General features: G+C 26.6%; 3 protein-coding genes across 3 annotated transcripts; 1 reads left to right on the top strand and 2 right to left on the bottom strand.

Moving 5' to 3' along the window:
• The first annotated feature begins 17,569 nt into the window (after positions 1-17,569).
• On the top strand, positions 17,570-35,522 carry LOC145834660 (uncharacterized). Its single transcript, XM_082942145.1, has 8 exons — positions 17,570-17,707; positions 18,599-18,768; positions 20,058-20,175; positions 26,736-26,869; positions 27,538-27,664; positions 33,955-34,024; positions 34,090-34,298; positions 34,466-35,522. Exons 1-8 carry the CDS (start codon positions 17,653-17,655, stop codon positions 34,717-34,719), a joined length of 1,137 nt encoding a protein of 378 aa, XP_082798271.1. The 5' UTR covers positions 17,570-17,652; the 3' UTR covers positions 34,720-35,522.
• Positions 35,523-50,843: 15,321 nt separating this feature from the next.
• LOC145834850 (uncharacterized) lies at positions 50,844-90,927 on the bottom strand. The gene is made up of 10 exons (XM_082942368.1): positions 90,845-90,927; positions 79,007-79,147; positions 78,814-78,851; positions 78,461-78,587; positions 76,845-76,981; positions 72,011-72,192; positions 64,713-64,884; positions 63,858-63,992; positions 63,003-63,146; positions 50,844-51,606 (listed from the first exon to the last, which is right to left on the bottom strand). Exons 4-10 carry the CDS (start codon positions 78,482-78,484, stop codon positions 50,916-50,918), a joined length of 1,485 nt encoding a protein of 494 aa, XP_082798494.1. The 5' UTR covers positions 78,485-78,587; positions 78,814-78,851; positions 79,007-79,147; positions 90,845-90,927; the 3' UTR covers positions 50,844-50,915.
• Positions 90,928-91,943: 1,016 nt separating this feature from the next.
• On the bottom strand, positions 91,944-140,342 carry LOC145833450 (uncharacterized). The gene is made up of 15 exons (XM_082940627.1): positions 140,270-140,342; positions 139,817-139,954; positions 134,610-134,735; positions 125,559-125,696; positions 125,282-125,385; positions 124,249-124,360; positions 123,815-123,930; positions 106,234-106,366; positions 104,180-104,321; positions 103,661-103,767; positions 98,900-99,003; positions 98,660-98,696; positions 98,377-98,443; positions 98,062-98,208; positions 91,944-92,089 (listed from the first exon to the last, which is right to left on the bottom strand). The coding sequence occupies exons 1-15, from the start codon at positions 140,285-140,287 to the stop codon at positions 91,944-91,946; spliced, it is 1,635 nt and encodes a 544-aa protein (XP_082796753.1). The 5' UTR covers positions 140,288-140,342.
• Between the last annotated feature and the right edge of the window lie 3,837 nt (positions 140,343-144,179).

The following is a 144,179-nucleotide window of genomic DNA, read 5'->3' as shown; positions in this document are numbered from 1 at the left end:
TGCTAATTAGTGTTAATTGGTTGTTTTTTCTGATGAAACCTCTAACTATTTGTTTACTCAAAATTTAATCTTAAAATTAGTTGCTAAAAGTAGTTGATAAGCGTAAGGCAAAATCGATTTTATTTGTTGTTTGTTTTAATAAAAATGTTTTTGAATTAATCCTATCTTAGATTTCTTTATAATATATGTAGTACTAAAAAGTTATATACTGAATTATGAATAGGTGAAAAATAAGGATAATGATAGATCCACAATCTTTTATTAATTGAAAAAGTTAATTTGAAAAGTAAATAAAAAGAAGTTTATAAGAAAGTTGTTTAGCTACTTTTTGTTGTTTTATAATAATATTTTATTACTTTTTTAGAAATTTGGTCTTATGTCTTTAAAAACAAGCTACCATCTGCATTTTAATGTTTTCATAACATTTAAATTTTCATTCTGTCTTAATGCATCAAAAATATTTATTTTAATAAAAAGTTGTTTAATTAAAAATACCTTTGCCTCCTGAATGACCTTTTATTAATGATTAGATTGTTTATTGAACGAAAAAAAGCGCTCTAATGATTGGTCCAAGGACCTGGTGCACGAAAAAACCTTTCGGTTATCAAATCATACACCAGGATACAGCTTAAAGTCATGTTTAGATACTAATGTTTTTACCTTAATTTAAAAACTTTAGTTTTGTCAGTTTGCAAATATTGTATTATTTCACAGATTTTACTTGATTTGTTACTTTTTTAAACTAACTTAACTAATTTTATTTGACTAAAGTTTTAATTTGAAGAAAAAATTAGTTGTTTTAGACTGATATTAAAAAAAAAAGACTTTAATGATTATAGATTATTTTACAACTTTTAGTTTTTTTAGTTTGCAAACAAGAAACTTTTGTATACTTTTGCTTCACTTGTTAATAACGTGTAATAAAAATCTAGACTTACTAAAATTTACTTTATAGTTTTTTATAAGTTTTTGAAAATATCTACATGTTTTATATAAGTTTAAATTTTTATAAGCATTTTTCATTATTAGGTATTATTAGGACAGGGAAGTTTAAAATCTTTTATATTAAGTCTGAATAAACTTTACCTTTAAATTGTTGTATATATATAAAGTTTTAGCTGTTTTAAATAAGTTTTCTTTTTGTAATTAGTTTTTAACAACGTCGTTTTTTTAAATACTATTAAGTATAACTCAACTCTAATTTAAACCTTTTAAGCAGACTTTTATACTTTATAACGTAACTATTTTTTGCTAGACATTTCAGAATTATTGTTTATAACTAGATTTACACTATAATATTATCAGTTTGAGCAAGGTTCTTCTAAGGTTTAAATTCTTTATTTAATACTAGTACCAAAACCAAACTATTCTAAAACAAATATGTTAAAGTTTTTTTTTCAATTTGCAATTTGTTTGTGTTACCTTAACGACTTTTATCTAAATGTTTCAAAATAGGTGGTTTTTAATTTTACAATGTCAATCTGCAGCACCCCCTAACAAAAAGACCACGCGATGCAACTGGTACACAGGGAGTTCAGAAATGAGCTTTAGAACTGACAAATTTCTTGGGGTAAACCCAAAGAATCTACTTCAGAACCTTTTCTTTGTATCAGATTCAGACACAAATATAGTTTTCTTTGTGGACTCGGGATCGGAAACATCCATCCTACCTAAACAGTTGACGAAAGAAGTGAATAAAGATTTTTCACTCAATAGCAGAAAGATACAGGGTTTCGGTAACGAAACAATTCATCAAATCGGAAGCGTGGTTGTTCAACTCCAATAAGGGGATTTGGAGCCCATCAATAACTTCTTTTGAGTGACGCAAGAACAGAGGAGATATGAGATTATTAGGTTGGACATGCTGGTAGCACACCTACTGGCCATTTTTCCTTCCTCCGCCCGACTGTGCAAAATGGGGTCTGGGGGAACAGCAGCTTATCTACCCACACCAATGATTTACAACGAAAACCTGTTTTTGGAGGAGAGATGCAAGAGATTTTTATTGAATTTTTCGGAAATCATGAAATAGCCAACTAACCATAAAGAACTCAAGCCCAACCATGAGCTGGAAATATTACTCGATGACTACAAAGCCGTGATAAATCAAGAAAAGTAGGAGACTGGATAGCAGCCATTAGGGGGCATTTTAACGATTTGCTACGGCGAGAGGCGTTGTTGTGAGGGGCGAGGGAAGTCAAGGGGCGTCCCCTATCACTTGTGTACAAAAGAAAGACGGCACCATGCGCGTCTGCGTCGATTATACCAGGCTAAATGCGTCTACCCACCTACTGAGTTACCTTTTGCCGAGGATTGATGTAATATATTTAATCATTCCCGGAGGTACAAAATATTTTACCAATCTGTATCTTAAAGAGGCGTACTACAGCCAATCTTTTTCAGCTGACTCTAGAAGATGTGCTGCCATTATTGTGCACAGTGGTGTTTTCGTTCCAAATAGATGCGTGTTTGGTTTAAAAAACGAACCTATGAAATTCTAATTGATGATGGAATGTTTGCTGAGTGAATGCAAAGGTTTCACATACGTTTACTTGGACGACTTTCTTATATACTCTTACAAAGAACAAGAGCATATTTACCATGTTAATGAGGTTTTTGAAGTGTTGTCAAATAATGGCCTTTTTCTGAATGTCGTTAAGATCTTTGCAAAATCCAGGCTGGAGTTTCTTGGCCACAATATCGGTGTTGACGGCATCGACGTCCAATCTTCTAAGGTGGCGGCCATCAGGGAACACCCTATGCCGATCACTCGTTAGAATTGGAAAAGGTTTATTGGTATGGTTAATTTCTACCATGCCTTTGTGCCAAAGTTAGCTGAAGTCACGTCGCTCCTACGCGGGATATCTGGTGGTCCAAAGAAGACTAACCAAACTATATGGAAATATACAAAAGTGGCAAATCAAATGAAACCTCTAATACTGTTCTCCGATGCATCAGACACTCATGAGGGAGTAGTATTAGAGCAGGAAGAGAAAAAAGAGGAAGTGGTACCCCTTGCCTTTTTCTTAAAAAGTATTCCAATCGCCAAGCAGGTAAGTTGCATATGTTACAATGAGTTAAGAGGACTTTTGATGAGTATTAAGCATTTTCACAGTCGGATCTATGGTCGGCAATTAATAAAAAGATACGATAACTTGGCACTTTGTAAAGTAAAGTAAAACAGTCCGACAGACCAGATCACTTAGTACAACACTACCTTCAACGAATTAAAGAATACTATTCTGAAATAAATCATATTAAAGGCGTTGAGAACATTGTAGCAGACGTTTATAGCAGACCACCTCAAGCAGCAACAATGTATGTTCGTAATCCGGGTTTTAATGAAACGGATCGGGTTACGAAGAGATGTTGGACTACTACGAGGACGAAGATTCGGAGGGTGAGGTAGTGGAGATAGAGGAAGGGATAATTAATCAAAGACAGATTGACAGAAATTCTGTGGCTCTTGTTCAAAAACAAGAACAAGACCTAATTGAAACAGCTTGATAGAAGAAAAAGGAGGTCAAGTTTAACAACCTGAATAACGTGGTTGAAGTTATAGAAGTTGGTAAGAGCAGTAAACTTTACCGAAACATTTGAGGTTACCAGCTTTCAATGCGGCACATCAAATTTTACACCTTGGAGTTAAAAAAAAACCATTGATACGGTTGCCAAAGACTTCTGGTGGCCGACTTTGAAAACGGATGTAACAATTTAGACCAAGAGCTATATTGATTGCAAGGCCATCAAAGTTATCTGTCAAAACAGGCCAAAAATTGGGTTCTCCCGAGAGAAGACCTAAAGGTTAAATTTTGTCCACGTTTACCTCAAAGGCCCTATGAACGTAGTTTCTAACAACTGCCGTTATATACTGAAGATAAAAGACCGAGGAACGGGGTTTCTTGTGGCAACTCCCATACCAGACAATAAAGCATCACGGTGTGGGATGCCTTTGTACAGAATTGGTGCAGTTATTTTGGAACACCACGGGTAGTCGTCGCCGACAACGGAAAATAATTTTCAAATCACTTGCTGACCCACACCATCACTTAACTAGGGGGATCACCGTTTTGTACCTCCTTATAACCCTCAGTCAAATGGGTTTATCGAGCGTCAACACAAAACAATAAACCAGGCGCTGCGCGCTGTAAAGATAAAAACTAATTGGGTGCGGCGACTACCGCTTATCATTGCAAGCATTAACTATACTACAATTGAAGGTTCTCCATATACTCCTTCCCAGTATACGCTAGGAATGTGTGTGAAGTTATCGGGTCAAATTTTCCATGAAAGCAGAGGGAACACTAATTTTGGTTGAGACCCTTTGGACCTAAAGTTATTACTGAATGTCATGTCTGACATTTGTCGCAAACACCAACGACCAACTTATTTCTTGCTTAGTTTTTCGACCGTATAAAAACTGCTCAAAAGACAAATTAAATGAAGATGTTGTATATGTAAGTAGTATAATTAGATCATTAATTACCATTAAGATCATTAATCATTAACCAATTATGAAACTCAATTTTCTTACAAAACAAGGCCCGAGGAAGTGCCCAAAATACTTAAGGCTTCCATATTCAGGTTATAAAGCTAAGTTCCTGGAAAAAAAAAGTAAAACTAACAACCAATAGTACATTTGAAGCAGTTAATCTTCGAAATAGTCACTTCATTAGAAAATCTTTAAATTAAATATTAATAGTGATAATAAATTTCTAATTTTAACTAAAGGACGTAATATTTTTTAAAGTATCACTTAAGTGTATTAAAATCCCTTTTTATAAAAACCTACAATTAAAATTTTTCTAAACAAAACTTTGTTTACAACACTAATTTGTAAAAACCGTTATAGTTTAAGATAAATCGTTTGTAAATAGATGACTGCAGGTTTTCGATTGAAACTGACTGATGAGTCCTAATAATGACGATACCGGTCTCAGTTTACCGAAGGCTTGTGGTCTGATGATCAAATTGTTATGATCAAATCTTATGTTTAACTTAAGCATGTCTCACGGCATTCGTATGTCCTTATTATGTATGTTCGTATTGTATTAGGCTCTGTAGATCTTTGCCGATATTTTCGCTGATTGTATGATTATTAAACGCTCTTTTAGTAGTTTAACTTAACTGTTTGTGAAGTTTGGTAGTAAAGGGATCCTAATGACAAAGTTGAAAGCTGTAAAAGTTTAATGTTGAGAAAAAGAAACTTGTTAGTCGAGACATTAAAAATTAAACCATAAAACTTTAATTTTTTTTTTTCGAAAGAGTATACAATTTTTAGATTTTTATAATCATCGGACTCTTTTTTAGGTTTTAGTTAAGACGTATTTTGGAATTGTTTTGTTACATTAAATATTTTAAATATTAAAAAAAATTCTAAACACTTTTATAGTCTGTTTAGTACTTTATACTCATTTTAGAACTTTTTATAGGATATTTAGTTTGTACTATAATATACTAGATGTTTTATTTAAATAATGAGTCCCTTTGTGTAATACTTTATACTGGTAGCTGTCAAATTTGTACGAGCGTACAAAAATGCACGAGAGAACAAAATTGCACGAGGGCACAAAATTGCACGAAGAATCTTTTGAACGAAGACACTTTTTCACCTGAAGACAATTTTGCGCAGAGACATTTTTGCATGGGTTAAATTTAATATCTATTGTTTTTTTTATTTTTTTTTACTATCACTGTTACCCCTAACCCTTACCCTCGGTCAGTAAATTTTTTTTTATAAATTTATCTTTAAATTTTTTTTTCTGTTTTTTTATATAAATATATTTTTTTTACTCTCATGCAAAATTGTAACTCGTGAAAATTTGTCTTCGTGAAATTTTGACTTGTTTCCACTTTATGCATATAAAAGTAAAATATGAAAAGTAAATGACTTATACGAGTTATGGATTAGTTATTATTTTTTGGTTTAAATCGTTTTAACTGTTATCAAAACTTAACTTAGTTTAGTAAAATATTAAACATGTGTTTTAAATGGGTAGGTGTCAAATTAGCACGAGCGTACAAATTTGCTTTTGGGCACAAAATTGCACGAAGATACTTTTGCATGAGTTAAATTTATTTTTTTTAAATTATTTTTAATAATTTTCATTTTTTATTTTATTTTTTTGTTATTTTAATTAATTTCATTATTATTTTACTTTCACTATTACCACTAACCCTAACTCTCGGTCGGTAACTTACATTTTTCATTTTATTTTTTTATGAATTATTTTTTATTTTTATATTAGTTATTTTTTGTTTTTTTGTTTTATTTTTACTATCACTGTTAACCCTAACCATTACCCTCGGTCGGTAACTTTTTTTATTTTTTTTATAGTTAATTTAACTTTTTGTTTTTTTATTTCTGTATTTTTTTATAACTTATTTTTTATGCTTTGTTTTACTCTCGTACAAAAATGACCCTCCGTGCCAAATTGTCTTCGTGCAATTTTGTCCCCTCGTGCAAATGTGTCTTCGTGCAAAAGTATCTTCGTACAAAATTGACCATTCGTGCAAATTATTTTTTGCGCAATTTTGAGCCCTCGTGCAATTTAGTCCTCTCGTGCAATTTTGTCTTCAAGCAATTTTGACCCGTTCCCGTTTTAGATATATCAATAAAATAGTAATTTAGTTTGAGTATTATACATACTGATTGTTTTACAAGGCTTAAATAGTTTACTTAAAGACATCGACTTCAATAGTTATGTAAAAGTATAAAACGTAAACTAACACCGACTTCAACTGTTTTATAAGTTTTACCGTTATGATGAAATTTTCTTTCATGTTTAAAGTTCATCTTAGTGGTAAAAGAGAGTATCTAAATATATTTTAACAACTTTTTTACTTCTTAATCGTCTTTTGAGTAAATGAAAATATGTAGCGTTTACAACTTTTATACTCAACTAATAGCAAGAAAAATTTATTTAAGATGTTAATATCTTTAAACTAGTCAAACAGTAGTATTACGTAAAAGTTTGTAACTTAAATGTAAAATAATAATTACTTGCGAATTTTAATAAGTTATATAAAAAAATTTAAAACAATTGGCCTTTGAATTACCTTAATATTTAAGTATAGGGAATTTCCGAAATCATACTTTTTTTTTATCAATTACTCTCTTAGATAAAAAATGCCAATGTTTTATACTTTTATTTGCATTAAACAAATTTTGAATTTTCTTTTGCAAACATAAAAAATTACAAGGTGTGTAAAACTATACTTATTATTTTTTTACAGATATCAACTGTTAGCTAAAGCGAAATTAAGGCATTTAACCTCTCTATGCAATTATTATTTGTTACCTAAAATTTTATTTTTAACTTTTGTTTTACTATGTGTATTAATAGTTTTTTGGTGATGAAATGCTTTTGAATAAGGTTTTTATTCATATTTCTATTTTTTTAAACAGAGTAGCTTCTTTTTGTTTTTATATGCTTAAAATATTCTAGTTGTCACAGTTCTTAGATGAAATGTTTGTTACAAGCTGGCATGGCTATGTTTATACAACATTGTTCTTTGTCTCAAACTATCGATATAGTTTTGGAGAAAAATGCACTTGCAATGCAGACGAGTTTGTATGTGAAAATAGTAAAATAACTACAATACCTAAAGAAATACCTTGTTTAAATGGTACGTTTAATAATGAATTTTCCTATGAAAACACGGTTAGTTATAGTTTGATTATTTTTAGTAGTTGTAAAAACTAAAACCTTTGAATTTAATATTTCTATGCAGTTTTGTACATTAACAATTTATAAAGCTAAAAACACCGTATTGTAATAAAGTCATTTTTTACCTCAATGACCAATAGATATTTCTTTACACCAGGTCCTTTGACCGTATTTTAGAGTATCTATTCTTTTATCGTGTTCAATAAACTAAAAAATAATATTTATAAAAAAACTTATTTCTTATTAATATATTTTTTCACTACAAAATTAAGTCAATTGTTTGAAGTTTAATAGTTTTTTACAACTCATGTTTTTACAAATTGATAGAAAACTAAATTCAGTTTCACAACAGTTCTTCTAAACTATATTTTTAGGTTCCTGTAACGTATTTAAAAATGGCGTACTTTGAATCAATTTGTTTGAAAAAAAATCATATAAAACTAAGAAGCATGAGTATTTTTAAAGAGGAATTTCACTCAACAATACTGGATTTGTCTAATAATAAAATATCTTATTTATCTTTAAAAACATTCAAAGGGTTAACTAAACTAAATATTTTAAGCCTTGCAAACAATGATATTAGTGGTATGTTATATGATTTGAACTTTAAACATAATTAAAAAAAACACTCGTTTTTAAAAACTGTTTTATAATTAATAAAATCTAAGAATTAGAAAAAGTAAAAAGTAAAAAGTATCATTTCTTTTAAAATGACTTTAAATTTTTATTTTATTATTAAATGCTACTTTTATAAAAAAAAATAATTATTATCGTTGAAATATCTAAGAGCTAGATTTAATTGTAATAACAAAGCACTACTTAATACCCTTAAATAACTAGTATTTTAACTTAAAAAATTCTTTAAAAAAAACTTTCAATAACTAAATTTTAAATGTATATTTATGCACTTAAAAAAATATGTTTAAAAAAATTTCAAGTACTTAACTATACATGTTTAAAATTTATAAAGACCATTTGTCTGTAGAAATCTATGTTTATTTAATCAACAACAGAAGGTAACATTTAGGAACAAAAAACTATGATTAAAAATATACTTATTAGCTATACATGAAAACGCATTTTGGAACTTGAAACAGTTAGTAAATCTAGACTTAAAAGGAAATAAACTTTCAACATTACCCCAAAAAGTGTTTTATCCTTTAAAAACATTATCTAAACTTAAGCTTGAAGGAAATCAGTTGGAGAACTTATCAATGTTTTTATTCAAAGAGCTAAAACAATTAAAAGAATTAGTCATTTCAAACAACAAGTATGTTTGAAAAGTATGAACATTTCATAAATATAAAATGTCTTTATTTTTACCTAAACTACTTATTAGTTAATTAGTTTAAGAAATGAAGTACTTTAAAATACCTATCGTAAAATATATTGTATCAAATTTAAAAAACGAGAAGTTTTATTAAGATAGCTTAATTTGCAGTTAAACAAACAGTTTTTATGAACTAACCTTATTAGTGATATAGTAATAAATTTTTTGTATTGCTCAATTTTTATAAAAAATTACTTCACATTAACTTCTAATACAACTTTTTTTAATACTATGTTAAGAATATTATGATAAGGGTTTAATTAGAAGTAACAAAAATAGTAAACAACTAGAAAAAAATTTCTTTAATCTAATCAAATATTTCCTTACATTAGAAATAAGTAATTAAAATTAAGGTCAAAATAAATAATTTTTAATGATTTGTTGTTTTCAAAGTTTTCGGTGCACGAAAAATTCCTTTGTACATCAGGTCCTTTGACCAAAATTTTTGAGCGATTTTTTTATCGTCCAACAAACAGTGTATTTATTTTTAAAACGATTAAAATATGTAGAACATTACTCTAGATATCAAAAATTTATTTTTGAATTGTTTGTTTATTTTTACTAAGTCTTCTTAAATACCATTATCCTCAAAAAACATAAAAAAAGTTGTAAAAAAAAAGACGAAATTGTCGTTTTGAAATCGGTCAAAGAATGTGTTCTTAATAATTGTAGAGAATAAAATTATAAAAAATCCTAGAATACAATCTATTAACTACAAACAATTCGCTGGATTATCTACACTTGAAAATTTGAATCTATCAAATAACAGATTAAAGTCTATTGATCAAAACGTAACGGATCAGATAACAGAATGCTATATGGTAAGTTGTTTTCAGAACTAAACGATTTATTGAAAAATACAAGAAATTACTTATTTACTTTTTTATATAAGAAAAAAAGAACGGTAAAAGTAGACATTTTAAGCAAAATAAATTTAAGTCTAAGAAAATAAAAAAATAAACTAATGAGCAATATGAAAGTTGAGGTAAGTTTTACATCAATCTTTTAAGAGCAGCAGTTATACAAAAATAAAATGGCATTTTACAGAATCTATATTTTATCAATTTTCTACAGAATGAATTAGAACAACTACCTGACGATAAAAAAACTTCTCTAGTGTTCGGAAAATTGAAAAACTTGAAATATATTGATTTAAACAGCAATCTAATTGAAATAGTGAACGCAGAATCTTTTTACGATCTTAAAAAAATACGCCGATTAAATCTCTCTTATAATATGATTAAGTGAGCATGATTTAAATGAAACGTATAATGAGTAAGTATATAAAATATCTGTAGGTGTCAAAAATGCACGAACGATCACTTTTCTTCGATGAGTCACTTTCGCACGAAAGGTCACTTTTATACGATAACTTTTTTGCATGGGTTGAAATTTATTAATCTATTATTATTTTTTTTTCTATCACTATTATCCCTAACGCTTGATCCTTGTTTTATTTTTCATAACAATTTTACTTTTTGTTTTTTATCTATTTGTTGTTGTTTTATTTTGTTTACTATCACTTTTACCCGTAACCCTTACCCTAGGTTGGTATTTAAGTTATTTATTTTTATTATTTTTTTGCTTTTCCTTTTATTATATTTATTTTAGTATTACTATTACTTTTACTCCCAGCCTTTATTCGTTAACTATTTATTAATTTTACATTTCTTAATTTTATTATTATTTTTATTTTCGTGCAATAATTTCTTCGTGCAAAAGTGACCCTTTGTGCAAAAGTGCAAAAGTTCCCATAAAACATATATTCAGCATTTTTAATACTTAAAAATAAAACTCTATTTATAACTTTCAACGTTTGTTAACTTTAATCTTAAAGTTTTTGCTAAATGTTATAGTTTATTGAACGACAAAAACATACGTTCAAATTTTTTGGTCTTGGGACCTGGTGCACGAAAAAACCTTTCGGTTATCGAGTTGCACATCACGGATACCTTTTAACGTCTTGTCCAGGACAATAAACTAAACCTACTAAGAATTTATAAATACAACCAGTTTGTTATTAATTTTATAAAGCTTGAATAAAAATTACATTAATATTTAAATATTTAGTAAAGAAACTTTAAATAATATGAACGCTTATTTACTATTATACTTGCGACCGGTTTTTGTGAGAAAAAATCTGACCATGTCAAACAATTAAAAAAATAATAAGATACATTTAAACAACATTGTTTAGTTAGATGACAGTTTTATCTTATTCATACATGAAAACATAAACAAAAACTTACATGTTGCACAGAAAAACTTTATTTTTTTTGTAGGTGTAAAAACTGTAAAATGAGTAAGTTTACAAAATTAATTTGTACAAAAACCTTGGCATGTACGTACGAGGAAGTATGTAAACACCAAAAAAAGGTATTTTCTATGATTTTTTTTATAACTTTACATATTTTTTAAACTAATTTACTTTGTTTTAAACATTACATAAACTAGTTGATATGGAAATAAGTTCAACTTAAGCATTAATTTAAGATAAAAAGAAGTAATTTCAGAATCAGAATCCTAGTTCTTTCGATATGCAAAAGACAAACAAAACATCACAAAAACCAAGTCTTTCAAAAATTTTAACAGTACCAAATATTGAACGAACCACTCATACAGGAAGTATTTTAAAGATATCACTTAATCAAAGTTCAAAAAATACAACAATTAATAAAAAAAGAGAAGTAAGAAAAGACGATAAAAAAAAAATTGAAAATACAAAAGTACTGTAAGTTTGGTTGAAAATAAAAACTTTAAGAAATTTAGAAATTTATAATTATTGTTTTACAGTATTAAAGTTAAAATGTTTGTTCAGAAACCAAACTATCAAAACTAGTTAAAAAAGATAGAGTATATAATTTATTTTGTTTTCAAAAATACTAACAAGCTTTTAAGTACAGCCCTAAACAATCTTTTTCGATTAATGCTGAGACGGAAATCAAAACAGCGAGTACTGCAAAAGACAAACTTATTCTATGGTTACTAGTTTGTTTATTTATTGTTGGAGTTTGTATCATTACTATTTTGATCCTGACCGTTTCTTATTGCACTAAAGGGAGCTCGTAAGTAAATTAAATAAAACTTTTTTTAATTAATCAAGCTTCAACACTTTTCAAAATTAAAAAATTAAAAGTAATTAATTTTTTATGATAAAACAGCTAATACAAATCAAGTTAAAATTTAAAAGAATTTTTAAAATTCAATATAAGTAGAATAAAATACAAGCTTTTATTTCTTTATTACATTAAATAAAACCTTATTCAAAAAATAGAAAAATCCTAATTTATTTAATACCTATAAATTAGTATAAAATAGGGAAAAAGCAACAGCTATTTATACTTAAAATAATGAAACAAACTTATTTATTATTATAAATAAGAAACTTTCAAAAGTACTTCCTTTTTAATTCTACAACCTTTAGGTTTAAATTTAATCAGTTTTCATATTTAAGAATTAGAACTAAACTATAATAATTCAGTCAGAATGCACTATGTAGAAATGATATGCTAACTTTATTTCTATTGTTCTTTATAATAGCAGGGAACCTATTTGCTATGTGAGTTACAATTCCCAATTGGCGAGTCGTCCACTTCCTAAAGAGCCTGACAGGAAGGCAAAGGAGTCTGCATCTACTGGTAAAAATATTAGTTCTGATGACAATATCACTATAGTTTACGAAGATCTAGAGCAGTGCTCTGACTGGCGAAAAAGGCAAGGAACTAAAATCAATACTGTAAATTTTCAGCAAACTGATTTTAATGAACTTTCAAGCTTCTCAAAACTTTCACCTCCTGCGTTACCAATCAGGACTTAGTTAAAAAATTAACCAAAGTACATCATTGCAATTAATTATACTAATTAATACAAAGTATGTGACTTACAAGATTAGGTATAATTTTATTACTAGTGCCTACAAACCACCTGTTTAAATTTTTCAAGTTACTAGCTGACGTTTTTTATCTTACAAATGTTGTTATAAGATTAAATTTTTAAAATTTAAAGTTAATATCAATTTACATGCCGGTAATTTAAGTTCAGTTTGTGTAAAGTTTGAATATTTTTTTAAACATTTTGTATATAATTTACACCAAACAAAAACTAATTCATTTCAAAAACAGAGCAATGAATGCATTTCGGAATGTTTTATTTTTATAAACGTGAAAATCTTGTATAAAACTAATTTTTTTTTAATGTTTTTTAACTTTTTTTAGGTGTTTTTTTGTCGTTTATAATAAAAGTCATAGAGGTGACACAAGATAGTTTATTCTAATTCAATTTTAGTAGAAAAAAAGTATACAGATTATTTTTAGTTATTAAGGGTTATATTTTTATCTACTCTTTCTGTGTTTTAACTTTAAATCAACTGCTGTGGCACAATTTGGAATTTTTCTAGATTTTTTTTTTAATGTTTAGTAGAAGCCCTGTTTAAAGGTTTATGATGGTTTCCTAACTTATATAAACTTTACTAAAAGTAGTGCAATACTAACTTTTATATTATCTGGTATAAAAGGTTTTTTAATTATTTTTGAATTGTTTCTGACAAAAGCAAATACTTAAAAGTTAAAACTATTAATTGTTAGGGAGGTTTTTCTAAACATAACTTTTACAGTTAGAATTTTAGTTTATATGATGTTTATATAAACTAAAAAAGTTGTTCAAACTTTTTTTACAAAGACTTAAAAACTTTGTTTTAAGCTTATTTAGAACTAATTTTTAAATTAAACAGTAACATTATATCTTTCATTAGAAAAATTATTAAAAAACCAAAGCTAAAATAGTAACTTGATTAAAAAATATTTTTATGGGGAAATAAAGACACCGTTGAGAAATCGAAGTTTTACTTGTTGCGAATGTGTTGATATTTAAGTCCAGTTTAAAATTAAATGCAAAAAGCTAATTTTTTGAATATATAAAAGACCATTTTATTATAAAAAATCGACTGACACCAAATAGTCCTAGAATTTTTTTTAATAAAATAAATAAAAGGAATAAACTACTTCAAAACTTTAAAAACAACTGCTTTTGTAGGTAAATACTTTATTTACTTACGACGTTTTGTTGCTCATGAAATATGAAAAGCTTGTGTCTGTAAAAGATTAAGATATTTTAAAGAGTAGGAAAAATTACGTTATAAATATATTTATTATAAACATATATTTTTAAGTAAAAAGCAAATACTAAGGTTTTTTCTAACAGTTTAAAATAGGTAAAAACACTTAGTAAGGTTTTATTAAAAAACAACAGTTGGTTTTGTTATAAGATCTTGTGTAAGGTATATTATGATAAAGTGTAAAAGTTAAAAACTATCTATTAAGCTACAAAAGGTGTAAAATATTGTTAATAAGAAGCTTGTAAAAACATTTTAGCACTAAACAAATCTAAATTCTATAAGTATGGAAAGTGTTTAAGCAAAGTTTTAATTGTATAAAATTTGTTCGTATTTTTATCTTAGTTTTACCAAAAAACATTTAAAAAAGTATTTGTGACTTTTTGTAAAATTGTTTAATTATATTTCTAAATGACACCAGTTTTTGTAGTTTTTTTGTTTAAGTTTTTAGGTAAGGTATTTTTATGAGTATTTATTGTAATTTTTTTTTGTGTGACGTAATTTTTGAAATTTATTTGTACAAATTGTTTTAATTTAAAAAGTTATGATTTATTTTTATAACAAATTCTGTCTAAAATATAAAATAAATAACTGAGTTTGCATTTGAAAGTCTTGAAAGAATTAAATAAATATGAATAGTTAACGATACAATATTTGAAATTGACAGTTTCAAGCTTAACTTATATAAACATATTAGTTACTATAGATTTGTTTTTTAAGGAGCATTTTCAATAAAAAGATAGTTTAATAAATTGTTTATGATAACATTAAAAACTGTACTCAAAAACATGCTACAATTGATGTAAGGAAAAAAAAAAACCATTGTAGGGTTGCCACACACTTAGGGAACTCAAGATATTTTCAATTACTAGAAAATCTTAGGATAACTCATGCTTTTTTGACTTTTTTAAAAACTCAGTATGACTCAGGACAGTTATGATTGTTTTAATCTTAGTATAGTTATAGAAATTTTTAAAACATGTGGACTTATTTTTTTCCAGATCTAGAATGAGACTTAGTTGATCCAGTTTCAATATTTTTATTTTATATATTCAATTTTCTTCAAGAACATAATTTTTATTGATTTTTAAACGCTTATTTTAAAAATTAGCCTTGCAGCTAGTTCGTTACTATTCTTAAATATAACATTGTAGTTTTTGTTTTATGTTTAAAATTTTTATTAATTCATATTGATTTGATTTATGCAAGTGAGTACTATATAGTTGTAAGATTAAAGTTAGTCCATTAAAATGTCTAAAAGAAATTGAAACTATTTTCTATTATATTAATATAACATGGTTAATAAAATTATCTACAAACTTTATTTTTTAATTTCAGTTCATTTAAAATTTTAATGTTAAATCTTAGAAAGCAGTATTTCTCATAAGCTTAATGAATATCTAATGCATAAGTATATCCAAACAAGCTACTTTTTAATTATTAAGAAGAAAAATGAACATTAGGGATAATTAGTTTGCGACAATGGCAAAACTTTTTTGGAAAAAAGTGTTTGGGAAAAAAACTGACCCAAAGAATGGCAATTCTGATATAGTTAATGCAATTCAATTGTATTAACAATAGGAAGCTGTAACTATAGTTTATTTTAGCAATTTTTAAAATAAAATAGATAACAATTTATAAAGCTTTATTAAAATTTATAATTAAAAACACTAATTCATCAAAAAATATTTTTTGCATCACCTTAAAATTTTGTCGGAAAAAATTAAGTACCCCTAACGTTTTATAAATTTTCTTGAATAAAATCTCTTAAAAAACTCTAAACTAGACAACGACCATTTTGCTTACTAAACTGCCGGAAACTCTTAGCTGCCTGCCCCTAATGAAATCAAAAAGCAAAATTTCTTTAAGAAATACTGCAAAATCAATATCTTGCGGTAAATAACTACTTCTTTAGGGAACGTGTCAAATATGCACGAAGACATTTTTTGCACGTAGGGTCTAGTACGCACGAAGGGACACTTTTGCACTAAAGGACATTTTTGCACAAAAACATTTTTGCGCAAAATATTTTTGCACGAAGACACTTTTGCATGAAGTATCATTTTTGCACGAGAGTAAAAAATAAAATAAAAATGAAAGAAATAAAAAGATAAGTTAGAAAAAAGAAAAAAAAAGTTATCGACCGAGGCTAAGGGTTAGGGGTAATAGTGAAAGTGAAAGTAAAAAAAAAAAAATAAACGAAAAAAATAAAAAATAAAACTAGAAAACAACACAAATAAATAAACTAATAAAAAAACAAAAAAACAAATGTTGATCGAGAGTAAGGGTTAAAGGTAATAGAAAAAATACCTAATAAAATTTATTAAAAAAAAATGTTAATAAGAAATAAATTATAAAAAAACAAAAAAGATTACCGACCGAGAGTAAGGGCAATAGTAATTAAAATAAAAAGAATTAATTAAAATTAATAAGAATTTTTTTTTTAATCTGTGTAAAAGTGTCTTGGTGCAAAAGTTTTCCTTCGTGCATTTTAGATACCTACCCACTTTATTGATACCTTTATTAAATATAAACTATTTTTTTTTACAACACATGCTTTAAAACTTAACCAATTTTCTAAAAAAAATTAAAATTTAAACGAAAGAAAATAATTCAAGCTAAATATAGCATAGCTAGTTTTTTGGGCAAAACTTTTAGAAAAGAACCCTCCAACAGAGGTCGGTAAACTACGGACCGTGGGCCAAATGTTTTATGATACTATTTGTGAAAAACAAAGTTATCAATAATTTTCTACAGATGTGCTCTCACTTATAGTTTGAGTAAACAGTAGTGCTTATTAAATGATGATTATTGAAAATAATTTGTTTTTGTTGATACATTTACGGAACTTAACAATTTTTGTTTAAAAACATTTTAATTATAGTATTTTTGTTGTAAGTTATTCTACATCATTTGAGCTTTAAATTTTTAAGATTATTATTTTATCTGAAAAGGAAGTTAGTTTAAATTTTGAAAGTTTTCTCAGTTGTATTAATAAGGTTAAAACTGGAAAAAATTGTGCTATTCACATTAAATTAATTTTGAAGGTACAAAACGACATTTGGTTTCATTTTTTTATTAAACTTAAAATTAATACAGAAATTTTATTTGTACGCACACATAAAATGGCACTATTTTTTAAATAGTAGTATTTTTTTTTGTGTTTTTAATATAACAAATAGGCAAAATTTAGTTGTTCTATAAAAACTTTACTGTGTTTATTACTTAATAGATTCGTCACAAATCATAAATAACTACTTATCATAAAAAAAAAGTAGTTTGCAAGCTTTAAGAAATAAGCTTAAAAGTAATAGATGCATACTTTTTTCAACAAAAAATTAACCTTAAGTTCTCCTTTATGTAAATACTCTTAAGGCATAAGTTTTTAAAGAAATATAGTTGCTAAAAAAAGATAAAATGCTTCACAGTACAGAAAGAGAAGAACGTCAAAAAAAGAAACACATAAAAAAAATCACAGTTTTTAGTGTTTTAGTAGCTTAGAATATTTTTCCACTACAGTTTGTTCACATTATTTACTTAAAATGAAAAGCCTAATTGTCTATTTTTTGTTCTTAAGTTTCACAGCAAGTAGAACAAGTGAGTTGTTTACCTTTGTTACTAAAACTTTTACTTGATCGTTTAAAAAAAAAACAACCTAATTTGCGGATAAACTTTACTACTCATTTTTCATTGTTTACTAACAATACACTTACGAATACAACAAAGTTTCATATTCCTTAGTGTTAATGTCACATTGAATTTAACTTAGCTTAAAATTGTTTTTGCAGATATTTTTTTGATAAACAGTATATTACTAAGTTGTATGTTAAAATTGGTCAAAAACTAGCCCTTGGGCAACAAAGTCATTAATCTTGTTTTTCCCTTTTTATCCTAAAAAGCTGCATGTTTTTAAAGTTTTTACTCAAGCTACATTATACAAGAAAGTTATCAGTAAACTAGTATAAATTAAAACTAAAAAGAGTAATTTAATAATCTAGATACAAGTTAGATTATTTAGAACTATAACACTTGGTATATTAGTTCGAGTAATTAATGAAAATATAAGTTTTTCTACATTCTTAAATATTCAACTTGTGACGAAAAGGTTCTTAAAATATTATCAATGTTATAAAACTAAGTTGGAAACTTATTTAGTTGGTTGGTTTAGTTTATGAACCAAAAACTTTTTAGTTACGCCTTTAACACTTACACAAAAAAATTTAAAAACCTTAAATTAAATATAATCTAATGTTTATACTAAAAATTTTATAAATATACAGTATTACGCTATACTAAAATGAGAATGATGTAAAGCGTAAAACTTGTTAAAGACATTAGATCAATAATTATTTTATTCTTTAAATCTAAATAAAGAACGCTATTTAAAACTTTTTTTTTGTTTTATACAAACTAAAATAACTAAATAACATTACTTAAACTTCTCTTAACTAAAATTGTATTTATAACTACTTGTAAAATCATTTGCAGCTGGCTATAGCATAAGATCTAGAAATCAATTTAAGATATGTCTTCATAGCCAGCTGGTGGCCAAAGCCCAAATAAATAATTTGATTGACCCAGAACGCAAAAAAGAAAGTATGCAAGTTCTTGATCCACTATACTTACCACAGTGCGAAAAGGATGGACACTTGTTTAAGGTTTAAATATTATAAGAATTCTTTGTTAATTATTTATACTTGTAATTCGAAACTCGAAAAAACTAATATAATTTAAAGATATTTATCATTTTAAACATTTAGACAAAATAAAATATATTAAAAAAATATTTTATACATGTTGAAAAGTTTAAAACTTTTTAATTTAAATAATAGATATCATAAAACTATAGAAAAAGTTAGTGCTTTTGTTTAATAAGTCAATTTTATACTAAGTAAACTTTTAAGTCATACTTGCAAAACTGATGTTAATAAAAGTAAGAAGTTTCCAATTTTGAATTGATTTTTTGTATAAAACAACAAAGTTTTAAGGTTTTATAGTTATATTATTTCTATAAAAAGTTTAAAATTTTTTAAAATAAACTTATGCACTAAAATACTTTTAGTAGAGTTTAATAGAATATATTTTAAAATTAAAACTTGATAACTTTTTTTTAGTAGTGAAACACTATTACAATTCTAATGTACTTAAAGACTAATTAACTTTTTTAAATTGTGTATCTCAAACGTATTTTAAATTAAAAATGTTATACTAAGCTTTAAATTTATTATTTTTCTAAAGTACTATACTGTTTTAGTTAAACTAATATTTAGCTTCTAAACATAAAAAAATAAGTTTCAAGTGTGAACAAGTCAATTTAAGTAACACATTTGCTGATATTCAATTTACATTATTTTTATTTTATATTCCAGCTTTTTATCGAAATTCAAGATATAGATTATAATTAAAAAGAAACTATCTTAAGGTTTGTATATGTTTTTTATATTTTTTTTACTTTAAGGTTCTCGTTCTATTAAGCCAACTTCTAAGTAGAAAACTTTAAATTCAACAAAACAAGCTTTTAAAAGAGTGCTAAAATTAAGTGTTAGTTAAGATATCTTTTTTTAAAAGTCAGCTTAATAAGTTTCTTTAGAGTTATTATTTCATTATCCTTCAATGAATAAGCCATCAATAAATTTCAGTATAATTATTTACTACATCAAAATACTAAAATTTAACTTAATAATTTTTTCATACTCTTATAAAAACAAATTAAACGTTTAACAACGATTTAGTTTGACCTTTTAATATTGAGTTTTTTGATCATGGTTATTAATTAAAACATGTCTTTTCAGTAAAAACTATTTTATTTCAAATAGTAAGTAATAATAACAGTTACTTTCTTTCAAAGTTTAAAAAATGTTAAGAAAAAAAAGTACTCCCCCATCAACTTTTATATACAATAACATAAGATCCTTGAAAGGTGAGTGTAATTTCTTTTGTACATTAGACAGCTCAGTGTGAATACAAAGATCCAACAACTTGCTTTTGTGTTCTGCCAGAAACTGGAACACCAATACTTGGTACTAAACGTTATGATACCATAAAGGAATATATGAACTGTGATGGTTAGATGTTATTTGTCATCACTAACTTAGTTTTCATAGAAAACATTTAAGTAAATTTTTTAACTATAGTTTTATAAATAAGAACTCTTTATTTAGTTATAACATATACACTTGTAAGATGTATCAAAAAGTCATCATCAGTATATTTTTGAAAGTAAAATACAAAAGTAGTTTGAAACAAAAACTGGTTACATTATAGTTTAGAATAAAATGATTCAAATTCTTATAAACTTTTTTAATTTGCCATATCATAAAAACTAGTTTAATATTTAAATAAATATTTAATGCTTCAATTAGTAGTTTGGAATTATAAAAAATAAAAACGTACCAGAAAGTCCAATTAATATAAATTATGTCCTGGAAAAGACGTTAAAAGGTATCCGTGGTGTGCGACTCGATAACCGAAAGATTTTTTCGTGCACCAGGTCCTGCGACCAAATATTTTGAGCGCTTCTTTTTTGTCGTTCAATAAACTATATATTACGTTGTAAAACCATTTAGAGATAAATACTAAATAAAATACTTTACAATAACTCAGAGTTATCAGAAATTCTAATGTCATAATTTGAATTGTAAGAATTTGAACCATCGTGCTTCCGACAAAATATAATTGCAGAAGTATATATCAAGTTTTTTTTTTATTGTGTAATAAGCAACAGTATTATGTTTATTTTCATCAAAAATAAGATGATTTTTCCATTTTACAATAGGCACTAAACTGTACAGTACGACCATCAACAACAATCAACGTGACATTCTTACACCTAGCTTAGTTTTCATAAGGACTCATCAGGCAGAAGTAGTCACGATGTAAAATTGACCCTTTGAAACAGGGGTCGGCAGCCTTTTATTATCACGGACAATTTTTTCAAAATAAAAGTTGCTCACGGACTGCATTGTATAGAAAAAAGTCTTTCGTTGGCCGAGTTTAAAACAAAGTTTTATTTTTCCTTTTGAAAGTTTAAAACGTTTATAAATATTTTCTTTAACTGCTCATTTGAAAAAGGTTGCTAACATCTAACTTTGGAAACGGGTCAAAATTGCATGAGGTTACTAAATTGCACGAAGACAAAATTGCTCGAGGGCACAAAATTGCACGAAGATACTTTTGCACGATGACAAATTTGCACGAGGGAACAAAATTGCACGAAGACTAATTTGCACCAAGGGTCAATTTTGTAAGGAGAGTCATTTTTTCACAAGAGCAAAAAAAAAAAAAGACTAAAAAAACAGAAAAAAACTAAAAGATAAATTAATAAAAACACAAAAAAAAATTACCGACCGAAAATAAGGGTTAGGGGTAACAGTGATAATAAAAAAAAATTCAACTCGTGAAAAATAAATGTCTCCGTGCAAAAGCGACCCTTCGTGAAAAAGTGTCTTTGTGCAATTTTGTCCCCTCGTGCAAATTTGTACGCTCGTGCAAATTTGACAGCTACCCTCTAACTTTAGTACAGTATCAACATTTTTAAATTTAAAAAAGTTTGTTAAATATAGTTACGTCTTAAAAAGTCAATAGTAAAACAGGTCTTAAACCAAATTATAATTTTGAAATACGTTATCTCTGCCGATTAACATTTAAGTTTTCAAAAGACTTTACAACAGACTAACACCTTCAAATTACAAAAAAAAACTTATAAACTGAACTAAAAATAAAAGTTTCCAGAATCAGGAGCAAAATCACTCCATTTATATAGTTTTAAGTTAAACAAATGTCGTTGTTTGTAAATTTTTCGCTTGTGAATTCTAGTGATAAGCGATTATAGAACTTGAACAGTTGTTTCTCGCTCTAGATAATGTTTTGAGTCTACAATCCATGTCGTTCTCAGCAAAAGTAGGATTTTTTAAGAAAGCACAAAGATAAACAACATCCATTCATGAACATATCGTCAACAATACTATCTATGCTGAGATCATGGATTGCAGATTTAAAATATTGTCTATAACGAGGAACACATAGACATCTTAGTTTCAGAAAAACTATTCAATACAATTAGCGAGCCAAAAGCCTGTAAACAACGAGGTTTGTATAACTTGAAACTTTATAAATAGTGTGTTTTTTATCATTTTTTTTATTTTAAACATTTTATTTTCAGTTTAGTTTTAAAGTAACTTTTTATAATTTTGAATGTTTTTAGTCTATTTTTTTCGTAAACTTAAATTTAATTAAGTAAACTACTTGTTTAAACATAATAATCTGGTTACAGACTTTGGGTAGCTTGAAAAACTTGTAAATAGCTTAGATATTTGCTGAGTTAGCAGAAAAGTCTGATATTTTTAATTATATAAACTTTATTAAAAAAAAATATTTTTAAGTAATATGATTTAGAAATGAGTATAAAAATCAAGAAAAAAAAAACTTTTTTTGCTTGCTTAGCAAATATGCAAACTATTTGCAAGTTTTTCAAGTTACCTTAGACTTGTATTCAGTTTGACCCTTAATGATGTAACTATCACAAAACGTTTTGATATTAAAATATTTTTTGTTGCACAAAAGTTATTTTTAGCGACACATATCTAATGGGGAACGGGCAAAACTGCACGAAGACAAAATTGCACTAGATGACAAAATTGCACGTGGGAACAAAATTATACAAGGAAAAAAAAAATTCAAAAAAAATTTTGCACCAAGGGTCAATTTTGCACCGAGGGTCATTTTTGCACGAGAATTAAAAAAAAAAAAAAAATTAAAAAAAAAAAAAAAGATAAATTAATAAAAAAAAAAAAGAAAAAAAAATTGGTGACCGAGGTAAGGGTTAGGGGTAACAGTGATAGTAAAAAAGAAAAAAAAGCTAACAATAAAAAAAAAAAAAATAGAAAATAAGTTACCGACCGAGGGTTACGGTTAGGGGTAACAGTGATAATAAAATAAAACATATAAAAAAACTAACTTAAAAAAAAAATAGTAAAAATATAAAAATTAAGACTAAATAAGAAATTCAACCCGTGGTAAAATAGTTCCGTAAAAAATTGTCTGCTCGTGCAAAAGTATTTTCGTGCAATTTAGTCCCATCGTGCAATTTTTCTCCTTGAGAAATTTTGTCCGCTCGTCAAAATTTGAAATCTTCCCATCTAATGAGCAGCTTAACGAAAATATTAATAAACTTTTCAAAACTTTAAAATTACTGTTGTATGTATCAATTTTCTAATAAATACCAAAAATCTCAAGCTATCAAATTTCAAGCTAATCGAAGCAAGCTCGCTGGAATATATAGCTAAAACCAATTGGCACAGTAGTTTTCTTTTTTGAATTTACATATGTTTCTTTGTGTTAAACAAGTTAACACAGCTCCATTGAGTCATCAAGATCTAGAAGTAACTGCAACTTTATTAAAATCTTAGTCCTGTATGCAATTTAAAAAAATATTGTTAAGTTTTTTTTTGTTGCTTTACTATAAAGCTAAAGTATTCATTTTTATTCCCATTTGTATATTGATTAGTTAATTGCATAGTAGAAAATTTAAAAAATAACTTGTTTTGTGATGTTCTTTATATCAATACTTAAAACTTTTTTCATGTATAACTTAAATTACTTTCCTAAATAACAGACATTTATACCAAGATATCAAATTACTTTTACTTGAAGCTTGAATTTAATAAAACTTAATTAAAAAACTACTTAAAATTACATATTTTTAAAAGCTTAATGTTTTATAGTTTTAACATAAAAGCAAATTTCTTTAAATCTATATATTTGTACTTTAAAAATTAAATTTCAAAAAGCATAGTAAATGTTTTCCAAAAACTGATTAATTGTATAAGTTAAAGTCAATACTTTAGTTAGTGTAGTGGTAAGATCACCAATAATAGCTAAACAAAATTTACAACTTTTGTTTTTTTGTTACACCTTTAACTTATATAATTAATTAACTTTGTGCTTTAAGTAAAGTATTTATCAAAACATTTTTAATGAAGTACTTTGCAAAGTTATTGTAGACGTTAAGATCCAGTAAGTTAGTCGATACCTACGTAATTTTTAAAATCTAGATTTACTAACACTAAAGTAATATAAAAAAACTAATAGTTTTACAGCTATTTTTACACAATTTTGATAAAAAGTAAGTCTTCAGAGCCAAAGCCTTGGCTTCTATGTATCATAAGACAAGCTGAAAACTTGTTAACAACTTGTTTTGATAATATAACTTCGAACGTCAGATATAACCTATTGGTTCTAGGCTTTGACTATTTCTGCCGATGCTTTTCTTTTGAGATTATTACAAACTAGCGCCCTAGCTGTGTTATGGACGAAAATTATATTTTACGCTGCATATCAGTTGGAAAACCATACGTAACTAACTATATCAGCAAACAATAGCTTCGTGTAAAAACATAATAACTGTTTGTAGATTGACGACTACAACTACCTTCGGTTACGACTGACCGAATAGTTTTGATACGAACAAAAACTCGGTTTTAGTTTATCATAGAGCTTTGGTCTATGATTAAAAGTTCTAGTTGTATTTAAAACATTTTTTAATATAGTTATATATAAAAACAGTGTTTTTATACAAACTACAGTATACAAAAATAAACTTTTACAAATGAGGTGGTAATTGTTTTATTTAATTCCGAAACTTTGTAACTAAACATTACTTACTTGCGGTGTTTCTTTATACTAAAAAAATTTGGTTTTATATACTTAAAAAGTATTTTGTGCATAGAACTATTTTTATCTTTAATCACTACAACAAGTTAAACTTGCATAAAAATCTACTATACAAACATAAGTTTAAAACGCAATAAGTAAAGCTTTTGTGTCCTATAAAACGTTTAAATATATTTTAAATGTAAAATTTTTTTTTAAGACTGTTATATAAAATATTGTTAATGTTTTGATTTTATTAGCTTTGTGTTTAAAAGAGATTTAGTTTTACATTTAACACTTTTGTTAAAAAATATACACTGTTTGTATTAAAAATGTGTTATTAGAGCCATAGCAAAACTAACAAAATAGATTTAAAATTATTTTTAGTAATATAAAAACTTTTCACACAAACAATTTTTCTGGTTCATAATAAAAGTAAAACTAAAAAAAAAAGTTAGTCCGATTAATTTTACAAAAACTTTGATATCAGCATAATGCTAATTAATTAAAAAAATCAATAAAAATCTAGAGTATATGTTTAAGAATAAAGAATCTTCGAATACAGACCATTAAAAAGTAAAGTAGATAAAATATTGCTAAAAAACACCTGTTTTACTAAACGAAAACTTATATTGTGAATAATAATTAAGTTAAAACAAAATTAAAGTAGATTAGCATTTGCCTCACTAACTTTTATTTTAACAGTCATATTGAAAAAGATTTTTGTAAACAAAATAATCTTTACTGAATTACATATAGATAAATTTAAAAACAATTTTTTACAGTAAATTTTAAAAATAACAATTTTTAATAAAATTTTACTAAAACTTTACCAACCTAACAAAATAAGTTTCAAATGTTTTATAAAAGAATTTATCGTAATTAAAAAAAAAAACTTGAACGTAAAATTCTTTTTATGAAGAAAGTAAACAGTACTCAAATTTAAAAAACCTTGCCTATTTTAATTTTCAATGGATAGTGTAAAAAAAAAATCAAGTTTATTTGTTACATCTTCTTTGTCATCATAAAAAAATGTACAGTGGTGTTTTTGCTTGTAGGATTTTTATAATTTCAGAAAAAAATTCTCAAAATTTTTAAGTTACTCAAAAAAAAAATGCTTAGTAGTTTTTATGAATTTGCTGTTTTTATTTTGTTTCGAAAATACCATATAGTTACTTCCTTATGTTGTTTTATACACTTTTTAAAGGTACTATTTTTAAATTAATTACTTACGGTTTATGTAAAAAGTATTAAGTAAAGGTTTATTAATAATTTTTTGTACTTTTAACAAAACTTAACTACTGTTATTGGTTGACAGATGTCAAAAATGCACAAAGGGACACTTTTGTACAAGGGTCACTTTGGCACGAAGAATATTTTTGTACGAAGACACTTTTGCACGAGGAGCCATCTTTGCACGGAAAATTCTTTGCACGACTTGAAACTTTTTCTTAACGTATTTTTATTCTTTTTTTTTTTACTATCACTATTACGCCTAACCCTTACCTTCAACAACCAGTAACAAGTTACCTTTTGATTCTTCGTCCAGTGTTTTTTGTTTTGCTGTTACTGTTACCCCTAACACTTACCCTTGGTCGGTTTTTTATTTTTCGTATTAATATTTTTTTTAGTTTTCTACTATTTTTTTTCTTTTATTTTGTTTACTATCACTGTTACCCTTAACCTTTACCCTTGGTCGGTTATTATATATTGTATATTTTTTTCAATTTTTTTTATACTTGTGCAAAACTGTCACTCGCAAAAGTTGACCCTTAGTGCAAAAGTGTCCTCGTGCCAACTTGACCCGTCCCCGTTATTTGTAGTACTTTTAACATTATGTATTTAAACATGTATATAGAAATGCGTATGCTAAGTTAAAACTAACCATTTAAAAGCTATTTCCTTATTGAAAAAGTTCAATTAAACAACTTTGTTAAAATTTACTGTATAAACTAATAATAATGCCAAAAAACAGAGTCAAATTATTTATTGAATATTCACACCTGTAAGGAAAGAGCTGCGGCTTCTAAAATAGTTATAACAATGGTGGGAGGTGACAAACTGCCGTTTGAATACCTACCTGTTTGCAACATTGATGGATCTTTTCAGGTACAATTTTTTTATTTTTTTTAAATAGTTTTTTTATGGATCATTGATACAGTTTTATATATGCTTTTTTTTAACGTACTTTTTTTTAATCTTGTGAACTATTTTATTTATAGTAAATTATTTATTTTTTAGGTTACTTGTAATATCTTTAAAACAAGCGACTTCCCTGTAATAAGTTATAAAAGTATTTTTTTAAATATTTTATTTTTCAATTTAAAAAACCTTTTACCTTAAACATTGATAAACAAGTCAAGTATATAATTTTGTTTAATATAGTTTGCTTTTATACAGTGTAACAAAAAGTATTAACGTATTTGTATCTATTTAAAGCTTTTATCTATTTATATATTTTAAACATTGACGAAATTATAAAATATTTTAATGTAATTACTTTAATTCATTATTAGACTTCTAATGTTTAAAAAGATAATACGCTTGTCATAATAAATACTTTAATTAACTACAATCCTTGAGACAAAACAAAAGCAAAAAGTATTGATGTTTCAAATCATTCAAGCTAACAACGCTTTTAAAATGCTTTTGTTTTTGGTAAATTATGAACGTACTTCATTGCCTGTTAAATTCTAAAGAGAATAATTAACTAGCATTAGCTAGATAGACAAGCTATTTTTTTTCTAGGTATGTGTTTTTTATAAGTTTGCTTTCAGGCACTTCAAAGAAATGATCGATTTTTCTTTTGTGTAGACACAGTGAATGGGGACAAAATTCCAAAGACCGAAAGTATAAGAGAATTACCTGTAACTGAAAACATTTGCAGGAGCTTTTCAGCGTTATGTAAGTTTTTATAAACTTGAAATGTTGTAGATAATGTTAATGAGATTATTTTTAATATATAATAAGGTATTTCTTCTTAGCATTAAAAACCATTCATTATATATGTTTTTACTATGAATCTTCATAGTAAGAAATAATTTTTTTAACGTATAAAAGCTGTACAAAATGTTAATACAAATATAAATAAGAAATAAAATGACTGGGAAAGTAATTTTCTTCAATAGTATTCTAATAATGTAGGGTTTTATGACATCAGATGTTAAAAAAAACATAACGAATGTTGGATAATAAGATAAAATGTAATAAGGTGTTAAAACCTAGATATCTAAACAAGCAGAACCCTTAGGAAAATCACAATAACTGTTTTTGCACGCAAATATTTTATCGAATTACCATATTTCAAAGCTTCAAAGATTTTATTAGTAGAGGAGATAAAACTCATAGCAAAATAAAAAACTAAGATTAACTGAAAACGTGTTAGCATTTGTATATAAAAAACAAATTAAAAGTTACGACAAAATGAAACATATACTTTGTTTAATACTAAACTATGATTTTATAACAAATACAACTATTACTTTAAAAAAGTCTTAAGATTTTATGAGTGAGTTAATGTTGATACCTTTGGGGCTTTTATAATCAATATGAAGAACATGATTTTATAATCATATATAGTCTTGTTCATTGCAATTAAAAGAAATTTGGTGTCCATTATTAATCTGAGGTACTTTTGAACTGTAGTTTATGAAGAAAGCCAACTAATAAAAGATTCTGATTTAGATAAATATTTGTTACTCAAAACAAGATCTTGTAGTAAGTGAAATAGTGACAACGAAATACAATAATTTGCTGTAGATGAATATTCGCCACTCAATACAATAATCTGTAGTAGATGAACAGAGGAAAGTTTATACAAGATTTTATAGTAGGTGATCAGCTTTTAATTTTCCAATAAATTGCCAATAATATATAACTATGTAAGTACTCCACTAGTTCCTTTTTATAACTCGAGTACGGTTTATACATGACGCTGTAACTAATAGATGCTTTTTGGTAAGAATTTTGTCAGCACTGCTTATAGGCAGAATAATCAACATGTCTTGTTGATTCTATTTATTAAACATATAAAATAGATATTCAGGTATCAATTTTTCTTCTGTTAAAAGTTTGTTGATAAGAATAGTTGAATACGTGTCAATAAAATAAACAAATAAATTACGATGAACTCTCTATCATAATTTAAATGGGTAGGTGTCAGAAATGCACGAGTGATCAATTTTGCACAAAGGATCATATATGGACGAAGAAAATTTTGTACGAACCGACACTTATACACGTCATGATTTTTACACGAGTGTGGTCTTTTTTGCGCGAAGCATCACTTTTGCACAAGGAGTCACTTTTGCACGGCATAAATTTTACTTTCTTGAATTTGTGAAGCTAAAATAAAACTTAGTTGAAATACTAACAATAAAATTTGACCGTGCAAAACTGTCACTCGTGAAAATTTTTACTTTTAATCCTTTGTGCAAAAGTGACCCTTCGTGCGAAACTGACTCTGGCAAAAGTGAATTAGTGCAAAACAGACCCGTCACCAGTTTGAATATATTTAGCTTGGTCAACACCAATACAATGATAATAATATTTAACAAAGGTATTTTATATTTAAAGTAGTCAGTGTTAAAACTTAATATACATCTAGCCTAATTACCTAAAATCAAAACCAGGCAAGTATTACTGTACAATTAACTGTTTAAAAAATAAATATTTATGTTAGATCAAACTTTGAAATTCCATTTAACGGTAAAATACATTCGTTTTATGTTCGTAGTGAACAGCCAACTTTCCGACTATAAAAGTTTTAATATTCTTTTTTTATCTTTCATAATTTGCACTTGTGAAAGCTATTTTTCAAATGGCTATTTAAGTAAACTCTTTATAAATTAAACATAGTACTAGTTTAATTGGTTGCACGACTATTCAAGTTCCTTAAATACAAACTCTAGTAACTCTTGGTTATTGTTAATTATCTCTTCTAATAAACTTTTGTTTAATTTATGATTGTAATCTTATAAACGAGAAATACATAACCATTTTTTTACTTTTGTAAAGTTTTAGTTGTTTATGAGATATGGCTTAAACAAGCTTTAAAATTTAATGAAAGACAATAATTTTTAATAAACACTTGATTCAAAATTCTTTTTACTATCATGATTTTATTAATTAAACCTACATAAATTCACATAACATTTTTAATTTTTTTCTAGTATAACTTACTTTTAGAGGTGTGACCATTTAAAAGGTTTTATAAGAGTTTAAATTGTCATAATTTGGACTGTAGTAGTTTGAATATTCATGTAACCAGTCAAGTCAGAATTCAAAGCATTTGTTTAATTTAAAATTAACTAAAATTTAATGAATATTTTGCTATGAAAGTTTTAAATTTTAACACTTTTTAAAATTAGTAAAACAGCTTTTGCAAACTTTACCTTGTTGAAAAAAAAAAGCTAAAACTTACAAATCACGGTTAAATGTCAAAAAATGCACAAAGGAACACTTTTCCACAAAGGTCAATTTTGCATGAACAGTATTTTTTGCACGAAGACACTTTTACACAAAGGGTCATTTTCACACAAAAACACCTTTGCACCGATTGAAACCTTGATTTATTTATTTGTTTCTTTTGTTTACTACCACTGTTACTCTAACCCTTACAATTGGTTGGTGGCTTTTTTAAATATTTTTTCTGTATATAATTATCTTTTTTTTTACTATCACTGTTACCCCTAACCCTTGGTCGATTTTTTATTTATCTTAATATCAATTTTTTGATTTATTTTTATTAATTTTTATTTTTTTACTATAGCTGTTATTCCTAAGCCTTACTCTTGGTCGGTAACTTTATATATATTTATTTTATTTTTTTTTTTTTTCTTGTGCAAAAATTTTAAAGTCTCTTCGTGCAAAAATGTCCCTTTGTGCAAAAGTGTCTTGCATATTTGGTCGTCCCAACAAATCGCAGTAATACAAAACTAAATCTTATTTTTGTTAACTATTTTATTTTTACTACACATTCTTATGTAAGTTTTAAAATATAAAACAATTTTTTTTAGGTTTAAAAAAAAGAGCTTATCTTCTACATTAGTTTTCTTTATTTTAGCTACAACAATATTTTTTGTAAAAAAAAACCTTTGTATTTAAAAAAAGAATAGTTTTAAAATTATTAGGTTTATCAAAAAGGATCTATTTAAGTAACGGGTCGTTACAGCTGTTTTAAGAGTTAAGGAGAAATAAATAAATAGAATATTTCTTTCACTTAAGTTACAAAAAGAATATGTAAAAAAAAACTATTGGTTACGATATATTCAAAGCCCTTTTTTAAGTTGAACTGTTGTTGTACAAATAAATAGGACTTTTTACTCTTTAAACAACTTATATAGAAATTACTAATTTTGAAAGTTAATAAAGTTAATTTATAAAATTTTTTAGTGCTTAATAGAAAAAATTTGTAAAAACTAACATCAGTACAGTAAATAATTTAATTACGCATAAAAAAGATTGAAAATTCTGTTATTTTAGGATCTCTATCATATAAATTTTTACCATTACTTTTTATAATTTAAATTTGTAATGCTTTAAAAAAAATACAAAATTAAATTACTCGAATTAATGCCAATTATACATTGACAAATAATTTTATTATAGATTTTTTATAAGTAAAATACACATTTTTGATTCATTAAGAGGTCAAAATAAAATATTTTAATTGCTAAATATCGATTAATATATATGTTTTTTAGTTAAAATATTATTTTTTCAATAGACCTAAAGTAACTTAAAGACATAAAATAGCTTGTATTTCAAACATATAACTACATACTTACAACTTTTTCAAGCAAAAAAAGTTATAAAGTTTCCTAAACTTATAAAAAAAACTTAAAACAAGTCTATATGATTTTGTTAGGTACATTTAAAAAACAGTTTCATTTTTTCAAAACGTATTAATAGTTTTATTAATTCTCTTCAGATGTAATAATTCTAGACAACTAAAAACTATGGTAAATCAACAAGTAAAACCACGTTTTAAAAGTACTAAGTGATTAATGAGAGTAATAAAAATTAAACAGAAATTAATGTGAAAATTATTATTAATTCAGATACACTATAAACGAAACAAAATGGCCGATTCAACTAAACAATGACACTTGATAATAAAATATCTTAATTTTTTGCATAATTCTGGGTTAGCTTATAACTAGGTCGAATAGATTACTATAACTTTAAATCTTCCTAGCTTAAAATTTTTATCACAAACAATTCTATTAACAAAATATTTTTCTATAAATAGTATTTTCACAACTATTTCATATATTTCATTTTACTGTAAGTTTTTTTTTTATGAAATTTAATACAAGTCGTAGTATATACTATAATTCTCGTTTAAAATGCTTGAAAGTCTGTCCAGTATCATATTTTGCATAAGAGATTAAAGCTGTTAATAGCAGAGCTTTTATTCAACTATAGTGTTGAATTTTTTATTTAAATTTTAGAAATTGATTAAAAATAGTTCCAGAACTTGACTGTACGTTTATTGTGCTTTAAAATTTTCTTCTCTCAAACGACTGCAATATGCTACGAAGACATTATCAATACAGAAAACTTCTCAGGTCAACAAACTTTGGATTTCTTAAGACTATCGTCATGTTATTTTATAACTCTTTTAAAACAACTAATGAATATACATTTTTCAACAGAAATTTTCTTTCATCTAATTAAGAACGAATAACTCAGTAGAACAAATTTTACATTCCAGATGGTATAGTATTTTAATCAAACTGTTATTTTTTCTACAAAATGATTTGTAGTAAAAATAATGCCCTGTAGATGTTATTTTTATTTAGAAGCTTGTAAGTATTTTTAAAAATTCTTTGTATATAATTTGTCCAGAATAGATTTAGATTGTTCTGTTTAACTTCTTAAGTAAATAAAAATATTTCAATGCAAATAACTTAATTTACAAAACAGAGCCTTGTGCTGTACTCTGTCAGTGATATAACTAGACAATCATACATATGTCTGCTGTTAAGAATATGCAAAAAATATACTTAAACTTTTCTAAATTTTAATCATATCATGAAAATATTGGCTAGAGTTAGACCAAGTGACGAGCTCAAATGTTTGATTATAAATCACGTTAACATGACTAAATCGTATATCACTTGCTATATATTATTTTTTTAATACTTGGTTTTCTTAAATTATGTAGGACATTTGCACTACTTCATCTATACAAATTTTGTTTATGTCATGATCCAAAGTTTTTAGCTATTTCGTTTTTTGTTTTAGTTTCTTATTTCAATCTAAGTTTTATGATTGTTTTTATTCATACTTGAGTATATCTCAAACTGCCTGAAATTATTAGTAATTTACTCATACTGAATCTTAGGTAGGCAATTTTCCATCATGATTTTGAGTGTAATTATGCTATCCCTATTTTTACTTATTTAAGATTTTATGAACATTATTTCACCCTTATGGCTGTATCTAATTATTTCTCTATACATTCCAGTTACTAACCAGTTTGACAAATAAAATCATCTTAATAATTCTAAAGAAATTCATTTAAAGCCTTTACTTTGTTAATTTTACATCAAGTTGTAGCAGATTGTCTCAGAACTTTACTGTTTTCTTGGTATTATTATTCTTAAGCAGTACAAACAGTCTTTATGGTTGTTTCAGGTAAGTATACAAAATAATCTTATATAAAATACGTTTTTTAAATAAGTAATAATTGTGCAAATAAAAAGTATTTGATTATAAAAGGGCTTTATTTAGTTAAGTTGATCATTTTGTTTCGTTTATATATAATTCGATAACTGTTAAGCCTGAATAAAGTCTTGTAAAAAATCAGCTTAGATGAAAGTTTTTAGATAAACAAAGCCTTTTAAAGTTAAACGTAGTAAAAAATTTCATATATATATATATATAATATCTTGACAATATTCTTTTTTTAAATTTTAGCTTTTATTTTCGCTCTTTTTATTGTTTAAAATACTAGTAACAAAAAACACTAAAACGGTTATTTGTATAATTTTTTTTCTAATTTTGTTTATTTACATTTACTAAAACTTTTTAGAGAAATTGTAATCAATGCTTTAGGAGTTAATTCCCTACTTAATTTTCAAAGTTAGTTATCTTGTCTAATTTTTTAATTACTGGTTGAAAAATATAGTTTAAAACCATAACTTCAAAAACATTCTTTGTTCAGAGGCTTAAAGTATTTTTTACAGGGCAAAAGTTTAAGAACATTCGAGAAGAAGATTCAGTTAACAGAATGATAATCGTAAACAAGACTTGCAGGTTTGTTTAAAACTTTTACTTTTAATTATTTCTGTTTAAAGAACAGAAAAATACTCTTTAAACAGTAACAAAGAAATGGAGTATGTAGAATGCGGATGTGCAAATACATGTCGGATGATAAAGGGGCCACAGCGATTTAATAACTGTGAGAATTGCAAACCGGTCTGTAGGTGCCCTAAAGAATCATACGAATTAAATGGAAATTGCGTAGATAAAGAGGAATGTCTTGCAAAGGACACTGAAATGGACAACAAAGAAAAAATAAAAAGAAAATGTAAGTTTAATCATGTTAATAAACCAAAACTATCCAAGACTTCTGCTTAATTATACTTAACCTTTGCAGTTTTTTAGTTGATTATAACAACGTGTATATAATTTTAATTTGTAGTTTTAAAAGTATATTTGATCTATAAATAAACCATTATTAAGTTATATTTCCAGGGAGCTTGTACATTGAAGAGAACAAAGATGAAAATATTGAACTGTTCTTCAATATGCAGGAAAGTGAGTACTATCAAGGATATTCAAATACTGGTGAATATTCTAATCAAGATGTTTTGGACTACTCTGAAGAAGAAGGGGTTGAGTATTATGGTTATGAAACAGTATTCGATGACAAGATGGAGGGGATTCTTGAAGTGCTTGAAATGGACTATGACCAAAATAAGTACAAAAAGAGCTCTATGAATACATGAACACTAAAAAGGTTTTTAAGGTTTTATCAAAACTATCCAATTTGGTTCCAAATTTTTATCATGACCATTGCTTAAAAGTACAAAATTATTACTTACTCTTTCACTCTGTTTCATTATACACTTCATCTAGTTATACTGAATCTAAAAAAGAAAAAAAAACGATTTGATAAATTTATTTTGTTATCTTTTATGTTTAAAGAGTTAGTCAAAACGTCTGTTCACATTTTTGTTCTAGATATTCTGTCGATTTTTTAGTTTTTCAGATAATTTTCTTCATAAAACTCTAAAAGATTTATATGAATAAGTTGTAAATATACATTAAGTTTTTAAATATATTAGTGTTTATGTTTAATCAAATATTTACTGGAAACGTTGTATTATCTACAAATAAAAAGTAAAAGTTTAATATGAGATAAAGCAACAGTTATTTTTGTTTTTTGTTATAACTTATCAAAACTTTGTTCAACATACATTGATAAACTAATGTATTCTTAAAAGAAACTAAATAATCATACCATATAAAATCCAAAATAAAGAATGACACATTATTCGAACCTTGAATTTGATATTTGTATTCTTGTTTGCTGTACTTCTAGAAAACAATTTTAAATTTTTATCGAATTTGTACATTGTTATCATTTTCTGATAATTAGGCTCTGCTGAAGCTTTTTAGCTAGTTTAATACAAAATTTATGTTATTTTTTTGTAATGTCAAAAGTTTCAACATTTAACTGCCTCGATCTGTAATTTGATACTAAAAACTTTATAAGTATCATTGTTTGTTTAGTGAATAAAATTTGTTTACTATTCAAAAAAATTAAGTAATAATTAAACTTTTTAATAGATTTTTGTTTTTTTAAACTACAACCTTTCTATTAGTTCAATAAAAAAAAGCTTTATGTATATTTTCTATAAACGTATATTTCCTTCTATCCATATTATTTTTTAGGATGCTTATACCTATCCAAATACAAGGATATTAAATTAAAATACTGCTAAGAATTACTAAAAAACAATATATTGTTTCTTTTTTTGATAAATCGGTAGCCTTTTTCAAGATATAATAAAAATTTCGAACATAAATGCACATAAACAGTTATACACCTGACACCTTTAAAATAGAATTCTTTTATTAGTCGCTTATATTGTACCTTGAACCTTTTTTAATAAAAAACAACAACTAAATGAAACTTCATTAATGGAAAGGACTAAAAAAAATAAAAGGACATTTAGCTGTTATAAAGGAGCAGTATTTGACAGCTTCACTATGTGAAACTAGCTTTAGAGTAGGTTTAAAATTAAAACAGAGTAACTTTTATTTGTGAGGTTTTTCATTAAGAAAATCGGTAGCTTAAAAGCTTGAAACAAAACGGTTTCTGGAATGCAATACAGCTTTCGTGGAAAGCCAAAATGTCCTAAGGCAACTATTAAAAGGAATTTAGCGAACCTCGCCTATTCAACTTTATTTTAACTAACTTATATAATTAGCTTTAGAAATTTCTATTAAAACCGTGCGTTTTATTGGTATCTTTTTGTTTCTAAAAAAAAACAGTTTTGTTAGTTCTGCTCAAACCTTTATCAAACTATAAAGAGTTTATTGATATTTTATTTTTTAAATCAAAAAATTATTATATCAAATGAAATGATTAAACCTAATTAATATTCAAAAGTTAAAATACCCTATTTCTTGCAAATAAATACTTTTAACTTATACTATTTTGTTTGAACAAACTAATATTTTGACTACAGTAAAGTATAAAGGAAAGTTTTAATTACTTTTTATCTATTTTTTTTTATGAAACAATATAGAGTATTTGGGAAAATAACAGTTTTATTGTACTTAAATTCGATCACAATTTCAGACTTTTCCTTATTTTTCTTTTAACGGATTAAAAAACACTTTAAGACATTTTATGTATCATTTAAAAAATGGAATTTGTAATATAAAATAGTTTTAAAATGAAATTTTACCACAAAACTCAAAATTTTAATCTTAAAAAATCTTAGCCTATCTTAAACATTGGTTTTGTCTATCTCATGTAAGCAATAACGGTATTCGCTTGAAATTAACAACTTGATAAGAACATTAGTTTATTTAAAAATACTTTTCTAGATTGTTCGCATTTATAATGTTTACCAATCCATAAATAATTAAATAAATTAACGAATAATGTAGGAAAGTTTTAAACATATATTTTACAAAGAGTAGTAGTAGTAAAATATTTTGATTCTTTTATGCAGATGAAAGCTAAAAAAGAACAACATGTGTTGAAAAAATTGAAAGAAGAAATAAGTAAAAATATAAAAACCTGATTTGTAATAAAATTCAAATATTTACACTTTTTTATTTTAAAATTTTGGTAGTAAAAATTATGATTAGAGGTAAATTTTAGAATAAAGTTTAGCAACTTATTATTTTTTATAACTGAAAGTATTTATGTTATAAAGTATACTAAAACAATATTAAATGTATGTATATGCTTTTGTTTAGAAAATGACTTATAAAAGTATAATCTAATCATAAAAAATAAGCTAAGGTTGTTTTAGTATGTCATAATAATATATTAATTATTTAGATAAAACTGTATTTCACAAAAAAATACTTACTTCAAGAAATTGTAAAATCTATAACTGTTGCTATTTCAGTTTAGTTAAAAAAAAAACTGTAATGTATAAATACAACGTTAAAACAAAACCAATTGGAAAATGCTTAAGTAATTTGAATAGCGGTTTTGAACTAAAAAGAGTAAGGTTAAATGTATACTATTTTATTTTATATTTGTTTATAACAATGGTTTTATGTCTTGATGCGTTGCTTTTTAGGCTTAAATATTAAAACGCACTAATTATAGTCATATATTAAAGCAGTGGTTCCCAATCTTTTTGATGCGCCGCACCCCTAAAACATTTTAAACAGTTTTCGCACCCCTTGCAATTCATGTAATGAATTATTAAAGAATAATTTGAAATAGAACGTTATAGTTTTTTTGATAGTGTACTATGTAAATATATGGAAACTTAAAAAATACAACAAACTGTGTTAAAACAAGTTTTATTTATTTCTTCTAAGGTAAAAAGATTCCAGTTCTCCCTTCCGAAATATCCAATATATGACTTAGATATTATTTCCAAATTATTTATATTATCTCACACACACTCTGAATTAAAGACTCATTTTTATCAGTTACTTATTTGAGTAATGGAAAATTTGATAAATTGCCTCTTTTAACTCGTCGACACCAGTGATGTAAATTTTCTTTGAAAGCGTTTAACAGTTAACAACATTTTAATATGTTTGTATTCTTCCCTTGCATAGAAACACTCAGGTTACTCGAACGGCTGAAAATGTCATTCAAATAAGCTAGTATTTGATTAGATTAATTTGAATCCATTTTTTGGCATGGTCGTAGTAACGTTTCTTAAAAAAAATAGTTCAAAAAAGCACGTTTCTCTTCCACGTGATAGCTAGCGGACTTCCGTATAGAAAAGTAAAACTGAATTGTTTTAACCATTATCTTGACAGAACGACTTAAAAGGGCGATGATTTAGAGCACAACCTCTAATAAGTTAATGGCCTTCACAGAAATATAGAGGACATTTTTCAATTTCGTGCAATGTTTTCAATGCTAAAGAATGTCAATGAAGAAAACAGTAGTACCCTGTAAGTGCGAAATATCCTGTTTTACAAAGCAGAACAAAACGGTTTATTTCCCAATATAGCAGGGGCACCGTCAGTACACACAGAATTAATGACTTTGATATTTAATACTTTGATCATGTTTTGCAAAAAAAAATCTTCACACATTGGACCATGTCTTTTGCTTTGGTGGTTCTCTTTAGATCTTCACAAAATAAAAATCTTACATTATGGTACCATCATGCACATATCTCACTAATGCGATTCAGTTGACTGCAATTTTTAACATTGGTTCTTTCGTGCGACTGGAGAGATATTTTCAAGGGACTAGCTTTGATATCAGCGATAACTTTGTCCAAAATATGCGAACTTTAATCACTAATTTGACTCTGAACAACATTGCTTAATAACGGCACTAGCTCAAGATTTTTTAAAGTTTCTTTTCCAAGAACAATTTTAGTCATTTATTATAAACTTTTTAATCTCTTCAGCAATTGTATGGGGCTTCTTGGATTTCCCTACGTTATACGCCACATGGTGTAAAGCCATTGAAACGGGTTTTTCAGTAGATACAAAACCCATTTTTAGAAGTGTCTTCGAGATTCAAAACGGATCCTTTTTGCTTTCAATGATTCAACATCATGACCTGAAACATCTGCTCCACTATGTCGGTTGTTAAAGTGTTCTCTCAACTTAGATGATTTCAAATTTGCGTTTGAAAAAACAGTATTACAAAACATGTATTGCGGTTTTTGCAGGCCTTCAGTTGTTTTAGTGGAAGTAAAACCAAACTGCTTATAGCTATCATTCCATATCCTTTTTTTCATATAATTAAGGATTAAGTACTGCTTGAAAAATTGTATTTTAAAGAAGTATATAAAAAGTAAGTTGTCAAGACATTTATTTTTTATAAGATTTATTTAACAAAAACAATGCTTCGGTCTATGACCTTGTCAGCTTGTTTTTTAAATCTGAAAATTGATATGAAAAGTGAGAAAAAGGCATCAAAAGAGTTAATAGAAAGTTAGGCTTAAACTGGAGACAAAAACTTTTCATACATTTTAACATGAGTTAGGTACTAAAAAGATATAAAAATCAACTACTCTAGGTAAAGCCAAAGTAGTATCTTTAATTTAAAACTATACACTCACATCAGTCTAAACTTGTAAAAAAAACTTTGTTTTTAAAAGATATAATAACTATAATAAGCTTTAGATTCAGGTAATGGTAGTAATATTTGTTGTAAACGAACAGTTTAAATCAAAACCACAACTAAATTAGTATTGAGTTTGAAAGTTTTTCTAAAATTTTGCAATTAGAGTATGAGGCAATAATTTAAACTTTGAAATTTTTATATGGATTGAATTGCTTGTTAGCTTTAAAAATTGATAGTTATGTTTTGTTTAGTAAAAGAAATTTAGGCTTACAGTCGCCCAAAATAAAGAAAAATCTCATAAGAAAAATGATTTTCCTTCTCGCATCCCCAAGCGAGCACCTTCGTTTGGGAAACTCTGTATTAAATAATATATATATAACATTTATGATAAGCTCGTTTTTACTTGATACATATTCTCATAAAAATCAATATTAATTCAAAAAAACTTTTCTGACTTGTTAGGTATAGCTGTACCTAATTTTTCTTAGTATGCTAAAAATGCTTTTTATCTAATTTTTGAGTTATAGTTTTTGCAGATTTTATACTTTTGTATTTTTTTCTATTTTATCCATATACAAAATAATATTATCACGTAAAATTTCATATGTTAATATATAATTAAAAAATGATCTAGATAATCTACAATTTTATATACCTAATATTTGAGTGTTTATTTTGTCCTATTATGTTCTATACATGTTGTACTGTATTAATAGCAAAATATATTGTAATCTTTGCTTATTAAAAACTAAACTACTATAAGGATGCAAAAAAAGTTCTTACTGCAGCCCTTTTAAGTCCTGGTTTCAATAATTAAGAGTTAAAAAAAAATTATATAGAATCTCTCTTCGATCATAAAATGTCAATCGAAATAAATTTGGTATAACACTTAAACAAAGGTTTTTCTTCTTAGTAATCAGCGTTTTACACATCGAACAATTTATGACAATCAATCAGTTAACTGTAGTATTTTTTTATTACATATTGTTGTTTTATTAGTCTAGTAATGTTGTTTCACATCAGCTTTTGTTTGAGTAAACTTTAAATAAAGTAGTTTAAATAAATTTCACTTTACAAATAGAAAATCATATACATTTTTATTTTAAAAAGTGTTATACATTATTCAAATAAGCACACTAAAACAAGTAGCACAAAATATTTTTTGTTGCAATAAACATACTAACTTTTCAAAATTTATTATACATAGTATATAGTACGAAACTTTTTAGTCAATACATAAATTTAGTCTGGAGTTCCGAATTATTTTTAAATTTTTGAAAGTTTATACTTAAAATAAGTTTATGTTAGCTCTAAAGACTGGTTACGGAGTCTATTTATTCAATTTTTATTACTAAAACTTAACTATTACAGCTGTTTTATCATCAATGTAAAACATACTTTCAAATAACTAATACTTAGGTTGTGCATTTTTAATTTACTGGGACTAATTTAGACAAAAATTAACAAAACGCTTAGAAAATTTACTTTTGCACGGAAAATAGGTAAAAAATGTATTACTTGATAATATTATATTTTAGTTTGTATCTACAGTCAGTTTATAATATAATTTTGGGAAGTTAATAAAACTTAATGATTTGTTCTAGACTACTTTAATTTAGTTTAAATATCAAAAGTATCTAATTAATTTTATTTAAGACAATAAAAAAAGCTTATTACATAAAGCATTTTTCTTTTAAATTCATGACCTTTTTTTTTCTTGTTTTAAAAATTAATTACTTTTTCATTACATTTCTAAAACAAAAAACTATTTTTTTTTCTAAATTTTTTTAAAATGCTTCCACCTTATAGTCCTGGACAAGACGTTATAAGGTGTCAAAGTAGTATACGACTCGATAACCAAAAGGTTTTTGTACTCTAGGTCCCTGGAACAAGTTTATTTTAGCGCCTTTTTTTTCGCTTACTAAACTGTTATACTTTTGTTTTTGTTTGTTACTTATGCTTTCGTATTTTTTTTTAAATTGTTGAAGTTAAGGTTTTAAGTACTTAGGTACAATAACGTAAGGATATTTAATTTACAAAACAAGGTACAGCTAAAAAATGAGAAATATATGTACATTAACATGCCGACTGAATACGCAGTTTCTTTTAAGTACGCTTTTTTTAGCTAAAAAAGCTGAGTTAACAACAGTTTTTTCTTTTTAAATTGAAAAAAGAATTACCCGAAACTATTAATATAAAAATACTACACAGTACACTTCATATTAAAATTTACAAAAACTTAACAAATAAGAATAAAAAATTATAAACATTTAGTACATTTGCTTATGTTTAAATTATATCTTTGTTTAAGTAAGAAATTAGTAACATAATAATCAGTGTTTACATAACTATTTTCTTATTTAAAGTTAATAATAAATCACTAATTAAATTTTAAAGGTGCAAGGAGATACAAAATAGATTAAAAAGTTATATGTTTTGAATCTAAATAAAGTCTCTCAAGATTTCTAACAACTTCAATTAAAAATATTTTGTGATGAAAGTTTTAGTTTCCGAAAATTTTTGTGGCCTATTCATCTGTAAAATTTAGTAGCTTTTAAAACGTTTGTATTAAGTTTAGTCTTGTTATGCAAAGACCATCATTTTTTGAGTTTGCATTTTTGCGCCGTGTTTAAAGTGTTTACTTAAGCGACGGATAACAGTGTTTAATCTTTCATTCACACTTCATAAGTCACGTTAGATGCAGTTTATTGTGCTTGGCAGAAAAGACAAGTTTAGACTAATGTACTTATTATTAAAGCTTTTAGATGTCTTCGTTGTAAAGTATATGGTAAAAGTCTAAAAGACCTAAGACTACCAAAAAATAAAAATTAAATGCTGAAAACTTGTTTATTTGGGAATTATGCCTTTATATTTAAACTCTCGCCAGCTCATTCAAGGTTTTATTTTAAAACTATAAATGAAGTATGTAGCAATTCAAAAAGATCTTATCATTTGGGTTTAATGGCATTAATTAAGTCTATATCATAGTAATTACTAATATATATTCATTCTACTTTTACTTTAATAAAATATTTCATTGATGAGTTAATATATTTTTTGTATAGGTATTCTTACAATAAGTTCTTTAATTTTTTTTTTTTGAAAGTTTAATAGTTAAATAAAACTTAATGTTAAATTATAGTTTAAAAGAACTTAGCTAATTTTTGTTTTCTTCTTATTATAAAATTACTGTTTTAACAACTTAAACGTTTATTATTGTCTGTTTTTATGATTTTTTAGTTTTGCTTAAATGTAAAGTTGTAGCTATCGAAACGGGTCAAATATGCACGAAGGATCATATTTGCACCAAGGTACACTTTTGCACAAACGGTCACTTTCGCACCAAGAGTGACAACTTCGCACGAGTGACAACTTTGCACGAGAAAAGTAAAATAAAAAACAAATAATAAATTAAATAATTTTTAAAAACTAATAAAATAAATAGCGACCAAGAGTAAGGGTTTGGGGTTACAGTGATAGTAAAAAAAAAACCGACCAAGGGTAAGGATTAACAGTAATAGTAAATAAATAGAAATAACAAAAAACTTAGAGTAAAAAATTAATAAGAAAAAAAAAGTTACCCAACAAGAGTAAGAATTGGAGGTAACAGTGATAGTTGAAAAAATTGAAACAAAGAAAAATTAATTAAAAAAAAACAACGAAAAAAAAGAAAAAAATTACCGACCAACGGTAATGGGTAACAGTGATAGTCATAAAAATGAGAAATTTATTAAAAAAAATAACTAAAAAAAGTCAAAACCCGTGCAAAGGTGTCTTCGTGCAAAAATGACACTTTGTGCAAAAGTGTCTTCGTTCAAAAAGTTTATTCGTGCATTTTTTGATAGCTGTTCGTAGGTATTTAGTTATGTAAAAAAAAATTATTAGTTTACAACTTTTTTTTGGAATCACTTAGCTTTAATTTTTACGATTTATCTTTTTTTTACGATATAAAATCATTTAATACGCATGAGTTTACTTTTCTAGTCAAAAGAAAAGGACCATTTAAATACCATCTTTTATGTCATAAAACAGTTTTTTGATTTTTTCAAGTAGGTTTTTTTATAATTTTGTCTTGTTGTTTCTCTGAAAGTATATGTTTGTAAAACTATGAAAAATTTGTATTTATTAAATTACATAGCTAAGAGTGAATAAAAGGCTATATAAGCGAAAAGTTATTCCATACATTAGGTCCTTTGACTAAAATTTTCAGCGTCCATTTTATTATCATATTTAACAAACTAATAATGTTTGAAGTAAAAAAAAAGGTTTTCTTTTACTTTTGAAATCTAAATTGGTTATTGTTAAGTTGTGTATCATAAAATACCTGATATAACTGATTATATATTTTTAAGTTCAATAAAAACATTTATAAGGTACGCAATAGCAGTGTAACGTATATGCTATTCACGTTAGAGCACACTACTTAATGCGCCAATTTTTAAATCAACAAGTAAAATATTTACTTTGTAATTAAAAAAAATATATATCTTTAAATATTCATTCAGTTTAGTTTAGCGCTAGGTATTGCAAGATCTTTTGAAAATATACTTATTGTAAGCTCGTTTTTTATGTTATTTTTGATTGTTTTCTTTGTAGTTATTAAAACTTTAATTTAACAAGCAATCTCATAGTTATTAACTAAATGATAAATAGTAGTTGTAAAATTGCCCATAAAATTTAAATTAAAAGTAAAAATATTTTCAAGTTATGTATAAATTAATATCATAGTTACTAAATAAATAACAGTAACTTAACTTCGTAAAGTTGTCCATAAAGTGTAAATTAAATAGTAGAAATATTAACAAGTTATATTAAATCAGTCTCATAGTTACTAAGTATTAAATTGTGTTTGTAAAGTTATTCACAAGACTTGAAGTAAATAGTTAAGTTTATTATTTGATACATTTTAAAGTACTTAAGTAACAATCTCAGTTTAGTTATAAGGTATAAGCTAGAATAATAGGGTCTTTTAAGTTAAACAAGTTAATGAATTTTTGTAGTAGTTTTAAGTAGTCAGTTGTAGTATTGGTGCTAAGTAAAGTTTAATTTATCTTTTAAGCAACCTTTAGATACACAAACTAAGTCTCTTGGACCCATAATGAACAAAGTTTATATGCAGCTTACTTTCACGATACTAAAGGGACTGTAAGATTTTAAAATTTTACTTCCTTATCCTATGAGGTGTCCAAACTAGTACCCTGCAATGTAAGCTTTTATGGTGACCCAGATTTTAAGAATAATCAGGCTATTTTCTTTAGAAAAACTGACAGAAAAAAAATCGTTGATAGGGTAAATGTAAGATTTAGATGACGATTTATACCAAACTATGTTATGAGAAGAACACATAGTTAGTTTAATAGGTAAGATAAAAATAGGACGTGACGTAGTAGAATTAGCAGGTTGTCCAGCATGTTTTTGATGGGGTAGAAAAGGCGTGTCGAAGCAATTGACGTAGAACATAAAAATCTCACCGAGGTTATAACAGCATGTAATGAGATTATGTCTTTTAGAATTAAAACAAAATTGTTAAGATTTGAGAACAGCAGAAAACAAGGCATGCGCGATGGTCTTGACAAAATGAGTTTTGAGAAAGTTTCATGGTTTAATTTTCAAGGTTTTATAAATAGGCTATTCGAGAATGTGAGAAACGTAGGCTATACAGAATAAGTCTTAAAATACCAACCTTCCTAAACATTATCCGAATTATTTCAAACGTTGAAATCGTAATTAGCGAGTTAAAAAACTTTTGTTGGCATAGTTATATTAAAAAATATTTTTATTTTTATTATTATATTTACATTTTATATTTTTTTACATCATATTTCACTTATTTGTTATAAAGTGCATATATTACCTGTTAAAGATATGATATATCTTTTAAGTTAAACTAATTTCGAACACAGAAACTTGGTTAACTTAAACTATTTTTTACGCAGCACACATACGCAGATTTGTGACAAATTCAAGCAACCTGAGCTAAATACTTTAACTAGTAAATATCTATATAAACTGATTTGCAGACCAAAGGACTCTATAAACTTCTCACTAGTTCAAAGATAAACTTCTCATAAACAATAACTTATTATATTTAGATACCAAAAAAATATTTCTCTTCTTCAACTATAAATAGTTACCTATAGACCATGATTTAAATGTAAGCGATTGAAGTTTTATTACCAAACCAAATAACAACAGCTAAAAACCGTTACATGACCAAACCATGAATGAGTCAAAAAGTCAACTAGTGGTGATCAATTAAATTTTCAAACGCCCAAGCTAAGAGCGTTCCATTTAAAGCTTACTTGAAAAAAACAATAGAAGTAAAAAGTGAATCAAGTAATCATTTTCTAAATAATTTTGAACCATTAAATATGTCATGCAAAGTAGTGGATATGAAGAACCTAGTTACTAAAGCAAATAATTCAAGTTGTAAATCTGGGCAAATTTCATCATATACAGATGAAGAATCTCTAACAAAACCAAGCTTAGTTAGCTGCAGTGATGTTGACAAACAAAATTACTTATTAGAGTCAAGAGAAGAATACCAAAACTAGTCTAACGAAGATCACAGATTAAATAATTATAATTTTTTCATATCGGAATAAATAAACGAGACCGTACTGAAAAAAAAAAAACAACCAGAGTCCCCAAAAGACCATGCTTTGAAAGCAACAGAGCTTAATGAGCCTCAAAAAGTCAGTAGTCTTTTGGATGAACTGCAATAGTTGTAGAAGTCCCAATAACTTTTAAAGTCAGCCTAGTAAAAAATATTAGATCTAATTCACATTTAGTACTATTAGATAAGTTGAAAATTCTTTTTAGCACACCTTTCGCATCTAAAAGGATGAAAAATGAAGTAGGTGAGAGTGAGGGTTTATCGACAGTGAAGAGTGATGGAGTTGTGATGCCTAAGTTGGACAGGCAAGATTTTGAGTAATAGGGTTAATCATTCGGTTGGTTCAGAGGGACATGAGTATTGTATTGAGTACGAGAGTTTTTGTTTTCTCGAGGAATTGTTTATTTCTCAAAAGGATTCATTATTTAAATATCTTTCACAAGTAGCCATACATAATTAAAGATGTATTTGAAAGCAGTATAAGATTTAAGCACACAAATAAAACAAGCCTAAAGTAAATACGTGACTTAGGGTTTTAAAGTCTCCTTTTTATGTCTTGTAATGTTTTATTTTTCGTCTACCACAGATTGCGGCAAAATAAAACAAATCGAAGTAAACTATGACTAAATATTAGTAGTATGGTAGTATATTAATTATAAGTAAGTTAAGCAGAAGTTAAGTGCAAAACATTATAAACAGGTTTAAAATCATTTTTATAATTATAAAATAACTAAGAACTTTTGTATACTAGTACTAGGGTCGGGTATCGGTTGTTCGTAGTGTCTTATATTGTTTTATTTTTTTTTGCACAAAACGTTTATAATTTTTTTTTTCAAAAAACTAAATTTTAAATAAATAAAAGCTTGAAGTTTATAACATTACAGCTTGTAATAAAATTTTACATTACAACTTGCTTCGCTAGGATCTTTGTTAGAAAGATTAGCTTGCAATTTTGAATATTTATATTTCTTAAATCAATTAAATAATAGTTACCTTCTTGTGCGTAAGTTTGTTTCATTGTGTCTAATATGGAATTAATATATATGTTGTTTATTGAAAGACAAAAAAGAAGCGCTCAAAATATTTGGTCCTAGGACCTGGTGGACGAAAAAACCTTTCGGTTATCGAATCGTACACCACGGATACCTTTTAACGACATGTCTCGGAATCGAACAAAATGGATCAATGAAAACTACTAAGATTACTTAGAGGCGAAAGCAATAGTAAACTAAATGAGTGTTATCGACTACGTTGTCGAGCGAGGTGTTAAACTGAGCAATAACTAATTTCAAAAAATTAAGATATGTTTCAAGACAATCTAAAAGCTAATGAAAAAGATAGGACGTGCCAAACCTCAGAAAAAAAAAGTTTTAAAGCCTAACTAGTGTAAAAACAATTTCATCAATTTTTTTTGCTTTCGTTATTAATATAAATGCCAAAGAATACTTGTTCTAAATTAGTTTTTTAGATGAGTATCTCTAAATAACTATTTAGAAGGAACGTACGGACAAACTCTAAAAGCAAAGTAAAAAATTGTATTAAAAAATTTTTTGATCCTCCTTCGAGTAGCCTTTCAAAAATAACGACTAAACAAATAAAAAAAAGTTTAAATAAGTAAAATTTGATAACAGCTAATTTTTTTTGTGCTACCTCTTTACGATTTGTTACGCTTGTTAAAAATACAACTCTCTACTATAAAACTTTAATTTTATGGGTTACCAGATACCTACTAGTCACTAATTTATATTGGATACAAAGACTCTTAATTTACTATATAACAAATACACTTAATTAGTGAATTGTTAGTTAGACAAAAATTAAGCTAAAAATCAATCAAAAGTTCAACTACCGTACGTCTTAAAATTAAAATATCTAAAGTTAGGGCACGATGAATGTTAGTCATGTCGTTTATTCAGGTTATTATTTTTGTTTGCAAAAGCAATCTCGATTTTTTATAGATTACACTTTTTCAGACGTAAATACTCTGTAACATGTCGGCCACAATTGTTAAAAATCATTGTAGGTTGCCTTGAGTAAATAAATTCAATAGTTACTTACGTCATAATAAGCTACAGAATTTTAAAACAAAAATACGTATTCCGCTTAGTTTTACCGCCTTGTAATAACAACACATTGTTGTAAAGTGTTATTTTGGAACTTTGTTGGAAAATTGTAAACTTACTATTCTGTAGGTCTTTTGATTTATTCTTTATCATTTTTTTCTTTTATGTTATTGTATATTAAGCAACTAAACAAGCAGTCCTATAGTTTATAGTATCTAACTATCAAAGAATATTAATAATTTTGGTTTGGTTGACAACTAAAAGATTATTTAATATAAGTTTGATTACAAAGTAAAAGGATATACATTCTAAGTTAGTTATATGTTAGATTACAAAGTTATTAGTGTTGAAAAATAACTATTATAATCTAATTTTGCTTATAAGTTGGATTCTTAGTTTGATTATAAGGTCTATTACTAGTACTTCTAAGTAAAATGAAAGCGCCGGGTAGACGCTTTTGTAAGAGATTTGTAGATATGGGCACTAGTCGACACCTTTCAATTGCTAGAGTTGCAGACGACTTTCAAGAAGCGCAACCTCCGTTGAGCGGAAAACTCCTTTTCTAAGGTAGCTGTCAAATATAAACGAAAATTCATTTTTGCACGAGGGGTAACTTTTAATCTAAGACACTTTTGCACGGATTAATTTTTTTTCTTTTTCTTAAAATTAGTTTTTTTTTTTCAACTACCACTGTTTTCTTTGAGAACGGGTCACTTTTGCACGAGCGTCACTTTTGCACGAAGATTCATTTTCACGAGACTAAAATAAATTTATTAAATTGTAAAAAAACAACAAGAAAAAAATAAAAAAAGCTGGTTAGGGGTAACAGTAATAAGTATACAAAAATAAATAAAAAGTTAGAAAAAATAAAATAAACTAATAAAAAAGCAAAAAAAAAGTTACCGACCGAGGGTAAGGGGTAAAAGTGAAAGAAAAACAAAAACATATATCTACCTGATAAAATTATTAATGAAAAAAAAAAAAGGAAAATAGAAAAATAATTAACGAAATCAAAAAAAAAATTAGCGACCGAGGTTTAGGGGTAATAGTGATAGCAAAAAAAAATTAAAAAAAAAAAATTCAACCTGTGAAAAAGTGTCTTCGTGCAAAAGTGACCCTGCGTGCAAAAGTTTCCCGTCGTGCTAAAGTGACGTTCGTGCAAAAGAGTCATGGTGCAAAAGTGTCTTCTCGTGCAAAAGTGTCACCCACCCTTAGTACGTAACTTTGTTTACTTCTTATTATGTTTACTTCGTTTTTTTACTATCCTTGTTACCCTTAACTATTGGTCGGTACTTTTTTTATAATTTCTATGTAATCTTTTACTCACATGCAAAAATTATTTTTCGTGCAAAAGTGTATTCGTGCACATTTTACCTGTCCCCCCTATTCTAGTTTTTTAATCCATCTTAACTCGTACTGTAGGTTTTTATTGTTTTAATTCAAAATGTACTATAATTTTTTAGATATTGTTTGTTTACTATACTTTGATAGTTCCACTTCATTTAAACTTTCTATATCACGATTATGAGAGTACCATCTTTGCTTTAACATTCTATCAGTCTATCCAATGTAGTTTGCAAAAGGTTTTGTATAAGTTTCTTCCAGGTTTTTAAAAGTACAAGTTTTTGGGTATAATTTTAGCATAAAATTAAGTTTAAGGTAAAAAACTGTCAAAAACAGTATAAAAACATTGAAAACATACTGTAAAGCTATTTCAAATATGCTTTTTAGTAAAAAAAGAATAAAAGCAAAAAAAAAAATCTATACGATAGATTTTTTTGTGTCAAATCGAAATTTCATTACTTTACATGTAAAAATTGTTTAAAATTCCTGTTATTATTTCAAAGTTTCTGAAATTCCAGGTTTTCGGCAACCCTGAAAAATGTGTAATGTGATTTTGAAAATATTTTCATCATGTATAAAATAAATATATTCTTTCAATGTCGACCTTTGGTCATTTCACTTTAAAACAAAGTTAAAAACATTTCAAAAAAAAAAATTAGTTAGGTTTACGATGTCTTGCTGCGCTAAACTAATAAAACAAATATACTGAGTTTTCGATAGGTTTACATTGACTGGATAAAGCTTTAGAGTAAGCTAATAAAGTAAGTCAAAAGAAATAGTCAAAGTTGACTTTAAATTTAAATTAAGTAATATAACTTAAAATACAAGATTTTATTATAAACTACACTACAAAGCTCACGTTACTACTTTTATTTTATGTAACAAAGTGTAAATCTAGACAATTTAAATTATTTCTACCAAAAAAAGTATTTATTAGTTTAATATGCAAAAGTTTAATAAACAGGTTTGAATTATTTGTGAAAGTTAGTCTAGCTTAATTTACTAGTTTTAAAAGTAATGAAACTACTACACAATAATTAGTAGGGATTTTTAAAAGTCACATAAAAAAAATATCTAGACATGTCTGCATGAGCTTATAAAATTACTATCATTATAACATTTGTACAACTTCTTTAAGTTTTAAGAAATTGATACAAAAGTTATTTAGTTTTCATCAGTCTTACCTTGATATAAAAATAAGAAAATAATTTTGAAGAAAGGTTTACAAAAATCTAATTACAAATTTTTAGAAGATAAGTACAAAGAAAATTAAAATATCTCTTTATTTAAATAACGTCAAAAGGCTCAAAAAATAAAGTAACAACTTATACAACTATGAAAATAATGAAATAAAAATCATAAAATATGTGAGGTAAGTGTTTATAATTCATCAAGATTGAAATCACAATCGATATCGTCATTACTGTCAATAAAAAAAGTGCTGTTTGGTTTATTACGTAATTGATCAGAATCACTTTTAATGACAACTTTACTGGATTTTGTACAGTCATTAACTTTATCTTTTGCACTTTTAACTAATTTCTTTTTTTCTTTAGATAAACTTTTAACTTTTTTGTTAACTATACCTTGATTTTTTTTAAAAACTCTTAATTTATGTTCTTTTATCTCACATTTATCGTTAGAAGAATTTTTACTACTACTTAAAAACCCCTGCTGTTCAACCTTGGTTAAGCTATCAATTTTTTTTTCAATATGATTTGGGCGTGTTTGATATCCATTTTTTGATATTTGTAAAATACTTTTGCTACTTTTGTCTTCGTACGGAGTTTTGTACTCCATCAAATGTTGGTCAATAGTTTTTTCAGACTCCTGATAACTTGATTTTGTAGATTTATTACAATTTTTTGCTAACATTTTACAACTTAAGTTATTTTCAATCTTTTCATTAACTCCTTTTTCTTCGTGCATTTGATGTCGTAATTTTTCGTATACATCATCATTGTTTTCGTCACTAGAAAAAGATTCTGAGTTTTCGCTGGTACACGCGATTAAAGGCACTTCATCTTCAGCATTATTGATTTTTTCATAATTTAACTTTTTCCATAATTTTCTGATTAAAAAAATAAAAAAAATTAACTTAAGTATGAAAAAAATGCATTAATTTAAATTAAGAACTGTATACTTATCATTATGATAAACTCTTAGCAATCGAAATAATAAACCACAATACCTTACAATGATGCTTTTTAATAATTAAAATAATCAAAGCTAGTTTGTAGTTCAAACATTTTTGCTAATGTTATAAAAATAAGTTACTATTTTAAAACTTTTAACTAGTAATATGTAAGCATTAACTGATTTGTCTCGTTCTGAAAAAAATATATTAAAGAGTTATACTTTCGTGAAAACGGCATAAATGCCGAGTGCGGCTAGAAAGGGTAGTATTACAACTTTTAAGTAGGCGTCGTTGTTGATTTTTTTTAAGCAAATGCACTTTGATTTTGCAGGCGTTTTTTATATTTTAAAGTGTAGTTTATAGCGCGCATTCTAAGTTGTACTTAGTGTAAGATAATTTACTATTTAGAACCGTAATCCAGACTTTAAGACAAATCCCAACTAAGAGAGTTTTGGTGCACGTCATAGCAAGTTCGTTTTGCTAAAGTCAATGAATAATATTTGGCAACTTTCACTGTAGGTTGTTGTGAACAATCGCATTCGTAAACTTTCTGTTTGCTCGATATACTAAACTAAAGGTCTTAAAAGTGTGCATGAGGTTTTTTTTTGGGTACACAAAATTTTTAGGATAAGTGAAACTTATTTAGGGATGCAGTAAGTTTTAGAGTGCACTGAAAAAACTTAAACTCATTTTTTATCTTTATTTATAAATTTGAAGCGATATTGTTCAAGAATAATTACAAATTCAGCCCTGGTATTTAATTTTGCTGTTTAATATTTTTCCTTTAACCATTTTACTTAAATGGATATTTTTGTTTCTTTCATAGAAAATTGATCAAATTAGTGTCAACAATCTTTTTCAAAACAAGCAACTAAATTGATAGTTGGAAGAGAAGTGCGAACAAAATCATAACTATGGTTTTGGATTGGTCTGGAGAGAGACCTTGTAGTCATTGAGCCATCATAAACGGGCATCTTGAAGACTTCATGTAGAAAGGTTGATTTTCAATTTTTAATTCTTTAATAAAATTTTGTAGACAAGTTTTATTCTAAATTTAAATTTACTATGAGTTAAATTAACTAAAAACTAATAGATTTAACTAATTTTTAGTGCAGTAAGTGAAACATGTATTATGTTAATTTTATTTATTTTCTAGTGGTATTTAAAATTTACAATATTATGCTTGTAAAAGCAAATATAAAACTATAATCACAAATGCTACACAACTTTAATAGTATATATATTTTTAATATGTTACTTAAGTTAATTTCAATAGTAGTTATAGTTTTAAGAATATCTGTATTTACCGGTAAAATGAAGGAATTACTAACTTAAAATTTATAACAAATTTATCAAAGTTCATAAAGTATACTAACATTTCTCTGTAAGCACATAGTAACTTATAATAAACTATTTTTTTAAAGTAAGATAGTGTTTCCACTCACTCAAGTTACTCAAGATAACTTAAGACAGTTTAGTTTTTTTATAAAAAACTTAAGATAGTTTTAAATTTTTTTAAAAATATCAGTTCAGTTTTTTTTCTAGATCTTGAATGATATTTAGTTGTTTCAGTTTTAATATTTTGATATTTTATAAAAAAAATTCTTAAAAAAAAAGATTTTTATTGACTTTGAAAAGTTTGTTTAACTATTTAAGTGTTTATTGTTAATTATTTAACATTATTTATAAGATTTTAAAATTTTCAGTATGACTCAGGACAGTTCAAGGTCACTTAGGAAAATTTTTGGTCTCAGTTTTTGGATATACTTTGAATCAAAGAGTGGCAACCCTGTATTTTTTTTTAGATAATTTTTTAATTTCAGATTCAAGTGTTGAACTCTTTCAAATGTATTTCTGCGTACACAAATCGTAAACAAGTTAAACACCACGATGATATATTTTTCTTGTACTATTTGACTTTGTTAAAACCAAAATGCTTCAGGTATTAAAAGATTTCGAACAATATTTTAATCAAATTTTTGTCATTTTCTAATATTTAATAAAAATTGCTTCAAACAGTAGGAACCCTGTTAAAAGTCAAGTTTGATAGTCTTAGTTATTTAAGTTTTTTATAATTTTCGACTATATTTTTATTTTTCAGGTTACCTGGCCACTCTTATTGATTACTAATGTAATTTTGTGATTTTCAATATACTCTGACAAATTAGTTTAAACAATTTTAAAAACTCAAACTTGTTTTCATTTTAACAAAACATTGGCTAGCTTTGAAATTGTTTCCAAATCTCAGGATAGTTCTATAGAAAAAAGTTTTTGTTTTTGAAAGCCTTTTGGTATTATTTTGGTAAGCAATGCATTATAAAGACTAGAAGCTAACCCATCTATTGATGTAACTTAATAGTGATGTCGAAAATTTAAAAGACAACTTAAGTTTATCATTAGTTTTTTTTTGTTTAGTACTAGATTTAGTAATAAAAAAAAGATATGTTTAAGTAGAATTTAAACTGTTTTATTTTTTTTAGTTCCAAATGCACTAATTATAACATTTAACTTTCAGGATATGCAATGAACATCACCACATCACAACACTGTGGATGGATAAGAAGAAGGTTATCCATTTGTACAAAGATCACAAGGAGACTTAGAAGCTTTTATCGAATTTACTTTTCAAAACTTTTAATTTTTTGTCTATTTTAGTAGATTTTATGGAGATGTATGTTTTATTTAGTTAATATGTAAGACGTAAAATAGGGGTGGGCAACGTCCGGTGAATCCGGTCGCGAAAGGCAAAACTGTGACCCGCAACTATATAAATCTGGATTACTGAACCGAATTTAAAAATTTACACTATGTTTTTTATAACAAGAAACAAAAATCCAAAAAAAAGTCCTTGATATAATTAAGGGAGACTTAAACTTACACTTGATATAGTAAAAAAAGTCAGATAGAATTAGTATACTGTTGAAATGAAATTGACAATTAAGTAATTTTCTTGAATCAAATAAAATTGAAGTGCTACGGCCCGCCAAGACTAATTTTTATTTTTTCGTATCTGGTTCATCCACAAAAAAAACAATCACACTTAACGTAAACAATATAGACAAATATTGTTGTTAAAGAACTGTCATTGAAATTAAAACACCCATCAAAAAGGATTAACTGAATGAAAAGTTTTTAAATTATAGCTGCTAATTATATAAGTTTTGCAAGTAAAAAAAAAGTCCAAACTATTTGTAGTATTTTAATAAAAACAAATAAAAATCTATACGTGTTCCTACCACTAGACGACTTACTAAATTACACTTGGGGTGCACAGTTGTTTTTTTGAGTTTAGTGTGCATAGACTTTTTGGCTAAAAGACCACTCTACTAAACAACCTAGTTTTGATTGCTGAAAAAATTCACTATTTTAAGTTGAACTTGAAAAATGCCACAACTTATTTTAAGACACTACTTAAAGCTTTCTAAAACTTGCTTTAAACTTAAACTTTACCTCTGCTTAATTATATTTACTTGAAAATTTTAAAGAGATATAAAGCACAAAAACTTATTTAGGAAAACTGTGCACTACAACTATAATTAATAAATAACGTTATTTAGCAGTAAAAGGAGGTAAAAAATCAGTTTAAAATTGATAATAAAAACAGCATAAGATTAGTCCAGTGGTAAAACTCGTTTGAAATAATCGAATGGTTTAATAACGTCTAAAATAAACCAAATAATTGCTTTATAAATTGTGAACTTTTATCCTTTTACCGTTGCATTACTGAAAACCATTTGATAAGTGCTATAAACTGTTAAATAAAATACACCACAATAGAGGATAGAGATATTAAACTAATTAAACATACTGTAATACACAGGGTTACCACGAAAATCTTTGTAAATTTAGCCTGAATTTTCAAGATTTTGAACGATTAAGTTCTAACTCTATCTTAAATAAGAATTTATATTTAAAAACGACTTTGAGTACGCAAATTTTGAAAAAGTTGCATTTATATAACGTACTTTTATTAAGTACGTTTTTAAAAACCAAAATAAAAACTTTCTTTCAGGTTTCTTTTTAATTAGACTAGTAGCTCTTTGCTACAAACTGTCTATTGGGTAGCTGCTTCGTTCAGAATGTTTATTTCAGCAGAAGATAACTGTAATAAGTACTTATTGGAATGTAAAATAAATAGTATAAATTATACAAAATAAACGTTTGTGTATGTGTTGTATATGTTATGGAAGTGTCCTTGCCACAGATCATCAATACTAAAACGCATACGAAAAATGCTTGTTCAAATAGGGTATATGTTCAACATGTTTAAAGGAAAATTTTGCAACTTTTTTTTAGATTTTGAACAACAATTTTGCGACTAATTTTATAAAAGATTTTTAGACTAATTTTTAACACTTTATGGCTTTGGAAATTAAATAATTTTGTAAATTAAACTGATAAAATCTGACATGTTTTATTATGACCCAAATAACTGACTTTTTCCACTTTGACCTAAAAACTGACTTTTAGCAATTTTTATTAAAAAAAACTGCCTTAATAAAAAATATTTAGCCTGACCCGTGGCAACCCTAAAAACAAGTTTAAGTTTTAATCAAAAGCCGGGATCAAAAAGAAAACAATAATCTATTCGATGCACCTATGGGCTCTTTCTTCGGTGCCGAATTATGCGACCTAATCGGACTATACGAATTAAGCAAGCTCGAACCTTTTTATAACATAAAAAAGATAGGCCTATATAGAGACGACGGCCTTGCCATTATCGAACGAAAAAACAACCAAGATAGAGAAAACAATAAAAATAGTCAAATACATTGGTTTTTAAATAACAATAGATACTGGTGGGACTATATGAAATTTTATAAATGTAACGTTAGACCTTGCAAACAATGAATTCAAACCCTATAAAAACGAGAACACAGAAATCAGGTACATTTACAAAAATTCCAACCACCCTAAAACTATAAAAAAGCTTACTGACAAGGGTGAAACTAAAGTATATAAAAAAAAAACAACGATACACAGTGGGCTGGCAAGTGGCCATTGACTATTTCTGCGACTAAACAGTTAAAGCAAGATTTTTATTTAATTGTTTAGAGCGGGGTTTCGTCTTTTAAAAACTGGGTTTATTTCTGTTCTGCTTAAAGTATACTAAAAGTTATGTAAGCTTAAATGTAGCCAAAGTTTGCTTTTTTTAAGTTTAAAAAAGCCTCAAAATATGCTTAAATTTTTGTCAAAATTAAGGTCTACATCTACTGTTAAAAAACACCTTAATACCTTTTAAACAAATACTTTTTTTTAAGTTTTTTTCATTTCTTTGGTTTAGTGTTAATTGAAAAATTCAAAATTCTTTGAATATTTCAATGTAAAAGTATATTATTTCTCATTTAAAAAATCTTCTATTCTCGTCGAAAATTCATTGATAATTTTCTGGCAATTTAGGGTATTCTTTAGGGCTAATTTTCTCAATTCGCCACCGTACAACCAACATAACTTTTTTTTTATTATTTAGTAAAAATGACAAGGATTTTATATACAAATTTACAGACAAATCTATCACGTGGAATATAACTATTTTTTAGGTTTTTACAAGTGATATTTCTCTTAAAAAATTTGATATAATATCCTTTCCCTGGTTTTTCACTATGACAAAAAAGACCATTTTGTATGTTCTAGAAGGTTCTTAATGTGTATAAATTCACTTACTTTTGTTTACAGATCATTTAAGCTCCAAGAATGATGAGAACCTTTAGTATTGGTCAAAACATGGTAGCTTAGCATATGTTTTAGTTATTGAGATAGTTTTTTTTTACTATTTTAGCAAATTTAAGGTTTTGTAGTACTGAAGTTATTATAGTAGTTTTTGTAAAAGTAGTGTTTTTATTTATGATACAAGATAGCAAGAGTATTGCATCTGATTAAAACTAATATATTTTTTGTAGATTTATTACTATAACTTATTTAAACCTAGCAGTAATATGGATAGTTTAACTAACATCGAAATATACGAACTGTTCAAAAACCACAAACCACAATTTCTAACTATGCCTAACTTTGACGCTGTTGCTGATGAAGTGATAGACAAGCTTGAACTTTCAAAATCTAGCAAATCTAAAGTTAAAGAAGATCTTGCTATTCAAAGAATACAAAACTATCCAAAAAAAAAACAATAAAAAATTACATAGCACAGATAGAAATATAGTCGAGAAAATAGTTATTGAAAAGTCTTCATATTCTAAATTTGGTAAAAAACTTCCCTTAGATGAAGCTGCTCCAAGAACGCAACGGAGACGCCTACTTTCATTTACTAGCACAACAACTGAAATTACCAGTGAAGAAGGCGTTAAACCACCAAAAATGTATGCTTTAGGATTGAAAAGTCAATGTTTACATGACAAGGCTGCAGCTGATGTTGGAAGAAAGTTAATTCAGCAGGAAGCCAAAGTTAGCAATAAAGTTAGCATGTCAACAGCACTTGCAATATTAATAGCTGGAAAAATGACTAAGAGAATGAATATTGATATTAGGCTGCTTCTTAAAAACGATGGTCATGACATCCTTCCAGTTTATGATAAACTTAACGAATATAGAAAGGAAAAAAGACCACCACTTGAAAAACTGCAAGATCCATACAAAGGTATTAAAGTTGATTATAAAAAAGCTTTAGAAAAGTCTGCCTACCAGTTGTTAAAAACAACAAATCTATCAAAGCTAGAAAATTTAGAAGAAATACATTTAAAAGTTCATGATGGCTTGGATGGAAGTGGTGGTGATTTATTTTCAATCAAAAAATAATGCTGACACTAGTAACATTATTTTGTACATGTTCAGATTTGAAAATGCAACAACAAAAGATGGTACAGTCATCTGGACTAACAAGAGGCATGGGTCAGCCTCTACTTGTCGTCCAGTTATGCTACTTCTTGGCAAAGAATCATATGACAACTGTGGGATTGTGAAAATTCTCCAAAAAGAAAGAAATTCACACAACTTTACCGTTACCTTGAACAAAAAACAAACTAATGTTTTTTTTGATGCTGAAATGACAATGGTGGATGGTAAGCTACACAGTTTGCTCACTGGTCTAGGAGGTGCCTTCTGTTGCCTTTGTAGTTATAGCAAGGAACAATGTTATACTTTAGATTATGTTAAAGCAGGATTTCCTGTTGATCGTTCTCTTGAACAAACAAAACAAATATGTGAAGAGAAATGGCACTTGCTTGAAAATCGAAAACCAAATGACTATAAGGTTAGACAGGGAGTAACTAAGGAACCAATTACAAATGAAGAGCACTTGACTTTACATCCGCTTCACAGTTACCTCAGAGTTTTCGGATGGATCTACAAAATATGTTATCATGCTGTAGCTGGACATTTAAATTGGTCAGAATCGAAGTTTGAAGGAATATCTAAAAGTCAAAGTGTAAATAATTTAATGGAGTCGAAAAGAAAAATTCAGAAATATGTAGAAGAAGAAATTAATGTTGCTCTTGAAAAACCGGATCCCACAGGCCATGGTGGAACTTCTACAACAGGTAACGTAGTCAAAACTTTGCTAAACACCAATAATAGGACTCTGCTGACGAAGCATATTTCTGATGTTAGTTTAAAAAAAAACATTGACAAAATTATTTTGTATGTTTCCATTATTTTATGCCTCATAAATTCTAACAGAAAGATTAATGTAGAGAAATACTCAGTTTTATGTCAAAAAACAATGATGCTGGCCATGTCGGTTAAATGGATTCGCTTTACACCAACTGCGCATACTGTTCTTGCACATAGTGCTGATCTAATTGACCAAAACAACGGTAGAGGTTTGCTAAACTACACCGAAAGTGGATTGGAAGCTAACAACAAGTTTCTAAGACAGTACAGAATGAACTTTTCAAGGAAAACTTCTCAGTATGAAAATTTAACAGATTGTTTAAATCGATTATGGGACAAGAGTGACTACGATGTTAACAACACTTTAGACAGACTGAATTGCACTTATTGTAAAGAAGTTGGACATACTGCGCGAAGTTGTTTGCAGCTAGATGAAAAAATTTCATCATGTAGTTCAGAATGGGAAACGTTGTTACATATGCTTTGTGATACTGAATAGAGTGTTTTATTTATTTTAGAAACTTAATTTCAAAGAAGTTTTTAAGAACTTACTGTTTGACTTATATTTTCTAGTAAATTTAAAGTACTTTTTTTTAATCACAGGCTAAATTATTTTGTTTTTTGCACTGTTTTGCAACGAATAAAAGTTTTTATTGTTCAAAATGTTTACGTTTTTTTTTTCTTTTGATAAACTAGTACAAATGTAACGTTATTAATAATACAAACTTTGATATACACAGAACAGCCTTAAATTAAAAATAAACTGTATTTAGAGTACAGTTTCACTTGGCTTGATATTGAAAATTCATTCATATTTAAACTAAAATGAGATTCAATGTGACTCTCTTGAGGTAGCCAATTATTATTTTCTTTTTTTTAAGTTTCTTTAAAGTTTTATTAAAAATTAAAATTTTAACTATTTTTTAAATAAAAACAAACATTAGTCATATTGAAACACTAAGTGTAACTTTAAATTGTATTATACTGCTTTTTATGACAGTTTTATGTCAATGGCCGCTTGATCCCCGTTTTCAGCCCACTGTGCGATAATATAAGCACATACCAAAACGCTTTAGACCAATAAAACTTTAAACAGAAATTAACTTAACCACAAGGTATAAACAAACAAACAAAAAAACTAAAGACTCTTTTCTAGAAAGATTTATTTTAATCCGCCATTTTGCGATTCAGTGAAGACAAAGATAGAAAAAAATATTTTAAATTAATAAATGAGCAATTTTTTAGAGAACAGCAGTCCAAACAATTTAATTAATGAAAACTATTGCAAGTTATCGTATAGTTGAATGTGTCAAATAAAAATGTTAATACAAAGGCACGACAAGAAAATTTTAAATAACATCGAAAAAACGGAAAATATTATTACAGAAACAAAAGTATCACTTTGCAATTGTTCTTATTTATTTAATTTAACAGACAGTTGTTCTTTAAAAAAAAAATTATTAGTTTAAATTATTTTTTTTCTATCTTTGTTTTCACTGACTTGCAAAATGGCGGATTAAAATAAATCTTTCTAGAAAAGAGTCTTTAGTTTTTAAATTATTTTAAACGAGTGAAGCATTGTTTTGACAGAAAAAAAATTAATAACTTAAAGTGATATTATTCTCCCTATGCATAAGTTAAGATGTTTTATTGTAACCTCAATAAGTAAAGTTAAACAATAAAAATAGCACATTTAAAACAAACATGTTAGTTACAGGATTGCCACTCATCTTTTCAAAATTTTTTCCAGGTTTTCCAAATTTCTTCCAGGTTTTTAAAAGTAAACATTTATGGGTCTGTTTATAGTCTTAAGTAAATTTCTATATAAGAAACTGTGTTAAATAGTACAAAAACATTTAAAAGATGCTGTAAAGTTACTTAAAATGTGTTTTTTAATAAAAATTGTTTTGGACATGACAAAAAAATCTTATTTATATAATAGATTTTTTGTGTCAAAATGAAATTTTAGTACTGAAAATGTTAAAATTATTAAAAATTCCAGATTTTTTGATCAAAATTCCAGTTTTTTTTTTCAAAATTTCTCAAATTCCAGGCTTTTTCAAGTTATTTTTGCCTAAATTGTCGAATTCCAGGTTTTTAAAGGTTTTTCCAGGTTTCCAGGTAATGTGGCAACCCTGTAGTTATATCTTTATTTAATTTATAGACTGTAATTCAATGCTTATGAATATACATCTTTTAAAAATGTAATGTTAATAAAATTAGAATCTTAGCTAATAAACTATCACAATCTTTTTTTGTAATCTACTGTAACTTAACAATTATGTAATAACAGAAATTGAAATGTTTTTTTTAACGATAACTGTTATTAAAAGTTACTTTTAGTTACAGTAAGTTACAAAAAAAATAATGACAAATTGTTAGTTTAGATTCTGAGTTTATTTTATTTATCAATTTATTAAAGAACAGTAAAAGTATTTTTTTAGATAGATATACAAAGTATATGTCTTGAACTAAAGTCTGTATTAATTTACATTTTAAAGACATTTTATTTCAATTTCATTCCTTCTTAAACATACCCAAACTAACATTTATTATATTTTGCTATAAGTAAGTATTTTTCTAGAATTGAAAATATTTTTTAATAAACAAAATATTTATTGCTCAGTGTCTTTATTCTAAAAAGTTGTGGAAGTTTCTTTCAATGGTTTTTACTAGTTTTTATATAAAAACTATATAGTAAGTTAATATGCACGTTACGCGTGCACAATCGGCTGAAAAGACTTCATGTACTAGTAGGCATACTCGTAAAAGTAATCCTGAGCTTAACAATTTGAACTGTCAAAACATAGAATTATCATGTAACCCTATTGAGCTACTCTAAAAAGAATTTAACACTAATAAAACATTACTAAAAAGCACTACACAAATCACTAACAAAACTAATCATTTACTTACAAATTCATAACCTATTAAATAAATTTTTAATAACAATATTTGCTGTATTTATTTAAATAGTAAAAACAAATAGTTTTAATTTATATTTAATAAAATAACCAAAGATTGAATGTTATCTAGATATGTTCAACATATTATTAAAGACATAGTTTAAAACTACATATAACTACGCATTGTTGACGTAAACTTGATATGTGAAGCTACTCAAGAGGTAACTGTAAATGATTTTACTACTACAACATGTTAGCCTGGACATAAAATAAGTACCGTAATGAGTCAGTTTAGTAATTTTATTAAAATACTTAACTAAGTGAACAATTTTTTGTCTGGTAGAATAATCTACTTGATTACGCAAAAATAAAATAAAATAAATTGTTAACTAAACTGTTTGTCTAAAAGTACTGAGTGGTATGTTATAACGTTTACAATAAACGTACATTAATTTTGTTTAATCTCTTCTACCATATACTACAAAATCTCATAAAATAAATATAATTCAAAATAATCGTCTCTAAATGTATATTTATTTTTAAATATTTTTATTAGACAATAAAAAATTTATCACATACAGTAGTTATAAATATCATAAAAAAGTCCCACCTTTATTAGTCTAAATAAAGTCCTGTTACTTAAACCATTTTTTAAAATCTTATCCATTGTCTCTTAGTAGAAAATAATTTTTACCAAGTTTTTTTAGTTTCCTGTGTTAGTGAGGGGAAAACATCAAATTACTTTCTCATAAATTTCAAGATTTTATAAAAATATTTATAAAATGATTATTTGATAAATAGTATACAAACTAGTTCTGATCAAATGAACATCTAAAAAATAAATGTAACGACACTCACTTGATATTAAATGGCGAGTAGACATTTTTCTTAGAAGCTGTAAGTTCTCTAATTCGACTCATGTGAGTAGAATATGATAAATGACAGCGGTTTCCAACAAAGATTACGTGATTTCTACCACTACACAACAAAGATATCAACCATCTGTAAGTTATTAGAAAACTAACTACTTGTTAAAAAGATAGTAAATTTTAATGTTACTGTACATAAAACTTGTCAATTTTTGAACTACATATCAAGCATAATAGTTTCATTATGAATTAGAATTGTAATACACTATTGGAATTATTAAAAAAATTTAGCCCTAACAAGATTTAAACTTTTTTTAACTAATGTTTAAATGCTGAATTAAATATTTTTCAGTTTGCTTCGTATGTTTTGTATGATTTTTAAAAAACCTTAAGCTATTTAATTCTGATTGAAAAACTAACTCATTGCAATATAACTAGATTTAGAGTAAACAAAATATCTTACAGCAAAAAAACATTTTATGTCGTCGATTAGACATTTTCAAAATTAACGACAGCTATCGTTAAGCTATATAAATTGTACCTCATTTTCAATAACTATCTAGAAGTTTTTCTATATATAGTTCCTTGTAGTTTAATACCACTAGAGTGTTTAGCTGAGTATAAGAAATAAATCTTGATTTATTTTTTAGTTCTACCACAAACTCTTCTAAAACTTTAATGAACAAATACATACTTTTTACACATTATCAAAACTGGCAAATATATTTTATTGTTTTGTTTTGAAATCAATTGTTTTTTACAACATTTTTCACTAAATCATGCGAAAACAAAACAAAAATTTGAATTTTTTTTTTGGAATTTATCAAAAAATACTTAAACCAACTTTTTTTCGCATATAAATTTTGAATAATTATTGGTTGATCTGACAAAACTACAAATTACAATTTGTTTGTTAAAATTTTGAATGTTTTCCATCGAAGTTACTTCAACACATTTCAAATCACTTCTGTCCAACATGCTACAAAAGAATGGTTTATGTTTTCTATTGTTTATAAATTCATTATATAAATACAGGGTTCGTACGCCAAATTTTGAAATTTTAGACTAAAAATTCTCGAATCATGCTGAATTAGATTGTTATTTTTTCTAATAATCCCTGAACGCGTTAATTGAAAACTACAATACTGGTAATGAATATAGTATTATGTACTCCAAACAAAAAAAAATCTCAAATTTCAAAGCATTATACTTTGGGTTTTGTAAGCAATATGATAAGTATAATGCTTTGAAATTTTAAACGCTAATAAAGAAAGAACTCACAACTTAATGGTTTATTAAATTCAAAAAAAACAAATACGTATTAAGAAAGAGAATCACAATTATATAATCTACTCAAAAAATATGTTATACAGTTTAAAAAAATAAATTATAAATATTTTAAACTGACATTCAATAATTTTTAAGAATTTGAACTAGCAAAAACTGGAAATTTATAAAATTTTCAAAAAAAAAATCTGATTTAGCCTGATTTGGCCTAACGCGTATGAACCTTGTAAATAGCTATCTGAAACTATTTATACATTTCGCTACTTTAAAAAAAAGTCAACTTTTTAATTAAGAAGTACTAAAAATAGTTTTTTATATTTAATAAACAAGTAAAAGGCTATATAAAAACTAAATGACAGTATTAGTTATTTTAATAGTTCTACTCTTGTTAATATAAGTCGATTTACATTACCTGATTTTGTTAATTGAAGCTTTTATGTATTTTATTTGTGATATAGTTGCAGTGCAAACTAAAACATTTGTGCCTGGAATTCCTTTCATAACTATATAATTTAACAAATCTCCAATCAAGCCAGCTTCTGATTCATTAGCATATTTTCCATCAAACAAATCTACCTCGTTGCCTTAGAAAATCAAATATATAAAAGTAGCGTGTTAAAAATAATGGCTAAGCTTTGCAAAATGAGGGAATAATATGATTAACCAAAATAGAAGATATGTAACAGTAAAATAAAAATAACATAAAAAAGTAAATTACGTTCAAAAAAAAAAAGAAATATCAGCAACATAGCAATTTGATTAAAGCATACTAAAATTATATTGTTTTAGATTTTTACCAGTCAAGTATTACTAAAATCTAAAGTTTAATGAACACACTGTTTATCTGAAAGCTTGTAAAGATTGGTTCTTAAATCTAAAGAAACAAGTTAAAATGTATAATTGCTTAAAATTTAAAATTGAGATTTATTTTATAAATATATAAAGTTGAGCTTAAGATTGAAATTATAACTAATCAAAATTTAAAGTTAATCGTTTGCTAATAAACATCCTAGCGAAATAAGTTCACTAGAATATATAATATTAACGAACTTAAACAGTACTCTTTATTTATTAAACTAACACATGTTTCTGTGTGTTAATAATGTAACACACTGCAACGGAGCTCTGTAATTAATAATTACTGTAAGGAAAGAATATAAGCTAAAGTAGGTGTATATATGTGTTTATTAAGAACAAGAATAAGTACTATAGATTACTGTAAATTAATGGTTAATAACACACACAATATACAATATTAAATCTAAATTATAATAAAGTAAAGTAGAAAATAAAATAACAAATAAAAATATAAAACATTTACATGGAAGTTATAGAAATACTGATTCATAAGACTAAACAGTAGTAAAACATTCGAAAAAATACTTGATAATTACGTCACAATATTATGTTCTAATATATTAACATTAAAAAAAGGTCATATACCTTGCATTGCAAGATATATAACTTACTCTTATCTTTGGAAAACAAACAGTCAGGCACTTTAATTCAAAAAATTTCTTTATTTACTTTTTGCATAAAATATAGATTACTATTATCTACGTCTGTTTACTTACAATAGATTACTTATTATGTATTTAAAATAATTGTAAAAAAAATAAATTAAAGTGCCTGACTGCTTTTTCATTCAAAACATAAGGAATAAACTATCTATCTTGCAATGCAAGGTAAATGACTTTTTTAAATCTTAATATATTAGAAAATAATGTATGACGTAATTATAATTAAAAAACTATAACCTCCTAGAGTAGACACACAGTGTTTCAAATGACACAAATTTTTTGTTATGCAAAAATAAAATTTTTGTGTTGATACGTTAGAAAACTAGTAATAATTTGTATTTCTAACTAAAAATTCTACTTTTTCGTGATTTATATTTTCTTTTAGCTTTAATAGCCATAAAATCTTAAAATTTTTGGTTTATAGTCTAAAACAACTTTTTTATACTTTTAAAATGTTATAAATTACATATTAGATAAAATTAACGTATGTTTATGATTTTAGGTTGTATAAGCCTAAGTCTAGTTTAGCGCGACTCTGGTCCACTGTGGGTCACTGATATTTTCACCTTATGATACACCCCTCTCACTAGTAAATATACTCAGCCGTTTAGAAATAATCCTTGAACGTGCTAATTGAAAAGTACTTGTTCGTAAGGAGGTTAATAAAACCTACTGAAAACAAAAACAGTCAAATCGCTTTAAGAAATTCAGAAATTTTCAATCATCCGTACCTGACGCCTACAAAACCTAAATGCATAAATACTGACAAATTTCCTACAAAACCTAAAACATTAAGAAAGTACTTTGAAATTTGATGATCTGATCAAAAAAAAACACATCCTTAATTTTTTTTTGGAAATTTAGAAATTGTTAAACATTTGAAGTGACAAAAACTGTTATCTATATTTAGTAAAATTAAGGCTATAAAAACCAAATGGTTTCAAAATAATAAATAAAAATTTATTAATCTGTAATGGAATATTAGTTTGATTATTAAATAATATTAAACCAGTCAACCGAAAAGCAAGTTTTCTTGATGTAGTGTTGAATAAAATTGAGAACGGAGAGAACCAACCACAGAGAGTGTGAGGAAATATTTGATTTGAGACCTTCAAAATGTAGTTCCAGAACTGAACTTAACTACTATTTATATTGTTTATTGTTAAGTTCTTTTTTGAACAATGTAGTTTGCTTACAAGGGTTTTATGGCTTAAATTTCAAGCAGTTAATTCTTATATTTATTCTTTCAAAAATTTATTTTACAAACTAAGTTTCGGTCAAAGACCTCGTCAGTGCTTAAATAAATCTAAAAAAAGATATGTGACAGTCATGGAAAATAGCATTTAAACAATTAAATTAAAATAAAACCAAATTATTACTGAAAATTTTTTACTTAAGAAACTAAACAAATCAAATTTTAATATTAAGACTGAGTTTTAGTAGAAGTTTAAATTTTCAGCTAAATTTTAAAATCAATATAACAACAATAATAATAATAATAATCAAAGCTGCATGTAGCTTTCTTTTTTCTTCTAGTTAAATTACAGAGTAAACATTGCTTAAGCAAAAAAGTAATTAATGAAGTGAGCTTAAAATTTTATTGAATTTAGTGTAGCTTATTTTAATCGTGACGTAATTTTTGAAAACTTGAACAATCTTGTGCTTTTAATAACTATTAAAATTTAAAATCCCGCTCAAATGCTTTATATGAAAGCTTATAGTTAAAATAAATTTTTACCTAAAAACAAAACAAGTTAAATTATGATACTAAGTTTGAATTTTTGGCAAAGTTTAAACTCTAGTTAAATTTAAAATCAAAGAACAACACAAATAATAATAGCAAAAAAAAAAACTATGTAGCTTTCTATTTTCTTCTAGTTGATTTTCAAAGTAAACATTGCTTAAATAAAAATAAGGTTAATAGTAATTTTAAGTTAAGATGCATTTTAATCAAGCTAAACTTTATTGTGACTTGAATATTGTAAATTTTAGTAATTTTGTGCTTGTAATAGTTACCAAAATTTGGAAATTTTGCTTGAATAATTTAGAAAAAAAAAAAACTTTTAACTTTAAGAAAATTATAGTTACAAAAATTAAAAAGCATGCACAAAACCTGTATTACGAGTAATTTAAGTTTTGAAGTGGAGTTTTCGGAAGTGCGGGCAGGAATAAAAGAGTTCGTACCGTTTGTTTAGATTATCCTTTCTGTCTGCTTTAGCGATCGCGACCTTTTCTAATATGCAAGTACTGCAAATGCTTTGTGGGTTTTTTGCTTTGCCAATGTGGTGGATAATTTCCCAATCTATTTTGTATTCAATGTTCTTATTTTTAAGCTTCCATATATACTTCGATATTTCTGTTCCGTTCTCTTTATAGTTTTTAAAGTCACTAATATGGTTGTACCATCTTTTTTTAAAAGTTCAACCCGTTGAGCCCAAATAGTTTTTTGTTTCGTTTTCCGATTTGATTGTCGCTTTATATACCACATTTTTAACTAAGCATTTATTCTTAAGGGGACATTTGTTTTTTGTTCGGCAGTTGCAAAGTGTTTCGTTTGGATCATCGTTTCTTGTTTTTAAGTATTTTCGACTGTGTTTTTGGATTAGTTTCTTATTTAGTCCGGTACATCACTAGCAAGAACCAATATAGGTAAAGCTTTTCTGCAACTAATAGATAAACATTTCAAAGAAGACCACAAGTTAAACAAAATAATAAACAGAAATAAATGTAAAATCTCATATAGCTGCATGAGCAATATTAAGAAACTAATCCAAAAACACAATCGAAAATACTTAAAAACAAGAAACGATGATCCAAACGAAACACTTTGCAACTGCCGAACAAAAAACAAATGTCCCCTTAAGAATAAATGCTTAGTTAAAAATGTGGTATATAAAGCGACAATCAAATCGGAAAACGAAACAAAAAACTATTTGGGCTCAACGGGTTGAACTTTTAAAAAAAGATGGTACAACCATATTAGTGACTTTAAAAACTATAAAGAGAACGGAACAGAAATATCGAAGTATATATGGAAGCTTAAAAATAAGAACATTGAATACAAAATAGATTGGGAAATTATCCACCATATTGGCAAAGCAAAAAACCCACAAAGCATTTGCAGTACTTGCATATTAGAAAAGGTCGCGATCGCTAAAGCAGACAGAAAGGATAATCTAAACAAACGGTACGAACTCTTTTATTCCTGCCCGCACTTCCGAAAACTCCACTTCAAAACTTAAGTTACCTGTAATACAGGTTTTGTGCATGCTTTTTAATTTTGTAACTATAATTTTCTTAAAGTTAAAAGTTTTTTTTTTCTAAATTATCCAAGCATAATTTTCAAATTTTTGTAACTATTACAAGCACAAAATTACTAAAATTTACAACATTCAAGTCACAATAAAGTTTAGCTTGATTAAAATGCATCTTAACTTAAAATTACTATTAACCTTATTTTTATTTAAGCAATGTTTACTTTGAAAATCAACTAGAAGAAAATAGAAAGCTACATAGTTTTTTTTTTTGCTATTATTATTTGTGTTGTTCTTTGATTTTAAATTTAACTAGAGTTTAAACTTTGCCAAAAATTCAAACTTAGTATCATAATTTAACTTGTTTTGTTTTTAGGTAAAAATTTATTTTAACTATAAGCTTTCATATAAAGCATTTGAGCGGGATTTTAAATTTTAATAGCGATTAAAAGCACAAGATTGTTCAAGTTTTCAATAATTACGTCAAAATTAAAATAAGCTACACTAGATTCAATGAAGTTTTAAGCTCACTTCATTAATTACTTTTTTGCTTAAGCAATGTTTACTCTGTAAATTAACTAGAAGAAAAAGGAAAGCTACATGCAGCTTTGATTATTATTATTATTATTGTTGTTGATTTAAAATTTAGCTAAAAATTTAAACTTCTACTAAAACTCAGTCTTAATATTAAAATTTGATTTGTTTAGTTTCTTAAGTAAAAAAATTTTCAGTAATAATTTGGTTTTATTTTAATATAATTGTTTAAATGCTATTTTCCATGACTGTCACATATATTTTTTTAGATTTATTTAAGCACTGACGAGGTCTTTGACCGAAACTTAGTTTGTAAAATAAATTTTTGAAAGAATAAATATATTACTTCTCCTCCAGCAGTTGAGATCTCTCTATTTGTTTTCTTAAAACCAAAACATATAACAGCAGTTAATTCTTATTCCAATTTTAAATTTCTTAAAATATATTATCTTAGAGTTAATTCATGTGTGAAGGTTTTGACACAATTTAAAGTATCTTTCTAAAGTATGATGTTCTTTATATTATTGTTAGATTGCGTATTTGTTCTTTAATATAAAGTATAACCACTAATTGTCAAACCTAGTTTATATAGAATAACATTTATTAGCCTTCTTAAGTATTATTTAGTTTTAATTATGTTTAAGTTTTACTATTGTTAATACTTGAGTGTATAGTATACTATAACTAAAAAGTCTCTTAATTTAAGTAACCTACAATCCTTATAGGTTTACAAATATACTCAAAAAAGAAAACAGATTCTAACTCATTAAAAAATTAGAGAATTTCAATCATTTGAACTGACAAAAACTGATATGTTAAATTTTTAAGCAAACTGATTTAGCTTGACGCCTATGAAACCTGACTGAAAACAAACTTACATTCAGCTAAGAAGTTATATACAAAAAAATATATGCATATAGAACACACAAACTCTGATCTCTTTTATATCAAATGCTACTATAAACTTTATAAAGCTATAAATATGTATAAATATAATTATACGTGGGACGTTAGATAACAATATTCAAAGTAAGACTTACTTGTAAAGATTAAGGTACTTCAAATGCCTAAAAATAACTATTCTAATTAAACTGAAACTCCGATACAATAAGTTACCACCAAACAATAAATGAAACTAATGAATAAATTTCTTTTTAAATTTTATTTAATTTTTATAGTCAGACGAAATAAAAAGCACTAAAAACTGAATTTTTTATTCGACGTCTGTTTTTTAAACGATAAAAATGTGAACTTATTAAATTTTATACAAATGTTTTCCTTTTTTTACGTTGCAAAATTGAAAATATATAATCTTTAAAAATTGCTTCCGATAAAAGATTATTATATTTTCAATGCATCTATAGCAGGGGTCGGCAATACGTGGCCTGCGAGCATTTTTTCATATTTAATTGGATGCGTCTTGCAAAAGGTAATTATGTGGCCCGCGAGCATGTTGATCTGGCACACTAAAAAACTAATTATTAGTTGATTTTTTGGTTAAAGTTCTGTTTTTTAAATTATTCCATATTTGTTTCATTATATAAAATACTCTACTATTTTTACAGCTTAAACTTAAAAAGCAAAAAAAAACAGATTGTACATTTATGAGTTTTTCTTTACAGTAGAAACATCAGGGTCTTTCCTGCTTCTATTGGTCTTAAGTTTATGTTAAAATACTTTTCATCTTTTTTGGGCTACTCTTGGATTTTGTAAGTTATTAAATTAGTACTTATTGAATAACTTTATCTAATGCACATTTTAGTAGTTTTCAAGGTAATCTTAACCTTTGCACAGTATTTAAATAAAAAGACTTTAGAATAAAAAGTTTTATCAAGTTATTAAACATTTTGTAAGGAGTATATTAAAGTAATAAAAAGAGATTGATAAGGACAATTGAAAAAAATGACCTAAAATTACAGTCTAAGCTCGTTTGTTTCGTGCTAGTAGGTGATAGTTAAATAGTTAAATTACTAAGTATGAAATTAAAAGTTAATTAGACAGATAGTGAGTTAATTAAGACAAAAATCGCAATTTTATCTTTTAATAATAAGCCCTATAAGCATATATAAGTTAGACTCAAGTATTAGACTGATTAAAACTAAAAAACTTTAAATGTTTGACTAAACATAAAACTGCAGCACCGAACATGACTCAAATTCGAAATTTGGCCCCCGATTACCTCCAGCCTGCCGACCCCTGATCTACATTCTAAACTAGCTTAGAAAATATATTGGTTTGATCTAATATTTTAAATATAACGTAAATTGTAAACAATTACGTAGTATTAACCTAAATAATAATAAAAGTGCAAATAAACTATCTTATTAATTACCAGGTTTCATTTGGAAAAAGTCTTGACATGTCAAACATTAATAAAAAGTAATAAATAATAGAGTACTAACCTGAAGACTCATAAATGCAAAAACAGGGAATCTCTTGAACTAATCTTTTAAATTTTTTTGTAATCTCTCCATTTTTTAATACATTATTATTGAAAACGATGTTAAGTAAGGCAGTAATTTTCGGGTTGAACTTGTATTGAGTAGTAAGCTTTATGTGATAACTGGCTTCATTTTTCATGAGTCTGTAGAATTTTTATAAAGACTAACTAATGTCTACAACATCGAGAAGAACTATTCACGCAGTTTTTTTACGAATTCAACTATAACTCAGCTCTTGATACTAACAGTTTACCTGATTTGTGTCGGTCTGATATGTTAGTCTGCTTAGGGTTAATTGTTGGTATCTGGCGTTGCGTGCTCAGTAACTAACCTCGACAGTCATATGCTGACAAAGGTATGGATTTCTTGCTGCTAGCACTCATACTCATAAATCAGTGATAAGTGCTACTAATCGTGTTAATGAATGTGTATTACAATTAAACGTACTCTACAAGAGGCCTAATATAATCTAGCCTATAAATAAGTAGTAAGTAAACAAATACGAATTAACACTCAACATTTATTTTTCAATGTAACAATCTACGATCTTAGAAAAGAAACTAAGTGACTTGCTAAATGAAAATTAGTGATGTTGTCAAGAATATAAATCAATGCTCAATAACAAATAATGCTTAGTAAGCGACTCTAAAATACGTCCGAAACATAATAATAAGTAGTGCTCGAAAACTAAGCACATACGCCTACACCTAAATGCTTGACCTTACGAAAAACACATTAACGTTAACTCACACTTATTCTTTTTCGCGGTGATTTTAATACCGTTTCTGCGTTTTTCGGGTGTATTATAAATTCCTTCTAACGAGACATAACAGATATGCTTACACAACAATAGACAAAATAGTAATCTATATAAGTCAAACATCATTAAAAACAATTTATGCAAAATTATTATTTTTTAAATATACGTTTTTTGTGTTAATTTTTCTACTGTTGTATATTTAACTTTTTTATATTGTTATTAAATACATCGATATATTTCATTATTTTTTTATGGAACAATTTTTTGTTTAAAGGCTGCATTGAAAATTAAGCTTAATGTAAATGTATCCTTTTAATAACAAAGCAAAATTAAGTGTGATTATATATCGTTTACCATCTATTTTCGAAAGTAAACATTTAAAAATGAACTTTTATTTTACTTAAATTAACATCACCAAATAAATGAGGGATTCAACATTTTTGGTTTCGCCCAGAAAAAAAAACTTAATTATTTCAAGTCATATATTATTTGCATACAGACAATCATATGTCTAATAAAGTAATAAAATCAGTTAAGCTATTATAAGTAATTTAAAGTATAGAATTTGTTTAGTAAACAAAAAGCTAATAAGTTGTTAACTCATTGATTAGACGGAGACTTTGAATATATGAAAAACTAGATGTTGAATCAGCGTTACTAATATTTGATGCAAAAAAAAATAGCGCGAGTGAATATACTTTAGCCTGAGTTTATTTTCCAATCTCCAACTATTTTTTTGCCATAGGCGCAGCTGTATTTAAAAGTGAACAGAAAAGTTTTTGAAATAAACATTTCTTATTACTTTTTCATGTTTTGTTTTTCATTGATATAATTAGGTTAATATGTCATGCAACTATAGAAAAAAATTTGAAAAAGTTACTTTCTATTTTTAAAAGAGATAAAATTAAGTTGGTTACATAACTATTCCATTTATAACAATTGAAATTTTGACAGTTTAATTTTTATAAAAAGTTATAAAGGGCCACATTTCAAAAAATTAACTAAACGAAAATTTAATAAAAATCTGCAGTTAACTCTAATGAACTAGTTTGTAATGGTTATTCTTTTTTTTTTCATATTTAAAAAAAGTATAATACTTATATAATAGTTATAAAACTTTTAAAACATCTATTATACATATCTCGAAAAATATTTAAAGTTGAAAAAAAAAATAATAGTTAATAGAGGTAAACTTTAAATATAAAATGCAAATATTATAATATTGAAAAAAAAAGTATTTAAAAAAAGATAATTCACAATAACTAATAATTACTAGAATTTTAATAGTTGTGCATCCAAATATATTACCTACATACTGTGCACACATTTTTCTAATGTTAACCCACTGATAATGGCTTAAATATTTATTATGTTAATATCAATAAAACAGGACTGTATATAAATACTTATATTCATCATGTTTAAAAACGCCTAAAAATACCTTCCTTATACTTAAGTAGAGCCGCCCAAAGTTGATTTTTTTAGCTTATAAATACAACAAACACTGTAAAAATACTATAAAATACCAATACTATAAAACTCACTAAACTCAAACTCACTTTTATCTCAAAAAAACTAGTCTGAGTTTTTAAAACAATACCAAACTAGCCTGAGTCAGCCTATAATTGTCAAATAATCTCAAAAAAAATCAAGCTTGACTGAGTTAGTTTCAGTGTGTGGTAGGGACGTAGTAGCTCAAAAAAGTTACAAATCTGCAAAAATTAAAACATATGAAATAGCGCGTGATAACGTCCTAGCGGGAACACAGCAATTTAAACAACCTCTAATATTATTGAATTTTATATGAAAGTATGCTAATACTTAAAAAAATGAATGTATGAGTGATAACTGTATACAAAGCGATTTACGTTGCTCCACACCCCCTATGTTTCTTTATGTTTTGCCACATGTGCAAACCCAAAATAATTTCATTGAAAATAAGTATAAGAAAATCACAATCTAACTCAAAAACAGTTATATTATTAACGAGCATAAATTTATTTTTATAGTAATTTTTCAAAAAACATTAAACTTTAATGTCACTTATTTTCCCTATCCTAAAAGCTATCTAAAATTTTTATTTTAGAGAACGCACCTTTGTCTTTAATTTGAAAAAAAAATGGTTTGGGGTTTGAATTATTTCATTGGGTCCCTCCAAAAATAAAGGTTTTTTTTTTTCATTATGATCGCCTTAGAACCAAAAATAAATATTATTTTTTTTTTTTTTTTTTTTTACCTTAGTTTGCATGTTATTTAAATTCTTAAATGTATGTTTTATAAATAATTTTAATATCTTTTACGATTTGGCCTCAATCAAGGACCGGATTTGCTAAAACTTAAAAACATCAACAAACAGTTTTAGCAAATCCGGTCCTTGATTGAGGCCAAATCGTAAAAGATATTAACATTATTTATAAAACAAACATTTAAGGATTTTAATAACATGCAAACTAAGGGAAAAAACATAAAATAAAATAAATATAATTTATTTTTGGTTCTAAGGCGATCATAATGAAACTTAAAAACATCAACAAACAGTTTTAGCAAATCCGCTCCTTGATTGAGGCCAAATCGTAAAAGATATTTACATTATTTATAAAACAAACATTTTACAATTTTAATAACATGCAAACTAAGGGAAAAAAATGAAAAAATAAAATAATATTTATTTTTAGTTCTAAGGCGATCATAATGAAACTTAAAAACATCAACAAACAGTTTTAGCAAATCCGCTCCTTGATTGAGGCCAAATCGTAAAAGATATTAACATTGTTTATAAAACAAACATTTTAGAATTTTAATAACATGCAAACTAAGGGAAAAAAATTAAAATAAAATAAATATTATTTATTTTTGGTTCTAAGGCGATCATAATGAAACTTAAAAACATCAACAAACAGTTTTAGCAAATCCGCTCCTTGATTGAGGCCAAATCGTAAAAGATATTAACATTATTTATAAAACAAACATTTTAGAATTTAAATAACATGAAAACTAAGGGAAAAAATATAAAAAAATAAAATAATATTTATTTTTGGTTCTAAGGGGATCATAATGAAACTTAAAAACATCAACAAACAGTTTTAGCAAATCCGCTCCTTGACTGAGGCCAAATCGTAAAAGATATTAACATTGTTTATAAAACAAACATTTTAAAATTTAAATAACATGCAAACTAAGGAAAAAATAAAAAATAAAATAATATTTACTTTTGTTTCTAAGGCGATCATAATGAAAAAAAAAACCTTTATTTTTGGAGGGACCCCATGAAATAATTCAAACCCCAAACCAATTTTTTTTTTAATTAAAGACAAAGGTGCGTTCTCTAAAATAAAAATTTTAGATAGCTTTTAAGATAACGAAAATAATTGACATTAAAGTTTTATGTTTTTAGAAGAAATTACTATAAAAATAACTTTATGCTCGTATATTATTAACTGTACAACTTTCGGAGTTTTTGTCGAAATTTTCAAAATCGAACATTTAAAGTAGTCAATAGAAACAACACTAAATTTTAAATTAAATGAAATCTTTAACGATCTAAATGTATACAATATACAATTTAGATGCATCAAATTCGTTTAATTTCTACGACACTAAAAGTGCTAAAGTGTACATATATGTCAAAATTATCTCTCAGTAGTGTAAAACTAAGTATAAATGAATACTAAGAAAATAAGAAAGCAGAGCCTTTTTTAAGCTTAAGAATTGAAACAAAAGCAAGTTTTTTCACACAAAAGTATACGTTTCTGCAGATTAGCACAAACGTACCAAGCTACATTCCTGGTGTGTGGTAACCCTTTAACTTTAAAAAACTTTAATAAGTCAACAAAGTTATATAACAGTAGTAAAAAACGAAACTTGGCTTTTCTTTTTATTTCTAAATCGCTTAGTTGAATGCAAAAGAAATCAAACATTACAACTTTTTTTATTGAAATATATATAATTAAGTGGGTCAGTAACAAAAGAGTAAATTAAGAATAAAAAAAGATTTAATCAAAACTTTGTATAAGCGAAATTGGTAGTTTGTAATACCTATTAAAAAATGTAGTATCTTGTAAATCTGAACTGAACGTGTCAACCAACATAATGACGTTTTGTACCCTATATCTTGCCAATACGGCACTTGATTGAAGCTCTGACATAGACTCACAGCCATCAAATACAACCAGCTGTTAAAACGGAAAGTTAGTAAACAAAAATCTTCTAAAACATAGTTTTATGATTATGTGTCTAACTAGCACTTCTGTTCGAGACATGTTATGCTAAATAAGTGTATGTTGAATCTTCAAAAACTACGAAATTTATAAAATTTGCTTGTTTATGATAATTGTTTGAGGGCAACGGGTCAAATATGCACGGAGGGACGGTTTTGCACGAGAGTAAAAAATAAATAAAAACATAATTTCTTTTCGGTACTAACTTTGAATAAAATTTTGAGACAAGAATTCATTTTGCAGTTTATTTTATTTTTTGTGAACTTAAAATTTTTCAATCTACCCTTTTCAAAAGTTGTAGATAACTAAATGGATATTTGTAAAATAGTAAACTTAATAAAATTGTAAGGTTATGCGTCGTAATAGGTAAATAAAATTATATGTACTATGCAATGCTGTTATAAAGTTGTTTAACAAAATTTATTTGAACAACTTTATAATAGCATTGCATAGTACATATAATTTTATTTACTTATTATGACGCATAATCTTACAATTTTATCAAGTTTACTATTTTACAAAAATCTATTTAGTTATCTACAAGAACTCTTGAAAAGGGTAGATTGAAAAATTTTAAGTTCACAAAAAATAAAATAAACTGCAAAATGAATTCTTGTCGCAAATTTTTATCTAAATAAAAACACTAAAAAAAAAGAAGACCGACCGACCGACCGACCGAGGGTAAGGGGTAACAGTGATAGTAAAATTAATGATAAAAAATTACTGATAAAAACAAAAAAAACAATAAAAATTAAAATAAAAAAAATTAAACTAATTATGAAGAAAAAAAGTTACCGACCGAGGGTAAGGGGTAAAAGCGATAGTAAAAAAAATAATTATTAAACAAAAAAGTTTAAATCAATAAATTTTTTTTATTTAAATCAACCCGTGCTTATCGTTCAAAAGTGACCCGTCGTGCAAAAGCGTCTGCGTGCAAAAGTGACTCTCGTGCAAAAGAGTCCCTTCGTGCATATTTAACTCCTACCCATATTTGAGTAATATCTCAACTAATATCGTTTTGTTTTGAAACATTCAAACTTCTTACGACGCAAATAAAAAAACACGTTAAATATTGATATTATGAGGTATTCAAATAAAAAAGACTACATTTTGTAGATTTTGATCACGAAGTAAAATGTATATTTGTTTTTTGCTTAAAAATATTCCTTATTTTATTTGACTTTTACTATTCCTAATCATATTCTAATTTAGTAAAAGAAAAAAAAATCACTAGAGAAAAGTAATACTATAATTCTGTAAAAAAATAATTAAAACCATAAAATATAAAAATAATCAAAAAATAAAACAAAAATTAACAGTTTTTAAAGTAAGTTCTTTAGATGAAAGCAGTGTTTTAAGAACAGTTTAAAATGCTCTTCAAATTTGAGGTTACCTAATAAGCTATATAATTTATTACTAAAATTATATTTCTACTTGAAATTTGTATGTAGTGAGCATATTTGAAAAAACTTCGTCAATCGATGCAATGACTGCAAAAGCGTTATGAAGCAATTTCTTCGTTAGTCCACTTATCAGTTGATCAATACTGGTTTCTAAATAACTGTTATAAGTTTAAACTTTCTGTTAAAAAGAAATAAATAGGGTGTTGAAACAATATTCGACCTTTTACACTAAACTAATAAATTCGATTGTCTTTTAGAAATTTGTTTTTATTTATAAATTAAAAATATTTAGGTTAGCGCTTGCCTTGAAACTACTTTTAAATAAAAAGCTTGAAAAACAATAAAAAATTCAAATTGTGCAACTTTTATTTAAAATTCACTTACTGTTTTATTGAAGACTTTGTTGTTTTCTCCAACAATTCCTATAAAAAAATATTTTCTTCTTTTAGTACAAAATTTAATTAAGTTAAAAATACTTCAAAGTATTTATTATTATAAAAGCTTATAGAGATTAGATAACCAGGAAGTTGGCATTCAATTTAAAGTTTATTAATATAGAAAACTTCTCACGAATAACCTTTAAGATTCTTATATTTTGAGAAGCTCCACCACTTGAATTGAATGAAAAAGGCAGTAAATCAGCTGGAATGTCTCGTAAATTACCGAATAACAGAAATTCCTTAATTTGTTTTTTCAATAATGATGCTACATTATTTGCCTAGAAAACATGATCCTTATTTATTATCATATTGTAAGACCTTAACTCTAATTGTTTGTTTTGAATAAGCATCCATAAAACGTAAGTAATAAAATCACTAAAATATTTGAAAAGACTGTACAAGGTGTTTAAAAATGCGAAAGTATTTACAACATTAAAGCTTGTATTTAACAGAAATTTTAAATATAGTTTGACTAAAAACTATTTAAGTTATGAAGAATTGAAAATAGAAGTATTATGAACTAATGAAGACTTTAATGACTGACTTTAACGTTAAACTTTTAGCTTGTATATGACTATTGTTCATTAAAAAATTATAGTAAAGAATTAGAAATTAAAGGTTTCAATAGCTTTAGAATCTTCTTATTATAAAACGACGTGCCTAAAATTAATGAAATAAAAAATTTAAGAGGTGAAAATGTACACTGTACAGCAATTGCGTCTTACATTTTATAAACTGAAAAGATAAATAAAATACTTTATTTATAAGAGGGTTTTATTTTAACGGTATTAAAAATAATGTGTTTTTTCTACATTTTACTTGCGTCTTTTTAACATTTTTAAACGAATTATGTTATTGTTAAAATAAGAATGTACGTAAGAATTTTTTTTCTATATAATTAAGACATTTTTTCGAAATTTGTAGTTGACTTGGAGCTGTTGTGGTGAGTTTAATATCTAAAAAGAAAAAAAAAAAGCAGTGCTGTAAATGTCTTGAATTTCACATATCTAGTTTTTGTTTGAACCAATTACGCCACTATTTTTGTTACTGTTCATTTATAATTATACTTTATATTATATACAATTTTACTGTAGTTTTAGTTTTTATCATAATCTCCCACGAAAAGTTTTGAAACTTTTAGTTAAAATATTCAGTTATATATTATTATTATTTTAGTAATATAAAACGACTGCTTTACTTAAGAGCGCGCAGTTCAAAATATCCTCTTTAACTACTATAAAACTTATACCTATTATCACGTCGCAATTAAATTTATTTAAAATCAATTTCAGCTGGGTAAAAACGAGCATTTTTTGTTACGGAAACTTATAATCTTTCAGTGTTATAAATTCAACATTCATTATTCAAAGTTTAATAAATAACCAAAACAGAGTCAATAAACAACGTTATTAGTGGTACGTATTCTAAAAATATTTTCTTTTTTTTTCAGGGGGTTCACAGGAAACAGGAAACCAGTCAAAACACGCCCCTGCATTGTAGTATTTATTTTTTTACAGAACCCAGTTGAAGTGTGTTGATTCGTTAACACACAGAAACATATGTTGGTACAACAAAGGAAGATTACTGTATAATTTGTTTTTATTAATGTTCCAGTGAACTTGTTTCACTAGGATCTTTTGTTAGCAAACGATTAAATCTATATTTTGAACAGTTAGAAACCACAAATCATCATTCAACAATATTAACAAAAGACATACAACAGAGCTGGCGAACTACATTTGGAATTTAGAAGATAACAATACAGACTACAAAATTTAATGGAAAATATTAAACAGGACAAAATAAAAATTCTATACTTAATTCGGCTGCAAACTTTTCAATTTTGAAAATATAGAAATTAATAAATCAGACAATAACATAACACTAAACAAGAAAAGCGAAAGACAAAATATATGCATTCATTAACAAAAATACTTTTAGCAAAATAAAAACCAACTAAATATTAAGCCGCAAACACGAATTGTTTAAAATATTTCTCTAACAGTTTTAAACATTATATATATATAACCTATTCCAACCTTTCAAAAATGAATAAATTAAGAAGTTCAGCGTATTTTTTCAAACTCAGCTTACTGTACAATAAACTCTATCTATTATTACTACGTCACAATCATTATAAAAACTTTTGAATAGTTTGGTTTTGGTACTGGTTTTAACTAAAAATTTAAACATAAGTCACTCATTTTAAACAGGTTTATTAATTAATTTCGTTTAGCTCTTCATCAGAATAAACTTGCTAAAAACTGGTGCTAATATTGTGTAAAATTAGTTATAAACAGCAATTTTAAAATACCTAGCTAAAAAGTGTTACGTCATAAAGCATAAAAGTATGTTTAAAATATTTAAATTAGAGTTGAATTATACTTAGCTGACTTGAAGTTGTTTGTAAAACAAAACTGTTAAAACAAAAACATTTAAGATAGTAGAATTTTTACCTGATACATAATCAAATAAAATACAAAAATTACGTTACAAAAATACGACAATAAACGACAACAATAATGCTTATTATTATAAAATTTTAAATTGTAAGAATCTCTTTGTTTGCAAATTTTTAGCTCACGAGTTCTAATAAACAAAGATTCTAGAACTGAGAGATGGTAAGTGTTTCTCGCTCTAGATAGAATTTTGAATCTACTATCCAGGTAGTTCTCAGCACAAACAGGGTTGTTGAGGAGGTGCTCTTGGATAGATGACTGTTCACCTTTCGGCTTAACGTCGTCATTAAAAATAAACCATTTTAGCTTTTTCGTGACATGCTGCTCTCGCCTGACGTGGAAACGTTGAGATGTTCGACCTACGTAGTCATTTCCACAATGACATTTAAATATGTATACTACATTACTAAATCATGGATAGGTGTGGCATCTTTCACAATTCCGTTAAGCGGGAGGTTGGTGTTGTACACAACACTTAGCGAAACGCTATTAAAGGTGGATTTTACAGCTAATGAAGCTTGCTTAGCCAGTCTTATTGAATTTTCACCCATATAAGGAAGGCGGAGGTGGACTGGGCAAGGATGTGGGCCGAAAGAGGGTAAGCAGTTAATTTTGGACTGAGTTGCCTTAATTGTCTTCTTGATAACTGTTTTGGGGTAACCTAATGAGAGAATAATTTTGTAAATGTTGTCAAGTTCTAAATCCAAACAGTCGGCCGTGCAAATTTTAATAGCTCTGTTGGTTATGCATTGTATGATCTTCAATTTTTGTTTGTTGGGGCAAAAAGAATTCCAAGAAATGTAGTGTGGACTGAAATTTTCTTTTCTGTACACAGAAGTAGAAAAGGTGTTGTTTGCAAAGTTTGCAGTCGAATTAAGTATTAAATTTTGATTTTGTCTTGTTTAGTATTTCACATTTAATTTTGTAGTCTGTATTGTTATCTTTTAAATTCCAAATGTAGTTTGCCATGTAACACTTGATAGTGTTTTAGCAGTTGAAAATGGCTTTCTTTCTTCTTTTTTTTCTCTCAAACTATTCAAACACCTTAAAATCATTTAGCGTGCTGGTTAGGCGAGTGAGAGGCTGAGTTCTTTGGTTGTTGTTGTAGCTTTTGTTGTAGCTTGGCATTAACGGCCATTTTTAATAAAAAGTAATGTTTTTCACTTTGGCTTTTGAGCCAAATTAGTAATTGGTAGTTCATTAGTAGTTTATTGTATTTTGTTTTATCGTGGTTTTATTAATTTGTAAATACACGTTTTGTTTCTGAAGCTGTATTTCGATATATAAGTAGTTCAAGCATTCTAACAATCTTATTTCTTTATAAATAGTCTAAGTTTAAATAATAGTTTAAGTTTAATTTGCGTTTGATAAATAAACTTAGCTAAGTTAAGTCTAAAAATTAGCTAAAGTAACAATCACCGATATTGTTTTAACGCGTTAATTCAGTTAACTGCCAGGTCAGCGTAACTTAAGTAACAACTCTGGTCGATTGGTTCAGCCAGTACTGTTGTATGTTGTATGTCAAAGAACCTTGTCCTTTAAACAACCAATGCCAAGTTTCTAACATAATATATAGAGCAACAATAACATCTAATTAAGCAACGAAACAGTACTTAGGATCCAAAGGAAATACTTTCAAACAAAGATACAGAAATCACAAATCATCTTTCAACAATATTAACAAAAGACATACAACGGAGCTAGCGAACTACATACGGAACTTAGAAGATAACAATACAGACTACAAAATTAAATGGGAAATATTAAACAGGACAAAATAAAAATTCAATACTTAAATCGGCTGCAAACTTTGTAACTTAGAAAAAATAGAAATCGATAAATTAGTTAAGAACATAACACTAAATAAGAAAAGCGTAAGACAAAACATATACATTCATTACCAAAAATACTTACAAAATACAAAATTAAAAACTAACTAAACATAAAACAAAGTAAAATTCATACCGCAAACACGAGTAGTTTAAAACATTTTTTTAATATAACCGTTTCCAAACTTTCTAAAATGCATAAATTAACAAGCACAACGTATTTTTCGAATTCAACTAAACGTAAAATAAACTGTACTACTACGTCATGATTGTTATAAAAAATTTCAAAATTTAAATTTCTGTTTACAACTGTAATAAACTTTAGCTTACTGAGGAGTACATGAAGTTTTATATTTCATGTACGAAACAGCTGTCTAAACTATTGGTTTTTATATAAATTATTAAATAAATAAATATATATATATATATAGAATTAAGTTATTTAATTTGATAAACTAAATTTTTCACACTGAGCCCACCTTAAGGGCTTTATTAATAAAAAAAAGTTTATTTCAAGATCTAAAACTCAAATGACTCGAGTTTCGTGCCTATGCACTCATCAGCTTTAAAACAAGTTTAAAATAAAGCACAAAACAAAAACACACGAATGAAAGTTAAAAAATTTAGCATAAATAGATTATGACGTAATAGTCATAAATTTTTTAACTTTCATTTGTGTCTTTTTGTTTTGTGCTTTATTTTAAACTTTATATATATATACAAAGGTTTATTTAAAGATGTAAAACTCAAAGGACTCGAGTTTCGTGCCTATGCACTTATCAGCTTCAAAACAAGTTTAAAATAAAGCACAAAACAAAATACACAAATGAAAGTTAAAAAAATTTAGCATAAATAGGTTATGACGTAATTTTGGAACTACTAAAAATCATGCATTACGGCTTGTGCAAAAATTAATCTACCAACAGACAATAAACTAGCAAAAATTCATATAACTTCAGTGAGTAACTATATATTAGGACAGTTAATTGAACGAAATAAAGATAAAATTAAGATTCAAATTAAAATTTAGATTATATTAAGATGAAATTAAAACTTGTTAAACTTTAAAAGCGATTTCTTTATATGTCTACAAGACGATACAAACTCGCTTCTTTTATTTAGGCATCTCTTGTCTTTCAGTGCATATACAACGGCTGTTGCTTCTTTGAGACACAGCCTACATATTGGGCTATTGCCGTCAGCTTTAGGCTGTGCTCTTTTTATAACTTCCCAGGATATTTCAAAGTCAATGCCGCTGCACTTTAAGCCACAAACATACTTCGAAAGTTCAAAGTCATTTTCATATATGCCGCCTTTAAAAGATTTTTTATGATTGGCATACCTGAATCTAAACTGAGTCGAGCACAAGCCGACATAGAACCTCGTCTCAACGCTAGAGTTAACTGTGGTCTTGTAAACGATGTTCTCTGAACGGCAATTGCCCCCTTTCAAATTATATTTACAGCTACCAGCGTAGCCACATTGACTTCGAATTCCTGAGTTTTCATTTAAATTTTTTTGGTTGTGTGCCTTAATGATATTCTCTAAATTTGCCGTACACGAATAAGTTATTCGCATATTATGTTTGTTTAAAATTTTTGTTAGCGGGTTTCGTTTATTGAAGTGTTTTTTGACTAGATTTATAAATTTTCTTCCAATATTAGTTTTTACCGAATTGCTAAAAGGAGGGTTTTACCAGATTACATTTCTTTTATGTTTTTGATTATTTTTTGGTTGTGAGCTCAGGTTTTTCAAATTTAAGTTTATTATCGTATCCGCATTTTTTCATTATTTTTTCATATTCATCTTTTGTCTTTAGAAAATTTTCTTCTTTGCTTGATCGTTTGTTTAGACGTTGATTTATTATGTTAGGAATTTGTTTTATAATATTTTTAGGGTGGCTTGATTGTTTGTTGGCATACATAATTTTAGCGTTTTGTTTTTTGTAAGGCATAAAAGAGATATCATTCAAGTTGAGCTTCACATCTAGGAAGTCAGTTATCACTAGTGGGGATTCCACAGTGACTCTCAACCCCATAGATCTGAAGAAGGCATGGGTTTGTTTTTTAAGCTTCTCAACTTTAAACCCAGAAGAGTTGGGCAATACAGCTAGACCATCGTCTCTGTATAACCCAACTCTATTTAAACCAAAGATATCTATTAACCCGTCTAACAATAAAAGTCCAACAAGTTCGCATAGTTCTGCGCCCATGTAAGATCCCTGTGCTACGTCAAAAGTGAGTTGGTGGTATTTACTCCCTTTTTACGCCACAGAGCTCTTTGTTCGCAGAGTACCGATTTGCAGGCATTTCTTAACAGGCTTAAGTCCTCAGCAGGTACGCTAATGTAATTATTAGCAAAGTTCAGTGATTTAATCACCAACTCTTCACTAATAGAAGGATAATAATTGACCACATCGAACTTAAAAAAGCTGTACTTCTGTTCCTCCAATCCAATAAACCAACTTAAGACTTGGTCTGTGTTGGTCCACTGCATAAGTTTGAATTTCAGACACACAGCTTTGTTAATGCGGTCGATTTGGACCTTACATATACGTCCTACATCAGGCTTAGTTGGGTTAATCAACTTGGGTTGATCAACTTGGGACTTTAGTTTGGTTGGTGATTAAATCACTGAACTTTGCTAATAATTACAATAGCGTTTACAAGGCCACAGTTAACTCTAGCGTTGAGACGAGGTAATTGTCGGCTTGTGCTCGACTCAGTTTAGATTCAGGTATGCCAATCATTTTAAAGGCGGCATATATGAAAATGACACTGAACTTTCGAAGTATGTTTGTGGCTTAAAGCGCAGCGGCATTGACTTTGAAATATCCTGGGAAGTTATAAAAAGAGCACAGCCTATAGCTGACGGCAATAGCCCAATATGTAGGCTGTGTCTCAAAGAAGCAACAGCCGTTGTATATGCACTGAAAGACAAGAGATGCCTAAATAAAAGAAGCGAGTTTGTATCGTCTTAAACATATAAAAAATCGCTTTTAAAGTTTGACAAGTTTTAATTTCATCTTAATATAATCTAAATTTTAATTGAATCTTAATTTTATCTTTATTTCTTTCAATTAACTGTCCTAATATATAGTTACTCACTGAAGTTTTATGAATTTTTGCTAGTTTATTGTCGATTGGTAAATAAAGATATTATTGTCGTTTTGCGAGATTTTTAATAGTTCCAAAATTACGTCATAATCTATTTATGCTAAATTTTTTAACTTTCATTTGTGTATTTTGTTTTGTGCTTTATTTTAAACTTGTTTTGAAGCTGATGAGTGCATAGGCACAAAACTCGAGTCCTTTGAGTTTTACATCTTTAAATAAATCTTTTTATTAATAAAGCCCTTAAGGTGGGCTCAGTTTGAAAGATTTAATTTATCAATTTAGATAACTTAATTCTATATATATATATATATATATATATATATATATATATCGTATTAAAGGTTTTATGCAAAGTTCTGGTCTATAGTGCTCGACAAATTAAATTGGAGCTAAATATTTATCTAACTATTCGGCTGCAAACTTTGTAACTTAGAAAAAATAGAAATCGAAAAATCAGATAAGAATGTAACACTAAACAAGAAAAGCGAAAGACAAAACATATTTATCAATTACCAAAAATACTTTTTTAACAAAACTAAAACCAACTAAATATTAATACAAAATAAAATTTAAGCGGCAAACACGAGTATTTTATAACATTTTTCCAACAATCTAAAAAAACTTTTCTAATAGCTTAAAACATTTTTCTAAAATAACCTTTTTAAATTTTCCTAAAATGCATAAATTAACAACTACAGCGTATTATTTCAAATTCAGCTAACTGTACAATAAACTATATCATTACTACGTCACAATTATTATAAAAATTTTCAAAATCTAAATTTCTGTTTACTATCATAATAAACTGTAGCTTACTGAGGAGTACATGAATTTTTATATTTCATGTATGAAACAGCTGTATAAATTATAGTTTTTATAAAGTGAGATAAATATATACATGTCGTATCTATAAAATATTAACACACATTAGAAAAAAAGCATGTATAATTATGTATAGTGTTTAGGTGAGTAGTAACTATAAACAAACTTTATGGTTTAAAAACAAAGTTTGGGATAAAAACATAAAAATATAAAATTGTCTACAAAAAATACTAATCTAATATTTTATAGACTCCGTAGATCTGTTCTGAAATTTATTTGAGAGCAGTGAAACGCTGTAAGTCGGAATAATGTTTTGACACAAAAACATATGTGGTATATATTCCAATAAGCTTAGCTTACCAGGATCTCCAGGATTTAACGCTTTTTAACGTTACTTTTAACGATACTTTTGAACGAAGACAAATTTACACGAATGGACAAAATTGCACGAGGGGATAAAATTGCACACAAACAAATTTGAACTGAGGGTCAATTTTTCACGAGAGTAAAAAAAAACAGAATACAAATATATATAAAAAAACAAAAAAATAAATAAAATATACTTTAATAAAAAACAAAAAAAAAAGATACTGACCGAGGGTAAGGGTTAGGGGTAACAGTGAAAGAAAAAATAAAACTAATAAAAACTATTATTAAGATAAAATTTTTAAAACAAACAAAGTTAATTTAAAAGAAAAAAACCTACCGACAGAGGGTAAAGGTTAGTGGTTACAGTGATAGTAAAAAAAAACAAATTTAAATTAATAAAAAAATAAAAAACTCAACTAGTGCAAATTGCCTGCTCGTGCAAAAGTTTCTTCGTGTAATTTAATCCTAGTGCAATTTTATCCCTTCGTGCAAAAGTATCTTAGTGTAATTTTGTGCCCTCGTGCAATTTTGAAAACTACCCATATATATATATATATATATATATAAAGGTTTATTTAAAGATGCAAAACTCAAAGGACTCAAGTTTCGTGACTATTCACTCATCAGCTTCAAAACAAGTTTAAAATAAAGCACAAAACAAAATCACTAATGAAAGTAAAAAATTTTTTGCATAAATAGATTATGACGTAATTTTGAAACTATCAAAATTCATGCAAAACGGCTTGTGCAAAAATTAATCTACCAACAGACAATAAACTAGCAAAAATTCATATAGCTTCAGTGAGTAACTATATATTAGGACAGATAATTGGAAGAGATAAAGATAAAATTAAGATTCAAATTAAAATTTAGATTATATTAAGATGAAATTAAAACTTGTCAAACTTTAAAAGCGATTTTTTATATGTTTAAGACGATACAAACTCGCTTCTTTTATTTAGGCATCTCTTGTCTTTCAGTGCATATACAACGGCTGTTGCTTCTTTGAGACACAGCCTACATATTGGGCTATTGCCGTCAGCTATAGGCTGTGCTCTTTTTATAACTTCCCAGGATATTTCGTAGTCAATGCGCTCAGTGTGAAAAATTTAATTTATTAAGTTAAATAACTTAATTCTATATATATATATAAATATATAGTGGTGGACAGCCCATCGGGACCATATATGGAGAGAAAAGTTTAGCAGCTAAAAAAAGTTTTAAAAAACATTGGCTTTGATGTTACCATTGAAGCCAATCTGTTTGTAACAGACTTCCTAGATGTAACTTTAGATCTACTTAATAAAAGCCACAAGCTGTATAGAAAACCAAATGCGCATACGGTTTATGTGAATAGCAAGTCAAACCTAAAGATATTGCCGTAAAGTTCATTGTTTATTACAGATGGCATAAAACATCTCAACTTTGTTGATGATGGCCGAAATAAATACTGGCTAAAACTTATCAAACGAGCGCAGACTATAATCTCACAATAAGCTGACAATGTATGAGACGTTGGGGTGTGAATGATTTAGCTATGCCATTTTTTTAACTTTACCCACAAACGGTCGATTCAGTACGTTGTACTTAACCCCGCTTGGTTAAGATCACAACCGCGGTTTCTCGCGATTATTCCTGCCTGATGAGTCCTGATTGGGCGAAACCGGTCGTAGGATTGTCTCGGTGCTGTTGTTGTCGATCTTGCGGTAAAGTTGATTGTTTATTAATGTAATAAAGAAAGGATACTATATAATTCGTTGTTATTATATATTACAGTGAACTTGTTTCGCTAGGATCTGTTGTTAACAAATTCTTAAATTTATATTTTTGAGTAACTAATTATATATAAATATATATATTTGATTATGTAAAAAACCATATGTTTATACGATCTTTTCGTATATGAGATGTATTACCTCATATACTCATTAGTAAAGCTAAAGTTTATTAACAATGTTTAACCCTACTGCTGAGTATATAAAGTAATGATTATATGACATAACGATCCTTACGTTTTTTTTTTTGCTTAATTTCATGTGCATCTTAATTTATGTTTAAACATATTATTGTAATAGAGTGACTGAAAACAGAATAAAAGTCTTTTATAGTCAAAAAACACTAGAGACTTTTTAATACAGTAACCTGCCATCTAGGTACGAACTGCCGGTATGGTACGCACTTTTTAGCCGAAAAATTATATGTTCATATTGATTTTTTTTTACTTTGAAGTTTAAAAAACAAACCTAAAAGTAGTAATATAAAAGTATTATACTTCAGAACTAATTATACTGTGTTAAATTTGAATAAATTAAAACAAAATGACCAGAAAAAAAGTTATGCACTCACAAATTGTATATAACATCAAATATTTAAAACAATTATATTTAAGTTTATTTATTTAACGAAAGTAAAGAACAGTGCAATTAAAATTTACATACCCCTATGGTAATACATAAGAATAAAAAATACTTCATACACAATTAAAAAAACAAAAAATGAACAGTGCAATTAACATTTACATAATCAACGGTTGAAATATAAATGCAAAATAATATTTATATAAACAAAAATAACGAACACTGTAATGACATTTACTTTTCTTTTGATTGTAACATAGATTGTAAATGCTTTTAAGAAATATAGAAATACTGAATAATAAGTAAGCAAGAGTACAATTGTATAAACTTAAACTAGCTTTTTTGAATAAACATTATTTAATAAAAGAATGGTCAAAGTTTTCATAAATTTATAATTACTTAAAAATATTTAATAACTTTGTAATTTTTTAACGTTCAAGGAAATACAACAAAAATTAAAAATTTGTGGGCTGAAAATAAATATACATACATAAATAAATACTCACATATAAATAAATATATTAGAAAAAAATATCCAAGACTTCTACCATACTATAAACAAGTATTTTTTGTTTTTATGTGAAAATTTTTTGTTTAGGTATTTTGCTTTAGTAGTCAATTTGTAACTTTATTGGCTTTTGACATGTTTGTGTTAGGCTTAAAATAGGTAGTTAAAGACCTAAATTTCCTAGGTACGCACTTTTATGCTGTGTTCAAAGTGCGTACCTAGTTGGCAGGTTACTATACACAATAAAAATATTTGTCGAATTTTGTTTTGATTTTTGAACCGGATAATCAAGGACGTTAATGACATTGTGTTTAGTGACAGGTGTTTTTAGCTATAGTTTTAGTTTACTTTTGTTTATTAAACATTTTAATAAAACTTGTTTATTCAAAAATATTTATTTATAGTCTTTTATTGTTACATACTAGTAGTAAGCTTTTAACATTAATACTAAACCATTAAGAGTATTAATCAAACATCTTGATTAAAAAGAATGCAGTTTAAATTCTAAAACTAACTGATAAAGAATCTTTTGTAATTATCAAAATTTTGTATTTTTTTTCAAAATCTTCGAATAAGCTACTTTGAAAAACTTTATGTAAGTATATTATAGCAATTGATAGAAGGTAAGTTTTTCCTGTTCCTGTAAAGCCTAAAAAAACTATTTAAAGTGTAAGGTATTTTTAAAAACTCAAAAGAAAACTGTACTACAATTTTAAAACTAAGTCAATAAAAATAGTTTGTTCATTTAGAATATATTTTTATTACACAACTTAAAAAACATCAAATTTCACATCTATTAGAAACTTACCATCAACAGTTATATAAGGTTTATCACAGTTTTCACTAAACATTTTCACTAGATGTGAAAAAAAATATTTCTGATCTTCATCTATTTTGTACTCATTTCGTATATTACTAAATATTTTTTTCTGAAAACATAAAATTAAGGAGCAGTTTTAATTTTGGCTCGAACTTGTAGCATTTTTATTATATATCTAAACTTTTCTGTTTTAGTTAAAACAAATTAATTGAAAAAAAAAACGTCTCAGTATCATAAACAGGCTTTTAAAAACTTTCTAACCAACAAATCTTCGTCCATAAGTTGTTTTTTTTCTGTAATGTATTGCAAAAATAATAAACTTTATTTGTTAGCTCAATTTTATTTAGGCTTAAAAAAACTTATTATAACAAAACTTAATATATTTGATACTAAAAGTATCAATACTTATGTTATAACAACTATTTTCTAAAAAGTATATGTTTTAAAACTAATAAAGTTTCTTTGTGTTAAAAATACATTTTTACGCAGTTTTAATCAGGTTGTTAGGTTTTCAAATACCAATTTGAAAGCTTCATTACTCAGTGTCATTGAGTTACACAGAGAAATTTCGTTAGTTTTATAAATTTATTACCTTTGAATTTGTTGTTATTATGTTCCAACAGAATTGTTTCGTTTGAATCTATCACTAGAAAAAATCGTTTATAGCTAACATTGAAATTACTTTTGATAATGTTGTAGTAATTTTTAATTCAAATTAACATACAAAAAAGTATAACATACGATACTTAAAACAACAAATTGAATAAAAAAAAAAGTACTAGATAAAGTAAAGCTTAGCATCTAAACAATAACAAACTGTGCACAGTAGCTTCTGGATTAGTAATCTGTTTGTATATTGGTGAACGTGATAGGTATTTATTGATAACTTCATAATAATCATCATTGAAATTTTTTGTTAAGTGAATAACAAATAAACCATCTAAAATTTAGTTCATTTTAAGGTAACAGTCAACGTTTATAAAAAAAATTACACTAGAAATAACGTAATAGGTCGTTAAATTTTGGTGGGAAAAATGCCCATTTTCAAAAAAAAAGAACTGTTTGAACTAGTCAAATTTTAATGCCCTTACCAAGTTTCTCTGCCAAATAAAAAATGGTTTTTCTATTATGAACTTTTGTCCGATACATCTATTACTTTTATAAACTAATACTATTGTTTTAATATCCTGTCAAACATTTATCTAAAACTAAATAAACTAGAGTAGATACCATCTTTTCTTACAGCTTGCCAGGACACTGTGTGAGGCTGATTAGTCTAAATGGGGGGTAGGCAAACTGCGGCCTGCAAAGCATAAACCTAGGGCAAGAGATATAATTTTTAATCGAAAACATAACTTTTTAAAACGATTAAAACAGTAAAACACTTTTTTTTACAAAAATTAACTTTGACTTTTATATGAAAGCTTTAAGTACAAACTACAAACCAGTTTTTATAGAATTCAAAAATATCATTTAACTTTTGAGAAATTTATTTTTTGTAAAAAGTTTCCGATACAAACGTACGGACCGCAAATTTTTCGGGTTCAATTTTCTCGGAAATTTAAAAAATCATTGAAATCTATCTCCTCCATCATTTTTCAAGCAATCTTCTACAAATTTTCAGGAAATGTTCCTTATATTATAAGAAAAAACCGCTATTTATGAATTTTAATAATTAATAAAAATAAAAATTTTATGTAAAAAATTTAAAAAATAATCTTTTTTTTTCAAAAATAATATATGCTTACAATTGTTTTTTTAAAGTCCATAGTAACCTTTTTTTATAATTGTATAAAGATTAGACTGTAAAAGTTTAAAGAAGATTGCTTGAAAAATGTAGGATGAGATATATTCTAAATAAAATAGTCTTTTTTCGTTGTTTTAGTTTTCCCTTCCCGTAGGGAGCCTATTATGTGGCCCGACTTTGACTAGTCATATCTCAAAAAATGATTTAAATTTTTTAAATCGATAAAAAGTATCTTGAAGCCTAGAAACAACTCTATAAAATAAGATCAACTTGTATAAACATGGCTTATTCCCCCTATGGCCTTAATTTAAAAACTAGTAATTACTTAAGCTTTACTGATGCATATTTAATCACTTTTTTAGTTTAGAACATGACTTTTATATTGATTACTTGAGTTATTTTAAATGAAAACGGCCCGTAGAAGACATTTTTAGTAGTGCGGCCTGTGGCCAACTTTTCCTGAGAAAGTTAGCCCTCTAATTATAAAAGAGTGCCGACCTCTGATTTTAAACTAAAAGAAATTGGTATATATGGTGGATAATTTACGTTTAATGACATTTGTATTGTTTTTCATAGAAATCTACAGTTATCGCGAGAAATCTTTGAGTAAGTGTTTACATGCCTTTTTATGATTAATAAAAGCTAGTCTCCCTTAAAAGCGAGCGCTAAACCATTTATAGCTGCTACTGAAAAAAGTGTAACTGTCTTTTTTCTTAATGGTGCAAATTACTATTTGTTTAAATCACAAAGTTTTCTTCTAAAACCTATCTAAATTTAAAACATAACTTTTAATAGCACAGGTTATTATATTTTGAATTCCTTTATTAAACAATTTGTTCGTTTACCAAGTTATGAGAACTTCTTATTGTTAAATTATTTTACTAAGCATTCAACTAAAAAGTAACTATAAAAAAAAACAACATTTATAAATAATAACAAATTCAACAGTACTCTCTTTTATTACACTAAGCATATTTTTGTGTGTTAACAAATTTAATAAACAAGTTAACACACTTCAAGGGAGCTCTGTAAAAAAATACTGTAAGAAAAGAATAGAAGCCAAAGTAGGTATATATATACGTTTATCAAAAATAAGAATGAATACTGTAAATTGTTGTAAATTAATGGTCAATAATAAATACAATATGTAATTTTAAATCCGACTGTTATATAACTATATAATGTTTGTTATTATTAATTCAAAATTAGATAAAGTTAAGTAAAATACAAACCAAAATAACAAATCATAATATAAAGCACTCACATGAAAGTTAAATAAATACTTGTTAACACTCAGGTACATGTGTTCGTGTAATAAAGAAAGAGTGTTGTTTAAATTTGTTATTATTATATACTCCAGTGAACTTGTTTCGCTAGAATCTTTATTAGAAAACGCCTAAATTTAAATTCATAATTTTTAAGAACCAGTTGTTTGGTCTTTTTTTGTACAAAATTAACTTAAGGTAAGAAAAAAACTGTAAGAATAAAAATATTATAAAGATACTTAAAGCTACTTTAAATATTTTTTTAATAAAAATCTACAGATACATAAAAACAATATGATAGATTTTTCGTTTTTAATCGAAATAGCGTTACAGTTCTTTAAAATGCCAGGTTTTTACAGACTATTTTATTCAACTATTTTCGAATTCCAGGTTATTTGATTTTATTTACATAAATTGTCAAATTATAACTTTTTCAGGATTCCAGGTTTTTTGGCAACCCTGTATTCTTGTTTGAAGGATATTTCCGCACACTTGTTAGCTTGACATTTTTAAAGTTTTTGTACTTATAGTTTATTAAAAGCTTATCGTGTCATTTCGATCACTCAACAACGGTATTGCTAAAGTGACATTTTAACTTTTTTGTAAACGTATCTGCTTTGTCTCGTTCTAAAGAGATTTAGAAAATATGTGAAAAACGAGGAAACGGTATGAAAAGCCGAATACCGCGAGAGAAGCGCATAAGCGTAGGCAAGGACGTATTTAAGCGTCGCGTATTTTTAGCCATAGTTTTTGAGCATTATTTTTGATTATGTTTAGGACGTATTTTTGAGTCGCTTGAGCATAATTTTTTATTGGGTATTGATTTATATTCTTGACGTCGTAACTGATTTCCATTTAGCAATTCACTTAATTTATTTTTAAGATCGTAAATTGTTTATATTGTAGAACAAATTTTGAGTGTTAATTAGGTTTACTAATTAGAATTTAATTTAGTTAAGCTTATAAGTTGTATTTCTGGCACTTATTTTTATGCTAGATAATATGAGGCCTCTTGTAGAGTACATTTAATTGTAACATACTTTCACTAAAACGATTAGTAGCACTAATCACTGATATATGAGTATGAGTGCTAGCAGCAAGAAATCCATGCCTTTGTCAGCCTATGACCGCTCGAGGTTGGCGTGCTCAAGCCGCTGAAAAGGTATTAAATGCTAGTAAGCACATACTAACAAGTAACCCTGAGCCGACTAACATATCAGACCGACATAATATGTTGTCAAACGAGCCAAAAATATTAGTATTAAGAGCTGAGGGCTATACTTTACTTAATTTTGTCAGCTAACTTAAAATTTATACTTCTTTAATTTTTATAACATTTTAATAATACTAATGCTTAAATTTTTACTATAAATACTGTTAAAGTATTGTAAAGTCTAATTTAAAGTACATCGTCAACCCTAAAAAATATTATACTTCTATTTTCAAACATTAGATTTCTTTCGGACTTTATTAAATGTTATCAAAGTTTTTTATACACTGTTAACAAAATAACTTATTATGTTTACTTATTGCTAGTTTATTATACTTATAGTAATAATCGATTTTTATTTTCTTATTAAAATCTGCTTCTTAAAGAGTGCACTTTGGTTTCTAGAAACTTATTTTAATTATTTGATGATCATCAAAATTTTGAAAACAAGTTAAGTATTTTTGTTTAAATACTTTAATAACCTTTTGCATGCTCAATTTATAAAACGAAATAATCATGTTAAATTCATAAACTAATAAAAAAATTATTTTATTCCGAAAAAACCTTTGTTTATTAAGTTGTTATGTATATTACGATAAAAAATTAAAATTATCAAGTTTAAAATGACAAAGATTTATATGATCAAGTGAGATATGATCAAGTTTAAAACAATCAAATTTAAAATCTTCAAGTTTGATATGGTCTACTTTTATATGATTGAGTTTCTTATGAAGTAGTTTAAATGATCGCAAGTTAGAAATTATAGTAAAATATTCAAAACACAGAAATGCCGTGCTTTTTTATCTTCCCCGCATATCAAACAGCAGTAAGTTTTTTTTTACTGTAGGCTTTAATTAACACATGTATTTATTTCGTCACTTCAAATCTAAAATAAATATAAAACATTATATAATTGTAACATTTTTCAGGACTTAAAAATATAACTGTTAGCTTTTGATAAGTTAAAAATATATTATGAAATATCGATTTATAATACGAAGCATATCTGCTATGTCTCGTTCTGAAGAGATTTATAAAACACGCGGAAACGGTATAAAATAAGAACACCGCGAAAGAGAGGCGTTAGTGTTTTCGTAGTGTAGGTGTATGTGCTTAGTTTTCGAGCACTACTTATGATTATGTTCCAGACGTATTTTAAAGTCGCTTACTAAGCATTATTTGTTATTGAGCATTGATTTATATTCTTGACAACATCACTAATTTTCATTTGGCAAGTCACTTAGTTTCTTTTCTAAGATTGTAGATTGTTACATTGAAAATAAATATTGAGTGTTAATTCGCATTTGTTTACTAACTAGAATTTAACCTAATTAAACTTAAGTTATATTTCTAGCACTTATTTATAGGCTAGATTATACTAGGCCTCTTTTAGAGTAGGTTTAATTGTAACATACTTTCATTAACACGATTATTAGCAGTAAACACTGATATATGAGTATGAGTGCTAGCAGCAAGAAATCCATACTCTTGTCAGCCTATGACCGCTCGAGGTTAGTCACTGAGCACGCAACGCTAGTAATTGGATGCTAGTAACCACATACCAACAAGTAACCCTCAGCCGACTAACATATCAGACTGACACAAATTGATGTCAGACGATACAGGTAAAGAGCTAGTATCATGAGCTTAGGGTTATAATACTATGACGTAACTATTGGCTTATTAAGTACGACCATACCATGCTATCCATTTAAATTTAAAATTAGTAGTTAACTCGAGTATTTTTAGATCTTAAGTCTATATTTTGCGTTTTAAAAACTTTATTAGTTTTTTATATTATTATCAGTTATTTCAAGTTCTATTGTATAACTATCAAATAACCTCAATAGTATTATGATACTGTTGCTGAAGCTCTTAATTGATATTTTTAACAGGGTTGCTAAATGTTTTTGGCAAATATTTTCCAGGAATTCAAAATTTCCTCCAGGTTTTTAAAATTACACGTTTTAGGGTTTATTTTTACTTTAAAATTAAGTTTAAGGTAAAAAAAAACTTTGTTAAATAGCATAACGACATTAGAAGATATCTTAAAGGTTCTTTAAATGTGTTATTTAATATAAAAAAATTTTGATGATGACAAAACATTTTTATCTATACAATAGTTTTTTTGTTTCAAATCGCAATTTTACTACTTAACATCTAAAAGTTGTTTACAATTCCAGGTTTTTTAGTGATTTTGTTCGAAATTCTAGGTTTTTTTTAAATTTTCTCAAGTTCCACGTTTTTTCCAGGATTCCAGGTTTTTTGGCAACTTAAAACAATACTAAAATTGACCAATATATATTGTGATTATTAAAAGTTACCAATTTGTATACCTATACTTGTAGCTTGAAAATGTATCTAATTTAAGAATATACATATTTGTTTTCTATTCTTTTTAAGTACTTTTTTAGAACTCATTTGGGACTTAGTAATTTGTTTAACATTGAAATACATGCTTCAGTTTTCAATAAATTGAGTACTTGTTAAAATGTTTTTGTATATTCCAACGAACTTGATTTTTCGGATATCTTTACCTACTTTATTAGTAATTAATGATCTTTGAATATTTAATTGTTTAAAATAAGTATATTTTTTTATTTTTGTTATAAACTTTCTAAATTTTATATACTTGTCTATATTCGAAATTTTACTTTTAACATTTATTAAAAAGCAATTTACACACTTACTTTGAGTATTCCAATACTGATTGTCAAGATAAATGTTTGGCTCAAGAATTAGTTTGAATGTATTTTTATTGAAACTTGAAATACTTTTAGCTACAAATGTGTCTTTATGAGCAAAATTGAGCGATTTAGATACAGCAAAATACGAACCTTGTAAAAATTTTAATAATTTATTGTTTATACGGAGTACAAGTCTGGTTTATGCTTCTTAATATATAGTAAAATTTTTAAATAAAATACGTTAATTTTTAACAACGAATTAGTTGTTTGAAAAAAAAACTACAAGCTAACAGATAATTATGGTAAAACTTGTATAACCTTTGCATTTGACCAAACAACTCTCTTGTGAACTTAATTCTAAGGCAATAAGTTGATTTTTTACGCTCTGAAAATTCAATTTAACGTTAAATAATTTTAATTTTAAAAAGAGTATTTTAAAATTTAAAATCATAAGAAAATAAAACTATAAAAACAATAAGTATTAAAAATAATTAATTTGATTAGATAAAAATTGTAATGAAAGAAGTATTTAAGATCTTACAGAAACAAACAACTTTTATACAAATAAACTTAAATACAAAAATACAGCCTGAGTCTTTACTTGAGTCTTTTGGTCTTCAACATCAACATTTGCGACTCTGTCACAACACACATTTTATTACTTTTTATAACTATTAACTTTAAACTTAGTAATAAAATCTAATAAACTAATATTAAAAACTACATTAAACTTAATTTTTGTAAATATAAATTTACTAATTGCTTTAATACATTAATACGAAAAATTCAATTTTTTCAGTTTATTAAATTTAGTATTACTTAAAAGAATATTATAGCAAACCTTTTCAAAGTACAGTTGACAAAAATATTGATTTTACCTCGTCTAAGATAGCTAATAAGAGATCTTGTGTTATTAATTTTCACTTTGTACTGATTTACACTGAGCTGTAAATTGTAAAAAAAAAATATTAGGTAATTACTAAAACAACTATCAATATCTAAAATAGGTCAATTATATAATCATAAGCGTTGTTAAAATTTAATATGGAATCTATAGTGCTATAAGTGTGCTATTTATTTTCAATATTTAGACTAACGTCTTACATTTAATAACTACCTGTTAAAAGGCTCTGTATGTAAACACAAAAAACTAGATATCTACCGGATCCTAATTCCAAAAGAAGATTTGGATTCGGATCCAGTAGATCATTTTAAGCTTTTTGAATTATACTCAATTATTTGTCAAAAGTTGAATGGAATGAAAACTGTTTGGAAAACTATCAAAATTATAATTTTAGGACGTAAAACATACAAGGTTATACAAAAGCGAGCAGTTTAAACTTTGACTTTTAGCATAACCGTTTTTACTTAAAGCAATGAAATCACAAGTTATAACTTCGCTTTGTTATGTATCTTTCATCTGTTTATTATAAATAAACCAAAAGTAAATTAAAATGTTTATTTTATGCAAGTTATTTTGTCAGCAGCAGCCAATTTACAGGGCAATTTTATAAAGATGATAGCTTACTAACGTTATAATTCTAGAATCAAGAGTATTAAGGTGGTATGATTTACAAAAGAAATGCCAACTGTGCTTTAAACTTTATCAAACTGTGATAATGGTTATCTTTTTTGTTTTCGATTTATTCATAGTGATTAAAATTGTTAAATTTTGCAGTTTAAGCAATTTAGTTTTTTTATTGAACATGTGTTAGGTCAACATTACTTATATCAACTGGGTAGTAGGGTGCCTACCAAAAATGCGGCCTTTGAGTTTTCAACTAGAAAAAAACTTTTTGGAGATATTACATAAACACCTTGTGCTAAATTGTAGAATATTCAACAGAACAAAGAAGAATAAAAACAAAGTAAAAATAACTAGGATTTTACTATCTAAGTGTATTTTTATTTAAGATTAAAAGACCACAACAACTTTAAATGGCAGTGACAAAGAGTACGTAGTCTCTGGTATTGAAAAAATCTAAAATACTAAAAGTGTCAAGCATACGTAGAATATTAAAAGGAAGTTTTGGCACCACATCTTCGAGTGCTATAAAGAACGAACTTGAAAGTTGGTACTGCACAAACAATGTTTTTGAAATGGTATTGGATACCACAAAGAGCAAAACTGGTAAAACAGTGGTGCTTGTGTTCTACTTCAAAAAGTATTACAGAAACAATAAGGTCAACAGTAAATAAATCTACATTATAGAATATAGATAAAAGTATAGTAACTAATTTTTTTACCATAAGTATCTTATCATCAGTTTTACTCGTTCTATTTCATCAAAAATCTACACTGTTAAGTACTATTTCTTTGGTAGTATGAAATAACATAGCGTTTTTATCGTGTAGCCTTTTCTTACCGTATAAATATACCACAAACGATCGCTTCAGAGCATTTGCACTTAACCCCGCTTATCTAGATCTTTCAATATGTATAAAATCAGCATAGCTAAGTTTCATTAAGATACTATGTAAACTTAAATTTACTAATACTGGTAATACTAAATACTACATTATATGCTACTCTACATAACTAGACATGACACTTAGTGGTTTTATTTTATATTGAATGATATTTTAAACGCTAACAAATAAAGAAATATTAATACAAAAAAATTATATGCTTTAGAAATTACTAGATTGTTACAAACAAATTAAAACAATATTCAAATCTAAGAAAAATAAATGTGAGAAAGTATCAAACTACTCAGACATTAACTACTCAGAATTAAAAAAAAAAATACTTTTAAGAAGTAAAAAACATTGTTTAAAAAATAACTTTACAATAAACAATATGAACAACAACTAAGTTCAATTCTAGAACTTCATCTTTAAGGTCTTGACTCAAATCTATTCACACTTTCTCTGCGACTGGTTTATATAAACCTGTTCTCAGTTTTTACCTTATTTAATATTAAATCAGCAAAACCTGATTTTCAGATGACTGATTTTATATTATTCGATGATTAACTAAATGGACTTGCAAGTGAAACTGGTGTTTCATTACAGTGTTTGGAAAAACATACATATATATAATATAAGGTGATTATTCAAACTTTAACACCTTCTACAGAGCCCACTTGAAGAGCTTTTAAATAGTTTTTTGGAAAAATACGATTTAAAAAACTTTAGTACATATGTTTCATAAAGCCAAATGTTTAAATCATCAGCTACTTAAATTTAAAATAAAAATCACTGTGGTAAACAGAGATGCAAAAGTTCTACAAAAAAAAAAAAAAAACAGTATGACGTAAGAATTGAATATTGTACATTACAAAAATCGGTACAAAAATTGATCTTTCATCTAACTAATCAAACAACTAAGATTCAAAAAAAATTAATTTTAGTTGTTTGACTAGTTAGATGAAAGATCAATTTTTGTACCGATTTTTGTAATGTACAATATTCAATTCTTACGTCATACTGTTTTTTGTTTTTTTGTAGAACTTTTGCATCTCTGTTTACCAAAGTACTTTTTATTTTAAATTGAACTAGCTGATAATTAAAGCATTTGGCTTTATGAAACACATGTACTAGAATTCTTTAAATCGTATTTTTCCGATAAACTATATATATATATTTATATACCACAGATGTTCTTGTGCTAAAACTTTATTTCAACTAACGGCGTTTCACTGCTCTCAAATAAATTTAAGAACAGATCTACGGAGTCTATAAAATATTTACACACATTAGAAAAAAAGCAAAAAAAGCATGTATAATTATGTATAGTGTTTATGTAGGTAGTAACTATAAATGAACTTTATGGTTTAAAAAGGATAAAAACATCAAATTATCAAAATTGTCAACAAAAAATACAAATTTAATAAAAGTAGGCACTAACCTCAAAAAGCTCTAAGAATAGGCAAGTTTTTAAAATGAAAATTAAATTGAGTTGTGCAGAAATGTTACGTCATAATAAATTTAACAAATTGGTCAATAATTTATACAGCTTAAAAACATGAAGTATTAAACTTGCAAGTGTATGTAATTGTAATGTGAGTGTTGTGAAATAAATTAGTACATAAGTAGACAGAGTTATTTAAAGTAGAATCGTCGGTTGTGGGGACAAATATTCGATAAATCTTGCCGCTTATTCAGAAGTAGGTCTTTATCTTCTGCTGCAATTACTGCTCTTTCTGTATTGCAAGTTGGGCAAATTCTACTTACTCCGTTGGATGCATGTTTGATCTTCATGATTTTAAGCTGTATAAATTATTGACCAATTTGTTAAATTTATTATGACGTAACATCACTGTGCTAACGTGACGCCATGCTAAAGTGTCACCCCGTGCTAAAGTTACGTTGTGCTTTTCTGACACCTACCCAGGAACAGCAGTTGTCTTGCAGCAGTAGTGATTAATTGTAAGTGTAGCAATTTAAAGCGTTAGGTTAAAAATAATAAATTAAGACAGTTACGTTGACAAAACACGACTATGAACTAACAATGAAAATATGCGGTTACAATGATCAACTTATTTTTTTAACGGAGCAAAAAACTAAAACGAAAAATAAAATAAATAAAAACGAAACATAATTTGGTATAATCCCCCATTTAGTAGTTAAGTTAAAACAAATAGCGGTAGAGAATTTATAAGTTTAGTAAAAAACATTTCAACAAAATCAATTCACTATAATAAGCAAATTCATGCACGGCTAATTTGGAGAGATTGATTAAGTCACACAACCAAAAAATATTCAATAAAAGTAATCAAATTCTGAATCAGTGTAATTGCATTTGTGGCTGTAGTAATATTATTTGAATGGGGGAATTGTCATTTGAAGAACGTTATTTACAAGGCAACAGTTAACTCTGAAATTTAAAAGAAGTTCTACATTGGCTTCTGCTTAACTAAGTTCAGGTTCCGATATGCTAACTATAAAAAACTTTTAAAGTTGGTACATATGAAAATAAGATGGAGCTTTCAAAGTATATTTGTGATCTAAAGCGCAAAAACATTGATTTTAGAATAACTTGGGGGGTGATAAAAAAGCACAGCCTATAGGCGATTGTAATAACCCTGAGTGTAAGCTGTGCTTAAAAGAATCAATTTTCCTTATGTATGAGTTGAAACAAGATAATTGCTTAAACAAGAGAAGCTAATACATATCGTCTAGTCGATAAATGAAAAAGCTCCTCTTAATTTTAGAATATTTAGTGTTATAGTCACTCATTTGTAGTTTTTTGATTTTAGTTGTTTGTTTATAGGAAAAATCAATTTTTTCACTGAAACTTTTCTTTTGCAAAATTTCATAAATATGTCAAAGCTTTTTTTTTTGTTTTTTTTGTGTAATTTGTATATAAGTAAAGCACAGTGAAATTAAATTCGAACTTCAATAGCTGAGGATTAAAGCATTTAGCTTAATGAAATATATGTACTGGTTTTTTTTTCAAATTCGACAATTTGCAATTAACTATTTAAAAGCCCTTCAAGTGGGCTTTAGGGAAGTTGGTTTAGTTTATCTCATTATATTATTTTCTATATACATATGTATAGATTTCATTCAAGCCAAAATTAGGTTTTAAAGTATTTAAATAGCTAATATAAATTAATAAATAGTAAACTTACTCTAGAAGAAAATAACATAAACTAACTTTACTTGTATAACTGTTACTTAGAAGTATACAATTCCTCAAATCAGCAGACTCCATTAATTCATAATATGAAGTTGCTTTTTCAAATATATCCTCGTTAATACTTCCTATATTTACAGTTGTTAAAAATTCTAAAGATTTCATTTATATAATTAGAATATATTTATCATAATGAAACATTGTAGATTGAAAAAAAAATACTAGTTTAATTCATTAAATAAATGAGATTAATAAAAACTAATCTATCTTACAGACAAACAATACGATAAAAGTACATGCAAACTGTATATTAACTTAAATGTACATACTGGAACTAATTTTTGAACTTAATTTTTTCTATATTATAAACAGGTTGTTTTTAAAAACCTGTCAGCTAGTACTTAAACCAATTAACAAAGTAGTACAAAATTAATAAAATTTACTTACAAAACTATTTATATTTAAACCGCAAATGTTTTTCTTCTATTTTATATCTAAAAAATAAAAACATATTATAAAAATAATTTATTATTTCCGCACTAGTTGTGTATTTGCACCAGAATTGCAGATATAAATCTAAAGTTTCATAGGTCAAGGGTGGAGATTCAGGGATAACTTGTAGGTCTCTGTTCAACTTGCATTGCTTGAAAGTTGGAAAAAATAGTTTTGATTCAAGTAAATCCTATAAAAATATTTTGTGTTTAAATCCATTCTGAAAACTTTTAAGTTGCTTTTCATAGTTTATCTTTATGTTCAATTATGTTACTGATCTGCAAAATAACAATACATTTTTATTGAAGTAAATGTATAAAAACTAGGACAAATAAATGTCAAACACTTTTACTTTTAAAAGATCACAATTAAAAGTACTATTTATAGCATCTGGCGATATGGCATACCTTATTTTATAGTTTTTAGAAAGAATAAATTTCGAAAAAAAAAGTATAAATAAAAGTAAAATTTATTCTTATTTTCTAAAAGTTTTCGTAGACAAGTCGAAAATAATAAACAAATAAAGATTTTATTGTAAGGAGTTAGAATTCTTTTTAATGCGTATATATCGGCGTTTGTCTTTCAAATGCGCGTTAGTTAATATAACTCGCTGTGATGTTCGTTGATTTCAAGTCAAGAGTATACCAACATATTAATATAATTAAGAGATCTGTAACAGCTCTCTATAAACTTTTTCAAACTATTTTTGAAAAACTGGGTTTTGGTTACATGGTTTCTTTAGATATACCGTACATTTTTTAGAACAAAATATTAACGATTCAATTCTGGAATTTATTTTGGCATTGTTAGACTTAATGATGTCTAGTGGATATCCTAGAGCTTAAAATATGTTTTCCACATCTACTAACTCTGCTCTTAAATATCTGTCTCAATAGACTTTTACTGAAAAACAAAAGTAAGTCTATTTTGTTTACTATCTGAAATACAGCTTTCGTTGTTATACAACAGCTGCTTCTCAAGTATTGGATCCCTATTGTAGATCAACCAACGCAGCCTTCCAGATGAAATATGCTTGAAGTGCTAACATTGCTGTGGCTTCAAAGCCTCATAGAGACCTCTATTGTAGATCAATCAACGTGGTCTCTAAAAGTTATATGCTAAAGTGCTACTTTTGCTCTGACTTCAATAAGAATAATTTTGAAACCTCTATAGTAAATATATTAAAGCGGACTTTTAGACGTATGATACGCTTTAAGTCCTAGCTTTAATCTGACTTCAGCAAGAATATTTGGAAATTAGTTGATATGGAATTTTATCAAACTTCTTTTTGAAAATAAAGCTTTTTATGAGTTTTAATGTCAGTTAAATAATCATATAAGTTGAAATAACCTAAAGATAACTTTTGTAAAAAATACATTGTCCCTCACAGCTATTGGCACAGGGAACTTTTACTAAACAAACAATGAATCTCAAAACGAAAATTTAGAATAAAAACATTATTAAAAGAAGACAGAAAAGCGTTTTTATGATTATCTTTATTTTATCACCTAGTTTATTTTAAGTTTTATTTGAAAATTATTTACTTTTATTTTAATCATAATTCAGTTTTAGTATTATGTCAATAATAAGTTTTTAAAATTTTAACTTGGTTTTGTTCTAATTTTAAAAAAGTAATCCGTGCAAAACTGACGTCATAAAAAAGTAACGGCTCTCGCAAAAGTGAGACTGTGCAAAATTGACGTTTTTTACAAAAATATACCTGTAAAAATATTACTTGTGGAAATGAGACTGCTTGCAAATTTAACCCGTTTCCACGTAAATGAGCCATAAAACATAAAATCCATTGATAACGTTTACACAGAGATTTAATCAACTATTGGAATTTTTAGATACTTTTACAAACCTTTTCTACTAGAAGTATTTCTACTATTGTTATTGGAAAAGACATTTTATAACCAAACAATTGAAAAAATCTGAACAGAAAAAACAAAATCAAACAGCTTTTTTTCATGAAATATGACCCTTTACTTGAAAGTTAGATTAAATTTACAGGATGTAAAAGTTGTAGCTAGCTATGATAAAAACGTATAAAAAAACTTATAATATAGTTGACCTCCTATTTTAAAATCTAAAAAAATTACTTTCAATTTGGCTTTCTTCGATTGATAAACTTGTTGTTGATTCTCAATTTCGTCGTTGTTTTGGATGAAAATTTTCTTCCTTAATTCTTCATTTACTAGTATAGGACAAGTATATTGTAGCTTTGACTTAATTCTAAAAAAGGTTATTATTAAAGTTTATCACAGTAATTTTAACGTAGATCAGGGTTGCCAAATGTTTTTGGCAAATTTTCTCCAGGTTTTCAGAATTTTTTCCAGGTTTTTTAAATTACACGGTTTTGGGTCTGTTTTTAGTTTGAAATTAAGTTAAATCTATTTATAAAAAATACATTTAAAGAAGCTTTAAGATATCTTTTCAATGCCTTTATACTATTTAACACATTTTTTTTTACCTTAAATGTATTTTTTAATAAATTTTTTTTTGATGATCAGAAAAATGTGATAGCTCTTTTGTGTCAAATTGAAATTTTACTACCTAACATATAAAAATTGTTCAAAATTCCAGGTTTTTTTTTCTCAAATTCTAGGTTTTTCCATGATTCTAGGTTTTTAGGCAAATCTGGTGGATACTAAAAAACTATTTAAATTTACTCTTACACATTAAATTTATTGAAATGATTATATCTAGTACTACTTTTTTAAAGGTTTCAAAATTAAAGTTTTTACTTTTATTAAAAATTTTTTGTAGACATCAGTTCAAATAAGTTTACATAAATTTGAGCCTACAATAGTTTAGTGCTTTACTAAAATAGTTCTTTACTTCAATATTTCAGTAACATTCATAAATTATATATAAAAAATTCATGAAAAAATAAAATGTAACCAATTGTATATATTTTTGGTAATTTTGAAATACATTCAGTGAGACAATTTTTTGAATAGGTCGAAAATTATTTTCCTTTTAAGACAATTTTGTTAACTTTTCTTAAGCGTTAGTTTATTACTAATAAAAATCGCAAAACTTAATTCTTCATAGTTTTTTAAGTTTTCTGAAAATTATCCACTGGTCTCAACAGTTCTTTAATTAATAGGATAGGAACAACAAACTATATGGATTGGAACGATAAAACTTCAACCTATTTACTTAAGACAAATAATATAAATCTAACTAAAAAAACACCCTTGGTTTTTGATCTTATTTTATGTATTTTTTACTAAGCTACAAGATGCTTTTTACAGATTTAAAAAATTCAAAATAACTTTTGAGATATAGCCGGTCAAAGTCGGAGCCAACAATAGGATCCTTATGGGAGGCGCAAACTAAAACAGCAAATAACTAGAAATCACTAAAAATCTATCTCCTCCTACGTTTTTTGAGATAACTACCTCAAATTTTCAGGAAATGTTCCTTGCAGTATTTAGAAAATATCAAGGAACATTTCCTGAAAGTTTGAGGTAGTTATCTCAAAAAACGTAGGAGAAGATAGATTTTTAGTAAAATAGTCTATTTTTGCCGTTTTTGTTTGCGCCTCCCATAAGGATCCTATTGTTGGCTCCGACTTTGACCGGCTATATCTCAAAAGTTATTTTGAATTTTTAAAATCTGTAAAAAGTATCTTGTAGCTTAGTAAAAACTATATAAGATAAGATCAAAAACCAAAAAAAGGTGTTTAACCCCCCCCCCCCCCCCCCCTATGCCCATAATCGTAAGAACAGTAATGCACTTTTCCTCATTTGATGTAAAAAGCTTCTTCACAAATGTACAATAGAATGAGGTTAACAATATTTGTGCTGAAACATTTTATATCATAGAAAATTCTATTCTTTAACGATCCAGCTTTATTGAGTTAATAAAATTGGCTACCGAAAGCTACAATTCAGTTTTAATATTGTCTTGCATAGGCAAATTGACGGCATAGCAAAGGGATAAACACTAGGACTTACATTTTCAAATATTTTCATGGGATACCTTGAGTATAGGTTACTACCAAAACTTAATTCTAAATGTAACTACTTCAGGTGTGTAGATAATTTTTGCATCATAAGCAATAGTGAACAAACAATCTTATACTTGTTTAATAAATTGAATTTAGCACAAAAGCCAATTTCACCACAGAAACTGAAACAAACTATTAACTTTTATTTCTTGATGTCCTGATAAAAACATAAATAATAAATTCATCACTTATGCTTTTAAAAACCCAAATTTATTGGACAGTACAAATTTTCACCGTCATACACAGTAAAAGAAGAAAAGTCGAACTATTTAAAACTTTGCTGAAAATAATAAACTAAACTACATGGATGTTTATAGGCTATGATATATTTTCATGCATGTAGAGGTTTAAACTCTCGTTACATAAATAACATTGTCTAGTGCATTTTACTGTCCTATTAATATTTTATAAGATCAGAATTTTCCAAAATAAACCTGGTAATGAATAGAATAGTTAAAGTTTTTTGGTTGTGACTGACTGATGAGTCCTAATATGGACGAAATCGGTCTCAGTCTATTATGGTCTGATGAGCTTGTGGTCTGATGATCGAATTGCATGCAAAACTGACCCTCCGAGAAAAAGTGACTCTGTGAAAATTTATAACTCGTACAAAAGTAACCGTTCGTAAAAAAGTGAATAATCGTTAAAAAGTGAACATTCGTGAAAAACAGACCTGTCCCTAATAAGCTAGTTGTTTTAAAACTATATTTTTAAGTTTTTATTTAATAGATTTTAAAATATTGCTTGAAAAAACCTAAACAATACTTTTAAGTCCGAAGATACACTTTTCTGTAAATTTAATTTTAGCTTTCCTATTATACTGATAAAGTTAATGAAAAAAATCAAAGAAAGGTTACTTTTGAGCTACTTTAACCTCAATATACCCTTTAATTGTCCGAAAAGCAGCCTTTATTTTTTTTGAAAAAAGTAGCAACTTTTTAAAAATAGCAAAAATAATCAAATACTCTGAATTTACAAAGATATTTGATATTTTTAATTAACACTATACTATAAAAGTCACACAAAGTATTGTTTTCGGGTAAGTTGTTGCAGGCCTTAATTTTAATATTAGTTATAACTAATCAAAATTTAGATTTAATGTGTTGCTAACAAAAGATCCTAGTGAAACAAGCTCACTGGAATATAAATAATTATACAGTAATCTTCCTTCATTGTACCAACATATGTTTCTGTGTGTTAACGAATCAAAACACTTCAACTGGGTTCTGTAAAAAAAATAATGTATTGAAAGAATAGAAGCTAAAGTAGGTGTATACATGTGTTCATTAAAATGAAAATAAAATAATGTTTACATATATTTAGAAGTTAATAGTTAATAGTGGGTAAAATACTTAATGTTAAATTCGACTGTTACAAAACTATATAATATTTGTAATTATTAAGTCTTAACTAAATAAAGTAGACTAAAATACACAACAAAACAACAAATAAATTTAAATTAGTTATTCTTTCCATTAAAGTAAGTGGTTTGTTTATATTATGATGTTTTGTTGTGTGTTTTAGTTTACTTAACTTAATTTAGACTTAATAATTACAAATATTATATAGCTTTATAACAGTCGAGTTTAACATTAAGTACTTTACCTATTATTAATTGTTAACCCCTAGAAATTTGTAGAGATTATTTCATTTTAATCTTAATGAAATTTATAAACGATTCGCAAATCGGTCCAGGACACAAGTCAAATGTTTTTACTAGTGATTTTTTCCCTGCATCAGTAGTTACAAAAAATAAATAAACGATGGTTTAAAAATCTACCAGTTTATTGCAACATTTTGTTCAAATTAATTTCGGACAACCGTCCTTCATCAGTGAACTTTAAAACCAGTAGAACTAAACACATTCATTCAACAAAATAAATGAAAGTTGAAAAATATATTATGACGTAGTAGTTCAAAACTGTGTACAAAACTAAAATTTTAAAAGCTAGACGATTTTTTACTTTGTAATGATATTTTTGTATGTAAAAGTAAATTAAAATGAAATGCGTATAAAAACAAACACTTTACCGATATAAACTTTAAATTAAAACCTATCTTAGTAAAGAAATGTTTGATGTAAGTTATTGTTAATAAATAATTACTGCTATCGGCGAAATATAAATAAAAATAGAAACTTTTCCCAAACAATACTTAATGTAATTACAAAAACCTATATTAATAAGAAGCTGTATCTTACAAACTTCTTTCCTTAAAGAAATAGTTTAATCCATGAATAAAAATAACTATTTTGAAACAAAACTTAAATCTAAGTAAGATAATAATACAAAAGTTAAATAAAGAATTAAATTAACTTGTTTCAGCAGCAAATTATTTTTTCTAATATATTGTTTTTTAAGGTAAACATTTTATCAAATAAACAAACGGTTAAAAATTGTGAAACTATTGTGAAACAAAAATTATTCTTAGTGAAACTATCCTATTAAAAACCGATTACTGTAAAATTATTGGTTTTATAAGTTTGCTATTATCTATAAAAAGGCAGTATTGTTTTATTTATGTTTATACTTGCTTGTAATAAATTAACCCATTTACTTGCTTGTAACATTTGCTTGTAAAAAATTAACCAATTTTAATGAACACATGTTTACACCTACTTTAGCTTCTATTCTTTCATTACAGCATTTATTTTTTTACAGAACCCAGTTGAAGTAAGTTGATTCGTTAACACAAAGAAACATATGTTGATATTAGTTATAGAATTTTTCGGGTAAATTTTGAATTAAAAAACATCGAAGTTTATCTGCATTAAAACTTACGTAACTAATACGACATTTAAAGCCGAAAAATCAAACAAAGTTTTGAAAACAAGAAACTTAATTATTGTTACTTAAATTTTGCATTTGATTTGAGTTTTTAGCCACCAGTTTGGCCGTTTGCTGCTTGACAGCCCACTTTTTTTTTAACCCAATAAAGATAAACAGACCGTGAGAGAACAGCAATTTATTGACTGAAAAATACTAAATTTAAAGCGAGCGATAGCTGTTCAGTAAAGTGTAAATACCCCTCTCACTTAAAAGAATGGTCTCTGACACTTAGCTTTACGTCAACCAAGCTGTAACTTATAACTTGTAACAGTTATTCCCCGCATTATGCTAACAACAATGATGAAGATGGAGTTTTTTCGACATTTGAATAGTAGTCTCGTGCCTGGGCAAAATCTAAATGGAATACAAGAAGCTGTTGCCTTTATAGCATGTCATCCACTTCGTTAACCTCATTACTGTGCAAGCAAAAAAGGAATCGTAAAAAGCAGAATATATTGCAGCTACTTAGAATAAATTAAAGAATTATATCAAGTGTATTTCGAAATCCCGTTTACTTAAATTGACATGTTCTTCAATTATTATATAATTATTCCTAAAAAACTTTTTACGCAAACCTTAATGTTATATTTATATGTACGTACACCAGTGAGTACAGGTAAAAATTTCAAGATACTCCGATTAATACAATAGTTTTATACTAAATAATAACTTACATAAATCATTACTAAAATTTATGTGGTTGAGAAAAAAATTAATATATTTAATAAGCTGTAAATTTTAGTAATTTAAGTTAATTTAAAATAATTATTACCAAACTCTAAATTGTTGTGTATGTACCTTTAACCATTTACAGGGTTGCCACATATCAAGCTGAGAAAAATTTCCTGACTTTTCCTGACTTTTTCCTGACTTTTCTAAATCTAAACTCTTAATACAAACTTATTCTAAAATACATAATCAAACACTTGAAACTATATAAAGCTTTCAATTTTATTTTTAAACAGGTTAAAATAACAGTTTTTTTGATAAATCCAATCATCGAACTTCCATTACATCACTTGAACCATCCATCTTGTGTATGATTGATGTATTTGTAATAAACAGCTCTACCAGCAAAATACTTGTATTATTACCTTATAAACATAGCTTGTGTGAAAAAAGACACAGTTTTTTAGCATTTCCCAACATAAGTGTATCTAAATAAATAAAAAGACATATAACGAGCTTTCACAACTAAAACCTTAAAACAATAATAAACTTTTACAATCAAAAATTAAAAGAATAAAGAACTTAATCAAACACCGTTTTTTTTCATTATATGTACTAAAATTTATTGTCTCCGTTTCTTTATTAGCACTTCAACCTCTTCATTTAATGAAGATACGGTTTCCTTTATCTGGTTTGCATTCCGCTTCATTTTCATTAATTATTTTTACCTCCAATTATGCTACCTCAGTTATTTAATTAAACAAAAAACACTTTGATTCTAAAATTATGTCAGATAAACTGTTGTGTATATATCACAGTTTCAATATATGATGTGTCCTTGATACAGATCATCAATACTAAGAAGCTTACAAAAACTGCTTGTTCAGGTAGGGTAGTTGTTCAATATGTTAATAGAAAAATTTTGCAGTTTTATAAAGAACATTTTATTAATTTATACCAGATGAAGGCATTGGCAATTAAATATTTTTGTAAATTTCTAGGAAAATTTTGCAATTTTAGTCTGACTTTAATGGATTTTTAATAATTTTTTTACCATTTGAAGGCTTTGGAAAATAAGGAATTTTGTATATTCAAACTGACAAAACCTGATTTTTTTTTTGTCAAATTTCCCAACTTTTCCTGACTTTTATAAATCTAAACTCTTAATATAAACTTATTCTAAAATACATAATCAAACACTTGAAACTGTATAAAGCTTTCAATTTTATTTGTTTACTGTTTAATTTTATTGGTTGACTTTTTTTCAAAAACCCTATTTTTTCCTGACTTTTACTGACTTTTGTCATTTTTTTTTTAGTTTTTCCTGACTTTTCCTGACCTTGAGGCAACCCTGCATTTATAACAAGATTCGTAAAACTTGCATACTTCTTAATATATTTTCATTGTAATTATCTAATTTTGTTAGTTTAAACCAGGGACGTAGCTAGCTCAAAAAAGTTACGAATCTACAAAAAATTAAACATATGAAATGACGCGTGATAACGTTCTAGCGGGAACACAGCTACCTCTAATGTTATTGAATTTAATCTGAAACTCTGCAGTTATGTTAATACATTAAAAATGGAATGTTGAAGTACGAGTATTAAGTGTATACAAGGCAATTTATTTTGCTCCCCACCCCCTATGACTCTTTATGTGCTGTCACTTGTGTAAACCCAGAAAACATTCATTAAAATTAAGTATAAAAAAATCACAATTTAACTCAAAAACATTTATATTCATTAAATCGAACATTTAACGTAGTCAATAGTAACAACAAGTTATGCAAATTTTTGTAACATAAAATTGTATGATTTTGGTTTTTAAAGCTACAGCTTCCATTAGGATCAATTTTCCATGCAGCTTTTTGTTAAATTGAAAGCTTTAACGCGCTAAATGTTACAATTTTGATGTATTTAATTCGTTTAATATTTACGACACTAAAAACGCTGGAGAATACATACATGTCGAAATTATCTCTCAGGAGTTTAAATGAATACTTAAAGCTAAGAAAGCAGAGTCTTTTTAAGCTAAAATAAAAGCAAGTTTTTTCGCATATAAGTATATGTTTCTGTAGATTTACAGAAACGTACCAAGCCACGTGCCTGGTTTAAACCATTAAATATATACTAGATATTTATAAAAATTTAATGCACTTATTAATTACAAATACCAAACAACATTAAGAATCAATAATTATAACCTTTAGCTCTTTTAATTAGGACTTAAGAAAACACAGAATGCCAGATAAATTTTATAACTTTTATATGTTGTGTACTTTATTAGTAAAAATAACTCAACATATCTAACCAAATGTTAAAATATATGTTAATCAACTTATTGTTTAACAGCTTTTATTTTTCTACAACGTATATCTCTTCTTTTAATTAAGGGCATAGGGTAGTACATTATTTATTTACAAAAATCAACACTGGTTCTTGAAAGCTTAAAGCAGAGTTTCCCAACAAGGGGTGCTCGCCACCCCTTGGGGGTGCGATATAGCTTTTCATTTTTGTTTGATAAATAAATAAATGTTTCTTTAACTTGGGTGAATGTTAGCCTCAATTTCTTTTACTAAAAAAAACATAACTACCGATTTTTAAAGCTAACACAATTCATATAAAAAAATAAGGCTTTGATTGTTACGCCATACTCTAGTTGTATAATTTTAACGAAGCTTTCAAATTCAATACTGATTAAGTTTCTATTTTGATTTAACTGTTAGCTTACAAAAAACATCACTACAATTACCTTAATCTAAAGCTTGTTATAGTTATTACATCTTTTAAAAACCAAAGTTTTTTTTTAAGTTTTAGACTAATGTGAGAGTGTAGTTTTTAATTAAAAATATTACTTTAACTTAACCTAGCACAGTTGGTTTTACAGTTTTTTAGTAACTTATTCATATTAAAATGTACAAAAACTTTTCGTTTCAAGTTTTTGCCTAACTTTTATTTATTCTTTTAGTACCTTTTACTTAAAAAAAAAAAAACTGACGAGGTCATAGACTTTGTTTTTCTTTAATAAATTTTATAAAAAATAAATGTCTTAGTAATCAACTTTTTCATACTTATTAGAACACAATTTTTAATTAGTACTTAATCCTTGATTATGTCAAAGAAAAGGAAGTGGAATGATAGTTATGTGCAGTTTGGTTTTACTTGCAGAAAGCTTGAAAAAACCGCAATGCATGTTTTGTAATATTGTATTTTCAAACGCAAATTTGAAGCCATATAAGATGCAAGAACACTTTAACAACCGACATTGCGGAGCAGATGTTTCAGGCAAGGTTTGCCACAGATCAAACTGAAAAAAAAATTCAGACTTTTTACTAAAATTTTCCTGACTTTTCTAAATTAAACTTTTAGTTAAACTTATTCTGAACGACAAAATTAAACACTTAAAACTTTATAAAGCTTTCAGTATTATTTTTCTGCAGGTTATAACAACAGTTTGTTTGCTGAATTCAATCATCTATTTTCTATTACATAATTTGAACTATATGTGTATGATTGATGTACTTGCATTAAACAGCTCTATCAGCAAAATTCTTGTATTTTCTAACTTATAAACACATAAAATATTTCCTTATATCATTTAGTATAATATTTTCAACATTCATCTATATATTTAATTTTTGTTAACATAATAAACTGTCGAAAAAAAATTATATACAAATATTGATTGTCCTTTTTCAAATTATTATTAAATAATTCATTGCAAGGGGTGCGAAACAAAATTAAAATATTTTAAGGGTGCGGGCATCAAAAAGGTTGGAAACCACTGGCTTAAAGTATATACTATAAATTACTTTTTATTAAATAATTAATCAACTTTTGAGATATAACAAGTTTTGTGAAAAAATCTGATACATACGTTTGGAATCAAAAACTATCAAGGTTAATTTTTTCAAAATTTTAAAAAAATCACTTAAAGTCCATCTCTTCTTTCATTTTTTAAGCAATTAACAGCTAATTTTAAGCAAATGTTCATTTTGATATTACAGACAACTTGCAGTAAGCAGAAATTTAAAAAAGTAAAAAAAAATATTTGTTTACAAAAATTAAAAAATCTATTTTTTAAAAGTTGTTCAAAATTCATTGAAGATTACTCTGAAAAAGTTTAAAATTAATTGCTCAAAAACTGAAGGAGGAGATAGAATCTTAGTGAAATAGTATAATCTCGCCTTTTTAGTTTGCGCCTCCTATAGAATTCTTTAGCTTTGATCGCTTATATCTAAAAAATTACTTCGAATTTCAACAAGCGGTAAAAAGTAACTGGTAACTTAATTAATTGTATAAAAACAAAACTAAATTTTGAAAAAAAAAAAGTCTTTTAGCCTCCATATGCCCTTAATTCTAATAAAAGTAAAAACTCTCTAAACTTATATACTTTTATAAAGTTAGAAAATACAAAAACTATTCAACATAAAAAAGTTTTAATCTTTAATATTGTAAAAAAAATAATAAAAATTATGAATAACGAAGCCTACATAAAAGTAGTTATAAACAAAATTACTTTTTATTTTGGGTAGAAAACGTACAAATAAAAAGCATCAATATAGAGTTTATCAGAATTTTAAGCATTGTTAAAATTAATACAATACTTAACAACTTAACAACTTAACTTTTTCTATACAAATTTAACTTATACTTCGTAAAAAAATCATTAATAACTTTAAACTTATGTACAAAAGCCAAATAAATCTAAGCGCTATGTAAAATGAAACCTTTGACAAAGCAAAAACTAAACTAGGACTTAAAAACTAAATTACAATTTAAGCGAAATAAAGTCTTTAAAAACTGCAAAACATTTGTTACTCGTTAAATGTATAGTAAAATAAAATTTACTAAGTTTAATTTTCAAAATATAGATGGAAGTGTATTTTGAGAAAAAATTGAAGAATTGTTTTTCAGATATTCAATCGTCCGATTTAAGACTATCAAAAAATGTTGAAAAAAAAGTTGACTATTTCGCGAAAGTTGCATAGTTTGTATTTTGAAAAATCTCTTGTAAGATACGTCAATTATATTCCTGAAGCCTGAATCATTTTTTTCTAAAGTTACAAGTTTCACGTTCTCGCTTTACAACTTCATTAAGCCATTCATTACGTTTAACTTTATACTCTTGCACGCCTGTGTCTGGTATGTAACGGTTCCATTTCGATAAAACCTTTTTCTCACACCCAGCTATCAAACGATCTGAATTTTTTGGGACTGCTTTAATTGGATAAGAAGGATATTGTATTAGGTTATCTTCACAAAAATTTAGTGGTTGCTTAAATTCTTTAACAAATTTATTACCTAGAAGATTTAAATATTTTGGCTCATTCAAACTAGTTAAAAAATTTTGGCTATAGAGACTATTATTTAAAACACTTCTCTTATTCTTATCAAGGTAAGCAAAGATACCAGTATTAGGCTTTATCAGCTCTTCGATGTTAATATCAGATTTTAGTTTTGTGTCTGCAAAGTTTTGCTTACTTTTTTTTTCACATCGAAAATATAGTTGTTCTTTTAAAGATATGAAATCATTACATGTATCATTTTCATGGTGTGTTCTAAAGTTGTTCAATTGATGCATTCTTTGTAAACCGGAATTTCCATCAGGACTGAAAAAAGCATTATTTATATTTTCTAATACTAAATGATTTAACTTTTTCTCATTATAACTTTCATTGGTCATCTGGATTTTGTTGGCATTACATTCCGGATACAGGCTTTGAGCGTTACTAAAAGAATTTATTTTGTTTTTGTAATGACATTGAAACTCACTAGAAGAATATTTTTCAAAACTGTTTTTCAAATTTATGTTTTTATATTTTTCAGAGTTTAACATCTCTTGGTTTTTACACTGATTTTTTTTTTTTAGACTAGCTCTATTTGTTAAACAATCATAAAAATGTTTTTTGTTTTTTTTTTGTTTTGTGTATGTACTACCTTTAGAACTATATTGGTTAGAAGAACTGTCTTGTAAATTGTTTAGTATTTGACTAGTAACTAAAAAAGATTCATTGTTTGAAACGTGTTGATTTTTCTTTAAAATTACATCTTTGTTTATGTCGTCTAACTTATGTTTATAAAAAATTGCATCTGATTTTGAATTGTTAGATAAATTGGACAAACTTCTTTTCCCAAAGGTAAAATGACAATTTTTAACATGATTCTCTTTACTTTCAATAAAATCTTTACATGTAATTGAATCCTCAACACATATATCTGTTTTATTAGTTATCAAAAAAGGTTGCTTTTCATGATTACTACTGCTAAATACTGATCTTGGTGATAAGTTTTTTCTTTCTATTTCCATTTCAACTTTATTTGTAGAAAGTAAAGTGGTGTTTTCGCTTGTAAAAATCTCTGGTGTTTTAGGTAAAAATTTACCAACTTTTCTTAAAACTTGACCTGTTCTTGTGTAGTTTTGTGTTCTATCTTTTTTTTCTTTGTTTATTTTGCGCTTTAAATTATGACCTTTTTCACATTGTAAAAAGTTAGGGCAATTTAAAGAAGTTTTATCTCTAAAAACATGGTTTTTACCACTACAGCTTATGTTTACTAAGGATTTTGTTTGACTCATAGTGTTCTTAATTTTTTGTTTTGTAGTTGAAAATTTTAAATTTTTAAGTTCTTCATATGACAAACATTTTTTTGATGTACATAAGTTACTTGAAAAATTAAGTTCGTAGCTCTGATTACTTCTAAAGTTCTCTATCTCACAGATCGAATCATCGTTTAGAAAAAAATTTGGGACTATGGATTCATGAATACTTTTTTCATGTAACTGTGCTGTTGCTATAGTATCAAATAACTCTTCTGTCGTGCTTTCTTGACTAAAAGTTGTAAATACATCAGATAGTTCTTTATCCGTATGTACTTTTTCTAAATCATAGAAAAATTCTTTATATAAATCTTTATCTTTATAAATAACTTCTTTTTTATTTGAATCAATATGGGAACTTTTTACAGTACTTGTGATAGTTTTGGAAAAATTATTTTCATTCAGAAAATTTTGTGGTCCTTTCAAAGTAAAATTTGTTGAATAATTTTTGACCTTTAAAGTTTTTGATGGAATACAACTGTCTTTAAATCGTGTTCTACCAGTTAAATAATTTTTAGAAGCCTCGAAGTTTTTAAAAGTTAGATCTTCTAAAAATATATCTTTACCAACAGAACTTAAATTCTTAGACTTATAATTTGATTTAACTTCATTGTTATAATTTTGCAAAGGCTGTTTGTTATCAGCTGTTTCAAAATAAGAATTAAACCTACTATTAAGAGATCTCAAAGCATTTTCAGATTTCAAAGAATAATAACTAGACACTAGTTTTTTAGATAACATGGAGTCTGAAAGTTTATAAAGGTTATCGTCATAATTATTTTTATTATTTCCAGCTGACCATATAGGTGATAACTTATCAATTTTTACATCAGGTTTTAATTTTGTATAACAACTTAAATTGTTCAGTAAATCATTATCAAAAATATTTAAAAACATTTTGTTCATTTTTAAAATTTCATCGTCAACGCAACCTTTACAGAAATGGTTACTTAAGTTAAATTTGTGTTTACTTTTTCCCAGTTCTTTTCCATGTTCTTCAAGTTTTTTTGTCATACATTTATCAACATTTAAATATTTTGTTTTCAATACAGTTGAAGAGGTTAACTTCCAACCTTTACTTAAATTTATTATACTAGGAGTCAAATTTTCTTTAATATTACCTACTCTAGCTTTAAAATTTTTTAAACCAACATTGTCATTCAACGAGTAAATTTTAACTCCGCAGTTACTTTTGCTTTGTATAAATGGTAGATTTTTTTCAATAATCATGAAGTGTTTTTTTTTTAATTTTTTTGAAACAAATGAACTATTTAGTTTTAAATAATTACTAAATTTATCTCTAAACTCGATTTTTAGGTTAAAATCGTTTAAATTTAAAACTTGTTCACAATTGCATAATGCACTATGTTGAGTTGTTTGCAATTGATTTAATACTTTATTTTCACATTGAAAATGATTAACGGATTTTTCTTTAAAATTAACGCTGTCTTTAATTTTTTTCACTTCGACTTCTTGATTAAAAAATGAGTTTTTTACTTTAAAATTCAAACGAGGTGGATATCCAATACTCTCAGATGATAAGTTAATACTATCTTGAGTGGTTTTCAACTTATGGGTAGTTTTTGTTTCATCAGATTTGAAGTTGAACATAGTTTCATTTTGAACTTCATTTAATAAGTAATCAATTACCTTTCTAACAATAGTGTTTATATTTACATATCTTTTTACATCTTGTGACTGTTTAGTTTTACAATCAGTTGAGCAAATAAGGAGTAATTCTTTGCAGTCGGTATCTTGTGTATTTTCTTTAAACCTGTGTAATGGAAAACGATTGATTGTTTATTATAAAATTAAATGATTATAACAGGGGTCGACAGCCTTTTATAAGTAAGAGGTCGGATTTACTAGAGTCTTTGGCGGATAAAACTTTTAGATAAAGTTCTTCTCCTGTCGCCCTAATTTTCAAAATTTCTGCTGAACTATAAAATAAAACTCATTAAAATCAATATTGTAATGAAATTATCAATGAATAAGAACTGATAGTTACTCACAATTCAATTAACAGCTGATTTTTTTAATATTTCATATAAAAGAACTTAAATTTGCTTGTTTTCACAAGTTGTTTCATTTATACGTCGCAGGGATTTCTGCTTGGTGCGCAGGATCTGATCTGTAAGTCATAGTTTACCGACCCCTGTATTATTAAGATTAGTTTATATACAATAATATATAATCGTACCGACTCCACAAGTCTTAAAGTAAACATACTTTGTACAATACTATTTAAAAAAACATCACAATGATTTTTTTTTATTATAAATTTAAAATATATATCTGTTTTATTTCAAAATTGTTTTAAGGTCGAAATGTAAATTAGCAAACGTTTTGCAGAGATCTTTAGAAAAAACTTTTGCAAAACTTGCTCAGACTATATAATTTCTAACAGAAACTGTTAAAAATTTCGTACATGTGTACAACGAATATAGAATAAGTCAGATAAATCAAATATATCCAATTTTAAAATAAAATGTAATGACAGGGGTCGACAGTCTTTTATAAGTCGCAGACCCGTTTTTTTTTACAAAAATTTAGTCAGGACTGCAACAAAAAAAAATTTGCTGGCTGCAGTTATTTATAATAGTAGTATTTATCGCTATAAAAACACGATTTAAAATTCTTAATGAGATAAAGTAAGCAGTAGTAAGGGTTTAGTAATTCATAGTTGTTTGATCAGGGTTGCCATAAGTTTTTGAAAATTCCTTCAATGTTTTCTGAATTTCTTCAAGGTGTTTTAAAGTACAACTTTTTTTAATTCATTTAGATATAAAATTAATTTTTAAGTAAAAACCTGTACTAAATGGTAAACAATATAAAAAATGTATAGTAAAGCTTCATTAATTTTTTTTTAAGTAAATGATACAAAAAAACCTTCTATGTGATATATATTACACGTGTTTAATCGAAATTTTATTAATTTACATGTCAATGTAATCTAAAATTCTATGTTTTTCTAAGCTTTTTAGTAATTTTTTCGGAAATCCAGGTTTTTTACATATTTCTCAAGTTCCAGTTATTTTTGGCCTTGTAGCTTTTTGAATATTCTTGCGTAGTGTTTTAAAACTTTCTGCGCAGTTTTTGAATATTCTTGATTTAAATGTTAAAACTGTCGTCGCAGCTTTTTGTTTAAAGCGAGTGCGCTTTGCAGTTGCAGGTTTAATCGCTTTTCGTTCTGGCTAATTATCATTGTTGGCAAAAATAGTTACAATTAATTACAATTAAAACAAACGCTCTTTATTTTGTTTATTGAACAAAAAAAACGTTCAAAAAGTTTGGTCCAAGGACCTGGTGCACGAAAAAACCTTTCGGTTATCGAGTCATACACCGAAACAGTTTAACGTCATGTCCAGGACTTTTTGTTCTAGCAGACACTTTTTAGATTATTTATGAACAAGATTTCACTGTTTTTTTAGAATTGTGTATTGTTTGACTTAGTAACAAACAAGACCTAGAGAAACGTTACCAAAACGTGTTTCGGTCTAGTTGTGATCGTCACTTAGATTGTATTTTAGCTATTATACGCGTTCAGCTTTCGTTGTTTTTAAATCTGTTCCTCAACATTGCACTTATATTGTAGTACACTGACTTAAGTAAAAACCAATGAGAAACGAAAGCAAGTGCGTCTCGATACACTTTTTAGCTTTCATTGGTCGCTTACAACCGTTTTTTTTTTTTTGAGGACTACACTTCTACAGTGGGTTAATTGACCCCTGTAAGAACCGCCAAAAAACTAAAGCAAGTGTATATTGGTTTGTATCTATTTCCAGCTTTAGTTGTTTTTTTTTACACGTGTTTCTATTGTAGTTCAACTAAAGCGGACTTTTATACGTTTTATACGCTTCAGGTCTTAGCTCTGACTTCAGTAAAAATTGCTGAGAACTGTAAACAAACGCTAATACATTGTTGCCCTGCAAACAAACAGTCGAGCTCTGACTTGCACGTGTGTGAATGTTATTTTTATCGTTTTTTTGTTAAATTGTAAAATAAATTATGGGTGCTGAATTTATATTTTCAATATTATGTGTAGAACGTTGTAAATTTTTATATTGATAGTATTAGTGTATCGTATTTTGTTATATAGTAAGTTAATATAGTAAGGTATACGTATAAGTCACTAAGATTAAATTAAGGATTTACTTTCTAGTCTATATAAAATCATAAATCAGGCTATATTTTAGAATCATTATAGACTAAGTTAAATAAGTACTATACAGCTCATAATAAAAGTTATATATACGTTACATCAAATTACATTATCAGACAACTATTTAAACTTAGATAATTACAGACTAGTTTAGTAACTAGTGAGATATTTATCTTTTATTAAGTTATGAGTACTACTAGTAATAACCGAAAACGCTCTAACCTTCTAGCCTTTCAAAGCTAGTTTTTAAGTTCTAGTTTCGGCCGAAAGACATCAGGTACTAGTAGGCATACTCGTAAAATTAATCCAAAGCTAAATACAGTTCCTGACCAACACAATGTGTTATCAGACGATACTGTAATAGCAGAGGATTATAGCCTAAATTGTGAAATTATAGGCTTTTCTAGGATTCCAGGTTTATTGCAGCCCTGTTTAACAGAGCCTAACTTTACTAGTTTACTATCATATCTAACCCGATTAGTAAAAATTTTTTGTTTCTTAAATTTATTTTAATCAGTATTTATTTTAAAAACACAATCTAATCTAAACAAAGTTGTTCTTATATTGAAATACAGTATACTTTGTTTTAACAAAACTTAATGTTTATATAGTTTTAAATAAATTTCAGATAAATAACAAATAATTTTCAGATATAATTCAGATTCATTTTGACAAAATAATAGTTCTTTGTGACCTTTTATTTTTACTATACCTAAAGCATATTTCAAATTTCCCACAACTGTACTTAAGACCTATCATTTTGCCATCATTTCAAAACCGAGATATCTAGTGCAAGATCCAAAATTTGGTTTATTGGGCCAGATTTACATGCTCACGGGGCGCTGTTATATCTTTCGCATGCCGTATTTTCAAACATTAGTGGGCCGGTCATTTTCACTATAAGGGCAGGGTCCGGCCCTCATGCTGTATGTTGTCCATCCCTACTCTAACTGTTAAGTCTATTGTAATAATTACAATCAATCGTTTTCAGTCAACAATACAAAAAATTGCTAACCATTTTAATATGAAAGTTATGGTAAATATTACCACAAAAAGTTTGGAAAACTACTAAAACGACTTGTAGATCAAGTACAAACAAAAGTTATCTTGCGAGAAGTGCAGCAGAGACAGATATATCAACGTCCAAAAAGTTGTAGGCACAGCAATAAACATAAAAAATATCACCAATAGTTTTCATGAACTTTTAAATATTAAACAACGCTTTGTTGGGAATATTTGTTAACTTTTAAACTTGAAAAAAAAATCAAAAATAATTATACAATGGATTTTAAGTTACAATATTACATAAAAATTAAGACAGCGGAGACTACCGCCAAAAATAATTGATTTATGTTATGAAAAATAAACTTATATACGTATATATACTTTTATTTGTGTATAATCCTTACCTATTACTGTTAGAATTATCTATTTTTATATTTTTGTTATTTGTGGGTTTGAAACACTCTGTGTCACATAGACGTGAAAAACTTTTTTTTGATATAATGTCTGCATTTGAAGACTTCTGTAAAAACAAAAATTAGTGGTATTTTACTAGAATACAATGTTTAATATAATGGTACAGGTTATAGTCTACCCAGATATAACAATAGTTAATGATTGTTTTTAAATACAAAAAGCAACCAGTAATTTAATAAATCAGTAGTAAAACTGCTATGTTGTATATATACTGATAATAGACATAAAAATATATTTGAAGATATATATTTCTAAGTCTATAAAAAAACTAATTTTATGATATTATTCAAAAAACATTTCAATTTACTAGGACTATTTTATTTTTGATATCTTATTTTAAGCAATTAATAAATTAAATTCTTACCGTATTAGACTGTAGCATATCTTTTACTTTGGAATTTTTCAAATGAGTATTATCATTTGTGTTATTCTGGTTTGATATAAGAACATGCTTAGTAGTTGGGGCACTTAAAAGTCTGCGAAGAAATAAGTTAAAATTTAAACAGGTGTCAATACTTGGTTGTAACTCTTATATATACTAAATAAAACTATGAAATAGTGTTCAAATTAATTGTTAAATATGTAAATAGTAAATCTTTACGATAAATAGTTTCTCATGTATGTACAAGTCAAAAAGCATTATATTACTTGTTTTAAAATATTATTACTCTTTATAAATATTATTAATTTTTTTATTTAAATATTCAAACATGAGATTTTATTTAGGATACCTTCCATTTATTTGAACAAAAACTTTTCACAGGATTATTTAACAACAATGTGAAAACTTATTTTATTTATAATAATTTGCAAAAATTTAATCTAATATAAATTCTAGTAAAACATTTAATACTTAGAAAGATCGGTAATTAACAGCGTAAATTTTTTTATTAAAACATATTAACTGATATAACAATGAAAAATTTAATTCAAGGATATGATTAAATATATCAAATAAACAGCTTGTCAAAAAATTTTTGAAATTTTTTTATTGGTTTTCTGAATTTCTTCCAGGTTTTTTAAAGTACAAGTTTGTAGGTCCATTTTTAGTATAAAATTAAATTTAAATTAAAAAACTTTCATAAATAGTATAAAAAAACTAAAAATATATTTTAATCCTAATTCAAATTTGTTTTATAATAAATAAAATTCTAAATAATACAAAAAAAAATTTAAATCAAAGACTTTTTGTATCTATTATAAATTTCATTATTAATTATTTTATTTTGAAAATTGTTTATAACTCTAGTCTTTTTTAAGGTTTTTTTTCAGTTTTTTTTCAAACTCCATGTTTTTTCAGGATTCCAGGTTTTTTGGAAACCAAGAAATAAATTATAAATATGAGTGTAAAAAATAAAACCAATAAAAACTAGTTCATTCGATAATTTAAAAACTACTTTTTAGAAGCATGATAAACGCTACTATTATCATCACTGTCATCAGAAGATATATTGCTAGTCCATATAGAACTGGTTTTCTTATTTGATGCTTTAATCTCTTTCTAAATTTCAAACACTTTTTTAACTTATAAAATATTTATGAAATTTTAACAAGCAAAAAGTTAAAATTTTTAAGTTATAATAAGCATAATAATAAAAAAATAACACATATTTTTCTAAGGATTTTACAGTAAAACTAGACTTGAAATAAAGACAAAACTTTTATAATAACTACCTCGTTCAATATAACTTGTGACTTGGAGTAATTAGAAGACTCAAATACTGTTGTTGTTCTTCTAGGTACTACAAAACCTGACCGCTTTACTTTTTTAACTTTACTTTTGAAAAAGGGAATCAATTTTGGCTCAGTTTCCTTTATGTAAAATTTTTATAATTTAACACTATTATTAGACTGTTTTACTATAAATATATTTTTTGGTAAATAATTAAAATTTTACAAGATTTTATTGGAAAAATTTATGAGTGACGCCATGCATTTATGAGTATGGGGAATATGGTAAAAACTAGAGAGCTTTGCCGGGATAGTCCAAACACTTCAAACTAGAACTGTTAACTTTTGGGTTATCTGATGAAGTTTTTAATTACCAGCTAAAGCATTCTAAGAACACCATTGCTTAAAAAGTAAATCAAAACTATTAAACAGTCTTCTAAAACATGGCAACAAATGTATCTAACGAAGAATATCCTGTCAAAAAAGCAGTCTACAAACCACGAGTTTTTCAAAGCAGATTATCTTTCAGTGTTAATAAAAAATCACAATTAAAAATAGAATTTATAAAAGCTAAACAATTCTATGTTTTAAAAACGTACTACTATAAAAACAAGCAGGAAGGAAAAGTCTAGTATAAAACTTCGACTTCTGGCAATAACTGACTATCCTGTCAGTATTTATATATATCAGGGTTGCCACAGATCAATCTGAAAAAAAATTCCAGACTTTTTTTTTTTTATTTTCCTGAACTATCTTAATCAAATTTTTAACTTCAACTTATTCTTAAATACATTATCAAACACTTGTAACTATTTAAAGCAATCAATCTTATATTTCCTCTTATCATTTAGTATAAAATCTGTAACAAATAAATCTACTCTTATTTATTGTAAAAACTTAAGTTGTTCTTCAAAAAAATTCAAATAAAAAAACTCAAGCATGGCATATACCTCTTTTATAACTTATTTTATAAATTTAAACAACTTTAAAAAGTACAAAGAGGTAAAGTGTACACATAAACTTGTTAATACATAAAATACATAACTTTTGGGAACGAGTCTAAATTGCACCAGAACAAAATAGCACGAGTGCACAAAATTGCACGAAGCTAAATTTGCACGAAGCCAAATTTGCACTAGGGCACAAAATTGCATGAGGGAACAAAATGCACGAAGACAATTTTGCACCAAGGGTCAATTTTGCACGAGTTACATTTTTGCACGTAAGTAAAAAAATAAACAGAAAAAAAAGAAAAATTAATCAAAAAAAGTTATAAAAAAGTTACTGACCGAGGGTAAGAGTTAGGGGTAACAGTGGTAGTAAAAAGAAAAAATAAAATTACTTATAAAAAATTATTAAAAAAAATTTTTAATTTAAAATAAAATAAAAAGCTACCGACCCAGGGTAAGGGTTTTGGGTAACAGTGATAGTATTAAAACAAAAAAAAATACAAAAAATAAATGAAAAATAGTTGAAAAAATAAAAAGTTAATTAAATAAAAAATAACCTACTGACCGAGGGCAAGGGGTAACAGTGATAGTAAATTATTTTTAAAAAAATGAATAATTAAACAAAAACTTAACCCGTGCAAAATTTTCTTCGTACTAAATTGTCTGCTCGTGCAAAAGTGACCCTTCGTGCCAAAGCATCTTTGTGAAATTTTATCTTCGTGCAATTTTATCCCCTCGTGCAATTTTGTGCACTCGTGCAATTTTGTCCCCTCGTGCAATTTTGTACCCTCGTGCAATTTAGACAGCTACCCTAAACTTTGTGCCTGATTAAAAATAACTTAGTTATTTATTTAAACAAAAAACACCTTGATTCAAAAATTCTGCAAGATAAACTTTTGTGTCTATATCACAATTTCACTATGTAAGTATCCTTGCCACAGATCATCAATACTAAAAAGCATACAAAAATGCTTGTTCAAGTAGGGTATCTGTTCAATGGGTAGAAGTCAAATATCCCCGAAGGTACACTTTTGCACAAAGGCTCACTTTTACACGAGGGTCACTTTTGTACGAGGGGTCACTTTTGCACAGGTTGGTTTTTTAATTGTTTATCAAATCTAATTATTTAATTTATTTAACAAAAGGGTTGATCATGCCAATTCGATCATCAGACCAGCTTGTGGTCTGATGATCGAATTGGCATGATCAACCCTTTTGTTAAATTTGAGCTTGTCTCACGGCAAACGGAAGTCCGGACTTATTCTGCAGACTTTCGCCGATTTTGTTGATTAAATTATTTAATTTTATATTTTTACTATCACAGTTACCCCTAACCCTTACCTTCGGTCAGTAATTTATTTTTCTTCTTTTTTTTTCTTTTTTTTTTTTTGTTAATTTTTTGTTTATTTTATCTTTATTGGTAATTTTTATTAGTTATTATTTCTTCTTTTATTTTTTTGTGACTGTTACTTCTAACACTTACCCTCAGTAGATACCTTTTTTTTTTTGAAGTGTTTTCTATATTTAATTTTTACTCTTGTGCAAAAATGAACCTTTGTGCAAAAGTGACCCTTTGTGCAAAAGTGTCCTTTTGTGTATATTTGACCCTTTATGCATATTTGACCGCTCCTCTGTTCAATAAATTAATATAAAAACTTTACAGTTTTATTATTTTACTCATCTTCAACAGATGAAGGCATAGGAAAATTTGTAATTTTGTAAATTTCTAGAAAAAATTTGTAATTTTAATCTGACTTTTGAATATTTCTAATTATTTTTTTACCATTTGAAGGCTTTTAAAAATAAGGAATTTATGTAAGATTTATTTAAAGAGACAAAATCTGACGTTTTTTCAAATTTTGTCAAACTTCCTGACTTTTCCTGACTTTGTTCAAAAACACCCATTTTTCCTGACACTTTCTGACTTTTGTCTTTTTTTTTTCTTGACTTTTCCTGACGTAGTGGCAACCATGATATATATTTATTTATTTATTATTCGTGAGACTTGGACTGTACGAAGATATTATACAGTTCTTACTAGACTTAGAGGGTTAAGACTAAGACCGTAAAACAAAATTAAACAGCCTTATTAGAAAAACCAATGCCGAACTTTAAAAAAACCAAACTTTAAAACGATCTATGTAATGGCAACACTGCAGTTAGCAATGCACGTTTGATTGAAGATAACTTTTTTCTTAAACAAAGCAACAGTTACTGCACAGGTTTACAACAAATTACTACTTGGACTTTGATAAGCTTTTTCACTGAACTTGAAAAAAAAAACTTACTTTTAACAAGATGACTTTCATCAGTTTATGAAAAAAAAACATTTTAACATTAACTGAAAGAAGCGGGTCAATGTCATAGTCCTATAACCGCAAGATTTCAAGACATTTTATAAATACTTAAACAAATAACTTTTTGTAACAAACAAGAGTACCTAATGTTTTTAACAAGTATACAATTACTTAATTGACAGATAAATGCAACAAAAAATATGCAAAGTAATTAAGTATTGACTTAATGCGCTTCAAGCAATTAATGTAGAAAAACGATATAATTTATTCAGAATTTATATAAATATATAATGCATCTTGTTTTTTACTTGAATATAAATAGGTTTGTCATAAAAATATGTCATTTATTTACATAATTAAACCATCTTTAAAGATAGTAGACGGAAAAATTTATAATTAAATAAAGATATGAAATACTATCAACTTTCTATATAAAACCGTGATTAAAGATACTAATTTTGAAAGTTTTGCAGTGTTCAATTTATTAATGGTTGCCACAGATCAAGCTGAGAAAAATTTCCTGACTTTTCCTGACTTTTCAAATCAAACTATTATTTTAAACAAACTATTCTAAAATACATAATCTAACACTTGAAACTATATAAAGCTTTCATTCTAATTTCAATACAGGTTAAAACAACAGTTTTTTTTGCAGAATTCAATCATCGAACTTCCATTACATCACTTGAACCATCTGTGTATGATTGATGTATTTGCAATAAACAGCTCTATCAGCATGTATATTTGTATTATTACCTTGTAAACACAGCTTGTCTGAAAAAAGACACGATTTTGTAGCATTTACTAGCATACATGCATGTATCTAAATAAACGAAACGACATATAAGGAACTTTTACAATTAAAACCTTAAATTAATAACGAACTTTCACAACTAAAATCTTAAAACAATAACGAACTTTTACAGTTGAAACCTTGAAACAATAAAGTACACATTTTTTTAGAATTTCCTAGCATAAATGTATCTAAATAAACGAAACGACATATATGTACTTTTACAGTTTAAACCTTAAATTAATAACGAACTTCACAACTAAAACCTGAAAAAATAACGAACTTTTACAATTTAAACCTTAAACAATAAAGAACTTAATCTTTTAGAACTTTTGAAAAACTTTAGTCAGGCTTAGTATAAAAGTTGTAACCTAGAAGGTAAAAATATATAATAATAATAAATACATACTTAAAACATGTTTTACTTATATAAATTGTTAACTTAGTTTAATAAAATACTACGCAAACTATTTAACATAAACTCCTTAAACTAAAATTCAATTATAAAGAATATACTTAAGTAACTGTAAAAAATTACATAAAAAAGTAAACATATTTCCTCTTATCATTTAGTATAAAGTTTGTAACAAATAAATATACTCTTATTTTTCTTCCATACATCATCACCCGATAAGATTAAAAAGTCAACGTTTAGATTGATGTCTGATATCGGTTTTTAAATAACTTAAGAAATAGAAGCGCAAATAACAAATTTTTTAGATGTTACTTCAAATTTATCTTATAATACTTACCGTCCGTACCGTAAACCGAATTCTTTATTAAACTTTATTAATGTTAACTCTAACCACCCTCATAATGTAAAAAAAATTCTCTCAGTAATGACACAAAAACGTTTAAGTACCCTCTCTTCGAATGAAAGGATATTTAACGAAATAAAAGCACCGTACGAAACTGAAATAAAAAATCGAGATTTTAAATGTAAATAATGAAATAGAAAATATGAAAAGTTAGATGTAGATAAAAACGCAAAAAACCGCGTAACCGACATATAATCAAGGTATAATCCTCCATATTACTCTTCAGTTAATATAAACTTAGGTAAAGAATTTTTAAAGCTAGTCGATAAACACTTCCCCGATAGCCACTTTTATCATAAAATTTTTAATAGAAAGACAGTTAAAATTTCTTATAGTTGCATGAGTAATGTTAAAACTTTAATACAATCGCACAACAAAACAGTAATTTCAAACTTTAAAAACAAACATATCAAAGCTAATACAAATAATAATTCTAGTAATAAAGTTAGTAATAACTTAGATATATATAATATATTAATTATACTAATCATATTAATAATAACAGTAATAATAAAAATAAAAAATTTAATAGTAGTGATAATAACAGTAGTAATGATGATAATCCTAATAGTGGTAATTTTAATTATGGTAACAATAATGAAAAACATATTAAAACTTTAAACATAAAAGATATAAGCTGTAATGATAATTTTAATATTAATGATAATGAAAATATTCATATCAATAGTACTATCAATAGTGTAGATTATAATAATCAAAGTATTAATAATAACAGTAATAATAAAAATAAAAATTTTAATAGTAGTGATAATAACAGTAGTAATGATGATAAGCATAATAGTGGTAATTTTAATTATGGTAACAATAATGAAAAACATATTAAAACTTTAAACATAAAAGATATAAGCTGTAATGATAATTTTAATATTAATGATAATGAAAATATTCATATCAATAGTACTATCAATAGTGTAGATTATAATAATCAACGTATAACTAGAAGTGTTGCTAAAATGATAAAAGAAAACTTAGAACAAGTAAGTGATAATAGCGCCAAAAGTATAAGTAAAATGCATAACAATAAAACTATAAATAAATATTCAAAACCAACTAAGCCTAATAGTGATAAGTTAAGTAATATGCCTAAAACATGTAATTGCCGTAAAACAAATAAAGATAACTGCCCATTAAAAGGTAATTGTTTAATTAAAAATGCAATTTATAAAATTAAAGTTGAAAGTAAGGACCCTGATAAAATTTATATTGGAAGTACAGCAGGTAGTTTCAAAGATAGATATGCTAACCATAAACATTTTTTTTAAAATATAAATAAAAAACAAAGCACGCGGTTATCGGATTATGTTTGGAGCTTTTTTCACAGGTACGGTAAAAGGCCAACATGAAGTAAAGTATTGTATCAAAAATCTAACATGCATCCAACGGAGTAAGAAGAATTTATCCAACTTGCAATACAGAAAGAGCAGTAATTGCAGCAGAAGATAAAGACCTACTGAACAAGCGGCAAGATTTATCAAATATTTGTCCCAACAACCGACGATTCTACTTTAAATAACTCTGTCTACTTTTGCACTTATTTATTTCACAACATTCAGATATACAATCTCAAACACTTACAAGTTTAATACTTCATGTTTTTAAGCTGCATAAATTATTAATTAATTTGTTAAATTTATTATGACGTAACATTTCTGCACAACTTAATTTAATTTTCATTTTTAAAAACTTGCCTATTTTTAGAGCTTTTTTGAGGTTAGTGTGTGCTTTTATTAAATTTGTAATTTTTGTAGATAATTTATATTTTTATGTTTTTATTCCAAACTTTGTTTTTAAACCATAAAGTTCGTTTATATTATTACTCACATAAACACTATACATAATTATACATGGTTTTTTTCTAATGTGTGTTAATATTTTATAGACTCCGTAGATCTGTTCTTAAATTTATTTGAAAGCAGTGAAACGCCGTTAATCGGAATAAATTTTTGACACAAAAACATCTTAATCTCGGCATATACCTCTCTAATAACTTATTTTATAAATTTAACAACTTTGAAAAAATTATAAAGAGGTAAAGTATACACATCAGTTTGTTACATAAAATACTAAAATAACTGCTTAATTATAAAGAACTCGATTATTAAAAAAAAACAAAAACACTTTGATTCTAAAATTATGCTAGATAAACGTTTGTGTATATATCACAGTTTCACTATGGAAGTGTCCTTGCTACAGATCATCAATAATAAAAAGCTTACAAAATCTGCTCGTTCAAGTAGGGTTGTTGTTCAATATGTTAATAGAAAAATTTTGCAGTTTTATAAAGAATATTTTACTAATTTATACCAGATGAAGGCATTGTAAATTAAATAATTTTGTAAATTTCTAGGAAAATTTGGGAATTTTTTTCCGACTTTAAAGGATTTTAAATTAATTTTTACCATTTGAAGGCTTTGGAAAATAAGGAGTTTTGTAAATTTAAACTGACTAAATCTGACTTTTTTTAAATTTTATCAAATTTTCTAACTTTCCCTGACTTTTTTTGAAAACTCCCTATTTTTTCCTCCCTTTTGTCATTTTTTTAAATTTTTCCAGACTTTTCCTGATTTCCTGACTTTTCCTGACCATGTGGCAACTCTGTTTATTTTAGTTGGCGGGCCAGATGTGGAATATTTAGTCATTAGCGGACAGAAGCATTGCAATTTAATTTAATTCACGAAAACTTATTAAGCTAAGACCCCCCACTCTTAAACTGTAACAAAATTAGTGTTGTACCGGAATCACTATCTGGGTCCAGATCCGGCCGGATATTGCCATTTTTGTCTGATCTTGATATGAAAAAAAGATGCGGATCCGATTCCGGCCGGATCTTGACTTTAAAAAAAGGTTCGGATCCGGTTCTGGCCGGATCCTAACAGAGATCCGGCCGGATCTCCTTAGTAAAAAAGACCATACAAAAAAGTATTTTTTCAAAAACAAGCCTTTTGTAAATTAAAAAGATTCATTTTTGTCAGTTAAATTTAAACACCTACCGTGATTGGCTCATTTTGTACACATGACTAATTTACATTTTATTACATTTAAACTATGAAATAAACTTTTCAGAAATTTTACTCTTTACCTATGTTGTAAAATTAAAAACTTTACTACCAAATTGTCAACCTTATGGCTACTTGTTCTACTGACTATAAGATTAAAGTAATTTTTTCAGTTTTTAAAAACCTCATTCTGACTCAGGCTAGTTTATACTCACTCTAGCTAGTTTTTTTTTTGACTTAAACAGTGGCAACCCTGCTAGTTAACAAAATTTAGGGAATTTTTGAAAATCTTAGGCTGCCTCAGGCTAGTTTAGTTTTTTATAAAAACTCAGGCTAGTTTAAAGATTTTTTGAAAAACTCAGGCTAGTTTTCTTTTAGATTTCGAATGAGTTTGAGCTGATCCAGTTTTCAATAATTTGTGATTTTCTAGTTAATTTTGTTCAAGAACTTGATTTCAGATTGTTAATTGTAAATATTACCTATAGTTGTCAACCTTGTGGCTAGCTGTTCTACTTATTATTAGATTAAAGTTTTTTTTTTCTGTTTTCAAAAACCTCATTCTGACTCAGGCTAGTTTATACTCACTTTACAGGGTTCCCATATCCCTAGATTTCTCTAGATATCCCTAGATTTCTCTAGATATCCCTAGATTTTTGCAATTATCAAAAAAAACCTAAATTTGAAATTGAAAAAATCATGAATTTCCCTAGATTTCTCTAGATTTTACTTTTTTTTTAGTGCTGGACCAATTTTTATGAAATATATATATAATATAACATAATTGACATAATATGACTCACTATCTGGGTCTGGATCCAGCCGGATATTGCCATTTTTGTCTAATATCCGGATCCGGCCGGATCTTGATATTTAAAAAATATCCGGGTGCGGTTCCGGCTGGATCCTAATTTAAAAAAAAAATCCAGATTCGGGTCCGGCCAGATCCTAATTTAAAAAAAAAGTCCGAAAATTGTGGGTCAGGTACATCACTAAACAAAATTGATGCTCTATTTCATAGTTTTAAAAGAATGCGAAATAAGCTAAAACAGTCGAGAAAATAAACAACACTTTAAATTTCTTTAAACAATTTTTTTTATTTAAAAAGGAGTTTTGACTTTCAATAAATTTAAAATATATATCTTAGAAAAAAATCAACTATTTAAACTTTTTAAATCTTACTTGCTTAAGAGGAAATTTATTTATCTCTGCTGTTGAAAATGAATCTTCTGTCTTGACATCAATTTTTTCTTCTTCAACTTGAATCAAATATTTGTCACTTTCTAAATCTATGCCATTCTTTACAACCTAGTATATGAAAAACTTATAAAAAAAATTAAACCAGTAAGCCGCAAAAATATAACAAAATAATCAAACAAAACTTGATACTTTATATATATTATCAAGTTTTAAAAACTATGTGAATAATTTTATTTTTAGAGTTTATAGTGTTTTGGGGAGCCAATTGTGTCTAACCCGCGATCATTTATAACCCAATCAGATTTGACCAGATCATTTTAATTGTTTATTAATATAACAAGTCCAAGAGTAATCAAATCTCATCTAGTTATTCTTACAAGGTTGCCACTTGTTTTTTCAAATTTTTTTTTAGGTTTTCCAAATTTCTTCCAGGTTTTAAAAAGTACACATTTTTGGGCCTATTTTTAGTTTCAAGTTAGTTTCTTTTTAAGATACTGTGTTAAATAGTATAAAAATATTGAAAAGATACTTTTAAGTTACTTTAAATGTGTTTTTAATAAAAAAAAATTTTAATGATGACAAAAAATCTTAATTATATGATAGATTTTTTGTGTCAAATCAAAATTTTACAACTGAAAATGTTAAAATTATTAAAAATTCCAGGTTTTTCCAGGTTATATTAGCCTAAATTGTCAAATTCCAGGTTTTTTTAAGGTTTTTCCAGGTTTCCAGGTAAAGTGGCAACCCTGTTCTTATAAGGTTTAGTTAAGGGCATAAAAGGGTTCCGACATTTTTTTTCACTAAAAATAACATTAGATCTTATATAAAAGCTTGAAGTACAAACTACAAGCCAGTTTTTATAGAATAAAAAAATATTATTTAACTTTTAAGATTTTTTATTTTTTATAAACATTTTCCGATTTAAGCCTATGGAACGTAAATTTTTTGTGATTAATTTTCTCAGAAACTTTAAAAATCACTAAAAACCTATCTTATCCTTCATCTTTTAAGCTAGAGACCTCAAACTTTCGGGAAACGTTCCTTTCATAGTTTAAAATACTTTGAATGTTGGAATTTTAAAAATATTAAAAAATAAAAATTTTAGATTAAAAAAGAATAAAAATAGTTTTTTTTTTAAAAACTTTATTTTTGAAAATTAAAAAAATTCTGAATTCAATCTTTTTAAAATTTAATAATACACTTTCATTACATAATAATACAGATTCTATTTGAATAAGATTTATTTAAGCACTGACGAGGTCTTTGACCGAAACTTAGTTTGCAAAATAAATTTTTGAAAGAATAAATATATTACTTCTCCTCCAGCAGTTGAGATCTCTCTATTTGTTTTCTTAAAACCAAAACATATAATAATACACTTTCTGTTAAAATTTGAGGAAGATTGCTTAAAAAATTAAGGAGATAGGTTTTTAGTGAGATGATTATTTTTCCTGCTTTTAGTTTGCACCTTTCATTAGAAACCTATTGAGGTCACCGACTTTGATCGCTCATATCTCAAAAATTACTATGAACTTTTTCAATCAGTAAAATATGTCTGATATAAAATAAGATTAACTTTTAAAAATCAAGGTGGAACCCCCTATGCCCTTAATCTAATTCTGCATTTTAACTCTTTATAAGTTTCAATGTGTAGCTTCACTGAAACTTCCTTAGTTTAATTTGTTTTTTTTTTTTGTCTGATAACAAAACTAACCAGTGCCCAGTAGGCTGGCAAGTAGCCATTGACCATTTTAGTGACTTAAAAATTAAACTAAGAAATTTAGTTGTTTAGTTGTTTAGAGCTGAGCTTCCTCTCTAAAAAACTGGGTTTGGTTCTATTCTGCTTTAAGTATTTTAAAAGTTATGTAAGCTTAAGTTTAGCAAATTTTTGCTGTTTTGAAGTACAAACATAAATTGTAAAAACTTCAAATTTAGGTGAAAATTAAGGCCTACAGCAATTGCTAAAAATTCCTCAAAAGCTTTTATGCAAAATTATTTTTAAGATTTTTTTTTCTTTTCGTTGGTTTAGTGCTAATTAAAAAAAGATAAAAGTTCTTTGAAATTTTATAAAGAAAAGTTTATTTTTTCTCATTTAAATACCGCTATTCTTTCTAAAATTTCATTGGTGTATTTAGGGCAATATAGGGTATTTTTATGAGAGAATATCTCAGTTGCCTAATGCTGAAATATATTCTTCTGTTTTATGTTTTAGCAAATATGACAAAGATTTTATATAATAATGTAACTTGTTTTAAATCAAACAATTTAAAGTTCTCGACTTAAATGTCTTTAAGGAGATTTATATCCAATATTTATTTCAACAGTTTATTACAAGCAAAACAATGTTTCACTCCTATACTTGCATATAGGAGATCCTCAGTTGTTGTAAATAGGTCTGAAAAAAATTTTTTGAACAAAATAAATGGAAGTGAAACAAAAATAAAAACTAAAAACTAATGGTTTAAGAGCAAAAATAAATCTTAACTATACTAAACTTAAGTAAAAAATTTTTTTAGACCTATTTACAACAACTGAGGATCTCCTATATGCAAGTATAGGAGTGAAACATTGTTTTGCTTGTAATAAACTGTTGAAATAAATACTGAAAGATTTTATATACAAATTTTTTTTAATATATTACAGTGCTTCCTCGCTAATCCGGCCAAGTTGGGCAAGATTTTTTTTTTAATACGGCCGGATTTGCCTTTAGCCGGATAAGAACAAAATATCGCTTTTTTTACAAATTATCTACCTTAGTTATATTATGAATGTATATAACAAAACGTACTATAAAATTTCTGTTAATTTAATTTATTTTACTTTATTCAAAGTAAAAAGAATTAAAACAGACAAAACTAAACGAAACAAAATTTTATAAGTTCAAAATTAATGGAAAAAAAACTACACTGTTAACACTTTATTAAATTAAGATTTTTTTTTGAAAAAAGAAAGAATGGAAGATTGTTTTACAGTGCTTTCTCGTTTCTTAGCAGAAAACTCACGAAATTGGATGAGTTTTGACACATCTTCAGGTGTGGCTTCTCGTTGGCAACGATAGTAAGCTAAGTAATCGTCCATTTTCTGCATGGCTTCAGAATGAGAAAATGGACACTTGGAATGCTGGGAAACACGAATTTCATCTTCAACAACTTCAACAGCCTCTATTTCGTTATCCCCAGTAACCAGTTCAACAATTCCTTGCTCGTCCATATGCTCATATCCAGGACCATCGCAACTCATCCATCTTTGAATATCATCTTATGTAAATGTGATATTTAATCTCGCAAATTGCTGTACAAACTCGTTGTCTTGATTTTTTTCTGAAGGGTCTATGTCTTGCATGGAAGAGCTTTGCTGTAATGGCATTAATTTCTTCCATGAGTTTCTAATGAAAGAATGCTTTACCATACCCCAAGCAGATGAAACGGTGTTGACAACTTTTGTCATGTCGATTCTTTTTAAAAAATCTTCAATTGTGTAAGTTGATTGCGATATAAGATCTCTAAGAATCGACTTTCTATAAACCCTTTTTATGGACTAGAGTACACCTTGATCCATTGGTTGTACGAGTGAAGTAACGTTTGGAGGCAGAAACTTTGCAGTGATTTTTCTATCAGCTGATACAAGTTCGTCCTCACTAGGATGAGCAGAACAATTGTCAAGGAACAAAATTGCCTTCTTTTCTTGCCCAAGTTCACTTAGTCTTTGTTTTGTTTCGGGAACAAAACAGTTAAAAAACCAATCGCGAAAAATGTCACAATCGACCCAAGCATTTTTTTGACTACGACAACTGGCAGCGCTTCCTTGTTGAGGTTACGGAAACAACGCGGGTTTTTAGCATTTCCAATTAACAAAAAAGGTAGCTTTATTGTGCCACTTGCATTAGCACATGCGTTTATTGTTACCCTGTCCTTTGCTTTCTTCGTTCCATCTGGCCGGTCGTTAACTGAAGCTAATGTATGACCAGGCAACATTCTGAAGTATAACCCAGTTTCATCGCAGTTAAAAATTTGGTGTTTAGAATGAGCTCAGTTATTACAGAAAACTCATTTATGAATTTATTAGCAGCCGAAATATCTGCACTTAATTTTTCGCCACATATTTTAAGATTACGCAAGCTAAATCTCCTGCAAAACCTCCATTGAAACCCCGTACTTGCTGAAAAGGGCCTTGAGTGTTCACCGTAAATTAAACGATGGAACTCGGAGGCTTTTTCTAATAGTATTGGGCCAGTTATTGGACAACCCTTTTCACGTTCCTGACGAAACCAAATGTAAAGGGCGCTGTCTAGCTTGTCAAAGACGCCTCCCTCTACTTTTTTTGCCGTTTTAGCAGCTTCAATTAGTCCCAGCTCCTCCTTTTCGGCTTTAAACTTTTTGAACTTTTCTTTGCCTCTCAAAATGTCATTTAAAGTTGACTTACCAATGTTAAACTGGCTCATTATAACAGCTTTAGGCACATTATTGTTTGCCATTTCGTAAACTTTTAACTTGTTTTAATTATTAGTTGAACGCTTTTTCGTTTCTTTGCTGTCTTATCCATGTTTTAACCAGATATGTTGATTGTAGTATATTAAAGTGTAACTTGCTTAGCAAAGACAGAAAAAATGCAAAGGAATAATAAACAAGTTTGTAACAACTGAGCGGGAAAAGTATGAAAAAAAAACTTAAGATTATACAAATGATACTTTATTATGACGTATCAATATATTGCTTGCATACTTATAAAACGTAAATTGAATACTTTTTCGAAGTAAAATGAAATTAAACGCTAAAAACGCTAAAGTAAATAAGTCGACTTTTCGACTAAAACCGGCCGGATTAGCAAGGAACCGGATTAGCGAGGACCGGATTAGCGAGGAAGCACTGTATTAGGAATATAACTATTTTCTGTAATTTTTTGCAAGCAATTTTTGATAAAAACTAGGAAGAATTTTGAGTAGTTTTTAAACTGTGAAAGTTGAAAACTTGTTAGGTTTAAACTTACACAACTTCTTAAATACTTGAAGCACAAAAATAATAAAACCAATTTTGAAACAAAGAAACCAAGTTCAGTCTAACTGTGTTTACACTTGGTTTGGATTTTTATTCTGCAAAGTTATTCTAATATAGTCAATGGCGGCTATCATGAAATACTTTCAAAAATATTAAAATGTTAAGAAACTTATGGCATAAATATAAAAAAACTACTTTTTTGTTCAAATATACTGCTGATATTTGTCTGTTTGTTTCATCACATAGAAAAGCTCGATTTCCACCAACAGGAACTGTTAAAACTCCGTCTTGCCAAACTTTTTTCTTTTTTGTTTTTTGATGAGTGTACAAAACCTTAAGAAAAAAAGAGCAAATTGAAAATTTCAATTTATTTCATTTATATATTCAACTAGATTACACAATAAATCTTTGCACAATATTTTTTTTTTGAAAAAAACATTTGTTAAAAAATTCATTTAAGAATTTCAAAAACCATTATAATTGTATTAATTTTTTTTTATCAAAGTAAAACTAAATTTTTTTTTATTTTTTTTTTTTAATGTTGTAAAAGATTACAAATGAAAAACAATACCAGTTTCCTATTGTACATAACTTATAAATATTGTTATGTATATTAACTTATGTAAGTATATAACTTTAAAAATCTACCTTGAACTTTCTCTTCATTTCTCATAAAAGGTTCCTATTAAGTTTGTGAAAAGTTTTATTTGTTTTAATATCAAACCTTTAAAAAGTGTATTTATATTTTAAAGTTACAAATTTAAAAAAACATTTGTATTTTTATCAAGTTACAATTATATACAGCATTTATATTTATTTGAAAAAAATATTCATATACTATATTATAGAAAATTACATTTATTCATTTCAAGTCATAGAATGAAAAGTATAATTTAAATTTAAATAAAATAAAAATGAAAATAACAAAATTTTGGAAAATTTTTTGCAAGTAATGTTATTCAGTTTAGTAGATTATTTTATCTTAGTTAAATAGTTATAACTAAAAATTAGACATCAAAACCCTGTTTTGTGTCTATAATGTTTATGAGCATATTTATAGTTATTTATACAATGTTTTGAGAAAGTAGGATCTTTGTGAAGTTGCATAGAGCATTTTTCTTCATAATTTGCTTGAAATTTTTAGGGCACACTGAAAAATGAGTCTTATTGTTTTATGTTTTCATATCTTCTGATATCTTAATGTTATTTTTAGGATATACAAGACTAAATGAGGGCATAGAAGGGTAAACAATTTTTCAGAAAAACTTGTCTTTATATCAAATAATTAGTTAAACTTAGTGAAGTTGCTTTTTACTGCTTGTTAAAATTCCAAGTAAATTTTAAGAAATAAGCAACAAAAGTTAGAGAGTTCAATAGGTTTTTAATGGGAGGCACTAAATAAAATAAAACAAAAATAAGCTAAAGACTAAAAATCTATGTCCTCCTTGTTTCAAATCTTTTTCAGAGTAATCTTTGATAATTTTTTAAAACAGCAACAAACCTGATTTATAAATGTTTAACTTAAAGTTACTATTAATTAAGAAAACTTGTTGTTTTTTCAAAAAACTGCTTCCTACACGTTATTTATAATGTTAAATAGAACATTTTCTGAGAACTTGAAGTAAGTTACTTAAAAATAAAAGAGGATTTTTTAGAAAATCTTGAAAAATCTAGGGAAAAGTTTTAAATAAGAAACTGATTCTCACATTTGTTTTATTTTTCAAAAAAAATTCAAGCATTTGTATTGAAAAACCCAGAAAATTTATAACTATTATATAAATTTAGTAGAATAGATCAAATTTTTATAAAGAAAAAATTTACACTTCATTATTTTACTCAAAAACTTTTTTGTTAATAAAAGTTCATAAGTTTTTAAGCTTAAGAAACTGACAAGAACCGACATAGTGCAAATACCTTCAAAATAACTGGTTTTCCTAAACTTTATTATCAATGTTTATATAACATCACAAATAAATTCAGAAGTTTACTCTAATAAAACTAAAACCTTTTTCCTCAATCATGTTTTTCACAATTTAGTCTTATTTTATTGAGTTTGAACTAAGCAACAAGTTGCTTTTCATAGATTTTGAAAACTCAAAATATTTTTTAAGATATAGCCAGTCAAAGTTGGAGACTACAACAGGTTCCTTATGGGAGGTACAAACTAAAGCTACAAATAACTAGAGATCAGTAAAATATATCTCCTCCTGCGTTTTTTGAGATAATTATATCAAATTTTTAATTAACTCAAGTCCAAATTAACTTTGTACTTAAGACTGCTTGGTAAGACCTCAACAGCAGTGTTCTACTACTATGCCTGCCTGATGAGTCCTAATCAGGACGAAAACTGCTGTAGGTTCTCTTGGACACTGTTGGTCTTGTGGTATAGTTTATTATTTATTATTCAAATTTTTAGGAAATGTTCCTTATAATATTTAGAAAATTGTGTCAGAACAAAGTTTATAAACATTTAAAAATTTAAATCTTAACAAGGTTCATCCAAAAAAATTTCAACTTTATAATGAAATGCATATACTTAAATTGAAATTTCATCAATATCTTGATGATTAGAGCCCTCTTTGGCTTATAAATAAATGAAACAAAATAGTTTATTTTTAAAAACCAAGCCTACAATAATGGGACTACTACAGGGTTCATGCGTAATTTTTTTTTCATTTAGCCTGACATTTTTTCAAAGTAAGGAAAATCCTCTTTAGAAGTCATTTTAGGTATTGGGGGGTCCCGAGTGGGCTGGCAAGTAGCAATTGACTATTTTCGCGACTAAACAAGATTTTTATTTAATTGTTTAGAGTGGGGTTTTGTATTTTAAAAACTGGGTTTGTTTCTGTTCTGCTTAAAGTATACTAAAAGTTATGCAAGCTTAATTGTAGCCAAAGTTTGCTTTTTTTAAGTTTAAAAAGCCTCGAATAATGCTTAAATTTTTGTCAAAATTAAGGTCTACATCTACTGTTAAAAAACCCCTTAAAAGCTTTTATACAAATACTTTTTTTTAAGTTTTTTCATTTCTTTGGTTTAGTGTTAATTGAAAAAAGTCAAAATTCTTTAAATATTTAAATTTAAAAGTATATTATTTCTCATTTAAAAAATCTTCTCTTCTCACCGAAAATTCATTGATGGTTTCTGGCAATTTAGGGTATTCTTCAGGGTCAATTTTCTCAATTTGCCACCTAAGAACCAACATAATTTTTTTTTTAATAATTTAGTAAACATGACAAGGAATCTATATACAAATTTACAGACAAATCTATCATGTGGAATATAACTATTTTTTTAGGTTTTTACAAGCGATATTTCTGTTAAAAAAATTGATAATTTATCCTATCCCTGGTTTTTCACTATGACAAAAAAGACCATTTTGTATATTCTAGAATGTGTATAGATTCACTTACTTTGGTTTACTGATCATTTAAGCTCCAAGAATGATGAGAACAGTTAGTATTGGTCAAAACATGGTAGCTTAGCATATGTTTTAGTTATTGAAATAGTTTTTTTTTACTATTTTAGCAAATTTAAGGTTTTGTAGTACTGTTATTGAAGTTATTATAGTAGTTTTTGTAAAAGTAGTGTTTTTATTTATGATACAAGATAGCCAGAGTATTGCATCTGACCAAAACTAATATATTTTTTGTAGATTTATCACTATAACTTATTTAAACCTAGCAGTAATATGGATAGTTTAACTAACATCGAAATATACGAACTGTTCTAAAACCACAAACCACCATTTCAAACTAAGCCTAACTTTGACGCTGTTGCTGATGAAGTGATAGACAAGCTTGAACTTTCAAAATCTAGCAAATCTAAAGTTAAAGAAGATCTTGCTATTCAAAGAATACAAAACTATCCAGAAAAACTATAGCAAAACAACGGTTGAGGGTTGCTAAATTATACCAAAAGTGGATTGGAAGCTAACAACAAGTTTCTAATACATTACAGAATGAACTTTTCAAGGAAAACAGTATTAAAAATTTACAGACTGTTTAAATCGATTATGGGACAAGAGTGATTACGATGTTAACAACACTTTAGACAGACTGAATTGCACTTATTGTAAAGAAGTTGGACATACTGCGCAAAGTTGTTTGCAGCTAAATGAAAAAATTTCATCATGTAGTTCAGAATGGGAAACGTTGTTACATATGCTTTGTGATACTGAATAGAGTGTTTTATTTATTTTAGAAACTTAATTTCAAAGAAGTTTTTAAGAACTTACTGTTTGACTTATATTTTCTAGTAAATTTAAAGTACTTTTTTTTTAATCACAGGCTAAATTATTTTGTTTTTTGCACTGTTTGCCAACGAATAAATGTTTTTATTGTTCAAAATGTTTACGTTTTTTTTTTCTTTTGATAAACTAGTACAAATGTAACGTTATTAATAATACAAACTTTGATATACAAAGATCAGCCTTAAATTAAAAATAAACTGTATTTAGAGTATAGTTTCACCCGGCTTGATATTGAAAATTCATTCATATTTAAACTAAAATGGGAGTAAATGTAACTCTCTTGAGGTAGCTAATTATTTTTTTTTTAAG

The sequence above is a fragment of the Thalia democratica genome, chromosome 4 (assembly GCF_965202585.1).
Source record: "Thalia democratica chromosome 4, ktThaDemo2.hap1.1, whole genome shotgun sequence".
NCBI classification, from domain to species: domain Eukaryota; kingdom Metazoa; phylum Chordata; class Thaliacea; order Salpida; family Salpidae; genus Thalia; species Thalia democratica.
This window is presented reverse-complemented; position numbering and strand designations above follow the sequence as displayed.

Coding starts and splice junctions, on each gene's coding strand:
- LOC145834660 (XM_082942145.1), top strand. CDS start 17,653: ATGAAAAGCCTAATTGTCTATTTTTTGTTCTTAAGTTTCACAGCAAGT. Junction 26,870..27,537: donor ACATTGATGGATCTTTTCAG/GTACAATTTTTT, acceptor GTTTGCTTTCAG/GCACTTCAAAGAAATGATCG. Junction 34,299..34,465: donor AGAAAAAATAAAAAGAAAAT/GTAAGTTTAATC, acceptor TTATATTTCCAG/GGAGCTTGTACATTGAAGAG.
- LOC145834850 (XM_082942368.1), bottom strand. CDS start 78,484: ATGCTCACTACATACAAATTTCAA. Junction 76,982..78,460: donor TCACTACATACAAATTTCAA/GTAGAAATATAA, acceptor CCGTTTTAACAG/CTGGTTGTATTTGATGGCTG. Junction 64,885..72,010: donor TTGCATTTATGAGTCTTCAG/GTTAGTACTCTA, acceptor TGATTTTCTAAG/GCAACGAGGTAGATTTGTTT.
- LOC145833450 (XM_082940627.1), bottom strand. Junction 125,697..134,609: donor ATAAATTTCCTCTTAAGCAA/GTAAGATTTAAA, acceptor TTTTACATAAAG/GAAACTGAGCCAAAATTGAT. Junction 104,322..106,233: donor CGAAGAAAGCCAAATTGAAA/GTAATTTTTTTA, acceptor ATATTTTTATAG/GATTTACTTGAATCAAAACT.